The 117,846-nt window shown below is 35.0% G+C and overlaps 6 protein-coding genes and 2 pseudogenes across 13 annotated transcripts; 4 read left to right on the forward strand and 4 right to left on the reverse strand.

Moving 5' to 3' along the window:
- Positions 1–17,430: 17,430 nt before the first annotated feature.
- LOC120188899 lies at positions 17,431–19,669 on the reverse strand (annotated as a pseudogene).
- A 5,667-nt stretch (positions 19,670–25,336) lies between these two features.
- Positions 25,337–35,812, forward strand: LOC120188861 (AP2-associated protein kinase 1-like). 3 transcript variants are annotated; one of them, XM_039192245.1, is made up of 9 exons: positions 25,337–25,493; positions 25,985–26,472; positions 26,635–26,800; positions 26,907–26,957; positions 27,054–27,236; positions 27,370–27,454; positions 27,655–27,974; positions 34,764–35,111; positions 35,218–35,812. In XM_039192245.1, exons 2-9 carry the CDS (start codon positions 26,009–26,011, stop codon positions 35,581–35,583), a joined length of 1,983 nt encoding a protein of 660 aa, XP_039048176.1. In that variant the 5' UTR covers positions 25,337–25,493; positions 25,985–26,008; the 3' UTR covers positions 35,584–35,812. The 3 variants fall into 3 exon arrangements, with proteins under 3 accessions (XP_039048176.1, XP_039048178.1, XP_039048177.1); XM_039192247.1 differs by having other exon boundaries at positions 35,221–35,812; XM_039192246.1 differs by having other exon boundaries at positions 27,658–27,974.
- Positions 35,813–36,547: 735 nt separating this feature from the next.
- LOC120189038 lies at positions 36,548–38,875 on the reverse strand (annotated as a pseudogene).
- A 95-nt stretch (positions 38,876–38,970) lies between these two features.
- On the forward strand, positions 38,971–41,758 carry LOC120189040. The gene is made up of 3 exons (XM_039192380.1): positions 38,971–38,975; positions 39,138–39,214; positions 41,159–41,758. Exons 1-3 carry the CDS (start codon positions 38,971–38,973, stop codon positions 41,707–41,709), a joined length of 633 nt encoding a protein of 210 aa, XP_039048311.1. The 3' UTR covers positions 41,710–41,758.
- A 19,854-nt stretch (positions 41,759–61,612) lies between these two features.
- On the forward strand, positions 61,613–63,036 carry LOC120189041 ((R,S)-reticuline 7-O-methyltransferase-like). The gene is made up of 2 exons (XM_039192381.1): positions 61,613–62,494; positions 62,577–63,036. The coding sequence occupies exons 1-2, from the start codon at positions 61,613–61,615 to the stop codon at positions 62,874–62,876; spliced, it is 1,182 nt and encodes a 393-aa protein (XP_039048312.1). The 3' UTR covers positions 62,877–63,036.
- Positions 63,037–63,960: 924 nt separating this feature from the next.
- LOC120189087 (pre-mRNA splicing factor SR-like 1) lies at positions 63,961–68,975 on the forward strand. 6 transcript variants are annotated; one of them, XR_005522467.1, is made up of 7 exons: positions 63,962–64,096; positions 64,536–64,838; positions 65,886–65,966; positions 66,764–66,835; positions 67,621–67,671; positions 67,768–67,905; positions 68,119–68,261. XR_005522467.1 is itself a non-coding variant. In XM_039192419.1 (5 exons), the coding sequence occupies exons 2-5, from the start codon at positions 64,551–64,553 to the stop codon at positions 68,902–68,904; spliced, it is 1,227 nt and encodes a 408-aa protein (XP_039048350.1). In that variant the 5' UTR covers positions 63,962–64,096; positions 64,536–64,550. The 6 variants fall into 6 exon arrangements, 3 of the variants coding, with proteins under 3 accessions (XP_039048350.1, XP_039048352.1, XP_039048353.1); XR_005522468.1 differs by lacking the exon at positions 67,621–67,671 and having other exon boundaries at positions 63,963–64,096; XR_005522469.1 differs by lacking the exons at positions 67,621–67,671; positions 67,768–67,905; positions 68,119–68,261 and adding an exon at positions 65,196–65,306 and having other exon boundaries at positions 63,961–64,096; positions 66,764–66,823.
- A 1,528-nt stretch (positions 68,976–70,503) lies between these two features.
- LOC120188693 (protein AAR2 homolog) lies at positions 70,504–75,110 on the reverse strand. Its single transcript, XM_039192106.1, has 13 exons — positions 75,099–75,110; positions 74,916–74,998; positions 74,170–74,227; positions 73,726–73,786; positions 73,286–73,414; positions 72,497–72,713; positions 72,296–72,395; positions 72,147–72,218; positions 71,516–71,548; positions 71,239–71,370; positions 71,004–71,060; positions 70,838–70,933; positions 70,504–70,753 (listed from the first exon to the last, which is right to left on the reverse strand). The coding sequence occupies exons 2-13, from the start codon at positions 74,960–74,962 to the stop codon at positions 70,691–70,693; spliced, it is 1,065 nt and encodes a 354-aa protein (XP_039048037.1). The 5' UTR covers positions 74,963–74,998; positions 75,099–75,110; the 3' UTR covers positions 70,504–70,690.
- Positions 75,111–75,844: 734 nt separating this feature from the next.
- Positions 75,845–116,800, reverse strand: LOC120189119 (protease Do-like 7). Its single transcript, XM_039192454.1, is given in 26 exon segments — positions 75,845–76,304; positions 76,444–76,555; positions 77,782–77,939; positions 78,118–78,330; positions 78,499–78,702; positions 88,514–88,537; positions 88,654–88,733; positions 88,823–88,993; positions 92,212–92,317; positions 92,388–92,482; positions 92,485–92,569; positions 92,841–93,311; positions 93,930–94,095; positions 94,660–94,709; positions 94,888–94,968; positions 96,063–96,170; positions 99,270–99,335; positions 99,432–99,488; positions 99,583–99,648; positions 100,393–100,479; positions 101,311–101,436; positions 102,163–102,199; positions 115,235–115,293; positions 115,539–115,673; positions 115,981–116,051; positions 116,486–116,800. Coding segments are annotated over 26 exon segments (3,288 nt in total). The 5' UTR covers positions 116,772–116,800; the 3' UTR covers positions 75,845–76,130.
- Between the last annotated feature and the right edge of the window lie 1,046 nt (positions 116,801–117,846).

Here is a 117,846-nt window from a genome sequence, read left to right on the forward strand (position 1 = left end):
AGGATTAGGTTTCTAAGCCCTAGACTTTTCGCTAACAAGAGACCCTGCCGAGCCCCCCAAATTTCAGCGAGCGAGCTATTAACCCTCCCTAGTCTAAGCATGAATCCCGCTTTCCAGTCCCCATTGCTATCTCGGATCAGACCACCTGCAGCCGCCAGGCCAGAATTCATTTTATACACACCATCAGTATTTAGAATCCAACCCCCTTCAGGAGGTTTTTTCCATTTAACCCAACAAGGATCATTAAACATCCTGCTATGTGAGTTTAACAGGGCTTTATCTACATCCATTGCAAGCCGTTTGGCATAGGTAATCACTTGAGAGGGATCCATTGATGTTTCTTTAAAGATCATTTCATTCCTGCTCTTTCACAGTCCCCAAATAGTAGCCATGAACAAAAGTCCCCATTCTAATCCATCGAGTCCGACTTTCTTAGAAAGACAGTTTGATTTCAGCCAATTCTTGAAATCCATCGAAGTGAATCGGCTGTCCTGTTCCGTAGCATTTAATTCTTCCCAAACAAATTTAGCAATGTTACACATTCGAAAAATATGACGATTGATTCTGTTACATTTCAACAACTTTTGCAGTCCGCATACTGTGTCATGTTCTTCCTGCACCTAACCTCATTTGTGTTAAGTTTGTCTAGGTATGACAACCAAATAAAGAACCTGATTCATTCGGTGATTTTAGTTTTCCATACCCACTCAAGATTTTCCCCATGTTCACCACCCATCTCCATATTAGAAATTGAGTGGTAAGCTGAACTCACCGTAAATTGCCCATCCTTGGAGAAGCCTCAAGTAATTTCATCTCGTTCATGCGGATCGGTTAGGACTGGAATCGAAACTCTTTGGATTTCCCTCCTTGTTTCTTCAGAGATTTGATACTGGATTTCTCGGATATTCCAAGTTCTATCTTCATCAATATATCTGGCCACCTCTTCATTTCTGCTTGGATTGTCCATTAAAGGATATGAATTTTTCAGTGGTTCTTTTCCTAACCACCAGTCCTGCCAGAATTTTTCTTGAATACCTGATTTTATCTGCCATTTTCTCCCTTGTTTAATTAAGTTCCGAGTTCGTAGCAAGCCCCTCCAAGTGGAAGAGTTGTTTCCACTTGAGTCTACCTCCAAGAATTCCTTATTTTTAAGATACTTCCCGGTAAACACTTTACACCAGAGATTTTCTTGTCTAGTGAGGAGTTTCCAACTGTTCTTTGTCATAAGAGCGATGTTCATTAATCTTGATTTACGAATTCTTAATCTTCCCATCTTTTTTTATCGAAAAACTTTATCCCAGCTAACCAGATGATTATGAGCATACACTGTGTCTCCTCCCCACAAAAAGTTACAATTTAGGCTATCCAGCTTTTTACAGACCGAAATAGGAAGCACGGATGTCTGCATCGTGTGTAATGGCACAGCACTGGAGACGGATTGAATAAGTGTTCTTCTACCCGCCATGGATAGAACTCTTCCTTTCCAGCCTGCCAGTCTTTTAATGATTTTCTCAATGAAAGGACCATAGGTTCCTGAATTAACCCTTTTGTGGATGATAGGAACTCCCAAGTAAGTTCCCAAGTTATCCGTAAGAGGGATGCCACACAAATTACTTAAGTAATGAGCTGTGTTAGAGTTAATATTTGGGGAGATAAATAATTTTGATTTCAGAAGATTTACCTCAACTCCAGCTGCACGGCTAAATTTATTTAGGCAACTTCTCATGTTTTGTATTTGATTTGAATCTGCTTCTATAAACAGTAAGAGATCGTCCGCAAAGAATAAATGGCTTAATTTAATTCCACCCCTCGAGCTCTTAAACGGTTTCCATGTACCCTTTTCTTCTTTCTCCATGATAATGTGGGAAAGTCTTTCCGTAACTAATATGAACAAGTACGGTGATAGCGGATCGCCTTGACGTAGACCTTGCTTTGGATTCAAACTCTCGGTGATTTCCCCATTCCACAACGGTTCAATTGTACAGGAAGTAATGCAGAACATTATAGTCTCAACCAAACTCTCAGGAAAATTAAAGTCTTGGAGGGTTTTCTTAAGAAATTCCCAGTTAACATTATCAAAGGCTTTCTGAAGGTCTATTTTAGCAATCACTGCACCCTTCCTTCCTTTGAGTTTCATCATCGAATGAACTGCTTCCTGGACGATCAAAATATTATCCGAGGTACTTCTACCTTTAAGGAAACTGTTCTGATAAGAACCTATCAACCTTTGCAGCATAGGACAACCAACGGGCAATGATTTTGGAGAAGATTTTGTATGATGTGTTCAGTAAGCTGATTGGCCGAAATTGAGTGATATTATTTGCTGCAGCAATTTTCGGTATAAGCACCAGGAACGTTCTTAATATTTTCCCCTCCATTTTCCTCGATTCCAAGGTCTTATTCACAAAATCAAGAAGAGTATTTCTAACAGTCTCCCAATTTTGTTTATAAAAGATTGGTTGAATGCCGTCCGGACCCGGGGCTTTAAGACCTTTCATGGAAAACAAAGTTTCTTTCACTTCCTCCATAGTGACTTGCTTCGTTAGCTCGATTTTTTCTTCTTCCATCAATCTTGGTATGAAGCTATCATAATCTCAAGACAATTGTATGTATTCTTTTCCAGCAAACAACTCCTTGTAATAATTGTAAACATGTTGACAAAGGTCTTGTTTTCCCGTAACCCAAACATTCTCAATGTACATGCCAACTATTTTATTAAATTTGCGCCTTATCATCGTAGTTAGAGGAAAGAACTTTGTGTTCCTTTCTCCTTTCACAATCCAGTCCAGTCTTGATTTCTGAAGCCAAAAGATTTCCTCCTGCTCCAACACTTGTTGATAGTCAGCTTCCAGGGTCTTCTCCAATTCCTGAAGGTAATTCGAATGAAAATAATGTGTGGATCTCTGGATGCCTTGAAGTTGTTTCATCAGAATTTTCTTACGTTTGAATATGTTCCCAAAAGTACTCTCCTTCCATTCTATAAGAGCTCTCTTAGTCTCTTCCACCGCATCCACAAGAGAATTTTTCTTTTTATCCCATGCTGAACTAAAAATCCTGTTAAAATCATCATGCATCATCCAAGCTGCTTCGAATCTAAATGGTCGTTTCTCTTTATCGACTGGCAGTTCTAAATCTGTGTTAACCAGAATCGGGTTATGGTCAAAATACGTTCTAGTTAAGGTAACCACTCTTAAATTAGGAAAACAATCAACCAACTCAATATTGTGCAGTAACCTGTCGAGCCTTTCCTGAAGAGTGACTCTTCCCTGGGAGTGTCTAGCCCATGTAAACTTACTACCAACATAGCCAGCATCCATTAGATTGCACCTATTCCAGCGTTCGTGAAACTTGATGATAAGGTCCATGCAATCGAAGCTGCTGCCAACACATTCATCAAGTGAAGCAAAATCATTAAAATCACTCACAATCATCCAAGGCAGATCAACGCTTGTAGAATAATCGTAGATATTATCCCATGCTTCGTCCTTTTTGGTTGAATGAGGTTGGATATAAATAGTGGAGAGCAACCATCTTTTATCGTTCTCTTTAATTTCACAATGGATAACCTGATCTGTTTGGTACCTAATGGAAACATTTTGCGAGTTAGAATTCCAGAGTAAGATCAAACCTCCCCGAAAACCTTGAGAGGGGACCTCATAGTGGTTGTCGAAATTCAATTTTTTCTGTAACACACGGCCAGCACCTTTCTTAGCTTTTGTTTCAAGGAGACAAATAATGGTTGGGTTTTCATCCCGAATCAACTCTCTACAATGCCTGATGAAATTTTTGTTACCTACTCCATGACAATTCCAATAAATAAACTTCATTGGGGGGATTATAAATTATATTAGCCTCAACGACCATCTTCTCATTTGTAATAACTACTTCTTCTGGTCTAATTGATTCGATTTCCATTTCCCGATCCTCCAGATTTTCTGATCTACTAGTAACATTTTCAACCTCCATTAATGGATTCGCCTGATTATCCAATCTTTTTCCAGCCGCTACTATTGGTTCCATAGCAAAACTTTTACTATTTTCCCCACGATTCTTACCCCAGTTATTACTACCCTGGTTGTCTCTCTTAACAAAGAGCTTGGGAGATTGAAAATTACCTTTGGTTTTCCTAGAGGACCCATCGTATGAGCTGTCTGCCGGGATATTGTCTTTTGCTCTGCTGTTACCTTCTTCGCTTCGGTTAGATTTCATGTCCTTTGATGGCATTTCAAACTTATTTGAAGTTTCATTTACCTCTTGTTTACGGCTATGTTCCTCCTTTCCCTTACATATCTCATCCTCATCCATAATGTTCAACCCATCAAATCTATTATTCTGTCGTGGCTCAATTATTCTGCTACTTTGATTTCTCTGATTACTTCTAATACCATGTGTTCTCCTTTGAACTAGCATCCAGGGACCATATCTATCCTTAGCTAATTCTTTCTCTTCTTGTTGAATTTGCTCATGTTCCTCAACTTCCTGCCTACCTTGATGTTTTGACACTTGTGGTTCCATGTTGGCCTCTCTATTCATTGGATCTTCTTTCTGATTTACAAAACAATCGGAAACTTTATGACCCACAACACCACACTTGAAGCAAATAGAGTGCAAACCCTCATATTCAATATTGTATACCCTATTTGTTGAAAACATTTTGATATTTCGATATAACAAATTAAGTTAAATGAATTTTAAGATTTTAAAAAATGATTTTCTAAGTATATTCGATATAATTATTCGAATATCAAAACATTACTCAAAATATTTCAAAAATCATTTTTAATCCTTACTTAAGTGTAAAATTAAGTTTTAATCTTAAAACAATTTCAAAATAATCTTTCAAAGTATTTCGAACCATTTCAAAGCCAAAAATTCCAGATTGCTCAGAGGGAACCGATTCCCCCCCCCAAGGGGGTACCGATTCTCCCCTGAATGGTTTGGCTCCGAGATTTCCAGAATGCTCGGAGGGAACCAATTCCCCCATAGGGGGTACCGATTCCCCCTGTTCAACGGTCGAAATATTTGAATTTTACACTTAGGGAACCGATTCCCCATAGGGGGTACCGATTCCCCCCACGCTCCAAATTGTTTTATTAATTGTTTTCACACTAAAACGGCTATATGATCTTCACTAATCATCCCCAACGTTCAGAAGAGATTCAAGGTATATTTAAACAAGTTCTGAAGCCCTTGATCAAGAAGAAATCATAGAGAAACAAGAGAGAAAGCATCAAACACCAAGTTTGTGCAAATCAAGCCAATTTTCCTTTCAATATTCATTTTGCTTTCAAGAACACAATTTGTGCTCATTTGTAATTATCTTTGAGTGTTCTTTTCTTGTTCTAGAATTGTGCAAACATCTTACCTTGTGAGGTTTTCTTGTAAGTTTGCAAATTTGTAATCTTCTCTTTGGGAAAAAGAGTGTTCTCAAGAGTTGGGGTATACTCTTGAGGGATTTTGTAAGGTTATCTCTTTGGCCTCAAAAGAAAGAACAAATTAGTGAATTTGTTGGAAAATCCTTAGTGTGGATAGCTAAGGTAGTGGACGTAGACTTTGTTTGAGAAAGTCGAACCACTATAAATCGTTGTGCAATTACTTTCAATTTTTCTGCAAAAGCTTCCACGAAATTTTTAATTGCCAATTCACCCCCCTCTTGGCCGATTCCATCGATCGATTAACTCCAAAATTGGTATTAGAGCCTCACTCATTTGAAGGTTTAATCACCTCTTGAGTAGATCCGGGAAGAGTTAAATTGATAAAGATGGCGTCCACTTCCGGTTCATTCTCCATGGAAGAATCCAGACCAATTGACGTGCCTCCTCACTTCAATGGAACAGATTATCGTCATTGGAAGAGGTGTATGATGATATTCATCAAAGCTTTTGATATGGAAGCTTGGATGATAATCAAGAAAGGATATTCCTCTCCTACTAAGAAGGCAAAGAAGTGGAATGTTCAAGAATGGAATGAAGCTCAACAAAACTCAAAGGCTATGCACATGTTGTGTTGTGCAATTGATCCTAATGTATATAAAGGAGTTTCTTCTTGTTCAAGTTCCAAGGAAATGTGGGAAAAGCTTGAGGAGATCTATAGAGACGAGGAAAAAGAAGAACCAATAAAAGTGATGTCTCTATTAGCTCTCACAGAGCCAAAGGTATCTTCTAACTCAAATAGATTAAATTCAAAATCCTTTAGTGAGTTACAAGATGCTTATGATAAATTGTTTTCGGAGTTTGAGACCATGAACTCCAAATACAATAAACTGATTTCTAAATTTATAGCTAAAAATGAGCTTATTTTGAAAGCTAAAACAGATTTGGAAAATCAAAATGAAATGTTGAAAAAGGAGTTAGAGCTTTCAAAAATAAAATCTGAAAACTTTGAAAAAGAAATTTTCAAATTAAATAACCTTCTTTTAGAAATCAAAATGGATTTTGAAAATCAAAATGAAATGTTGAAGAAGGATTTAGAATTTTCAAAAATGAAGTTTGAAAATGTTGAAAATGAAAATTTCAATTTGAAAGTTAAGCTTGAATGCCTAACAAAAGAAAAAGAAATCATTTCAAATAATTCAATAATGACAATATGCTCACATTGTCATTATCATGGTCATAAGGAACATACTTGTCCTTTAAATAAAGGAAAACGATTTAAAATTAGACAAGTATGGGTTCCAAAAGGAACAAGAGGTATTGAAACTAATGTTCAAGGATCCAAAGCAATTTGAATACCAAAATCTACTTAAATGTCTCTTGTAGGTGTGTGGGAGCAATGGTGATGAAGATGATGATATTCAAGATGCTCTAGCCATACATGAAAAAGGAATGAGTAACCTCTAAACTTAATATTTTTATTTTATTTTGTTGCTCATTTAGTTTATGTATGCATGAGGTTTTAAATGTTGAATAAATGATTATGTTTTATCTCATGTATGTTGAAAAATATTGTATGATGAACATAGTAATTTTTGGTAATGTTTTATAAACTCTAGTTCATCATATTATTTTTTGGTCAAAATTGTTTTTAAAATGTAATTGATATCTCTTTAACAATTGATATCGATTTTTCAAGAACTTTGGTTTTGTAAAATTTTTGACCTTAAATTTTTCTTAATGATTATGCATTTTTTTTAAATATTATAAAGTTTTAATGCATAACTTTTTCAAAAACTTTATGCATGTGCTCTTAATCTCGATAATCAACATTGCATAATATTTTGTGTGTGAATGGATTAAAGCATAATCCGATTAGATGAATTTGGCAAAAGATACAATGTCTTATTTTTAAAATTAAGTGTTTGCAAAATTGATTGACATTGCATCTACTTTGATTATGCTTGTTGGTCATAGAATATGAAACATTTACATGGTGCATTTAGATTCTATTGATATGACTAATTTATGCCTAGTTGCTAAGGATGAGCATGATAGTTGGTTATGGCATAGGAGACTAGGTCATGCTAGTATGAGTGTTTTGCAACGGTTAATTCAAGGAGACTTAGTAAGAGGGTTGCCTAAGCTTAAATTTGATAATGATAAAATCTGTGATGCTTGTGCTAAAGGAAAACAAAAGTGAGTTTCTTTTAAATCTATTAATGATGTATCAACTAGTAGAGTATTACAATTGATCCATTTAGATCTTTTTGGGCCAACTAGAACTACTAGCTTGGGTGGAAAACAATATGCATTTGTCTTGGTAGATGACTACTCTAGATATACTTGGGTTCTATTCTTAAGTACTAAAGATGAAGCATTAGAACATTTCATCACATTTTCAAAAATAATCCAAAAAAAAGGTTACTCTATAACTAGTGTTAGGAGTGATCATGGAACTGAATTTGAAAATCTTGGATTTATTGAGTTTTGTAATTCTAATGGTATTAGCCATAATTTTTCAGCACCTAGAACCCCTCAACAAAATGGAGTTGTTGAGAGGAAAAATCGAACTTTAGAAGAAATGGCTAGAACCATGCTTTGTGAAAATAATTTGCCAAAATATTTTTGGGCGGAAGCCACAAATACCGCTTGTTATGTTATAAATCGAGTAATGATTAGGCCAATTTTAAAGAAAACTCCATATGAAATTCTCAAAAATAAAAAGCCTAACATTAGCTATTTTCATCCTTTTGGATGTAAATGTTTTGTTTTAAACAACGGTAAAGAAAACCTTGGCAAATTTGATGCTAAAAGTGATGAAGGAAGTTTTCTGGGTTATTCCTTAAATTCTAAAGCTTATCGTGTATTTAATAAAAGAACTTTAGTTGTAGAAGAGTCTATACATGTTTTTTTCGATGATAATCCCCTTTCGAGGAAGGATTCTTCTGTTAATGATGATGTAGGTATTGTACAAGCAAATGACGTTAGACATGACGTTGGAGAATCATCATCAAATGAAGAAACAAAAAATGAGGAAACTCATGATCCCCTCGAGAATCCAACCAGTGAAGAAAGGGAAGTATCTTTTCCAAGAGAGTACAACTATGTCAAGGATGGTAAAATTATAGGTGATCCATCCAAAGGGGTAACTACTCGATCTTCTCTTAGAAATGTTTGTAACTATGTTGCATTTATTTCATGCATAGAGCCTAAGAACATCAAAGAAACATTAAGAGATGAACATTGGATTATGGCTATGCAAGAAGAATTAAATCAATTTGAGAGAAGTAAAGTATGGGCATTAGTTGAAAGGCCTAGTAATAAATCTATTGTAGGTACTAGATGGGTTTTTAGAAATAAACTTGATGAAAGTGGTAATATAGTGAGGAACAAGGCTAGACTTGTTGCTCAAGGCTATACTCAAGAAGAGGGCATAGACTATGATGAAACATAAGCTCCCGTAGCTAGGATGGAAGCAATTAGAATGTTATTAGCATTTGCATGTTTCAATGAATTTAAATTATATCAAATGGATGTTAAAAGTGCATTTTTAAATGGTTTTATAAAAAGAAGAAGTGTACGTGGAACAACCTCCAGGTTTTGAAGATTCAAATTTTCCGGATCATGTTTTAAAATTGACAAAAGCTCTTTATGGTTTAAAACAAGCTCCTAGAGCTTGGTATGAAAGATTGTCAAATTTTTTAATTGAAAAAGTTTTTTTTTAAGGAAAGGTTGATTCTACATTGTTTTTAAAGAGAAAAGGTAAAGATTTATTAGTAGTTCAAATTTATGTTGATGATATAATATTTGGTTCTACTAATGATGTTCTTTGCCAAGAATTTTCTAAGCTAATGCAAAGTGAGTTTGAGATGAGCATGATGGGGGAGCTCTCATTTTTCTTGGGACTCCAAATCAAGCAAAGAAAAGATGACATCTTCATTAATCAAGCTAAGTACGTCAAAGATATGCTCAAGAAGTTTGGACTGGAAAATGGGAAACCTCATAACACTCCAATGAGCTCTTCAACAAAGCTTGACTTAGATGAAGGAGGTAAATGTGTAGATGTTAAATTATATAGGTCAATGATTGGCTCTTTGCTTTATCTAACCGCAAGTAGACCGGATATTATGTTCAGTGTTTGCTTGTGTGCTAGGTTTCAATCATGTCCTAAGGAATCACATTTACTAGCTGTTAAGAGAATCTTTAGATACCTTAAGGACACTCCTAGTTTAGGACTTTGGTATCCTAGAGACTCTAGCTTTAGCTTGCATGCCTTTTCTGATGCGGATTATGGAGGATGCAAATTAGATAGGAAAAGAACCTCCGGTACTTGCCAATTCCTTGGAAATATGCTGATTTCTTGGTTTTCAAAGAAACAAAATTGTGTTGCATTATCTACCACTGAAGCGGAATACATTTCAGCTGGTAGTTGTTGTGCACAAGTTTTATGGATGAAACAACAACTTTTTGATTATGGAATTGAAGTAGGTACCATTCCTATCAAGTGTGACAATACTAGTGCTATTTGTCTCACTAAAAATCCCATCCAACACTCTAGAACTAAGCACATTGAAATAAGACATCACTTCATTAGAGACCATGTCACTAAGGAAGATGTAGTTCTAGAATATGTTAATACTTTGCATCAATTAGCGGATATCTTTACAAAACCCTTAGACAAGGAAAGGTTTTGGACACTTAGAATAGAATTAGGTTTAACTAACCTATCTTCACTTAGTGTTTAAAATAATTTAGCACTTTTAATAAATACTGAAAAATGCTTATAATAATAATTTTTGATTGCATTCTTGTTATTAGTTAGGGGGAGTTTATGATTCGTGATGAAAAATTAATTTTATGTTCAAATATCGTTTAAAGATTAATTGAATTGTTTGAACATGATTAATTTTCAATATATGAGTTGCCAATACCACTAGAGGAAATTAATTTAGCATTTTGGGTGTTTAAAATCGGATTTTAGCATTTTGGTGCAGAGAGAATCGATCCCCCCTTTAGGGAACCGATTCCCCCTTTGAAGGGGAACCGATTCCCCCCACAGGGGAATCGATACCCCCTGGGGTTCTGTTAAAATCGGGTAGAACACCCCAAAATTCCCAAAACCCTTCTTCTATCTTCAAGTCGTTTCTCACCCTCAAACATTCAAATCTCCATTCTTGCCTCAAATCATTGATTTTAATCGGAATTCACTTCAAATATCATCTCATAAACTTGCAATCATCATTAAAATCGTGCAAACAACATCTAAATCCCCTCAATCTTCATCTTTCAAGGTAAATTTTTCTAAACTCTCTATTTCATTATTTTTGAACATAGGATTAGTTTTAATTAGTTCTAGGTTGAAATAGTGATAGGGCATTGATTGTTTAGTGATTAGAAACTAGATGTTACAACTAATTTCATCAAAAACACAAGAATTTTCCAAAAATTTTAAATTTTCGAAATTAAAAAAAAAAATTGTTGTTTTTCAAATTATTGTGTTTTGATTAAATTATGTTGTTGTTATGAAAACTATACATATATTGTTTCTCAAAACCATATTTTTCAAAAAGTTTTTCAAAAAGTTTTTCAAAAACTTTGCCCATTAGGATTGATTTAGAGAACCTTGAAATATTGAGGACTCAATTGAGTTTTGGGATTAATTGAATTGCATACATTTGTTTTTAAAATTGTAGGTTATCCAATCTATTCCGATTTCCTTCACCATGTCTAATCCTAAACGTGCTAGGTCTTCATCTAGTCGTTCACACCGACAACCAAATCCACCTCCAAATCCTCCACCTATTCCAATTTCTAATCCTAATCCTATTGATCCTAATTTGACTATCCAAAATTCGTGTTTCAATCATCCTGGTCCTAGAAATCATCGTTTTTGGTATTATCAATATTTTGACTCTTACAAAATCCGGGAAGAACGTATTCCTTCTCGTCAAGCTATGTTAGCTATCAATTTTAAATATCTTCCTCTTTTACAATAGTGGAAATTTGATAAACTCTTTGACCTTGAACCCATCGTTTACCATCAACTTGTTCGTATTTTCTATTCTAATGCCGTTTGTGTTAAAGTCAAACTGAAACCGAAACCATAGGAATTCGTTCCTACCTTCTAGGACAATTCTTATATATTGACTCGGCTTACATTGCCAATACATTCGGATTAGATAATGAAGGGATTTCAAATGAAAAACAGGTTTTAGGATCTCGTTATAAAAGAAGGGATAGTGCAAGTGTCCTAGACCTTCATGAACGTTTTCTTCATCTAATGATTTCTTGGTGGTTTTGACCATCTGGAGGTCGTTATTCTACTCTTAGAGCCTTAGATCTTTGGTGGTTACATTGTTTCGAAAACAATATTAAAATCAACCTACCTCAGATTATTTTTGCTGAAATTGTTGAAACCGTAAATCTTGTTCCTAATAAAAAACTTTGTTCATCTCTTGTTTACGGTTGTATTTTGAGTAATCTGTTTTCCAAAGCTGGGCTTAGAGTCGGTCTAGATGCCGTTTTTCCTCTTAAGAAACAAATTAACCTTCTTTCCTTAACGAGAGCGGGATGGATTAAGGATAAGAAAACCGGGGAATGGGTTCGATCTTCTGCAACTACTCCGGGAGCTAGTTCTTCACAAGCTCCACCCGAAGCTGACGAAGATCTCGAGCTTGAGCAACTAATGCGAGACATCGATGAAGCTGAAGATGAACCTGAGCAGGACGAGGAGCAGCCCGAAGAGCAAGCACAACAATCGACTCAAATGCCTCCATATTTTCAATCTTTTATGGAGACATTTGATTACCGATATGCGACCATGGATTCGCGCTTTATTTCTATAGAGTCTCATTTATCCACAATGGGAGCTCAACAATTAGAAATTCTTCGGGAAATGCGTGCAAATAATGAAGCAACCAACGCACGTATTAATGACCTCACTAACGAAATGGCTGCTATGCGAGCTCGTTTTCCTCCTCCTAATCCGGATATATGATTAAATGTTTTACTTTGTTTTCCAAACTTATTGTTTTAACATTTTGAATATTTTAGGATGTTTGAATTTGAGGATTGTGAATTTGTTTGGATTTATGGATGGTTTGAACTTATATGTTTGGTGTGATTTATTTATTATTGCATCATTTACATCATTATTAGCAATATGACCAATTTTGCCATATCACATTATTTATGAATATTGATTATGGAACTAATGGCTAACGTTTCTCTTAATTGTGATCTTAGCAGCTTATGCATACATATACCTAATCAATTGGCTTAATATTTTTCACGTTTATTTGAATCTTTTTGATTTAACAAAAAGGGGGGAGAAGTGTGTTTTTAAAATGATAAATGGGAGAAGTGTTAAAGTAAGGGGGAGTAATTTCAAAACTTGATTTCAAAATCTTAAAATTACTAAAATGTTTTGTTATATCAAAAAGGGGGAGATTGTTGAAAACATTTTGATATTTCGATATAACAAATTAAGTTAAATGAATTTTAAGATTTTGAAAAATGATTTTCTAAGTATATTCGATATAATTATTCGAATATCAAAACATTACTCAAAATATTTCAAAAATCATTTTTAATCCTTACTTAAGTGTAAAATTAAGTTTTAATCTTAAAACAATTTCAAAATAATCTTTCAAAGTATTTCGAACCATTTCAAAGCCAAAAATTCCAGATTGCTCAGAGGGAACTGATTCCCCCTGAATGGTTTGGCTCCGAGATTTCCAGAATGCTCGGAGGGAACCGATTCCCCCATAGGGGGTACCGATTCCCCCTGTTCAACGGTCGAAATATTTGAATTTTACACTTAGGGAACCGATTCCCCATAGGGGGTATCGATTCCCCCCACGCTCCAAACTGTTTTATTAATTGTTTTCATACTAAAACGGCTATATGATCTTCACTAATCATCCCCAACATTCAAAAAAGATTCAAGGTGTATTTAAACAAGTTCTGAAGCCCTTGATCAAGAAGAAATCATAGAGAAACAAGAGAGAAAGCATCAAACACCAAGTTTGTGCAAATCAAGCCAATTTTCCTTTCAATATTCATTTTGCTTTCAAGAACACAATTTGTGCTCATTTGTAATTATCTTTGAGTGTTCTTTTCTTGTTCTAGAATTGTGCAAACATCTTACCTTGTGAGGTTTTCTTGTAAGTTTGCAAATTTGTAATCTTCTCTTTGGGAAAAAGAGTGTTCTCAAGAGTTGGGGTATACTCTTGAGGGATTTTGTAAGGTTATCTCTTTGGCCTCAAAAGAAAGAACAAATTAGTGAATTTGTTGGAAAATCCTTAGTGTGGATAGCTAAGGTAGTGGACGTAGACTTTGTTTGAGAAAGTCGAACCACTGTAAATCGTTGTGCAATTACTTTCAATTTTTCTGCAAAAGCTTCCACGAAATTTTTAATTGCCAATTCACCCCCCTCTTGGCCGATTCCGTCGATCGATTAACTCAACAATTGGTATTAGAGCCTCACAAATTAGGGATGCACATGCAGTGCATCGATGCATTAATTTAAAAAGAAAACATCGAATAGGATTTATGCATCGATGCATAAGGAGTGCATCGATACATCCCCATTAAATACAAACATCGAATAGGATTTATGCATCGATGCATGGTGTAGTGCATCGATGCATACCTCCATTAAAAGATGAAAATGGCTTTTCTTTTAGCCTAAGAAATGATAGTTTAGAATATATTAATTAGTATACTGATAAGTATCAATGAATTACTATGTAGATATCGAGCCTAAACGAGTTCCGGAACCATCAACAAGTAGGATCAATCGAGGGAAAGACAAAGAAATCTAGGTGAGTGCATATGCATAGCATGAATATGTATTTTATTCAGTTCTAGACTTGTGATAAGTCTAGATTCAATATTTTGATACATGATCGTATTTCATATTATGATATATGACATGAATCCATACCATATGCATTATGGGACATGAATATGCAAGAAGAAGTTATATGAGTTATGTGATAAAGGTATGAAAATAATATGTCTACGTGATACAAATTAGATAAATTGTAAAAGCCCGTGTTATGTAAATGAGAACTATAGGTATAGTTGGCATGCCAAGGGTAGAGGGTCTATGTGGTCCTTCGGGACATATATGTATTCTTTGGAACATGTGTGAAGTCTGGTGAGACACATACTTGATCCTTGGCATATGTATATGATTCTTAAGGAATGATATGTGGTCCTTATGGACATTATTATATGGCACTACGGTGCAATTCTACGCGGCACTCCGGTGCAATTCTACGTGGCACTTAGGTGCAATTATATGAGCTGTGGTGACAGCATAATGCACAACCTCACAATACTCACATGCCTTAGGTTCTCTGTATGGTACCATGGGCTAATGAACTTACTAAGGTGAACTTATGAATGTGAATTTGATAAGTATATGTGTACGAAACATGGTTCTGGTTATTGCATTGTTTACATACATCTTATCATTGCAACCCATCTCATTTTGGCAATTACTTTATATTTATTGATATTATTATTATATTGCCTCACTAAGTCGATGACTTAACGTGTGAGTGTTTCACACGTAGGATCCGATAAAGTAGACGATCGAGGTTAAGCAGCTGGACAACATTACTCCTGCAACTATTAGATCAGAAGCAACTTAATCAGTAGGTCATTTTGTTATGAAAATGGATGTTGGCATGTAACTAAAGAGTTAAGTTGTGTATGCTCTGAATATTTTGGTAAACCTATATTACCATATGTATATTATTGTATTTTTCGTAATATGAGTTCAAGTATTTTACGATTATTTGTAATGAGTTGTGTTTTAAAAGTCAATGTAATATTTCTGGCTTGTATCCGGGTTGGATACGGGTTGGGGGTTGTTACAACCAAATTCTTGTCAGTGAGAAATTTGTGTGAGGTATGTCATGGCTTACACCAATGGCAGGACAGTTCAAGGACATCACGTCTACTGGATAGCCAGTAAGGTAAACATATTTTCACAAGGGAAGGTTCAAAGGGGGACACCTACCTATCCTATGCAAATATTGAACGTATAATATATCACCATATCGAGTCAGTGTTTGAAATCGTCAATTTCATTCATGTGGAGGATTGTTGGAAAAATTAATAAATAATTGAATAAAATTGATGTCTTTTAATAATAAGTTATGTCATTTGGTGAGCGAACTTATTATTTGGTATAAAATTGCATCAATTCAATTATACATATTAGCTTTTCAATAAATCTCTTCATCAAAAGGTTATAACATTTTGATTAATTTCCTCTCCCTGTATATAGGTTAGTTGAGGCACAATCTTAGACATAATTTTTTTAGAGACAACTTTGAGACACAATTCACAAAGTTGAATTAGGAAATCACTTAGAAAATTTCTTTCAAATTCGTTCTTTCCGGTGGTAGAGAAAGGCAAGATTGTGTTCGTCTGATAACTACGGTTGTGCTTACTGTTGTGATCATTTGTTGTTGTATCATGGGAGATCGACGTCCAACGTTACTCAAAACCGAGGAGAGGACGAATCTGTCTTAAGGAAATTGTTCATGCATGCCTCAACAAAAATCCTTCTTCGGTTTATCATACTTTACTCATCCGATTTCGTGTCTACATACGAGTAAACAAATCACATTCCTCTATTTTAATTCTTTATTTATTTTGCATCCTTCGATTATATAATAATATTTATTTATTATTATTACTTTATATCAGATTAACTTTTTTTCTAACATTTTCCATCTTGAATAATAACAGAAAGGGTTCTTAATTAGAACCTGATCATCCTCTGCAGGCTTGTTACCATCTTTGTTCCCATCTTTTAAACCGAAAAGCGATTCATTTTAGATATGTACGTAAATGAATATAACGTTTGATAAATTGTTTGTGAATTATTCGTATAACGTTTATTTTTTAAGTTAAATAAACAAAATGATGAATAAAAATAATGAAGAAATGGAACATATAAATGGATAAAAATAGCATTTTTAACTGTCACATTTAGGATATTTTCTTTCCCTGGAGTTTCCTTCAAATTGAGTTAATAGAAAATAATGTAAAATTAAGGGAAGTTTCATTCCCTCACAATTATAAAAAAAATGTTATCTAAACAAAGAAAAGATTCCTCTTTCCTTACTTTATTTTCCTAGGGTAAGAATTCAATTAAAATTTTACTTAAATCCACTTCTCAAGTCTCACACTTATTTCTCTTATGATGGCTTTACAAACATGCCATCTACTCAAACAAAATAATATAAAGTACACAAATAATATAAAGTACACAGATGGTCCCTAGAATATAAAATAACTATTAAAAATTACAAAACGATTACAATTTATAAGGCATTGCTTTGTTAAGTCTTATGACTATTAAAAATTATAAAATGATTACTTGACTATTTATATGTTCCAAACTCATAATTTTCTGTTAAAAAATTTAACGGTAGTCAGAGTTGGACGTTAACCTACTAACTATGATATGATAAAATCTGATTCTAAAATCTCAAATGACTATCATATCCCAGTTATTAACGTCTAACTCAGATTGTCATCAAATTTTTAATAAAAATGACGAGTTTGGAACATATGAATAGGCGAATAACTATTTTGTAACTTTTAATAGTAAGAGGATTTAACAAAACAATGTCCTATAATTGGAGGACTATTTTGTAACTTTTAATAATCAATATTTAACAAAACAATATCCAATAATCTTTATCCAACAAAATAAATATATATTTTTTCTTTCTTAATTTCATTATTCTCCTATTACTCTACTCTCCTCTCCTCTTTCTTTTCATTTATTATTATTTTTTTCTGACATAATATAAGATTCGTGAAAGATTTTGATTTCTTCACGTTCTATTATTCGTTTAAACTGATAAATTTTAATTAATTAAATTAAATTAAATTTATACTATTATAAGAAGATGAAAGTTGAGTGTGATACATTATATACATAGAATAAGCTGCATTATAAATATATATATAGTAAAAGAAAAAAAATTCACTAAAAAGAATAACAAAAACGATCTATCCTCATATCTACCCTGACCTGAGTACATAATAACCGCATAACATATGCAATTCAAACCCTGCCTTGTGTACCACGCAATCACAAACAATGAGTATGCAAATCGCTCTTGAATTAATGCTCTGCTGCTGCTCCTATTTAAAAGAATCATCATGATCCATCACGACCAAGTTTTCCAAAAGAGGGTCTCGGTTCTCAGTTGAAGCAATGTGGCCATCAATATTTCATGTTATCATGTGGGAAGCCTTGCGTTTGCACGTGCATTGAACCGGGTACTTGGTCACATCCCTTCCGCCTTTGCTTGCCCGGAGCTCCGGTTGTCCAGGAGATTCTCGGTGCAATTCTCTTATGATCCTATTGAACTCTGCTTCCGGGAGAGAAGAGTTCAGAAAATATGGCAGCAGGTGTCTTTTGTTTGGTGTTATGCACTTCTTATGCCCTGCGTACGCTCTATGTCCCTGAATCGCGTGGCCCATATTCCCACCGTGGGAGGGCATGAAAATGTCGCTTTCCGCCGAAACTATGTAGTCGATGGCAGCCATGGAAGAAGCCTTATGAGCAAATGGTTCTAGTTCACCTGGCAATGCAAGGTCTTCTTTGTTATAGAAATGAGGAAATTCTCTTGTTAATGGTGACAAGGCTTCTTTCCCGCCGAGAGGTTCGCCTCCGGCCCAGTATATTCTCGTACTCGTCGGAGCCCCCAACGCTTTAAGCAACCTATAAAGTAAATAATGTGACCAGTTGATATACATGAACATTGTTCACAAAAACAAAGAAACTAGCTAGCCTGCGGTATAAGTCGTACCTAGTAACTTCGAAAGCATTCAAGGGGCAGAGTCCGGCAAGCTTTCGCTCATGGTAAGTCATGTTCGATCTCGCAGTAAGAAGCTCGGGGTGTCTTCTCCGTTCATTGTGGATTATCTCATCGTATTCTTTACTCAACCTCGGAAGACAACCGGTCCTCACCCATACATCCTTCTCGATTCGAAGATGAAGAGCAAGGTACGGTCCATTGCTCTGCATTCTCCGAGCGAGCTTGTTACCTAGCTCAAGGATCGGCGGCGCAAATTTTAATGCTTCAACTGCCACCTGATATTCAAGAATGAACATATTAGAACAGGTCTAAATTCTCCAAAAAAGTGAGGTTTCAAGTACCTTGCAGCGAAGCTTTTGAAGATCAGGATGAAGATCCTTAGAGAGCCTCGAATCCAGACCTCGTAACAGCAAAACTCCTCCCTTCTTTATCTTTTTGAGATAACGTGCACGAATCCATTGAGGCGAGACGTCAAGAGGAGTCAATTTCTCCTCAACCGGCCTCGTCTTTATATGCGTCGAAGGCAACGACGATAGTATCCGCACATCATCGGCGAGAACTCGCTTGAAATGACAGAGATCGAATATATCAGAAAATTCACTGCAACCACAGGAGCACCATAAGGATAGTAGGTTTATCGAACCAAAAACCGAAACCCGGCTCGATATATATATACACATACACATGATTTGTTAATTGTTACCTCTCATCACCCCAGATGAGATTGACTTGCAAAATGGGAACAACTAAGGCAGCTCCAAGGATCCTAGCAATGACAACAGCATCCACAATCTGATTCCTTTGCTGGTGCATGTCACCCGACACCACCACCAGCAAATACTTTCTTCTGTCATTCAAAATAACATTACTTGCTCTTTTATACTCGGCGCTGAACTCCAAACACGGCATGATGACGTTGAGTGGAGTTCAAGACGCCGAGTTCGCCGGTGAGATGCGGTATCGATAGAGTTTGGAGACATGGGTATGGAGAGAAAGAGATGAGGGTGTTGACATTCCACCCCAACCTCAACAAGCCAACAAGGGCAAAGCAGAAGAGAGCCAACAACCAAACGCTCGGCGGCCTGCAGTGGTGGCCGAGAAAGAAGCCGTTTCTGGGCTTTATTATCTTTTTCTTGGGAGGAACGAGGAGAGATTGAAGAGAAGAGGACGAAAGAGCGGTGACAGAAATGTACGACTGCTTCCAGTTCCTGGCGTTGCATGTCTTTGATTTCGCCATTATAACACACGAAAAATACTAAACCAATCGGCTCAGTTTCTTGTTCTTCTTTTTTCCTTCTTTGTAGGTTATTGATTGTTACGGACAAGAAAAACAAGACCAGAAACTGGGAAGGAGATGTTTTCTTTGGATTCCATTCCTGCACTGAAGAACTTGTCAAAGAGTTAAGAAAAAGAGATGAAAGTGAGAAGAAAGGGAAGGCATTGGTGTTTGTATTTGGAGTTGGGGGTGGTTGGAAACTTCTGTTATTATATAATTCTACTCACAGGTTTAGCTATCAACTAATATGCTACCCAATCATCATTCATGTCATGACAACACATTTTTAAGACCATTCTCCACTCTAATTATTTATTATACTCATGTACAAATATATAATTGAAGTCTATTAAAAGTATTTGTATTATATTTAATATAAATATTTTAGTCCAAATATTATAATATTATACATTTTATTTTATACATATTCGGAAAGTTAATATTTTGGTCCAGAATGTTAAAGTTATTATTAGTTTATTTAAATATTTTGATTTAAACATTCTTTAGGTATTTCTCAATTTTAAATTTGAACAAATTAATCTCTATCATATTTTCTTTTGAATTTTTACATATTTTTAAAATACTTGTTAAAAACTAAATACACAATTAATTTCTATTCTAATTTCAAACTTTATTTTTTACACTTACAATAATATTATCATTATAAGTCAAAATAAAAAAAATTCAAAATATTAGTTGAAAAAATGTACATTGATTTTTCTTAGAATTTTTAGGCTCTGAGTGAAAGTTAGGGTTTAATTGAAAACAATTATATAAAAATCATTAAAAATGTTTAAAATGTCAATAAAATTTTTAAAATTATGAAAATATTATTAAAAATTATTTCATCTTAGTTGGACATGTGTCATATACTAACATAAATGGTTAACATGATCACAGATTAGTCTTATTTACTTACATCTACTAAACTATTCCTTTTTTTTTCAAAAGTGATCATTTTACTCAATTTCAAAATTGAGAAAGACTTAAAGGGTGTTTAAACCAAAATATTTAAGATGATTAACTATAATTTTAAAATTTTAGACCAAAATATTAACTTTTCAAACATATAAGGATTAAACTATTCTTTTTAAAGGGACTAAAATAAACTTTTAGATGTAATATAAAAACTCCTAATAGAGTTTAACCGACTGTATATTACTAATAAATTAAATAATATATTTTAAAACAATTTTGAATGTATATTACTAATGAATTAAATAATATATTTTAAAATAATTTTATTTGTATTGATTTCAAAAAAAAATGATAAAATTGACTTGCCAACGACATACGAATTTTCAATGCAACAATTATTGTTTGTTAGCATTATCAGTATATTAATGTTAAACGCGCATCCGTTACTAAATTAATTATTATATAATTATTGTTGTTTCTCAACACAAAACAAAAACCAAAAGAGAATCCAAAATGTTTTGCCGGTGAATGAGATAAAATATTTGATTATTTAAAGAAACACTAAAATTATATATTTTTGAAAATACGTATTCTCTCTTGTTTTATGATTTAAAAATGGTTTTATTCAAATGAGATATTATAAAATGATTATATGATGATTAATGAGGATTCATAATAGAGCTGTTTCTTAGTTCAGAAGATGATGCAGGAGCAACTTTTTCCCCCTGCAAAAATGGTCATTTTTGTTGTTGTTGTTGGTGTTTATATCTAGCGATGGACGTATAAATTTATGTCACATGTACAAACTTAAAAAATTATATTAAAAATTTTAGAGATAAAAAGTTATAAAATTTTAAGGGACGTGAAATTATATAATCAATATAAAATAAAAAAATACCTAAAATATATAATAAAAAATTAAAATTTATAAGAATGCGATATCCATCCTGTTTATATCCATTTTTGTGGACCATTCCTCTTTCTATGTATCTACACTACTCTTACATTTATCATTCTTCTTTTTTTTTTGGGACCTTTGAACCTTTAGATCATTGTACTCATCATTATTCATGTATAGGATGGCAATGAAGTGGGATGTGATGAGAGATCAAATTTGAATTAAATATTAGAAGGGATAAATAATTTAAGTTCAAAATAATATATATTTATTAAATATTTAATCCAAAAACTAGAAGGATAAAAGTTGATTTTACTAAAGTTTAAATTGACACGACCTAAAATTGTTATTAGATCAAAAAAAAAATTTGAGAGGAATTTTTTTTCCCAAACTCTCCATGTACTTTCATCCCTGGTGGGATGAGTTTTCAGTGATTTTGACCCGATTTAAAATTTAAGATTCCGACTCGACTTCGATTATAATATAATTTGATTTGATTTCGATCTAATATAATGAAAGATTAATATGACTTTAATCCGAGCTTAAAATTTTGACAAAAAGCTCGATCCACCTTGATCCTAAAAAAATAAATAACCTTTAAATATAATAATTATGAGTGATATGTAAACCCTGGATATGTTTTACAAATACTTACTATTAAACAAGTGATATGTAAGTATCACTCCAAATGGTCTACGAAGTTAATGGCATCCCAAATTGAAATACCTTGAATCATAAACAAATAGATCCATGGTAATGGTTAAATACTGGTCTACACAGTCATCATTTGAACTAAACAGCTGCCCCCATGTCTTCATAGGAAGGAATACATTAATTCTTGTCACCAAGGAAACCATAATTACACATTAATCGTGGTAGTTAGGGTCTGTATAATTAATGTTGGCAACTAATATTATTCATCACTATCAATGGTCATAATATTGGCTTGAAAATCAAGTCAAATAATAGTTCATTTTTCCCTTTGTGTATCAAACAAGTTACAAGCAGTTTGTGGGTGTTGCAGTTGTGGGTTGTTGTGACTTTGCCATCAAAAACAAAAAGAATGGATGAGTGATGCATGAGTAGAGTTGTGGTGTCCATTTGTAATGTTACATATGTACAAATACATTATGACCAATCATTGGTTTATTCTCAAATTAAATGACCAATGGACTTTTCATTCAACCATTATTTAATTCTCCCCATTTGGTATTTAAAATGTAATAATAAGATTATATATATATAAGGGATATGATTCATTTATAATGTCTAAAATTCATTAGTTTTACATAAAAAATATATTCGTTGGATGAATTTATACGGATGCATGAGATTAATTTTTTATACATTAGAAAAATAAATAATTTTATTTTAATCTCATACATCTATTTAGATTTACGGAATGCATGAACGGAGCGATTTGTTGGGTGGGAGAGACTGCGGTCCCCTGAATTTTTTTTTTGGTATAATAACATTTTAGGTCATTGTTAGTTTGAATATGAGTGAAATAAAGCCTTTGCCCCTCCATTTTTTTTCAAATATAAATACATATATTATTGTCCCTTTCAATGTTTTATCCTAATTCCATTCTTGATTGAATGGTTAAAGTTTCATGTAAAATTAATAAATTTTATACGGTATACATGGATTCTACCCCATATATTATATATAAATATATACATTTAAACTAATGCATGCCCATTATGGAATAAACAAGCAAAATTAGTTTCCTATTTGAGCATGCATAGATTATTTTTATTTATTTAGATAAATATACGTATGTAAAAAAATATTTTTTTTGAATAAAAAATATAATTATTTTAAATAAAAACGAATTATAAAATCAAAATCAATGAAATAAATAATTCAAAATTAAATCAAATAAAATGAAGAGGATATTTAAATGTTCTAATGAAAGTAATAGAAGAAAAAACTATATGTTTTTGAAAAAAATGTTTTTGTTTATTCTTTCAAATAGTTATAAATTTGAAAATCAAGTTTGAAATTATAATAAATTCACAATTAACAGTTTCATATATCAATTTGCATATTTACAAACAAGTAATCAATTGATATATAACATATTATTATTTTATTAATTATTTTCCCAACGTTAATCACCACGATACATATGCGAAGGACCCACCCAAAAATCATGTAAATTATACTTATAATTAGTGACTAATAGTAATTAATTTTGTATTGAATGATAATGGATGGAAGTTCATCGGATCCATTATAAAATTATTGTCACTAAAATAGTTTATCCAAAAATAAAAGCCCATTAAAGCCCAAACAGCTCAGTTCGTATTCAGCCTGCTTTCGACTTTCGAGAGGACTAGTTAAGCCTATCTGCCCATGGTTGGTTATAAGTCATGAGAGCAGATGGCAATGTACACACGAAGTAGTGGCGGATCCATAACTTTTTAAGTATGGGTATATGATTATATTAAAATTATTATTTTTTAGTTAATTATCTATTTTATTGATAATGTTCATCATAAAATTTTATTTGTATTTACATCATTTAAAATTTTTGTGTTATTAATATATTTGTATCTACCTTAAAATATTTTAAAATTAATGTAACCTTTGACTCCATGTCATGTATTGCCACATTACTTTGAATATATGAGGTCTGTACGAACATAAAATTTTATGTTAAGAAGTAAATCATAAATTTTTAGGGGATGAAATTGAATTATTAACAAACAAATTTAAAGAATAATTAAATTATGTGAAAATTTGAAAATTAAAAGGAAAATCTCCACCCGACTCCCTTGATCCATTCATAATTAAATTATGGTAAGCACCTTTATCATCGCCACAACATATTTCAAAAGCAACGTGGAGTATGATGTTTAAAGGTTTTTTTTTATTAGTATGAGATGATTACAACACTATTTGTTCAAAATCTTTTTTAACCGTTAACAACATATATATATCTTGTAGATATAACTATTCAAGCTCAGTATCTCGGAAAAATTACATTGCCTTTATGATGTTTAAAGTTTCTTTACGATTGTAACATCTTAATACTTTCATTACAACATATATCATTAATGAATAAATAAATACCTTTTAAAAATAATCTAGAAATAAACAATCATAATGAATTGATTATACATATTATTAAAAGCTAATAATAATTTTTTTTGAAAGAGGAATAAACAAAATCCTATTCTCAACTTACAATTATAAGCAACACATTCACTAACTACAAAAGAAGATAAATATTACAGCGCACAGCTTGACTTAAAGATGGAATGTATAAATTTTATTATTCAAATGTATCAATCTCTTATTTATGATCATAACACGTTTTAAAGATATTCATAGAAATAATATTTTTTTATGTTACTACGTAAATAAAAACACACTTTATAAAAGTATATCATAAAAAAGTGATTTTTAAAAAGACATATAATTTGTAAGCTTTTGTAAAAATATGTCTTTTGTTTGATTGATTATGTCATGTAAAACAAATGTATATTATAAAAAAAGTTTTTTAAAAAAAGTTTTTTACAATATTTATCTTCTCTTACGTGACACTAAAAAAAATTATCTACATAAATATTTAGAAGAGTATTGTAATCATAAATAAATAAATAAATAATTTTAATAATAAAGTCGAAAAACGCTAAACTTAAAACATAAAAATGTGAAATTGTAAATTTATTTAAAAATTTAAATGTATTATCCATAAATTATTCTATTATTATTATTATATAAAATTGAATTTAAATTAAATATAAATTTTATATAGTATATAGAATATATAAATCTATTAAAATTTAAATGATCAAAGTTTTAAATTAATTTATTAATAAATATATTTTTATTTTATAAAATCAAATCTAAACATTTAAAATTTTAATTAAATTTGTGTATATTAATTATATGAATTTGAATAATGAATATTCGGAATTTATACATCTAGTCCAATACCTAAATGATACTTTTGTGAAATTATTTGGGAGTATTTTGTTTTTCGGAATTACGCAACGCTCAAAGACAAAAGGTCGCAAAATCAAATCTTTAAGCAAAAGCAAAACTTCATCTTCGCTTCTGGTATCTTTGTTCAATCCTAGATCATCTGTTTCTGTCAATCAAGTCCTGGTGGAGTACCTTTATATCTGATTACCCACTCAGCTTCATCTAGCCAGGTACATTCTCGATCATCTTCTTGCTTTGTTTAAACTAAAATTGATTCGGTAATTCTTGTTCCCTTCTTTAGATTCATTATTAGATTTACATATATAGCTGCAAAGTTTATGTTTTTGCTACCTATTACTCGTGGAAAATAATAATAATCAAAATAAAAAAACCCACCAAATAATTAATGGCAGTGATGGGAGATATCTGGGTTTTGGGTCTGTATGAAAATTGGGATCTTGATTGCAATTTGTTCGTTATTGCGCTGCCCCAATATTCAAGTGTATCTAGATCTGCTGCTGTTGTATTGCGTTTGTATCTGCATTCATTAATTGTTGTTTTCTTAGGTTTGACTATTGTAATTGTAGCTATCATCATTGTTATCTTACTGTTTCATATTAGTCGTTCCCAAAATTTAAATTTTACTTCTCAATCTTAGATTCCCTTCATTATCATCAATGGGGATTTCTAATAATTTTATTTTATTTCATCACTCGTGCAGCGTCTTTCCGCATTCATTCTAACTATGTGGAGGCTCAAGCCATTTATGCAAAAAGATCCTGCAGGGCTCGAGGGCAAAACCCTTGATGTCGGCAATCTTAAAATTCATGTTCGCAATGCGATTGCCGAGGGTGGCTTCTCTTGTGTCTACTTAGCCAAGGATGCTCTACATGTTTCTAAGCAGTATGCCTTGAAGCACATCATATGCAATGATCACGAGTCAATGGAGTTGGTCGTCAAGGAGATCTCTGTCATGAAATCGCTTAAAGGACACCCAAATGTGGTTACACTTTATGCCCATACGATCTTGGATATGGGAAGGACCAAGGAAGCCCTTCTTGTCATGGATTACTGTGACAAATCTCTTGTTAGTGTCTTAGAGGCTAGAGGAGCTGCCTATTTTGAGAAGAAACAGATTCTTACCATTTACTTGGATATCTGTAATGCGGTCTTTGCAATGCATTGCCAGTCCCCACCGGTTGCTCACAGGTATCTTGGTCATCAAGTTTTTAGGTTACTCCCTTTTTTGTAGCTTCTTGTTGATTTTTATTTCTTTACATGTGAATAATAGAAATGAAAAGAATTGCCACTATCCCAATCTTATAAGGCCCGAAATATGTTTCTTACTTCCTGGCATTTTGATTTTTGCAGGGACTTGAAAGCTGAGAACATTCTGTTGGGTTCTGATGGATCGTGGAAGTTGTGTGATTTTGGGAGTACATCAACCAATCACAAGCTTTTTGAGAGACCTGAAGAAATGGGTATAGAAGAAGACAATATCCGGAAGCACACCACACCTGCCTATAGAGCCCCTGAGGTTGGATGAACAACTATATTTATTTATTTATTTATTTAATTTTAATTTTTGTTTTATATGGTGGTTAAAATGTTTGATATATATCTTCATTCTTTTATTGGCATAGATGTGGGATCTGTTCCGGAGAGAACTTATCAATGAAAAGGTGGATATATGGGTAAGTCAACTATACCTTGTACCTCCGTGTGAAATCTAGAGACAAATTAGATTCGATATGCCAAGTACAAACTGCAGCTGCTCTGTCATACTGCAGGCTCTTGGGTGTCTTCTCTTTCGAATTTGCTACTTCAAGAATGCATTTGATGGTGAATCAAAGTTGCAAATCTTAAATGGGAACTATCGGATTCCAGATTTACCAAAGTACAGCTCTTCAATTACTAACCTAATTAAAGACATGCTTCAAGCATCACCTGCTGACAGGCCTGACATCACACAGGCAAGCACTTTGCTTGATTGGTCATTCATCCTTGAATTTAGGCTAGTTTTAGATAATCTATGTCCATGCTTATCATTGGCAGAGATCTAACATTCTATTTAACTGATCTTGGGATTTATTCCCATGATGGCAGGTCTGGTTTCGTGTTAATGAGCAGTTGCCTGCTGCTCAACAGAAGTCTCTACCTGATCGGCCACCTGAAATGCCATCTACTGAAGGTGAAGATTTATACCAATTGACAGTTCAGTTCTCCCCTTGAAGGTCTAATACTTGTATTAAATTTAACTGCTTCATGTTATGGTGGATCCTGATGTTGTTGGATGAGTTATAGAAAGATTATAGATAGAAAAAGTTTGAATATTGGAGGCTTAGACATAAGTTTTCATTGAACTTGAATAGATGCTTTGTGCCAATTTAGCAGGTGTTCCAAGGTCTACAAATAGGTCACCTCTGATTCCTTCTAGAAGCCCTCCACCCCCGCCTCATGGTGAACCAGCTAAAAATACACAACAGCCTGGCTCAAGGCCAAGCGGCGGACAGCTTGGTGCTTTCTGGTCTACTCAGCATGCAAAGGACGCAGATATTGCTGAAGAGAAGCCAAGACCCAAATATGACGATGAGCCAACCAACTATGGTTCAGTAAAACATAACAGGAGTCCTATAAGAGGGGAAACTGTACAAACTCATTCTACTTCAAGTACGCCTGATAAATCACACAAGCTCGAAGCTGGACCTTCTAAAGAAACATAGGATATGAGTGAGAGAGAGAAAGGGAGAGTGAGAGAGAGTGCCATAGGCGGCCAGTCCTCCGGTGAGGAATGGACGGCGTTTGTCAACTTTCTGAGTAAGAGGGTAACTTGGCGAACACTAAAGGAAATCTTTCAACAACATGGTAGTGTTATTAGGGTCTACATTCCGAGTAGCTCCACCAAGCAGAATTATAGGAACTACACGTTTGCTTTCGTTCAGTTTGAGAAGGAAGATGGGTTGATGAAAGCGATAGCAAATTTGAATGGTATTTGGATAGATGGTAAGAAAGTCTCAGTTGGTGTAGCTAAGTACCAGAAGCAGAGGTCCAGGCAAGAGGATAATAGAGATGTCAGAAGGGTAGAAGGTAAATGGAAAATAGGAACGACTTTGAGAAGAAGATCAAGGTCAGTGTCGATCAGCAAATTGAGGGATGAAAGAACATATAAGGATGTGCTGGTCTCTTATGACGAGCAAAGGGAAGTTCAGGGGAACAAAGAGTTTAAGGAGGGTCGTCCAGGAGAGAAAGAAGGACTGAGAAATGTATGGGAGATGCATATCCCATTAGATGAGTATGATTGGGTTAAAAGATCATTGACTGGAATTATAAAATCCCAGTTTGATCTGGAATTAGTGGAGAAGGGGCTGGCTAGTGATGGAATCATAGTCAGGGGAGCTAAATGGGGTTATACATGGAACTCTTGTATCTTAACTTTCGACTCAGTAGAAGAATTAGAAAAAGCAAGGACGAGCAGAGGGGAGGAACTGTTGTTCTGGTTTGATTGGCTTGATCCGCTTATGAGCGAAGAAGGTGTTCCGTTGGCTTTTTGCTCAGTTGAACTGGTTGGAATCCCTTTATTATGTTGGAACGAATCTTTCTTGGAAAAGTTACTTTCAAAGTGGGGGAAGTTGGTCTGTATTCACGAGTCGACAATCAAAAGGGAGGATATGGCGGTGGCAAGAGCTCTACTGAAGGTGGCCAGTCCGTTCGACATACAAGAATTTGTTAATATGGGTTCGTATGGGCGTTCTTTCAAGGTTAAAATTAACTTGGGATCGGTTAGTATTAAACAGGAAAGCTTTGCAGTTAAAAAATCTATGGTGGCCGGAGATGGTGTGTACAGTAACGACGCTCAACCTGAGAAGGAAGATGATAACCATTCAGTTGGAGTTGGTAAGCTGGACTTGATAGCTAAGGATTCTAGGGATACATATGTCAGAGGGTTGGTAGGGGAAAACTATACATCTATGGTAGGCGGCAAAGGTGAAGAGCATTTATTGTCACAGGAACTACAAAGTCAAAATAGTGGTGCTATGATGTCAGAATTACCAGATGGGATTTTGAATTTAAAAGGGGATTATCGAGGGCTGGGTTTAAGAGATGATTTTATAGTTGAAAGTGTGGCAGCCCAATCTGTGGATTCGAGTGAGGACCACCCAATTTCTTTATTGGGCCTGGGGTTAATCAAACCAATTTGGGGTTTGGTAAGGGGAATGAATCCCGGTTGGAAACTTTGGTGGAGCCGCAACAATCTGGTTCGGATAAATCAAATGTGCAAAAAAAGGCTAATGATCCTTCTTATCTATTCCCAAAGCCAATTCCTGGTGGGGTAGTCGTTAGGTTACAGCCAGTACATAGAGAAGATTCTAACAAATCCAATGAGGTTTTGATTAATGAAGGAACATTCCTGAACAAAGAAGCTAGTAGTGAGGAAGGTATAGAAGAGGTTAGGGAAGAAAAGTCGATGCACATGAATCAAGAGAGTGGTTGTTATAAGGAGTCTCATACTATTGGCCTTAGTAGCTGGAGTCCTTTCAATCACCTGCCTAGGAGTCTGCATTTGGGAGGGTGGAAGAGAGGGCCTGTCTCCAGAGTGTATAGAAGATCCAGAGGTAGAAAGGTGTGGTTTAATCCAAGCAGAGAAAATGGTTCAATGTTTCCACTGGAGGTGTCTGATCACAATAGGTCTAGAAATATTCCTACCTCGAGTATTTTACCTATTACCAATATATCGGGAGAAGCCCGATTGAGACCCAGGATGATGATGGTTCTAGTCAGAAAGCAGATGCAGTTCGGTCACAGCTTCCTCGGGGAGATGGTGAGGGTGTTAAAGGGAATAAGCATGGATCAGAAGCAAGGACTGGTATTAGAAGAAAGAAAAGGATTCTGATTAGGGAAGCACTGGACGTGGCTAGTATCCCTACTGTGTATTCTCCAAATTTTTCCTTATGTTTAGAAGAAGCGCTGGCTACATGGGAAGTCAGTAAATTGCTTGGGATCTCATTCAAAGAGGGGAAGAAAGCCTTTTTGGATAAAATAATTAATATGGAGAAAGGTTTGGCTGATTGTGGGGAAGGGGTGGTTTCGGGGAGTAGGGATCTCTCGGCTACTTTGCTTTGAGGTTTTGTTTCCATAGATATACATGGTAAAGATGAAGATTATTTCTTGGAACATAAGGGGTATCCGAAAAAAGGAAAAATCTAGAGCAGTAGCTACTATGGTCAGGAATTATAAACCAGGCATTCTTCTCATTCAAGAAACAAAGCTGGAAAAATGTTCTCAGGCTATTAGGAGAAGGATAGGTGGAAGTATTCTTAATAGTTGGACTGTTGTTCCAGCTGTGGGGTCTGCAGGAGGTTTAATGGTGTTGTGGAATGATAAGGATTTTGAAGTTACAAATAGTCATTTAAGCAGCAGGTTCATAGCTGTCTTTGGAAGTTTTAAGAATTCATGTGATAAATGTGTGATTATTAATGTATATGGTCCAAGTATTGATGCTGAAAAGGAGGATTTTTTCAGGGAATTGCTGAATTTTGTCACTGCTCAAACAGTATCAGTTTGCATTGGGGGTGATTTTAATGTGTATTTTGATCCGACAGAGAAGATAGGAATGTCACAGAATTGGTTTTCTATAGCTATTCTAAGAAATTTCCTGAATCATACTAATTTAATCGATCTACCTATGGTTGGGGGAAGGTTCACTTGGTGTAATAATAGAGAAGCCTCTACTTGGGTCAGATTGGATAGGTTCCTAATTTCTGGGGATTTTCTGATAAGTTTTCCTAATGTTCTGCAAAGCCTGTTACCGAGATCTTTATCTGATCATAATCCCGTTTGTTTGGAGGAAAAAACTGTTGATTGGGGCCCCAAACCATTCAGATTTTTTAACTATCTTCTAGAGGAAAAAGGGTTTGAGGATATAGTTAAATCATCCATGGATGTTTCGAGGGGGAGTAGAAGGAGTAGGGGCATTTTCAGCATTCTTCAAGAAACTAAAATAGCGATCAGAAGTTGGTCGGGCAGAAAGTTCAATGGAATTTCTGAGTCCATAGCAGATCTGGAATTGAAGATAAATAATCTTGAGTTTAAAGCTCAAGCTGGGGACCTCTGCCAACAGGACTGGGGGCATCTGCTGCAGTTCAGATCTGATCTATGGAGGTTGTATAGGATTGAAGAAAGCATCTGGTTTCAGAAATCAAGGGCGAAATGGATTAAAGATGGAGATAGAAACACTAGATTTTTTCATTTAACTGCTCTAAACAGGAGTAGGAGAAATGAAATTACTAGTTTGAAGATCAATGGTTCTGAAGTTGTAGATCCGCAATCTATTAAGTTGCATATTGCGGCCTTTTTTAGGGAATCCTATAGTTCTATGTCAACGCTGGGTGTAGAGGATTTATCCCTGGAGTTTGCTATGCTATCAGAGTTCCAATCTTTAAAACTTGAGGAGCAGTTCACGGAACAAGAAATATGGCAAGCGATAGCTTCTTCGGACAGTTCTAAAGCACCAGGACCGGATGGCTTTACCATGGGCTTCTTCAAGAAATGTTGGTCGGGTTTAAAGGAACATGTATTGAAGTTTTTCCAGGATTTTTTCAGAGGTAGAAAATGGGAACACGGAGTTAATCACGCGTTTATTACACTCATTCCGAAGAAGACTAATCCGGAAAGTGTGGAGGATTTTAGACCAATCAGCCTTGTAGGTAGTTTATACAAGATTCTCTCAAAAGTATTATCTAAAAGGTTGAGTGGCTGTGTTGGCGACATAATAAGTCAATCCCAATTTGCATTTATTCCGGGGAGACAGTTATTGGATTGCGCCTTCATTGCGAACGAAGGTATTGATCTCTGGAGAAAACAAGGACTGCAAGGGGTAGTTTTTAAAGTTGACTTCCGAAGAGCATACGACACTGTGGAATGGCCTATTTTGTTTAGAGCAATGAAAGAAATGGGATTTGGAAACAGATGGTCATCGTGGATTACTCAATGTCTGTCTACAGCCTCTATTTCGATTCTTGTTAACGGGTCTCCTTCTGAGGAGTTTGCAATGGAAAAAGGTCTTAGACAAGGCTGCAGTCTTTCTCCACTTTTGTTCAACATTATAGGCGAGATGTTACATTTGATGCTTTCTAAAGCAATCGAGAGGGGTTTATTCCAGGGTATTATTATGGGGAATTCTGATAATTCTACCAGGCTGTCCCATCTACAATTCGCCGATGATTTAATAATTTTTTGTCAAGCCTCCATTAATCAGATCAAGAATGTAAAAAGGGTGCTGAGGATCTTTAGCATTATGACAGGTTTACACCTCAATTTAGCAAAGAGTAAGCTGTTCGGTATCAATTTGGAAGAGGGAGTGTTATCGGATTGGGCAGAACAAGTGGGCTGTTCGGTTGGTTTTCTACCTACAGAATACTTGGGACTTCCCTTGGGAGCAAGGAAAAACACAGAGGCTCTATGGGATCCGGTCTTTAAGAATTTTAGTTCCAAACTTGCGGGGTGGAAAGCGTCTTGTCTGTCTTTGGCTGGGAGGACAGTCCTGTTGAAGTCGGTGCTAACCTCTTTGCCGATTTTCTTTCTATCTCTTTTCAAAATGCCGTGCAATATCGGAAAGAAGCTTAATTCTTTAATGGCTAACTTTCTTTGGGGTGAGAAGGGGGATAAGCGGAGGATTCACTGGGTAAATTGGAACACGGTTTGCAGGCCTTTGAACTGTGGTGGACTAGGTGTCCTTGATTTGAATCTTACTAACCGGGCTTTACTAGGCAAGTGGGTGTGGAAATTTGCCAATGACAAAAACTCTCTCTGGAAATCGGTGTTGTGTAGTAAGCAAAAGATGAGTTGGAACACTATGTCTATTGGAAAGGTTACTTCTCCGAAATCTTCATGGATCTTGAGAGGCATTGCTAATAATTTTTCTAAGAATGATTCGGTAGGGAACTTTCTTAGATTGAATTCGAAGCTGCAAGTGGGTAATGGGAAATCAATTTCTTTTTGGAATGATGTTTGGGCGGATGAGGTCCCTCTAAAATACTTTTTCCTAGAATCTACGTGCTTTCCATTAATAAAGGGGGGAGATTGTTGAGTTTGGCAGCTATGGACCGAGTGGTTGGGAGTGGAATGTCCAAACTAGAAGGAATCTGAGTGATTGGGAATTGGACCAGTGGTTAGCTTTGATGATAAAAATTAAGGATGTCAAACTGTCAGAGTTGGTGGAGGACTCTCTTTCTTGGTCTGCTAGTGGAGATGGACTGTTTTCGGTTAAATCATGCAGGGAAAACATTGGCTCGGAGGTAGGGTAATGATGTGTGGCTACAAGGAGTTTGGAAGGGTTTGGCTCCACCGAGAGTGGAAGCTTTTCTGTGGCAACTGGCACATCAGAAATTGGCAGTTAAGGCTGAGTTGGTTAAGAGAGGAGTTTCTTTAGGGGAGGATATACAGTGTCCTTTCTGCAAGATTCACGAGGAAACAGTTCAACACTTATTTATTCCTGTTTTGTTGCTTGGAAGTTGTGGAATAAAATAGCTAGCTTCTGGGATATTTTGTTTGTTCTTCCTCAAGACCCTCCTGCTTTGCTTAGTTCCTGGTGTGATTGAGGGGAAACTCGACGATATGGAAGTTTATTCCAGGTGTTATCTTCTGGTCAATCTGGAAAGCCAGGAATGCTATAGTGTTCGAAGGTTCTAACCTGGACAGCATGTCTTTGTTCTTTACAGTTAGATTCAGGTTATCAAAATGGTTTTTAGCAAAGTTTCCTATGGTTAATATTCAGGAGGATTTGCTGATTGGTAATCCATCTCTAGCAGATGGGTTTTCGTTAACTTTAGACAGAGTTGGTCATAACCTGCGTTGGTTTCCCCCCCCCTGTTGATTTTCTTAAGATGAACGTTGATGGTGCTGTTAGGCTTGGAGGCTCGGGTGGAGGCATAGGAGGTATATTGAGAGATTCGGAGTGTTGCACGCTTTTGACTTTTTCAGAGAAGGTGGACCAAGTTACTCCTCCGCTAGCTGAATTAAAGGCTATTAAAAGGGGTATTGAAATTTTTCTGGCTTCAGTTTGGGTTTCGGTTGGAAGATTGATTGTTGAGAGTGATTGCAAGTCGGTAGTGGAATGGATTAAATCACCGGCTTTGGCTCTTGTTTTTTACTTGTCTTTGGTTAATCAGATTTTGACTCTTTCAAATGGCAAGGTTCATTCAGTGAGGTGGATTCCAAGAGCGAGCAATGGGGAGGCTGATAGCTTAGCTAAGAAAGGGATAGGTTGACTGTAAGGACCTGTTACTGGATTTTCTGGTCCAGCGATATGGGCTATTATAAAATTGTTGTTAAGTTTTATGGGATGTATTGTGATGTAGTGTTTAAATCTTATGTAAGATTATATTATCAATAAAGTTCTTAAGGCACTCTTTTCCTCCTTCCGCTGATTAAGGAGCTTATCACTAAGTTCCTTTAATCAAGAAGGGGGTTTTTAGCGAGGCCTTCCATTCTTATCAAAAAAAAAAGATATTGAAATTAATTTTTTTGAGGACAAGAATACCACCACTGCTTTTCAGGACAAGGCATTCAACACCTTTGTTGCTGAATTTGATAGCAATAAGATCAATCCTGGAATCGCTAATAAAAGAATTGGAACAGAAAAAGCATTGGAGGACGAAATAGGGAAGCTTAAAGAACAGCTAACACAAACCAACATGGAGAAGGCTGAGATGACCTCCAAATTTGAAAAGTTATCTGCAATTTGTCGATCTCAGAGGCAGGAAATACAGGAGCTCAAGCAAGGTCTAGCTGCTAGAACTCCATCTCCTAATAAAAGTACTTCAAGATATCATAACTCACCTGGAAGTCTGGTACACTTTTCTTCATTTTGTTTCCTATTTGTATTTCATATGCACAACTTTTTTCAATCAAATTTCTACTTAGTCGTGTTCTTGATTGAACCAAATTGTTTCGTAGCAGGCAGAGAAGACTGAAGGAACATTCCAACAAGAAAATGTTGCTAATTGGACTACCGTTAGCCCCGAAGTAAATCCGTGGCAAGCTTTTCCAGAGGATGCCAAACCACAGCAACAGCCTCGTTCAAAGGCCAATGTACAGTCAGTCAGAACCAGAAATGGTCACTCAAACAAGCATGCTGCTCAAGCAACTTCTGGTTCGGAAACATGGGGTTTTGGTACAGATAACTTTACGGCTGCCCCTGCTGCCAGCTCCCAGAGATTGAAAGCACCTGTAAGTGAAGGAAGTAGTTCCCAACGTTCGGGTGAATCAAAGATAAAGGAGAACCATACAGTTTCCCAACCTGCTGGTTGGGCTGGTTTCTGATTTACTCAAAATGTGAAGTTAAATATCTATGAGCGAATTGTATGTCCTCACGTTCACATCGACAAATTTTAATACTTGAGGTTGGGAAATATGAGAGGAAAGAAGAGATAGTAATAATTATGCGACTGGCCAGGCTTGTTTCCTGCTATTGATTGCTTGTCTGTGTGCAGTAGGACAATTTGCACATTTCTCTGGGCTAAGCAGCAAATACAAAAATGTATACCATGAATCATGATCCATTTGTGAACTTGGATTTTAAATAGGGTGTCATGATGCGTGTTCATTTTTAGGGCGGTAAATGAGATGAGTCGAGCTCAAGTATTGTTAAGTTCAACTTGAACTCGAAAAGTTTAAAGCTGAATTCAGCTTTGTTTAAAATTATCTATCTTGACTCAAACTTGAAATTAAAAATTGAAGTTTGACTCTAGTTTTAAAAAACTTGATTTTGAAACATTCTCTGATCAATTCAAACTTGAACTTCAAGTATATGAAAGTCTTATACTCCAATTAAGAAAATAACATATCAATGCTAATATTATTAATAAATTAATTTAAAAAATTTAATTTTTAATATATTGGTTTTTCAAGTTACTCATAAATTTTTCTAGTCAAGTCTAAGAATTCAAATCAAATTCAAGTTCGAGTTGAGTTCATTCAATTCGAGTTTAGTTCATTCAAATTGAGTTTTGATTGAATCAAATTCGAGTAGCTTGTAATCTTTCTTATCTCATTTACACCTATATTCATCTCATCAACTTTTAATTATTTTATTTTAGTTTTCATGCGGGGGAAAAATTAAAATGAATCAACCGAAACACATTTTGCAACTATATTATAAAATTAAAGTGAAATGTGAGCCCAAATGACAGGTTTACAAAGATTGAATGAATGGTGAATCAAATCACCGATAAATACATTATGTTCCGATGCAGGAAAAATGGCCTACACCATTTTAATCATACACTGCTGAACGATGTACAATAAATACATTGCCATTTATTTACCAAGATGAACTTTTAACCAATCTTCTGAATCACGAATCATAAGCTTCTGTCATATGACTGTAAATAAACATCCATCAGAAGGATTCATGTAAGACCAGATCGGAGTAGATTACTAATAATACGAATAAATAACACATTTCGACTTAACAACAATCGAAATAATCTGAATGATGAGATGAGAAGCAGGCTGTACCTCGGGTCAAGATAAGATGATAAGTCCTAGATACACTGATGCACCAAGAAATATGAATGATATCATTCCCCTGCAAGCAGTGTTCGAAAAAGAATGTGAGCGGCGATACAGAAATAATAATGAAAACAGTCGATGCTTCAAGTGTCGGTTCCTCACCATATAAATCCCCATCCAACTCCATTACAGGGGCAAGGACAGATTTCTGCAAACTTCTCCGCGTCACTGGAGTTGACTCTTCGAGATATTAGATCATCGTAGATGTCTGTGACGATAATATTCAAGTCACTTCAAACTTGATTCTTAACTCTAATAACAACCAATTGGCTCGAGCAAATAAACGAAAGAAAGAAATGTCAAGAGGAAGCAGAAACACTGACACATACCATAGACTGAAAACAGACTGTTCATGACACCTGCAATTTCCAAAATAAGAAATAAGCAACATTTCTTTTCGTGGAAGAGACAAGAGAATGAGATTATTCTTTGTAAATGAAAAGGAAAGTATAACAAGAAAGCCTCTACCAATGAAGAGAATGACATAACGGAGAATCCGAACTGTTGTCCTTTCTTGCAAAAACCAAACTAGTGCAATGAAAATAATAAATCCTGGGGAATCGAATACAAGGATGACAAAATTGTTAGCACCTCAAGTTCAACTCATGGTTATAAAATTACAAGTTATCACAAGTTTAAAAGGGTACTCACCGATACAAAGTCCCCGAAGTGTCCACTGTTTGAGCAATCATACACATCACAGGTTAAAAGTTTGAAAGTGCTCATTGAAGAAAATAAACTATACCAGGAAATACAGAAACCAACATCTCTATATGAATGCTGTTTTTTTATCAGGAAATAATCTCCTGGACATCTTACATTTTTAGCATAAAAGAGCACAACAACGAGAGCGGCAAGAAAACAACCAGCAGCTATTCTTGCAGTGAGGAGATTTGTCGATGCAAGAATTAAAGCCATCCCCCAAAATGATGAGCCGAGATCTGAAAGTAACAGCAATTGTATACCATAAATGCTACTAAAAAGCAACTTGCATGAGATGAAAAATAAAAATGAATGGTAAACTAATTATAATAGGGAAAAGGTAAACAAAGCCTTATGATTCAATATTTGTACAAGCTTTAAATCATGTCCTAATGCATCCATATACCGATTAGGCGGTTACATACAATAATAGTTGCGGAAGAGCTGTATCTTGTCCTAATAAGACTAAATGGATCTGTCCGTGAATAAAACAAGAACGTCTTCACTACAGACTTCTAGCATTTGTCATGAAACATACCATGAAAACGAGGATGTGTTCTGAGGCGAAAATACTTACATCCGGCAGGTAAAATCACCCAATATATACCACCTCGTGTCTGTGTTACTCCGCCTTCATTTGCATGAACCTTGATCCCTTCAATCTACATCATAAGTAAAAGGAACATTGATCAATGAGCAGACTATAATCCAAAAACTAGACATCAGCCAGATGAGTTAACATTAACTTAGACCAGCTCAAAAAAAATTGCAATTCTTTTCAAATCACTTTTGGTAGGGCACCAGTGAACATTTGAAGCTTATTCAAGCACTTGATCATTTCCCCCCCTAAAATAATACAAAGCGTATTTCATAACTACAAAATACATAAAACTGAGTTCATTAATCAATAGAACTAAAGAAATCCATCTCATACCAACATCACAAAACACAATTTAAAAAGCAGAATAAACATTATGCAGTCAAACTCTCATGATCAAATTAAAAACATGTTTTACACTTTTACTCTTCATATGCCATGTGAATGATATAGGCAAGAGGCTCTTACATGACCACAGGTAAGTTTACAGGCAACTGCATGACTTGCTTCATGCAAGAATACCGTAATGAGCTTAAACGGCGTCAATAGAAAGGTCCTCCATAGCTACAATAATATTAATAAGAGGGGAAACTAGGTCAGATCATAAATTCAAGCAAACATAGGTGATAGGACAACCAATTCAAATCTAAAGAATGCCATATCTTTTGCATGAAACGCAACTGCAATGAATCTTCCCATAACTATTTAAACTTCTAATCTATTTCAAATTACCATCAACATTTTGTCCAAAACAAGAAACTATGTACACTAAAACTAACAAGCAAAACCAAATCCTCTTTTTGACTAGATCTCTCATCCTTCAAACAAACATAACTATGGAGTTTCCACCAAAATTAACGATTATTTTCTAATCCTTCTTTAAAGTGTTTTCTTTCGACAATCAAAAAGCAGGCAGTGACAGGGTAAAGAACCAATCAAATTAGAATTGCGCGTTCCTTACAGAGTTTTGTATTGTATTTTGTGTTGTGCTTGTTTTGTCCAGAGGACTTGCCGGTCTTGTAGCTGGTGAAGACATGGCAATACTAGGTCAAATGTCTGTCCGTCAGGCTAAAAACATGGGTAATGGCAAATGGAAAAATAAAGGGTGAATACAAATTTTAGTACCCAATTTTGGTATTTATCCGCAATGTGGTACTCAACTTTTTTTCCTTGTACAATTAGATATCCAACTTCTAATGATACAATTAGGTACCTAGCTTTTATTTTTTTTAGTGCAATTAGGCATTTACACGAGCACGAGTTGATCATACAACAATTGCGGTGTGCGTGTACAAACCTTGTATATAATCACTCAATGATTGCATGTTTAGGAAATTATATATAAACGTTTGAAAAACTCATATACATAAACAATGTGAGATTTGAAAATCTTGTGGTCAAAATTTGTTGATTTTGATATGTTAAAAGTAATTCTTAAATTTAGTCAAATTCATATCAATACGACAGTCAAAGACAATTGTTCAATTGAGATCTCGAGTAATTCAGGAGGCGACAATTTTCTTTGATTGTCGTATTTATATGAGTTTGATTAAGTTCAAGATTTGTCTCTGACAGTTCAAAATCAACAAATTTTAACTATAAAATTCTCAAATCTCACATTCTTTATATACAATTTTTTTTTTCAAGTATTTAAATATAGTATCCTAAACATTTAGTTATCCAATTATCGAAGGCAAAACATATATGCATACATTATTAATTATCCGGTTCATACTTTTGCAATTATGTGTTTGACACATATTGTGTGTTACTCCTTTTTTTAATAAAGTTTATACATCTTTTTATATTTTTGGCACTTTTGTTAAAAGGAAACCTTTCTAAATAAAGTTGTTTGAATACCATTCAAATAGATAAATATAAAATGAGTATTATTCTCGTAAATTAGCCGAGAGTCGCATCTTCTCGTGACACTCTCTAGATGATTAGATATCAATTTTAGTCCCTTCAATATTTAAAGATATAAAGTTAATATTTTGTAAAATAAATGATAATTCAATCAAATTATATAATAAACTGAAATAAGGATAAAATTATATTTTAACATTTCAATTTTTGATAATATAATTATGTTTCTTCTAAAATAAAATCATGACTTGGTCCATGATGACAAATTTCTCCTTCCATATCCCCTTGGCCTTTACTATCTCTTGTGCAAGAAATGCTATTGCCGTGGATGAAATTTGACCGATTCCCACCAACAACGCTTGGCAGAAATTCTGTCACCCTGCTCGCCTAAACCTTTGCCATGCACTTGTAAACCACATAACAGTAAGAGATCGGTTTTCCCACCAACAACGCTTGGCAGAAATTCTGTCACCCTGCTCGCCTAAACCTTTGCCATGCACTTGTAAACCACATAACAGTAAGAGATCGGTTCATGACGAATGTAAGATTTTATATTAGAGGTGAATTCGTAAAATTTTAGATAAGAATGAATTAATAAAATTTGAGGGATAAACTTAAATAGTATAAAATCTGCATCAGAATAATTAAGAACAACAGCTCAGTTTCTTCAATATGGTACCAACCCTAATTAAGATTAGACTTAATGGCCAAACGGCATGCAGATTCATGGTTTTTCTTATCTTCAATACAGTCATTAACAAATGGGGAAATCATTTCTTAATTTCTTTCTAGCCTACCCTGCCGATGAACTGTTTGATTTGCCACATATTGGAAGTGTGTATGAACGGACAATTAAAACCAACGTCTAAAAAATTAATTACAAGCATCAACAAATGTTTTAATGGTACGTGAGTGATTATAAGGTAATACATGTGTATAATTGATACATACTCGTAAGAAGCTTCCTTAATTTCAATTTTCTTTATTTAAGAGTTTGATCAAAATCAAACCTTCTAGAGTTAACAGTAATATTTTTCTTCCATGCAGCTGTCTAGTGCCTTGCTTTAATTAAATATCGTCTTACTTCCTGCTGAGGTAGTTTGATTTTTATACGTACGTATCTCTTTCGCTAACTACCTTTCTATCTATATATGATAGATACTACCACAGTTTCCATCCAAAAACGTTCCTGGATTTCTCCAATGGCTGAAGCAATTCCGAGAATCTCATTTTCCCATTATTTGTTTTCATCAACGCAACAGTACTACTACTGCCCTCCTCTCCGATCGACTTCCGTGCCATCCGATTCAACCATGGAATTCGAATTCGATGTTCGAGTTAACAGTTTCGATGATCAAGAGTGTTACCATTCATCGGCTAACGAGCTTTTCGCCGATGGTAAGATCCTTCCTCTTCAAATCAAGAAACAACAGAAGCAGCCACCAGTACCACACCGGAAACACCGACCTCGGGTGGCTGGAACAGGTGCTGGATCAATGAATCGGAATTGGAATTCGAGTGGGAATAACCCAAGATCATGTCATTCAACTCCAAAGGTGAAACCAGACGGTCATGGAAATAGAAAAGGTAATGATCAGAGGCAGAATAAGAAGAGTAGTGTCACAAAAGTTAATCCTATTCTCAATGTTCCTTTGGTGGATGTGTTTTGTCTGAGTTCACTCTTTTTATCTGGAAATAGGAAGAAATAAATAATCAAAACAATAAAATCTTATATTATTCTTAATATTAATTCAACTCGTTGGGATTGTCTTTAACCACCGGTACTTGATCAGTTGATCGACTATTTCGGATCCGGTTTTACAAAGGCTCATCATGGGACAATCCTCCCAATCTAATTTATTCCATTTATAGATGTCAAAATTCAAACTCTTTGGAATTTTCTCCGTCTTTACTTTTAGACGGAATCAAGTTTTGTTATACGACATTGATGTAAATTAAAACTTCATTTACAATAATACTCTGTTTTGTGTGTATCAGAACTCTTTGCCTGTTAAGATTATCCCCTGGCTCAATCGGATTAGGACCAAATATAAAGTAAAAGTAATAAACATGCTTAAAATTGAATTGAAAATAATTAGACGTTCAAGGCTTAAAATCTTATTATAAATATTGGATTAGGACTAAATTGAAGTCAACTAGTAAACTAAAGCCAAATTTATTAATTAAGGGCCAAATTATAATCAATTAAGATATTAAAGCCAGTCTTATTAGCCAAATTTAGGATCTAATCAAACGATGCTAAACTTACATGGCTAGATTATTAACTATTTTAATGAACTAAGGACCTAATTGAAAGAAACTAAGCTTATTAGACTTGATTATTAACCAATTTAATGAACTAAGGACCTAATTGAAAGAAACTAAACTTATTATGATTGATTATAACTATGCCATTAAGATTAGGATTAAATTGAAACACATTGAAGTTACTCAGTCCAAAAATATCAAATCATAAAATGAAACCTAATTTCCAGATCCTATAACATGATAGGATTTAATTGAACTAAACATAAATTAAAGGGCTAGAAAGAAATAAAATAATGCAAAAAAGATTGAATTAAAACAAATGCAAATATGAGTGATTTTACGCAAACATGTGAAAAAAAAGCACGAGTCTTCCCTGATTTTAAGTGGGACTAATTGAGTTACAGATAAGATAACAAATTAAACGCTCAAATTAATATCGTTTTGGGGTCTGAACAGTCAACCCAAAACAAATATTATAAGAAGTTTGAATAGATTTTTTTAACTATTTTCCTCATTTATCTTTTTTCCCTCTCTTAATTTCGTTTCGCTGCTATCTCTCTAGAAAATCGATCGTCGTTTAGTGTCCGCTAAGTCACAATTCTAATATTTCGTCGTCGTTCTATCATCATCAATAATAGTCGTTCGATCCTAAATTTCATTAATTGTATCCTTTAGATGTTTTGAATTTGATTTCGACCTTCATTTTATAAAAAAAAATGACCAAAAATTCGTAAATCTATAAAGGTTACAACGAAAATTATCTCGTTCAATTAAGAGATCGAGTTATTTAGAAGTATGTTGGTCAATACGTTGAATAAGGCTCATTCACCGTTCGAATCATTGAGAAAACTTCTCGTTCTCGAGAGATAGTTATGGTCAAACAATAAGTTTACCTTTTGATTCCGTGTTCCTCTGATACTGTTGAAGTAGGGCTTAAATAAGATATAAATCCAATCGATTTTTCAAGTATGGAGCAGAGAAGAAGCTGGAAGATTCATGGAAAAGGGGATTGAACGACTTAATCGGGTAAGATGAAGTTTGGGTCTAAATCTAGATTTGAGTCAGATTTAGGTAAGTAAAGGGGACTTGGCTCACTTAACCTTACATCTGACGATAATTGGGCTTGGACTTAAATCTTGAGCAGGTCTGGTGGAGTTCTGATAGGCTTATAATGCATGTCTCGATTTAGGTTTAAGATGCTAGGTTTAGTCAGACCTAAGTCGATTTGGGTAGTTAGACCTTAGGCCCAGACAAATTTAATGCTTACAAGGGAAAACCGAATTTGATTTTATATGAATTAATTGTATCATATGTCAGTAAAGTATAACCTTCATTTTAAATTGATTCTTCAATTTTTGAATATTTAATTTCATCTTTAAACTATGATTCACATTCTAAATTAGTCTTTAAACTTTTAAACAATCTAATTCCATCACTAAACTATGACCCTCTTTCTAAATTGGTCCACAAACTTTTGAATATTCTAATTTCATCCCCAATTTCATCCAAATATGTAATTAGTTTGAATCATAGTTTAACCTAATTTTTTTACAAACATGTAATAATATAACTTGGCCTAATGATTTTATTAACAAGGGACGTGATTAGTATATGCATATAGTTTGGGATGAAATTGGAATGTTAAAAAAAATTGAGGATCAATTTAGAATGAAGGTCATAGTTTGAGGATGAAATTGAAATGTTCAAAAGGTTGAGGACTAATTTAGAATGATAGTCGTAGTTTAAGGATTAAATTGAAATATTGAAAAGTTCATGTTATCCAATCACACATGTATTTGTTTCATTATACAAGGATGCGATAACTATGTGGGTTTTTAAATCCAAATTTCGTGATTATGATAATCACGAGAAAACAAGATTTGATTTTGTCCAGTTGCAGAAATAGTTGTTTCATTGTATAAAGATTCTAATATTTATTTTAAGAATATTTCTTAAAACATAGGTTAGGTGAGATTTACTTCACATTGTTTATTTTGATATTATTTGTAATATTTAAGATTTTAAATTTAAGTTTAAGTGTAGACTTTTTTATTTAAGAGATAGAGTTTTAGAATTTAAGATAAATTATTAAAATAAATCTTAAATAATTTGTATAGTAAACAACAATCCTTTATTTTTATATTTATTATTAGGGCATAACGTTATGAATACACAACTCATATGTGTATAACGTTGTGAATATACAACTTGTAACATCCCAAATTATGGGTTAATGACTAAACTATAAAATTTTAGAATTTGATGATTAAAAAAGAATAATTGAATAGTTCTAGAATTTATTGGAAAATATGTCATGAAGGATTGTTAGTAACTATTAAATGAAATAAAGGGAAAAATGTCATTTGACCAATAAATGAATTAAAAGGTGATAAGGATGAGATATATACACGTAAAAATTGGGGAAAAGAAAAACAAAGTTCCAGAGTTCTCTTCATTCTTCTCCTTTCTTCTTCAGCAGTGAGTTTCAAGAGCAAAAGGTGAGTTTCTTAATTAGTTGATTATTTATTGAATTAAAGGTTCATTTATGATCCTTAGGTGATCCTTAGGGTGTGTTTGGTTCACGGAATGTAAGATTACCAGTGGGAATGTAAGATTACCAGGGAATAGGATTACTGAGAATGTTGTATTTTGTGTTTGGTTGGTTTAGCAGGAATTTAAGATTGCCGTGTTTTGTTAAAAGAATAAAAGATTATTGGAATGTATATTTGACCTAATTGTCCTTATTATATATATATTTTTTAACAAGTTGGAAAATATTTATATATTTTCTTTAAAAAATGTAAATTCATAAGATTTATATAATTTTTTTTACAAAATTGAAAATATAAAAATGTTTAATTAAAGGGTAAAATTTTATTTTAATACCTGAACTTCATATAAAATTGTAATTATAGATTTTTTTTGTAAATCTAAAATAGTTTAAGGATAATTTTGTAATTTAACATTCGTAGAATTTTTATTATTCAACGACAGAAAAATGATATTTTTGAAAAAAAAATTAAGGGCATTTTAGTCCAAAACACCGGTAATCCAACAATACCTAAGGAAAGGGAGGTTATGACATTCCCGGTAATATACCCCAAAAAATTCACTATTGGTAATCTTACATTACCGGAAATGAGATTCTCGACTAACCAAACGGGGGAATATGGATTCCATTCCCATGGGAATCCCGTATTCCCCCATCCAAACGCCCCCTTAAGCTTAAGGAAATCTTAAGTTGTCTTAAAACCAAAAGATGAAAAATTTATGAAAAATTAAAGATAAGAGGTTTCTAAATGAATTTTTGAAAAAAGAGCTGATAAAGAAACTTTGAGATGAAATTTGACTTGTCATCAGCTTAATTAAGAGATATGAAGTGATAGAATTGAATTTAGAACATATTAAAAATTTGGTATGATTATTGATTTCCATATGGAGGATGAGATTTTGAGGTTAAGGATGTATTGAATGAGTAGAAATTGGTATAAGTATGTATACTTGAGTTAATAATATGAAAGGTAATGAAACATGAAGTATTGAAGCTGAAAGGAGTGAAATTTCGTGCTTAAAATGAGATTTCTGGGCAAGGTGTATCGGTACACATTCAATAGGTATCGATACACTCTTAAACGAAAAACATCGAATGTAATAAGTGTATCGATATACCCTTTAAATGAAAATTTTGAATGTAATTTGTGTACCGATACATAGGCAGTGTACCGATACACCAGTGAAGGGATGTATCGATACCTTATAGTGTGTATCAATACACTTCAAAGGGAAAATGGAAATAGATCTTTTCCTTAGTTCGAGAAATGAAAGATTACAATATGTTGTTTGGATTACTGATATGTATCAATGTATGGTTATGTAGATATTGAATGTAACTCTGTTCCGGAACAATCGAAGAATTAGAATCAATTCGAATCAGATGAGTGCAATTTAATTTGTACTTATGTGATCAAACAAACATTGTGTTGAGTTAATCGATAGATGAATCGGCCAAGAGGGGGTGAATTGGTAATAAATATTTTGGTGGAAGCTTTTGCAGAAAATTGAAAATATTTGCACAAAGATTTAGAGTGGTTCGATTTTCTCAACCAAAGTCTACATCCACTACCTTAGTTATCCACACTAAGGATTTTCCAACAAATTCACTAATTTGTTTTTTCTTTTGACGACAAAGAGTAACCTTACAACTCCCTCAAGAATTATACCTAAAATTCTTGAGCACACTCTCTCCCAAAGAGAAATACACAAATTTGCAAACTTACAAGAAAAACCTCACAAGGTATATTGTTTGCACAATTCTAGAACAACGAAAGAACACTCAAAGATAAATACAATAGAGCACAAACGGTTTTCTTGAAAGCAAAATGAATATTGAATGAAAAATAGGCTTGAAGTGCTCAAACTTGAGGTTTGATGCTTTCTCTTTATTCTCTCTATTCTCTTCTTAATTGTTGTTGATCAATGGCTCCTAAGCTTATTTAAATACTCCTTGGATCACTTCTGAATGTTGGGGATCATTAGTGGAGTCAATAGAACCGTTAGTGTGTGAAAACAATTAATCAAACAGTTGGGAGCGTATGGTGCATCAATGCATAACCAAGGTGCATCGGTACACTATGTGTAAAATTCAAATATTTCGACTGTTGGAAGACTTAGTGCATCGGTACACTTGGGGTACATCGATTCACTAATTACATTCGATGTTTCAAACAAGCCTGGAGTGTATCGATGCATGGTCTGTGCATCTGTACACAAAATGCATTCGATGTTCAAAATATTCAGGAGTGTATCGATGCATGGCTTGTGCATCGGTACACAAAATGCATTCGAAAAGGGTGTGCATCGATGCATCAAATGAGTGCATCGGTACATCACTCTGTAAAATTGATTTTTGGCTCGTTTTTGGTTCGAAATACTTTTTTTCAAAAATATTTGAAGTATAAAACACAATTTTACACTTTAGTAAGGATTGAAATTGAACTTTGAAAAACTTGGAGTAATATTTTGATATTCAAATGATGAATCAAATATACTTTGAAAATGATTTGTAAAATCTTAAAATTTATTTATACTTAAATTGTTATATCAAAACATCAAAATGTTTTCAACAATCTCCCCCTTTTTGATATAACAAAACATTTGAGTAATTTTAAGATTTTTTAAGAAAATCATTTTATAATCAATTTTGAAAATTACTCCCCCTTACTATAACACACATTCTCCCCCTTTTTGTTAAATAAAAAAGTCTCTAAAATATTTTTAAACAAGGGTTTTGAAAACTTAGCCAATTGATATTTAGAAATTTAAAGCTTAAGCTGCTAAGATCAAAAATCAAGAGAAAAGTTAGCAATTAGTTTCATAAATCAATATTCATAAACAAATGTGAAATAACAAAATTGGTCATAATGCAACTAATATGTAAATGATACAAAAATTAAATAAATATTAAGCTCAAATTGAAAATTCAAACCATATATATATATATATATATTACATTCAATCATCTAAAGCATTCAAGTTTAAACATTCAACATCCATAACAAATTCAAACAATTCAAAGGCATCAAAATGTTTAGCACTAAGTTTGAAATCCAATCAAAGGAAACTAAAGCAAGATAAGTCTAGTCATCCAAAGGAGGATCGAGATGAGGATGAGGATAACGTGCTCGCATCTCGAGTGTGAGCGCATCTAAACATTCGTTCATCTCCCGTTGTTGAGCCTCCATAGCAGTGAGATGGGACTCAATGGATGCAAACCGTAGATCAAATGTCTCCAAGAATGATCGAAAGTATGAAGGCACTTGATCCTCTTTCTGTGCCGAGGCGTCCTCAGGTGCTTCATCGTCAATATCGTCGATATCTTGCATAAGTTGCTGAAGCTCTGGGTCATCATCCGCTGTCGGTGCTAGAGGAGGTAGAGCTCGTGAAGAGCTTGCTCCCGGTGTTTGGTCAGTGGGTCGATAAACCCATTGACTAGTTTCCTTATCCTTTTTCCATATTTATTTCTTTAAAGAAGTGAGATTGAGTTGGTTCTGGAGAGAGATTGGAATATCAAGATTGACCCTAAGACCGAGTTTGATAAACAAGTTACTGAGAAGACAATCGTACACTAAAGTTTCTACATTCTTAGAAGAGACAGTGTTTATAGTGTCTACTAGCTCACTAAAAATAATCTGTGGCAAATTTATTTTCTTGTTATGTTGGATACAATGTATCCACCATATATTTATGACCCTAAGAGAGGAGTACCTACCTCCGGATGATCGAAACCACCAAGAGATCATCAAATATAGAAATTGATTGTGATGAGATCATAAGGTACTAACGTTATCCTTAGACTTATAGGGTGATGCCATAGTCTCCTTTTCATTATATAAACCTAAGTTACCTAGTCCAAAATGGGTAGCGATTGTGTTGGAGTCAATAAAAATGAATTGACCTAAAAGATAAGATCGAATTCCTATGGTTTCAGTTCGACGCTCGTTTTGAACACATACCGGATTGGAATAAAAGATGCAGACAAATTGATGATAAACAATATATTTGAGTTTAAAGAGTTTATCAAACTTCCAGGATTTAAGAGTAGGAAGATATTTAAATTTCATATCTTCCATAGCTTGGATTGAAGGGATACGCTCTTCCCGGATTTTGTATGACTTAAAACAAGTATGATACCTATGTAGAGATCTTGTCTACAACCAGGTACATTGAAACAAGAGTTCATAATAATCATATTTGGGTCATTTGGATTTGGATTAGGTGGAGGAATAGGAGGTTGGTTTTGACTCGAGCGACTAGACGATGTCCTAGGTCGTTTAGGATTAGGCATGGTTCAAGAATCAGAATAGGATAGGTAGCCTGCAAATTTGAAACACATGTATGCAATTCAATCAATCCCAAAACTTAATTGAGTCATCAATATTTTAAGGTTCTCTAAACCGAATCCTAATGGGCAAAGTTTTGAAAACTATTTGGAAAAACAATGTTTGAAGATCATAATATGTATAGTTTTCATGAAAACAACATAATTGAATCAAAAACATTAATTAAAACAATAAATTTTGATTTTTTTCTGAAATTCAAAGAAAATTTTAAAAACTTATGTGTTTTTGACGAAAGTGGTTGTAAAATCTAGTTTAGAATCATCATATAATCAATGCCCGATGTAAAGTTCATCTTAGAACTAATCAAAACTAGTCCTAAGTTCAAAAATCAATAAAACAGAGGTTTTTGAAATATTACCTTGAAAATTTCGAATTTTGTGAGAATGAGATGTTGTTTGCACGAATTTAATGATGTTAGCAGGATCAGAAGTTGGAGAATGATCTAATTCCGACTTGATTCGTTGATTTTGAAGCAATTTTGAGAGTTGAGAAAATGAAGAATTTTAAGCGTTTAAACCCAAAAACCCTGTAACATCCTCAATACCGGGTTAGTGACCAAAGTGTGAAATTTTAAGAATTTAGTGATCAGATTCAAAACGTGAAGCACCCAAGCCCAAGGTAAGTTTGATTTCTTTTGGTTAATCCTTCAAATTCAAGCACGGTTTTGATTCATGAAGCTTTAGGAAAGATGATGGAGATGAAAAAAGGTTATAAAAACTCAAAGATTTGTAAGTTATGAATGATTAAAGATAGAAAGTGGATAAGTGAAATTTTGAATAAGGATATATAAATGGATTTAGAAGTTGAATTTGACTTATCATATGTGTGAATAAGAAGTTATAAGTGTTAAAATTAAGTTTTGATAACATGGAAAGTTTGGTATGATTCTTAGTTTTAAGAATTTGAATGAGATATGGGAGATTATAAAATGTTGGAATGATATAAATTAGTTAAAGTTGTTATAGATGAGTTTAGTGGCATAATAAGGATTTTATACATGAAAATTTAGTTGAAGTATTGATGAATTTCGGGTGAAAATAGCCTATTCTGGACAAGTGCATCGATACACTATGAATGGGCACCGATGCACTAAGACAAATTTTGAAGATGCATCGATACATTAAGGGATGCATTATGTATAACATGATTATAGAAATATATTCAGTTCTAGACTTGAGATAAGTCTAGATTTAATACATTGATATATGATTCATTTCATACTATGAAACATGATATGAATTCATACCATATGCATTATGTGACATGAATATGTAGGAAAAGTTATATGAGCTATGTGATAAAGGTATGGAAAATGATATGTCTATGTGATAAAGGTATAGAAATAATATGTCTATGAGATACACTATGTGAATTGTGAATGCCCAATTTATGTAGATGAGAATTATAGGTATAGTTGGCATGCCAAGAGTAGAGGGACTACGCGGTCCTTCGGGACAAATTCTACGTGGTCCTTCGGGATATATATGTATTCTTTGGAACATGTATGAGGTCTTTTGAGACACCTACTTGATCCTTGGTATATGTATATGATTCTTAAAGAATTTCTATGTGGTCCTTATGGACAATCTTATATGGCACTACGGTGCAATTCTACGCGGCACTTCGGTGCAAATTTTTACGCGGCCCTTCGGGACAAATTCTATATGGCACTTCGATGCAAACTTAAACGAGTTGTGGTGATAGCATAGTGCACAACCTCACAGTACTCACATACCTCGGGTTTTCAGTATTGTATCATGGGCTATTGAACCTATTGAACTTATTATATGAATTCATGATGGTTAATTTGATGAGATTATTGGTAAGATACATTGTTATGCAGCTTACATGGATTGCATAGATGTTTTCATTACATTTCATCTTATTATGACATCATTATTATATTTCATTGTTATTATTATTATGCCTCACTAAGTCGATGACTTAGCGTGTAAGTGTTTTACACGTAGGTACCAAAAAGTAGAGAGATCCATAATAAGCTCAGCAAAACAACATAACTCCACTTGAAGGTTAGATCAGAAGTATATTAAATAGTATGTCTTATTATGTGAAAATAGGTTGACATATAAACAAAGTAGGTAAATTAAGTATTTATGTTCTGATCGAGTTTTGTAATGTTTTAAACGTATTTATGTAAATGTAAATGCATAGTAATGAACGGTTAAATTTTTACAAGTGTTATGTACGTTTTACGAAAGTTACTGTAGCGGTGCATCGATACACAATTTATATTCGAAATTTTTGTGCATCGGTGCACTGTAGCACTGTTCATATAGTATAGTACTGTTCATAAATATGTTTTTGCCTTAAATTTTTATAATGAAGCATAATTTAATAATATTTATTGTATTTTCTTAATATAAGTTCAAATGTTTTGATATTTTGTAAGAATATTGTTTTAATAAGTTAATGTGACATCTCAGACTCGTATCTGGGTCGGGTACGGGTTGGGGTGTATCGATGCACATTCAAGGAATGCATCGGTGCATCTTCATAGTGTAACGATGCACATTCAAGGGATGCATCGATGCACTGTCTAGTGTATTGATGCATTATGCACAAAAATGTCAAAAATATGTTTAAACATTTAAAATGCTAAATTAATTAGCTCTAGTGGTATTGACAACTCATATATTGAAAATTAACTATGTTCAATCAATCAAAGCAAATTCTTAAACATTATTTAAACATATAATTAATTTTCACTAAGAATCATAAACTCCCCTAACTAATAGCAAAGAATGCAATCAAAAATATTATTTTTATAAGCATTTTCCAAAACTAATTAAAAGTGCTAAAGTTATTTTAAACACTAAGTGAAGATAGGTTAATTAAACCTAATTCTCTTGTAAGTGTCCAAAATCTTTCTTTATCTAAAGGTTTTGTAAAAATATCCGCTAATTGATGCAAAGTATCAACATATTCTAGAACTATATCTTCTTTAGCGACATGATCTCTAATGAAATGATGTCTAATTTCAATGTGCTTAGTTATAGAGTGTTGGATGGGATTTTTAGTGAGACAAATAACACTAGTATTGTCACACTTGATAGGTATGGTACCTACTTCAATTCCATAATCTAAAAGTTGTTGTTTCATCCATAAAACTTATGCACAACAACTACCCGCTGAAATGTATTCCGCTTCAGTGGTACATAATGCAACATAATTTTGTTTCTTTGAAAACCATGAAATCAACATATTTCCTAGGAATTGGCAAGCACCGGAGTTGTTTTTCCTATCTATTTTTCATCCTCCGTAATTCGTATCAGATAAGGCATGCAAGCTAAAGCTAGAGTCTCTAGGATACCAAAGTCCTAAACTAGGAGTGTCCTTAAGGTATCTAAAGATTCTCTTAACAACTAATAAATGGGATTCCTTAGGGCATGATTGAAATCTAACACATAAGCAAACACTAAAAATGATGTTCAGTCTACTTGCGGTTAGATAAAGCAAAGAGCCAATCATTGACCTATACAATTTAACATCCACACATTTACCTCCTTCATTTTTGTCAAGCTTTATAGAATAACTCATTGGAGTGGCATGAGGTTTCCCATTTTCCAGTCCAAACTTCTTGAGCATATCCTTGACGTACTTAGCTTGATTGATGAATATGCCATCTTTTATTTGCTTGATTTGGAGTCCCAAGAAATATGAGAGCTCCCCCATCATGCTCATCTCGAATTCACTCTGCATTAGCTTAGAAAATTCTTGGCAAAGAACATCATTAGTAGAACTAAATATTATATCATCAACATAAATTTGATTTACTAATAAATCTGTACCTTTTCTCTTTAAAAATAATGTAGTGTCAACCTTCCCTTTTGAAAAACCTTTTTCGATTAAAAACAATTTGACAATCTTTCATACCAAGCTCTAGGAGCTTGTTTTAAACCATAAAGTGCTTTTGTCAATTTGAAAACATGATCTGAAAATTTTAAATCTTTAAAACCAGGAGGTTGTTCCACATACACTTATTCTTTTATAAAACCATTTAAAAATGCACTTTTAACATCCATTTGATATAATTCAAATTCATTGAAACATGCAAATGCTAATAACATTCTAATTTCTTCCATCTTAGTTACGGGAGCGTATGTCTCATCAAAATCTATGCCCTCTTCTTAACTATAGCATTGAGCAAAAAGTCTAGCCTTGTTCCTCACTATATTACCACTTTCATCAAGCTTATTCCTAAACACCCATATAGTACCTACAATAGATTTATTACTAGGCCTTTCAACTAATGTTCATACTTTACTTCTCTCAAATTGATTTAACTCTTCTTGCATAGCCATAATCCAATGCTCATCATTTAATGCTTCTTTAATATTCTTAGGATCTATGCATGAAATAAATGCAACATAATTACATATATTTCTAAGAGAAGATCGAGTTGTTACCCCTTTGGATGGATCACCTATAATTTCACCATCCTTGATATAGTTGTACTCTCTTGGGTAAACGACTTCCCTTTCTTCAATGGTTGGATTCTCGAGAACATCATGAGTTTCCTCATTTTTCGTTTCTTCCTTTGATGATGGTTCTCCAACCTCATGTCTAATATCATTTGTGTTTACAATATCTGCACCATCATTCACACAAGAATCCTTCCTCGGAAGGGGATTATCATCGAAAACAACATGTATAGACTCTTCTACCACAAAAGTTCTTTTATTAAATACTCGATAAGCTTTAGAATTTAAGGAATAACCCATAAAAATTACTTCATCATTTTTAGCATCAAATTTGCCAAGATTTTCTTTACCGTTGTTTAAAACAAAACATTTACAACCAAAAAGATGAAAATAACTAATGTTAGGCTTTTTATTTTTGAAAAGTTCATATGGAGTTTTCTTTAAAATAGGTCTAATCATTACTCGATTAATAACATAACAAGCGGTATTTGTGGCTTTTGCCCAAAAATATTTTGGCAAATTATTTTCACAAAGCATGATTCTAACCATTTCTTCTAAAGTTCGATTTTTCCTTTCAACAACTCCATTTTGTTAAGGGGTTCTAGGTGCTGAAAAATTATGGTTAATACCATTAGAATTACAAAACTCAGTAAATCCAAGATTTTCAAATTCAGTGCCATGATCACTCCTAACACTAGTTATAGAGTAACCTTTTTCGTTTTGGACTTTTAAAAACGTGATGAATTTTTCTAATGCTTCATCTTTAGTACTTAAGAATAGAACCCAAATATATCTAGAATAGTCATATACCAATACAAAACAATATTGTTTTCCACCCAAGCTAATAGTCCTAATTGGCCCAAAAAGATCTATATTGATCAATTGTAATACTCTAGTAGTTGATACATCATTAATGGACTTAAAGGAAGTTTTTCTATGTTTTCCTTTAGCACAAGCATCACAGATTTTATCTTTATCAAATTTTAGCTTTGGCAACCCTCTTACTAAATCTCCTTGAATTAGTCTTTGTAAAACACTCATGCTTGTATCTCCTAGACTCCTATGCCATAACCAACTATCATGCTCATCCTTAAAAACTAGGCATAAATTAGTCATATTAATATAATCTAAATGCACCATGTAAATGTTTCCTATTATATGACCAACAAGCATAATCTGATTAGATGCAATGTCAATTACCTTACAACCATTAGTTTCAAACATGATATTGAATCCCTTATCGCAAAATTGACTAATACTCAATAGATTATGCTTTAACCCATTCACATATAAAACATTTTGAATTTATATGGAAGATGTATTACCTATAGTACCTATACCTTCAATGTGACCTTTTTAATTATCACCAAAAGTTACTTCTCCTTCATTTTTGTCGTTAAGCTCGATGAACCGGTTTTTGTCTCCGGTCATATGTCTTGAGCATCCTCTATCAAGGTACCATGAGTTTGAACTTGTTTCTCGTGCCTTGTAGCAATGCTCCTTTCCCTACAAACATAGATTAATTTTTTATTTTTGGTACCCAATTTCTTTTGGGTCCATATTCATTAGTCTCCAAAATTCTAGTTCCATTGGGTATCCATTTGTGTAGGATATCCTTATCTTTAGTAGTAATAAGTTCTTTACGAACCCATATACTTCTAACGATTTTCCATTAGAGGTTCTTTGGGGACCTCTATGATTGTAGTTTTTAAAATCTTTTCTAACAAAGTTGGATTTTGAACTTTCTCTATTTTCAAAACGTTTTGTTCCAACTTTATCAAAAGAAGTTTTAAGATCATCAATTTTCTTTTGATGATCATCATTTACTCTTGAAATTAAGTTATGCAAATCAATATTTTTCTTTTCAAATTCATCTAATTTGATTTACAATTCTTTGATCTTACTTTCAAGATCATTGTTGGTCTTGGTTATGAGATTATTTTCATTTTTGAAATATCATTTTTGTATTTTAAAAATAATTTCTCATAATCCGAAGTCAACTCAGTATATTATTCTACTAACTCATCAAAAGAATAATCCTCAAAATTAGATGAGTAAGAGATTACCTGAGAGTTTTCTCCGATGACCATCAAGCACAAGTTTGCTACTTCTTGTTCATCTTCATCGAAACCTTCATCATCGCTCCATATAGCCACGTGAGCCTTGTACTTTTTCTTGGATTGACCATTTTTCTTTAATTGCAGGTAATCGTATTTGACATGACCCGACTTTTTGCACTCGTAGCAAATAATATGGTCTTTCTCATTCGGTTTATTTTTGAAGCCTTCGTTTCGTTTGAATTTTCTTCCTCGGTTGGGCTTCATCAATTTTCTGAACCGTTTGGCAAATAATGCCATTTTCTCGTCATCGTCATTGTCATCTGAATCACTCTCATCTTTTGTGGATTTGAGAGCAACTCCCACGTTCTTCTTTTTCTCCATCTCCTTCTTTGGTTCGTTAATATTCTCGAGGTCTACCTCATCTTGAAGCATCATTTCATGAGTGAGGAGTGAACCAATTAACTCTTCGAGAGTTAAAGATTTTAAGTTATTGGCCTCGATGATTGTCGTCTTCTTTGATTGCCAAGTTTTTGAAAGAGAGTAAACTAACTTTCTTATGAGCTTCTCGTTTGGAATGATCTCTCCATATGATTTAAGACCATTGACAATCGTTGAAAATCTATCCGTCATAGCTTTTGTAACATCCTCCATGTCGGGTGAGTGATTAATTAGCAAAGTTTCAACATTTGGGGATTAAAGTAGAATAATTATATAGTTTAAAAAGTATGGTTAGTAAATATGAGATGGAGGTAAGGACCAAATGGTCATTTGTAAGGAATTTTAATTAGAATAAAATGTTATGGGGTTATATGAGAACCCACGTGTGAAATTTGGTTCCAGAACCCTCCCATTTCTTCTTCCTTCTTCCTTATTTTCTTCTCTTCCTTCTCTCAACGTGGAGCTTGCAAGTAAAGGTAAGAATCTGAACCTTGGTAGTTTCTTTGATTTTTAAGATTGGAAATGAAAGTTCGGATGTTATATAAGCTAAAGGAAAGCTTATATGACATTAAAACAACAAGATAAGTGTTTTAGAGATAGATTTGGAAAATGAGTTTTTAGATGAAATTTTGATATGGATGAGTTTTTGATGTTTGAATCAGATTTTTGACTTGTCAATAAGCTAATTAAGAAGTATGAAGTAATAGAATTGAAATTAGAACAAGTTGAAATTGGAGTAAGATTCTTCAATTCTATATGGATGAGTAGTTTTCTTAGTTTTAGAGGTATTGAATGGATAATAATTAGTTTAAGTAAGTGTATGAGAGCTAAGAGTAGTAAAGAAAGTGAAATATGTATGTTTGAGCTGAAATGGGATGATTTCCGAGCTCAAATTAGGATTTTCGGGCTAGGGGAATCGGTACCCATTCAAGGGGAACCGATACCCCTTCAACGAACATGATTTCCAGAATGCTAGAGGGGAATCGATACCCCCATGGGGGAACCGATACCCCCTCATCGTATATGAAATTCCAGAATGCTTGTGGGGAATCGATACCCCCAGGGGGGAACCGATTCCCCCATGAGAAAAAAAAATGAAAGAAAAGGAAGAAAGACTCAGCTATAAATTCCTTAATTAGTAGGCTATTAAAGCTTAATTTCAAGACATAGACATCTGATGATCATCTTGAAAATTATGTTTATGTAGATACCGAGCCTACTCGAGTTCGGGAACAATCTACAAGTAGAATCGATCGAGGAAAAGGCAAAGAAATATAGGTGAGTGCATATGCATAGCATGAATATAGTATTATATTCAGTTCTAGACTTGTGATAAGTCTAGATTCCATATTTTGACATATGATCACATTCCATATTATGATACATTACATGAATTTATATTAAATGTATTACATGACATGAATTCATATGATATGTATTGCATGACATGAATATGCAGAAAAAGTTATATGAGCTATGTGATAAAGGTATGGAAATAATATGACTACGTGATATAGACTACGTGAAATGTAAAAGCCCATGTTATGTAGATGAGAACTATAGGTATAGTTGGCATGCCAAGAGTAGAGGGTCTGTTCGGTTCTTTAGGACATATGTATATTCTTTGGAACCTGTGTGAAGTCTTGAAAGACACATACTTGATCCCTAGTATATGTATATGATTCTTAAGGAATTCTATGTGGTCCTTATGGACATTATTATATGGCACTACGGTGCAATTCTATTCGGTTCTTTAGGACATATGTATATTCTTTGGAACCTGTGTGAAGTCTTGAAAGACACATACTTGATCCATAGTATATGTATATGATTCTTAAGGAATTCTACGTGGTCCTTATGGACATCATTATATGGCACTACGGTGCAATTCTACGGGGCACTTCGGTGCATTTATACGAGCTGTGGTGACAACATAGTGCACAACCTCACATTACTCAGATACCTTAGGTTCTCAATATTCTATCATGGGCCAGTAAACTTATTAATACAGATTCATGAATGTTACAGTCATACGCTTACAGGTATGGATATGAATGATGTATATTACATGGATTAAGTACATGTTTGCATCTCATCTCATATGATCATGATATCTTCATTACATGTGCTTTATTATTATTGCCTCACTAAGTCGATGACTTAGCGTGTGAGTGTTTCACACGTAGGATCCGAGGAATTAGACGAGACAGGTGAAGCAGCTTGACAGTATTACTCCTGCAACCATCAGATCAGAAGCAACTTAATCAGTAGGTCATTTTGTTATGTAAATAGCAGTTGGCATGTAATTAAAGGGTTAAGTTGTGTATGCTCTGAATATTTTGGTAAACTTATATTACAGTATGTATATTATTGTATTTTCTTAATATAAGATCAAATATTTTTCTATTATTTATTAAGAGTTGTGTTTTAAAGTCAATGTAATATCTCTGACTCATATCCGGGTCGGGTATGGGTTGGGGGTGTTACAGCTTTGATATCTTCATTTGGTTTCATCCTGAATTTTTCATAGCTATGAGTTAGGAGACCAATTTTAGATTCTTTTACCTCGTTTGTGCCTTCATGAGTGCCTTGTAGTTTATCCCATCTCTCCTTGGTGGTTGTACAAGATGAAAATCTCCCGTATTCATCCGGTCCAAGAGCACAAAATATGATATGGATAGCCTTTGAGTTGATCTGGAACATTATTGTCTCTACTTCACTCCACATTCTCGAATGAGTGAAAGGAATGATGTATCCATCTTCTATGATATTCCATGCTCCCATGACACTTGCTTGAATGAAGTACCTCATTCTACTATTCCAATAAACATAATTAGCTTCATTGAAGAAAGGAGGCTTGTTGACGGGCATTGAATCAAGACCAACATCGAAGTTTGAAGTGGAGGTCATTGATGACTTGATTATCGATATAACTCTTCCCGAATCGACTCAAGAGGCGATTAAACCTTCAAATGAGTGAGACTTTGATACCAATTTGTTGACTTAATTGATAGACGAATCAGCCAAGAGGAGGTGAATTGGCAATAAAAATTTTGGTGGAAGCTTTTGCAAAAAATTGAAAATATTTGCACAGTGATTTAGAGTGGTTCGACTTTCTTAATCAAAGTCTACGTCCACTACCTTAGCTATACACACTAAGGATTTTCCAACAAATTCACTAATTTATTCTTTCTTTTGAGGACAAAGAGTAACCTTACAACTCCCTCAAGAATTTTACCCCAAATTCTTGAGCACACTCTCTCCCAAAGAGAAATACACAAATTTGCAAACTTACAAGAAAAACCTCACAAGGTAGATTGTTTGCACAATTCTAGAACAAAGAAAGAACACTCAAAGATAAATACAATAGAGCACAAATAGTGTTCTTGAAAGCAAAATGAATATTGAATGAAAAACAGGCTTGAAGTGTTTAAACTTGAGGTTTGATGTTTTCTCTTTGTTTCTCTCTATTCTCTTCTTAATTGTTGTTGATCAATGACTCCTAAGCTTGTTTAAATACTCCTTGGATCACTTTTGAATGTTGGGGATCATTAGTGGAGTCAATAGAGCCGTTAGTGTGTGAAAATAATTAATAAAATAGTTGGGAGCGTATGGTGCATCGATGCGTAGCCAAGGTGCATCGGTACACTATGTTTAAAATTCAAATATTTCGACCGTTGGAAGACTTAGTGCATCGGTACACTAGGGGTACATCGATTCACTAATTACATTCGATGTTTTAAACAAGCCTGGAGTGCATCGATACATGGTCTGTGCATCGATACACAAAATACAATTCAATGTTCAAAATATTCAGGAGTGCATCGATGCATGGCTTGTGCATCGGTACACAAAATGCATTCGAAATGGGTGTGCATCGATGCATCAAATGAGTGCAACGGTACATCACTCTGTAAAATTGATTTTTGGCTCGTTTTTGGTTCGAAATACTTTGTTTCAAAAATATTTTAAGTATAAAACACAATTTTACACTTTAGTAAGGATTGAAATTGAACTTTGAAAAACTTGGAGTAATATTTTGATATTCAAATAATTGAATCGAAAATACTTTGAAAATGATTTGTAAAATCTTAAAATTCATTTATATGTAAATTTTTATATCAAAACATCAAAATGTTTTCAACACATTGGCTTGCGATGAGCCAGTGATGGAGTTACTATGGTAAGAAGTGACTCCTAAAATATTATTTGATTTGCAATGCATGCCTAAGTTATATGTGTTTACATGATTTGATAAATGATATATGATTCATATGATATGTGATACAAGAAAAGACATATGTGATTACAAGAGAAATGACATGAATACATGAATATATGAAGCATAAAAATAATGCCCATGTTATATGATATGAGAGCTAAGGGTATAGTTGGAATGCTAAGAGTCGAGGGTTCTACATGGTCCTTCGGGACATATTTGTTATAAGTGGTCTTTCGGGACAAATTTCACATGCCCCTAGTGGGATCCCATACGAGCTGTGGTGACAGTATATGTGCACAATCTCAATGTACTCGAATACCTTAAAGTTCTCAGTAATGTACATGGGCTTACAAAGGTATCAAAAGTGTTTGCATTATTACATGTTATTATGTTATTACTATCTATACTGAATCATATGTGACATGATAGAATAATTAGATTACATGTTCACATGTATATGAGGTGCATTGTTATTATATTTTATGTCTCACTAAGTCTATGACTTAGCGTGTAAACGTTTTACACGTAGGTACCGAAAAGCAAGAGGATCAAATATAAGCTCAGTAGAACAATATATCTCCACTCGAAGATCATATCAGAAGTAAATTACATAGTATGTCTGATTATGTAATAAATAAGTTGACATGTAAACAAAGTCGTTATGTATGTATGCTCTGATCAAATTTGGTAATGTTTTAAACGTATTTATGTAAATGGTAACTTTTATTAAGGCATGATCTAACCACTATCCACTAATGCCAATACGACAATCCATTATTATATTACAAAATAGTATTTTGAAAAAAAGAGAGCACACTCGTTATTATATTGCAAATGGAATAATTTAGAAAGATAATCATGCAATGCAATCTAAGTAAAAACGTGTTAATCATGCAATGCAATCTAAGTAAAAACGTGTTAATAGGAGTTGATCATGGCGTTTTCAACTCTATGATCTGTTTTCTCATGTGCTCAGGTGATTTTGTAGGATAAAGTTCCTGAAACAGAGGTCATTAATTAAGATGAAGGTAAGATTTTATATTAGAAAAAATTATAATTTTTTTTAAAAAATAGATTATTAATAAAATATATAAAAATATCTAAATTATATAAAAATTTATAATTTTTGGATAAGCGACCATTCATCAATTTCTCGGTCCATCTCTACCACCAACTCCACCGCTTAGTATAATTTAATCAAGCAATTGCCTGATCGCTTTATATCTATATAATGAGGTGAAGATCAGGGCATTTGCAAGCAATTCCAAACTAAAAGTTAAGTCATGGCTAAGGGGACGAATGGTTGTGTCGATCATGGTGAAGAGGCTACGCCGCAAGGGCAAGCTGAAATACTTCATATCATGGATAGCTTCGTCGAAAGCATGGCTCTCAAGTGTGTCGTTGAGCTTGGCGTCGCAGACGCACTAAACTCGCATCCCCGTGGCGACAACTATCCGATGACTCTGTCTCAAATTGCTGCTCGCCTCCCGTTTCCGAACCTCGACATGGACCGTCTTTCTCGTGTAATGAGATTTCTTTCTTGCAGGAAGGTTTTCAGTGCTATGGTCGATAAAGAAAGTGGAGAGACGATGTACGGTCTCACCGATTCCTCGAAATGGCTTCTTACCGATAATAAATCGGAAAGCCTGGTGCCTACATTGCTTCTCGCTACGCATCCATGCGCCATGGCCGCCTGGAATTGCCTGGGTACAAGCATAGCCGAAGGCGGAGCGTGTGGATTTTCAAGAGCCAATGGCTCAACTTTGTATGAGTTCCAATCAAGAAACCATGAATTCAAAACTGTATTTGACGAAGCAATGGTTTGCAACACTAGGGTAGTTATGAAATCGGTTCTTAAGTGTTACAAAGATGGATTCAATAATGTCGGAACAATCGTTGATGTCGGAGGAGGATCGGGGGCTGCAGTGGTCGAGATCGTCGAGGCACATCCTCATATTAAAGGTTTTAACTTTGATCTTCCCCATGTAGTGGCTAGTGCACCCAAGTACCCCAATGTTAGCCATGTCGAAGGCAACATGTTCGACACTATTCCCGTTGACGCTCCCCATGTAGTGGCTAGTGCACCCAAGTACCCCAATGTTAGCCATGTCGAAGGCAACATGTTCGACACTATTCCCGTTGACGCTGATGCAATATTTCTCAAGGTATGTATGTATGTATGTTACGGATTAATTATTTGATACATTGATAATATATAAACTGGATTTTAACATTAAATCGATGTAGTGGATATTGCACAACTGGAGCGACGAGAAATGTGCGGAAATCCTGAATAATTGCAGGAAAGCTTTACAGGAGAAAAAGGGGAAGTTGATCATAGTGGAAGCGGTTCTTCGACCGGAAAGCGAAAGCCTTTCCGACGTCGAAGCACATAGGTATGATTTAAAGATGCTGGTTATTTCTCCAAGCGGGAAGGAAAGAAGCAAAGATGAATGGAGGAAGCTACTGAAACTAGGAGGTTTCCCCCGTTACAATATCATCAACATCCCTTCTTTTCTATCCATAATTGAAGCCTTCCCTTCTTAACCAGACTCAAATATATATATATGCTGCGGTGATCCATCGATCGCTATTTATTTTAATCTGTTGCACTATGAGACTTGTGTTTTCATATGGTTCTGGTAATTACTGCCGTTACTCGAAGGAAAAAAAACTTTTAATAATTGAAGTTAGATTGTGGTTGAATTATGGGGATATCAGTTTGTTGATTAATTATTATATGTATTTATTTTCTTGTTTTTTTTAAAAAAAATTATGTTGTTGGTTTGTTTATTTCAGTAGTTTTAGAAAAAAAATCGACTTACATAATTAGTTTATTTTTTTAACCTTTTTATTTAATAAAATTAATGGTTATTATTAATTGAAAAAAAATAACGAACACATTATGATTTTAATTTGGATAAAAGATACCAACTAGTAAACAAGCTTCTATCACTCCAAAACCTGTTACACATGCCAATAATAATTTTAGATTTTAATTAGCAGGGATGGATTAAGGAAAGACGGGTAGGGGTGATCGCCCCCTCTAAAAAATTTAAATTCATTTATATTTTAGATTTTTCCTTTATATTTTTTTATTGAAAACATGTTTTCGTTCTCTAAAATTTATAAGTATATTTAACTTAAAATTTTATAAATTTGTCTCTTAACATAAAATCAGACCTGCTTATTAGTTCAGGTGAATTTGGTTACACCAACACCTTCGATCACTCCTGTATAAGTTTAATATATACAACAAGAAACTCAAAAAATTATGTTATTGTTATTATGTTATTTATAAAATATAATGTGAAATTATTTTTGAAAAAGGACTCATGCTAGGCAATTATAAAGGTTTCCTTTATTTTAAATCAAAATTTGTTAATGAGATCTTAGTTTAACAGTAAAGTAAATTTTTTAAAATCATGCATAAAATGCCTAAATTAGGATTTAAATTAATCCTATTATATAAGGGAAAACAGAAGATATTCAAAATTAAGATTTAAAGTTATATTCAATATAATATATATATAATTTTGTGCTATTTAGTCTATAATTATTATAGAAAATTATTTGATATACGGATTGTGTAAATTTTAATTTATATAAAGGGCTAAAGTTTAGATCATGGTTTGGTTTCCATAGGAAGAGGTTGGTTTAACTAAACAGATCTCATCAATTCGACTTGGGGTTTATTGCTTATCGTCTTCCATTCAATTGCTCCCATCCCTTTTCCCAATTCATAGTCACTCTCAAGATTTTCAGTGGTACGTTTCTCAATCCTTCATCCTTTCTTTTGAATCTTATTCTCCTGAATCTATCTACTGCTGCACTTACTTTCCTTATTGAATTTCGATTGATTCGATTCTGCCCGCTGATATCCTTTTTGTTAACTAAAAATAATTTCTTCGTAAGGATTCGCTTGTCGATTATGCTTATCATCATTTTTGAGGTTTAATTAACGATTGGTATGCTTCTACGTTACGATGTTTGAAAGGAAATACAACAATCCCGATTATTTTTACCTTTCGGTTTAGTTTTAGGAGGTATGTTTTTCGTGTCTGGAATAATAGTGAGGGTTTTTCTTTTCTAATATTATAAACATGATTGGTTTTCTGTGTGTTTTCTTTCCCAAAAATTTTATTTTTGGGCGGAATAAGGTTAGAATTTAAGACATTTTGTGTGGGGGTATTCTTGTGTTGACAGTGTGGGGTTATCGTCATGGAGATACAGACGTGTGGTAAGCCGATTGATTCATTGTTGGAGAAGGTGCTTTGTATGAATATACTATCCTCTGATTATTTCAAAGAGCTTTACCGATTAAAGACTTACCATGAAGTCATCGATGAAATCTATAATCAAGTTGATCATGTTGAACCGTGGATGACTGGGAACTGTCGAGGTCCTTCTACTGCATTCTGCCTTCTTTACAAGTTTTTCACCATGAAACTTACCGTCAAGCAAATGCACGGGCTACTGAAGCACTCTGATTCTCCTTACATTAGAGCAGTAAGTTGAATATTTCCCGTTTATCTTCTCCAATTTGTTTTTCAGCCCCGTAGAAATTTGTTTTGCATTTCTTAATGTATTTTGATTGTTGATGTAATGAGGCCTAGCTTTCCTACTTTTGTTAAACTGACGCTTGTTATCCACTTGTGAACATGTAGCTGTCATTTCAGCTTTATTGGGTTTAAACGTGACTTCATTACTGTATTGTAATAACCAATGTTTGTATTTTTGAACATTTTAGAAGTTAAAAGCCCTTGCTCGGTAGAGTGGTCTGTCTGACCTAGCTTTTCTTATTTTTGTTGTATTTATGTAAAAGTAAATATCTATGCATTATAATATTTTTGTTTTACTTAGCAGATAGCTACAAATAAAGGTTGAGATATGATTGTTTCTTTGAGTTGCCGAGAGTTTGCCCCATCCCATATAATAGTACCTTTGTATGCTTATGAGATGCCTGCAATATCAAAGGTTTGATGAGTCCCATTTTTTCCCTTCGTTATCATTGTTCTTCCAGTTTGCTCTGTATATCTACTATATCTATGGATTTATAGTTGACATGGATAGGAGCCATATTTCGTTGTTGCTACACTGAAGATTGGGCATGATGTAGATTTGCAAATTCTCTCACACGCTCTCTGTTTGTCACTCAAAAATATAAATGAAGGCTGATTTTTCATGTTTTTCTTTGATTATATTTCTAATACTTTTCACTCTGTATATTATTGATTTATCTGTTTTTCTCACTCAAGGTTCTGTGCAACAATGCACCACTATCTCATATTCTAGCTATTCACTCATATTGCGCGGACTATTCCAATGGTTTAACAATTGCCTAACTGCACTAAATCAGATCCCTTGCTGTCCGGTATCTTGAAATTATTCATGAAAATTCATGTTATTGTCTTGCATCTTGTTACAGATTTATTCTTTTCAATTTCTAGTTCTTTAAAGGTTTTAGCTAGATATATATATGGATGGTAGTGTATGGTTGATATTATGCTTTTAGATATTAACCATATAGTTAATGACTTAAAACTATGGTTGCAGATTGGATTCCTTTACTTGAGGTATGCTGCCGATCCGAAGACTTTATGGACTTGGTTTGAACCATACATTAAAGATGAAGAGGTACTAGATGTTTACTGCTAAATGTTGTGTTATCTTGAATTTGTAGCTTGATAAAATCTGTGTAAATACTATATCATTTACTTTTATGGAATGCATTGTGGATATTGTTATTCTTGTACAGGTTAGAAAATCTCTATCTCCCATAATTTTTGTTCCCAAATACGACATTAGTTTTTCCCCTAACCATCATATCTTTCTATAGTAATGTTTGATATTTGATGTTAAGTTTCTCTATTAATGGCTTTATGTCCATTTTGCTCTAGAATTGCTGATTGTAGTATGGCTGTACTATTTTCCTTTATTCATTTTCATGTATTGTAATTTGTTTAATGAGCAGTTTTATGTTTAAATACAAGTAAATATTCATCTCATAGATGACCATTACCTCGACACTCATACGTTTTTCCGTGGCAACTAAGAATAGGTTGACTAGTTAACGCAGTTAAGCTTGGGCTTGAATGGATATATCAAACCAAACCTTCTCTAGTTTGTCATCATATCCAGTGTGGTAACTCATAACTTCTGTATTCTTTACTTTGCAAGCACTTGGCTAAAATTATATTGTTCTTTCTTGCTGATTCCACTCCCCCAATCCTCGATTTTAGCATGCAAATCTTTATCTTCAAAAAAGAAAAAATAGCATGCAAAACTTTGTTTCCATTTTAGTCCTTTTCTAATGAAAATAAATATAAGGTTAAAAAAAATATAAAATTTATCACGTTTACCTTCCCTCTCCATTTTTTTGGCATATGGAAGTTTATTCATGTTTTGAGCACAACTTTTGTATCTTATTTCAGGAATTCTCTCCTGGGTCTAGTGGACGAATGACCACCATGGGGATATACGTGCGTGATTTGCTTCTTGGACAGGTTAGAGCGAACATTCTCCATGCTTTGTTATGCAAACTACGTTTTATTGAGAATGTCACCTTTTAATGATATTGATCAATTTAAATTTTATATGCATATTGTGCAAAAAAGGAATTGTTGTTCTGGGTTGGTTCATTAAAATCTGCTTCTAATTTATGTTAACTTATCTTCCCATAAGGACAGGTACTACACCTTATGTTTGAGATCCTCCGTAATAAACCAACCAGATATTGCATTTAATGTTATCCTTCTATCTGCAGGTTTAAGAATAATAAAATGATTTTTTCTCTTAATTCTAATTTTATTAAGTATACCTACTTAAGACGATGCACATTTGAGGTAATCCATATCTCATGTGGATGAGTACATCAAAGTTTGTCTGAACAGTTTGTTAGTGGCACAAATGGAATTTTATTTATGAGAGTGTTGGTTGTCAACTTATTACTAAAGCTAAGAGTAGGAATTGAAGACATAGTACAAGTAGCATTCCCTGTTAAACGTACAAAATATTATGCAAAAACCATTTGAAGTCTATTTAACAGTTGTAGAAGACGACGTTAAATCTCGTTTTAACATTAATTATGAAGGGGGGTTTTAACGAGGCCCCACCTTATTAAAAAAAAAGAACAGTCATAGAAGAAATTTGGGTTGATATTTGAAGAAATTCTTTGAAGAGCAACAGTGCAGAAGATAATTAATCTAATTAGCATTTCTGGCTTGATCCTGTAATGAAGAACGTAAATGCAAGATAACCTTGATGCTATTTGCATTCTTGTTTGACAAAGAATTTCTGGACAACCCAATTTTTGCTTGCTGCTTTTGTATGTTCGAATAAGGTACTATTTCTCAGTCTGTCCTTCAGTGTATCCTTCTATCTGTTTCTTTCTTGTCTTTTACAGTTTTTATTTTCAATGCATTTCATTGGTTTGCAGTGGCAATGCCAGGCCGAATGCATGCTTCTTTGACTCTTTCTGGATTGGAACTTGAAGCGCAGCCTATAACTTTCTTCTGTATAGGGCCTGATACTTAACAGAAAGTTATCATTTAGTGTACTATTTTAGTGTACTATTGTAAGCTCAGTATTCTTAGAGTTTTTCCTTGGTTGAGTTGAATGGAACATTTATTCGTTTGACTTCCTTTTGGTCATTTTGTCTTGATTTTTATGCCAAAGATGAACAAAATATGTCGATTGTTTCTAGACTTCTTTTGGACTTGCCATGTTTTTCTTAATTTTGTTTGTTTTCATTGTGGGGAAAAAATTGATGCTGATTTTCTTGTTGCAGTACTACTTCGATACTCTTTTCCCCCGAATCCCTGTTCCTGTTTTGCGTCAGGTTGTATCCCATCTTGAGAAGATGAAGCTGCCCACTAAAACATCTGGTTCAACTGGGGATAATAGTCTTCATGGATCTGATGACACCGCTCGCCGCCCACCTTCTGTAAAAGCTGCACTTTCAGTCTCTTTTGGTCAGCGAGCACCGCATCGGGCATCAACCAGGGACTCTTCTCCTGTGCGTCGCACTCTACCTCCACCTCCTTATGAAAGGTCCAATGGTGACGATGTAAGATCTCCCAGCCACCGTCGCAGCCAAAGCCGTGATAGAGAATATTCTGACAAGGATGGGGACTGGAATCGCAAAACAGATAGGGATAGGGAAAGGGAGAGGGGCAGAGACCGAGACCGGGATCATGACCATGATAGGCAACGAGACAGAAGCAGGGACCGAGATCATGACCGTGATCACAATAGAGAAAGGGAGAGGGAACGAAGACATGATTATGATCGAAGATCAAGGTACATGGATAAAAGGGACATTGATGACAGTAGGCGTTACAGGAGCAGAAGCCGAAGTCCTAGTTTGAGCGGAAACAGAAGCAGAAGTCAGAGTGAGAAAGGTGGAAACAGTCATTATGAACCACCACACAAGGAGGCAAGCAAGGCATCCAGCAATTTAGCAAAGCTGAAGGATCTTTACGGTGATACGAAGGGAGATGGTGGCTATGAAAGGGCAGCAAACAGGGACAGCAGTGGAGAAGAGGTGATTAGACTAGGTGGTTCATGGAGATAGTGCATTTCCATGTATGTTTTATTTCATTCATGCAGAGGATCAAATCATTTCAGGCAAAAAAAGAAGAAAAAGAACGCTTTTTGAACTTTTGGTTTCTGGACATGCTGCTATGCCTTGGCTAGGCTGTGAACTGATGGATGGATGGATGCAGTCATGGTCTCGCCATTGTATGTCATGTGTACTAATGTTTAAGTAACTTGTTAAATTTAACTTCAGATAATTCCAACATTTATCTGCGTAAACAACACGATTCTTATGTTTTGATGCCCACCTGTTTATCGGAAGCTTTTAGAAAACAGGGTAAAGTAGTCAATCTAAACTTTCAGTGCGAGTCTATTTTGGTAAACGTTTTCAATTTAATCGCAAACATTTGTCAATTGGTTTTTTCTAATCATTCAATCGATAATTTCTTTTGGTTATGATTAAATGACATTTTCTTTCAGCTTTTGTGCAAACTGAAGTAAATGAATAAGTTTCTTTTTTCATCATGTTTCAAAAATGTTGTAAAATAGTCACTAAAATTATCAGCCGTTAACACTTACGTCATTATCCTAATCATAAAAGGTTAATATGACACATTTGGTTAGTTTATTTTTTTTACTATTCGACCATGTCGGACCACATTTGACGACCCTTTTACACCAAGAATCATTGTATGACACTTAAAAGGTGGTTACTACCCATGACATACACATACATACAACCAATGCACAAATACAAAAACTCATTTCGTTCTTCCTTTCCTTTTTCTCGGTTTCCTTAGTAGTCTTATAATGACAATTCTTGCGCAAGGCACTATGAGAGGAGTCACCCAAAACAGAAATGACAATGTTTGATCATCTTTTAATGGTTTCAACAGCTAAAAGATTTCCTTCCACGATATTCATTTGTCCAAGCCTTAACCAAGTTATTTGGGTGTCCATGGTTGTAGAGTGACGTCGATTGTATTCTTTTTTCCCCAAGTACTCCACACTTTTCTTTTATGCGAGATTAAGATTTATTTTAGAATTGAGGATTCTCTCTAGAGAGGATTCTTTTTAAAGAGGATTACTTTATAGGAGTCAAAGGGTAATTATAATTCGACATTACCACTGAATATTAAATAAGTCAGTCGAATGTGTTACATTAATCTTTTATGAGTGGAGTATCAACCGGTAATAACTAAGTGATCAATTTGTTATAAAACGATAATATAGTGATCGTATTATAACTCCATAAACTTAAACAAAAAAAAAATATCTTTCACATCAGCAAAAAGAAATTAAAAAATCAATGACTACATTGAAGTTAAGTGACAAACGACTTTATTTACCCATAGAAAAATAGCAACCGTTTAATTGGCCTAGCTGAAATATTTAGTGACGATATTTAAAAGTAAATAATTATGTAGATTCAAACTTTAAGTGCTATGAATTATAATGGCATGGTAGGTTCAATGGTCAATCGTCTTAAAACTCAGGAAAGAGAGATTATGTTAAAAATAAGATACTCTCAAAAGAAAAACAGCACTAAATTAAGCACATCTTCATGATCACTAGCAGTTGGTGTCTGTGATATGAAACAAAGATAGAAAGTACAAAGTACTGTAGATGATTGATTTACACAGTTAATTTCAAGTTTTTCTTTTTCTTTTTACTCTCCAAACGGCCGATATGTACGGAGCCAGGTGAAAACTCTCGACCTTCACAGCTGTCGGCCTATCTGTATGGTGATGTTTAAGACTGAAGAGTAATGAGGATGCCGTTATAAGTGTTAAACGAATAATAACAAAACATGATGCTACTGCCTAAGCTGTCATGTGTTCGCTCCCGCCGCTTGGCTCCTCCAACATCTCGATCACGGGAGCATACTGCACAAGTCAAAACGGATACGTATGTATTTACGACACAAAGAGAGAGTTTGAATATCATGGAGATGAAAACATTAGAGAGACCTCATCATCTTCTTCAAAGTAGATTCCATCGACTGCACTTTTCGGTTGGAGCTCCCATCCTAAACTGTTTTCAAGCAGCTCTTTTAATTTCCTTGTCTGCAAGTGCATAAAGATCGAAACTCAGGATTGAAACTGAACATAGAAGGAGCATGCTTAGTGCACATACCCATGAGAGAAGATCTCCATCAACAATTGAAGCATCTTCCACCAGAGAAAAGAAATCCTGTAATTCCATCATCAAACCACTAATCAAATGTAAGAGTAGGCTAATGTTTCTGAAAAAAATGGTTACAAAATACCAGCAATTGATGAAAAGAGGCAGGTTTAGTCTTATCTCGAGGCAAAATAATCACGCAAACAATCGGTCAACACTACCATGTATCTGAAAACCATGAAACTACCTTGCAAAGGCAGTGCAGAAAGCTATCGGAAGAGAACCACGAATCGTCTAATAATGCTGATGCACCTGCCTCTCCAACACTGCGATCTTTCTGAAGTCCATATTTTAGTTGATAGTAGATGACCTTAATGAACTGTCACAAGCTTACCATATGTTAGAAATTAACATTAAACTATAAACATCAAAGCAGGCAAAAGGCATAACGTGATGACGGATATCAAGCAGAAAGTGAGAGAGGGAGGAAGGGAGGGAGAGAGACATTCAATTTAGAAAATTACCTTAGTGAACAACTGACTCCTCGTACGAAAAGGCTGCAAATTTATACAACAGAAAAATCAAGACCAAACAAAATAACAAATCCATTGGCTGTAAACAAGCACCCCAAGCAATTTAACAATGAAAACGAGCCAAAAAGATGAATATACGTGAAGGGGAATGTAAACATTTTGAATGGAGCCAACAAAAACATTTACGAAGCAGACAGAATGTTTGATGGTTGGGATGGATTTTGTGCATCCAAGGTCAGACCTAAGATCTCTTACCAATAATTTTTTCTATAATCGAGCATCCATATTCATATATATTAACATTCAAGTTGTTGCTTCTATTGTTGAAGCTTCATGTGACAGTGTTAAGCATTCAAGAGTCTGGTTTAATTCAAATCATCGTGTCAAGCATTGGCTGTCTACTCAGAATGCTAAAAGTTCAATCTATCAGGATAACAAAAAAGAACCAGTAGTTAGTCACCTCCTCATTCGGTATATATACACCCCTAATCGTTGATAATGGGTCAATTAACTTAACACTTAATATTAAAAAAACAACATAATGTGACCATTAAAGTTAGAAACCACCATTTCAAATACACTAGTTTGCAAGTTAATCAAAAATTGGAAGATGAATACTTACAGCCTCAGTACAGCCTAACAGAAGGCTAACCAAAGATTTCCATTGCATGAACGCTTCAAGTGATTGCCCCATCTGCAGGTTCATTAAATGTGTAAAATTCAAACAAAATCCAATCTTAAGGTAAAATGTCACGTTATTCTATTTTATACCAGAAAAGCTATAAACGCAAATTGCAGCTCCCCAAGAAGTGACTCTTCAGAGCCACCATAACCCTTCACCATTATGGTCTCTAATAGTTCAGTCTGCATAGAGAAGAAAAAAGATTACAATTAAATTAGAAAATTCCATTCAGAAGATTTTCAAATTTAATTATGCTAAACTCCATGATTTAGCAATACTTGCCTTGTCAAAGATTCAAAGAAGTAAGTTGTTGACTTTCAACTCCCTTGCGCTTTATGATACGGGGTATTACTGTATAGTAGCATCCTCTTTTTGGATGCTTCTCAGCAGGTGTAGAGAACTTACTATTCCTCAACTGCTCATCTAAAGCTTTCTCCACAGCACTTTTACAAGTATTCTTCACAATCCCAGATTCATGTGTAACCGTAATTTCTCCTCCAATGGGTTCTGAACATTGGATGCATCATGTTAGATCATTCTAAGGTAACTATAATCGGAGAGAATGTTATATATCTAAACCCAACAAAGTTGTCATATCACTAAACATAAAAAATACAACACGTAACACATGGATACCCCAGGTAAACAGTGTAATCTTAACAGCCACAAGTCAAGCACCCATTTTGATGAAACCAAATCAACAAATTTCATGAATCATAAGAGTTTTCTTTCAGGATCCATTGTTTATGGCAAGTATAACAATATGGCATATCTACTAGGTTCAAGTCTCAATCATTCTGTTAAACCTGTTAATGGAACTCTAAAACCTTTTTGCACATTGCTAAAAAATGAATGCAGTACAAATTGCCATTCAAAATTATGATGTTAATGAGCAGTCTACCTAGCCCACAAGTTTCTGATTAATCTCACTAGATACCATATAATCCCCTGTTAAAACCAAGAAAAATGATAAAACAGAAACATAAGCAACCCAGGTGAAGTATTAAAAGCGTAAGCTTCCATACATAAGCAAAAGTAAACACATCATAAGAAAAGTGACATACACATGGAGAACAAACCTAATCGTTCAATGGTGCTTTTTGTAATGTAATTAGACAATCTCTTCCAATCTACATACTGGCTTAGATCATAGGGGCCCAGATTCTTGTCGAACTCCAAACTTCTAACTGCTTGTGTGTATCTCTCTTTCCTAGAAACAGAAATGAAGAACAAACTAATTATATGCATTGTTTTCCTATCCATTACCATCCAATACAAGTTACTTCAATCACCTTTTATAAGTATGACTTGCACAATTCATAAGTGGGTCTAGACATAAAAATGGTGATGATTAATGTAATAGAAATTAACAGGCAAAAATCTAGTGGACAGGATAACAACCCAACTTTTGAGGCTTGAATTCCCATGTTACAAAATCTGTCATTATCATTCTACTAGGAATTGATATGTAAATGGTCATCAAAAAGAATACAAGAAGCAGAATTAACAAGAATATGAACCTCTTCTTCTGGAACTCTGATCAAGCATTCCTCTTGTTGATCCCACACACGAACAACCACCTGTCAGTGGAAAGATATATTCATACAAGTTATGTCTTACTCCCTATATGAGATGAATTAACAAGAACTTTGTGTTTACTTGAGCCCATATTCTTGAAAGATTCTAACATATCAGTGAGGAACAAGCAAATGGAAAAATTAAAACACTAACCAGCCTGCATTTTTACTCAGCAAAGAAGATAGATAACAATGGCTGCATCTCAACTATTGTAGTTTAGATAATATAAGTGCTCATAAACACCTTAATTAGAAAAGAGGGAATAATACAGCAGTACACAATAAATATTAGAATCAAGAAAACTTTATCCTATGACAATAAAAAACTGTGTTTACCTTTTCTACAACCAAAAATTTTCTATAAGCATGTTCAGAGGAGTTCAAACCTGAGAGTGGCCAGCATCGATAAAGAAGCCAATAATTGGTGAAAACTCTTGGCCATCTCTGCATGTTAACCAATGAAGGCCAATGATATTCATCTCTAAATGAAGTATAGAAGCAAATAATGAGGAAGCACGTTATGCTAATTTGATCTAGTGATATATCTTGTATCAGGTGATGGGTTAAGATCTTATCAGGTTACTACCAAGAAAAATAACAACAAAGTAAGTTTCTTCATTCCTGTTACATGTGATCCACTTCTAATTTTACTTATCAATTCATTAAAAATGTGTTTATAGAGTTCTATCTCTCCTCCTGAAAGGATCATCGTCCACTAACTCATATATTTTCAAAGGCCTCATCTTTACATACGAAAACCACCACAAATTTGCTCCATTCATTAATCACAAAAAGGTGCAACACCCACATTTTCCTTGTGCATTCACTCCAAAATCTTATCGTTCTGTAAATTCCAACACGTCCGCATAGCATCTTCATCAAAGCCACACTATTTTTTTCTCCTTGTTATAACATGAAAATTTCAGTTGCCCAATGTTCATTCACGTAGAAGAACATCAAACCAACAATACTTTAAAGCTTAATTCAGTAGTTACCATAATGATATAAAGAATAATCATTTATGACACCAACAACTAATTCAACTGAAAAGGTACTAAACATAATTTAGCTGATGCCTGATGACTTTGCAACTATTATATAGAAAAAGAGAAGTTTTTTATATATAAATAACCTGGTAGAAGAGCTGTAGAAGACGAAATGAACCCCCGGGGGAATCATTTTAATTCCTTTAAAAGCAGGCCCCACAGAAAATACCTGCAAATAAGACACCCCAACAATGGTGGAACCAATTATAATTTGAGAAATTGTGAGAAACAAAGAGAGATAGAGAGAGAGAGGGAAGGAGGGGAAGTACTTGAGTGTCGATGCCGATTTTGAATGAAATACTAGATTTACTTTATATATTAATATAATATCATTTGTTTATATACCATGTTAATAAATAATTTAAAATATAAAATATTTAATTAAAAAATGTAGTATAAATTGTCACTTAGGATTACATATATTTTTAGTTTTTCTCTAATATTTGGAAACTTCAAATAAGATCACTTGTGTATTGGTTTATAGTACTAAGATCATTGTAACGATCTCATGAGAAATTGAAACATTACATTTCTAATATATATATATATATATATATATATATATATATATATATATATGTTTTAAAATCCAACGATAGATACGTCATGTATTCTTTGTGGAAATGAAATGGAGGATTTATAAGTTAACCTTGGATTAATCCCCTTGCTTTTGTTTGAACCATATTCTTTGTGGAAATGAAATGGAGGATTTATAGTTAACCTTGGATTAATCCCTTGCTTTTGTTTGAACCACAAAGAAAAGATAGTTATTAACATTAAAATTAAACCGATCATTCCTAATTATTGGTTTTTACTCTAATAAAAATCAATTTAATTCCATGTTTCATTGAATTCCAGTTATTACATTAGTTGTCAAATGTTAGGGAGCTTAGATTCTTTTTCATCGTGAATGTACACTATCCAACTTCAATGGAATTAAGGGGAATGGGAATCCAGTTAAAGTGTTAAATCTCTGCCAGTACTACATTTATAAAACCCATTTGGAACTCAATACAACTAAAGGTTTGTTCTCTTTATTTCGTGCAATCATTTACCTATGTCTGTATTTATCACGTCATATGAAAATATAAACGCTTTAGGTCTCACCGGATTGATTCTCGATAACTAGTCTTCTTCAAACTTATAGCTCACCAATCGGCAATGTACAGTAGGTAGACGCCGATGCCATCAGCAGTTCTTGAGTCTCTTCCCGAATTGTCAATTGACCCACAGCCAAGCCAATTTCAGGGTCCATTGCTTCCTGAAGAAAACAAGTAATATGACCATGTGATCCGGGTTCACTAGCTGCGACAATCTAAGGTCTTGATCATCCTTCTTTTCCAGATTGTGGTATCTGGATCGAATCTCAACTCCCATGTAGGCCAGTAGTGCAAATCCTGCTTCAACGTTAGAACTCGAGGCTTACCAGTCAAATGGAAAGTCTTCACACGAACAAACTCCCCGTGTTCTAATTTCTGTTCACATAAATAGGGCATTTAATTATCATTCAACTAACCAATGCTAAACAACTAGGGAATAAATATTAAAAAAGAGAAGAAAAAGCTAATAAATCGTATCGAGTCTGGCAAAGAAGGAAATGAAAACAAGTGTTACCTTTGTTACATTCACAAAAGCATCTAAATCAGGAGTTGGTTTTCCATTAACTTCAACGATCCATTGTAGGGCATATAACCCATATCTATGAACAGGACTACCGTGACACCACCTGAGAAAAAGAACAGATTGTTACAAGAAATACACAAACTATTGCAAATGTAACTTCAGTTAAAAAGGTATGGGTTTCCGAAATAGAAACGTGTTTTCGTGTGTGGGTGTTTAAACTGCCAATGCGGCATATAGAACAACAGAATTTTACTGGATTAGTAATGTAATACTCAGCAGATTAGCTCAAATAACATTTGAACTAGAGTATTATAAAAGCCTCTTACTAGAGCATTGGGTTCCTGAATTCTTAATTCAAAAGCTGAAACATTTGACTTGAATATCATAGAATGATAGCCCACAATTTTTTGTTGAAAAGCGGAAACATGTGAAAACAGGCTCACCTTAATTGAAATTATAATTTGAAATATCTTAGAATGATCTTTAAGATTTGGTTAATACTGGTGCCTATGTTTCTCTTACAGAATGAGACCATTAACTGAAGTAAAAATTTACTTATTAGCACGTTATCTTAGAGCTTTAGAAAAATGAGATAAATATGTACTAATTATTTGTCAAATGTTCTGCTACAATCAGCAAAAAGCTTCTGAGAATAATCAAATAGAGATTCAACAAATTCCAAATGGTATTTGATTGTCACTCTCGCGAAGTTAGCAGTTATTAATATATGCCAGATCCTAAAGCCACCAAGGTTTATAAAAAGCTTCAAAGCATACAAGTTCAATTAACCTGATATCTTATGTTTAAAATCAGATTCTAATCACGGCTTTGAGCAATCAAACTAGCAAGAATTTTTCTACCTTCAGGTATGTTCATAAATTGGTCAAGGAATTCAATTATGCTACGTTTGGGAGGAATGCTATTTTTTCCTTATGTTTTTGTAAATGAGTTAGCAATAAACTAACAACAATTGGTAATTTTAACCACTCAAATGATTAAGTTTGAACAAAGAGAAGGAATATATATTGCTTATTTTGAATAGGTATTACTTTTAAGTTGAGCTTTTATCTTTATAATCTCAAGTTTAGATTTGTATTGATTCTTCTTTATGTTATGCTAAATTATTTTAAAACTCATGTAATGATCAAGATTTTCCTTGTATCAATACTTATGTAACCAAACGTAGAATTAGTTCAGTAGCAGGGTTATAATGTATTATCGAGGCTAAAAAAGGTTCCACTGCTTTACTACCACATGCTATGTTCTCATCATTACTTTCCAACTAAAAGAATACGGATACTTTTCTACTAAGAGGAAAAAGACCCTTACCGTGCCACATAAACGCCATGCCCTTCCTCAGGAAGATATCCAAGAGCACGCACAGCTGAATGAGGATCCTGAACAATACAACCACACCAATTAATAACTCGTGTTGACCCATTTCCATCCCTAACATCTGTACCCACAAGAAGATCAATTCCACGCCCCTGGCAAACAAGACAATTACAAAGGAAGTCAGGCAAAATGGTATTAATAAAACTTTTAAGTACAAAACACAAAGCATTTATATAGTACTGAAGCTTATGAAAATTCTTTTAGTCAAACTAATAATGTAATAATTACAATGCGGAATTGATAATCTTTCTGCCTGTATCTATTGCTTACCTGCCGAAAAATGGTCATATTAAGGTTCCCACCATTGTCCCCATTGTCCAATGCTTGACAAGCATATTCTATGTCACGAAAGCAAGTAACAGGCTCTTTATTTACTGCTAAAACCATGTCACCTTGTTCTAATAAATTTTCAGCTTTTGATCCTGCCGAACAACCTTTAACACGTAAAACTTGACGTCGAACTGGATCTTTCTTAGCAAGAGCCTAAGAAAATAAAATGATATTGATGTGACCATGTGGAAATGTCACAAATACACAAAGAAAACTGCAAAGAGGCTATTCTCCCTAGCATGTCCTAAGTATTGCCAAAATGTTGTTTCAAAAACAAAAATTGCTATAGAAAGTTGATAGAAAAAGAAACAAAAAGAATACTTGTATCCAGTCATCGCTCAATCCAAAGCTTCTGGCCTTTGAAAGCAGAGTAGGATAAAATTCAACCTCTAGAATCCTCACAACCGGCATCGGCCTTTTGACACCATTTATGAGAAGAGGCGGTCCATTCGCACCAGCTATGATCTTGTCCAGACTTGACTTATTGCATAAACTGGGATGCCCCTCACAAATTGATGATCTTCTTGTAACAACCCGATTTTCAAAATAATATTTAATTGAAATTTTAGAGGTTAATTGTGTAAATTGGTAAATTGTTGGTGACTAAATCAAAATTTATGAGAGTTTATAGGCCATTTTAGAAGTGAAGAAAATCCAAGGACCAAGCCTTGAATTTACCCTAAAACTGTCGGCAGCTTTGATTATAAGCGTGCATTTGGTTCTGATTTTCAGAACCAAAAGGCTCCCAATTTTCCTTTCCCATACGCAGTTTCCAACTCCGATTCCGACGCCGTCCAAATTCCGATCATCGTTTTAAACCCACCGTTGTGTTCATCATCGAGCGAGGAACAAACCCTTCAAATTAATTGAAGCGAAACGCGGCCAAACGTCGGGAATTTCCAGTCAAAGTAGCGACGGTTTTGTTAGCTCTATCGCCGAGGAAATCTTAAATTCACCGCTGATCGTTGCTCCGTTTACGACACCTCCCGCACCATCGTGTTCCTTGTGCCGTTCCGAGTTCACCGGTGTCAACCTTGTCCGCCGTAGACGGCGGCGCGTGAGGAGGTGGTGCAGTCAAAGATTCGGCCGATTTGAAATCGAGCTCTCCGCCGTTCAAAAATTTGAACCGATCGTTGTAAGTATCTTGAAATCGCTCAAAATAATTTTTAGAAATTTTTCCGGGATTTTTAGGGCCCCGGAGGACTCCTCACGCGCCACACGCGCCGCCGCAGGGCGAGTGGCTGCTGGAAACCGGTTTAACCGGTTTTCAACCGGTTCTGACCGGTTTGACCGGTTTCAACCGGTTCGAACCGGTTTGACCGGTCTGACTCGGTTTGACCGGTCTGAGCCGGTTTGACCGGTTTGACCCGACCCGACCCGACCGTTGACCCCGACCCGACCCGACCGTTGACCGTTGACCGTTGACTTTCTTTGACCAAAACTTAAAATGGCTTTGACCGAGCATTAAACGACCGTTAATCTTTTCCGAGTATACCTATCCTGATAGTTTTCGACGTGCCGAATCCGTTTCCGTGGTCTGTTTTGTCAAATTCGAATCCGAAGGTCTCCAAATCTACGGTCAAAGTGGTTGACTTTGACTTTGACCAAGAATCTGAATTTTCAAAAAGTCATACTTTATGTTTTTCGACGTCCTGATTCCGATTCCACAGTCCGTTTGGCCAAATTCAGACTCGAAATACCCCAAAATGATAGTCAAACCCGAAAAATGCTTATATACTTAAGAATTCTAGCTTTGAACAATTAAGTAAGATTTGGGGCTGATTAATTATTATTGTTTGAAGGTACAAGAGACTCTCCGGATCGTTCGATAGCTCGACCCAACTCTTCTAGATCAGTTAAACCACGTATACCAGTATTCACTCGTAAGACTCGTAAATTTTATGATTTTAGAGATTTATTTATGTTACCCATTAGTAATATAGTGATATTATAAATTAGGTTCGAAAACTGTAGCAGAGCGTGGTGAAACCAGCAATCAGTAGATCCACGATTTGAACCTATTATCGAAGTGTGTTCCCTATTTATTACTGAACTGTTTTATTTGTTTTAATATGTGGTACACTGAATTCTTTGGTTTCCGTATTGTTGATGCACCGATTTAATGTGATGATTTATGGATTTTGACTGTTATCTGATATTTGTTTTGAAATGGTATATGATTACCATGTTTGGATTTATGGAATTTATAACACGGTGCAATTAAATTTTTGGAATACGAATTTATAAAGTACAGCTCTGATCAAGCTGGAAAATTTTACGGACCTAATGTGACTCTTAGGTAGGCTCTGCGGCCCTGAGATCATTCTCGGGTAGGCCCTGCGGCCCTAAGATGTGTTCTTAGGTAGGCCCCACGGCCCCGAAATCTATCTTGGGTAGGCTCTCAGGCCCTAAGATGTTCCCTTAGTGTAATGCTTTGTAAAGAGATTTACTGCAGTATAATTTTATGGGACTTAATGGACTATGATTTGTTTAGTGTACCTATTGAAATTTTATGGTAATGTTGGGACACACTGAGCCTAGCTCACTTTTCGAAAATGTTTTCCCCCTTTCAGATACTGTTGGTTAGTTACCCTGGATTGAGCACTTGGAGGATCAACATATCTCTTGAAGTATATTTGATTGTAATGTTTTTACCTTGCAAGTTGTCTTTATTTTGTTAACATGGACCTTATTTTAAAGTATGGGATTTTAATATGATGACATTTTTACTATTACTATTCGGTTTATCGTGATTTGATTTTTAAGATATGTTTTAAATTAATTTATTACTTATTGGTATTATATTTACAAGTTAGGTTTTGATAGTATGATTTATTATAATTTCATGTCATTTATAATGTGTGATTTTACATTGTTTGAATAACGGTTTCGGAAAAATGTCTTAAAGAATCATAATGTGATCCACTAGACTTAGTCAAAACGCATAGGCCGGGTCTAGGGGTTACATTTATTGGTATCAGAGCTTTTGGTTTTTAAACCTCGGATTGTGTATGAGTCCAAATTGAAAATACGATTTTGAAATATTTACAAAACAAGTTACTAAGGCCATGTCACAAAGTTATTAAGATTTTAATTGTGTTTAGAGACTCCAAGTGCTTGTCTAACCATAAGTTTTATCTTCTGTAGTAAACTTGAGATCCACCAAAAATGAGTGCTAGACGTGGTCGTCGAACTAGCCGTGGACGAGGTCGAGTGGCTAGATTTGCAGATCCGATCGATGAGATACGAGTAGATCCCCCACCTCCGATAGGTGATCCTGCTCCTACGACCCCAACGAATCTGCCTCCTACCGATGGTATTGGCATGACTACACCGATCATAGGAGCGACAGATATTGAGTCAGAATCTACCGGAGTTGCTTTGGATGAGACTTTTAGTAGACAATTTCTGCAGTTGATACAGGGAGCAGTCAGAGCTGCTGGTGTTGTATCTGAGGTTCCTATTTCGCAGACTCTAATTGCTAATGGGGTCAGGACTTTTGGAGGACAGCTTGGAGGAATTCCTACTGAAGCAGAAGATTGGCTACAGGATACAGAAAGACGCATGGATCAGTTGGGTTTGGACTCAGCAAAGAGATATTTGGGGGCAGTAGCGATGTTAGATGGAAATGCCCACACATGGTGGGAGTCAGTGACCAGTAGTGTTTCTACTGATCGTTTGACATGGGATTTCTTCAAGGAACGCTTTCGGAGCCGATTCTTGGGGGAGCGCTACTTAGTCCAGAGACGACAGCAGTTTCAGGACTTGGTTCAGGGTGACATGACTGTTTCAGAGTATGAGATAGAGTTCTTGAAATTGTTAAAGTATGGAATCAGTCTGGTGCCTACCGAAAGAGATCGATGTCGTAAATTTGCCTTTGGACTCAGATACGAGCTACGTAGGCAGGTGGTAGCCCTTCAAGATGAGATTTTTGATGTGCTGGTAAGCAGAGCCAAGGATGCTGAGGAGATGGAGGCGTTAGCTTCTGGTAGAGAGCGTGTTGATCAGGAGCGATCTAGGAAATCTTTTGGCCCTACTGAATCATCCGCACATTCCGGTAAGAGGACTCGTACTTCAGCCCCTCAGAGGAGCAATACCCGTTTCAGGCCTACTGTATCATCACCTTCAGCTGTTAGTAGAGGTGGTTCTTCGGTTCCGGTTCTAGTGCCTCAGTGTGACTTTTGTGGGAAACGGCACACGGGAGAGTGTTATAGGAAGACCGGAGCATGTTTTCATTGTGGATCTAGTGGACATTTCCGGAGGGATTGTCCTCAGCTAGCTTCGTCTGAGCGGATCGCTACCCAGACTCCTGTGCGTTCTCAGACTACAGTACATACTCCAAATAGAGATCGTAGCCAAGTAAAGGCTCGTGGTTCAGCGTCCAGGACAGACAGTAGAGCCCGACCTCAGCAAAATAGAGGGCCAACAGTTTCTGAGGCTAGACAACCAACCTTGGTTTATGCCACTAGACATCGTGATGACAGAGATGAGCCTGAGGTTATTGCAGGTACATTTACTATTTATTTCATTCCATACTTTGCACTATTGGACAATGGCTCCACCCACTCCTATGTATCGAGCTCAGTATCTCGAAACCTTCAGATTCCGATCGAGAACACTAAAAATACTGTTACAGTTACAAGTCCAGTAGGACAAGCGGTATTAGTGAATAAGGTATTTCGGCGTTGTCCTTTGGAGGTGCAGGGAGAAATTTTTCTCGCTGATCTTATGGAGCTTCCTCTAGAGGAGTTTGATCTAATTCTTGGGATGGATTGGTTGAATAAACACAAGGTAAATCTGGATTGCGAGTACAAGCGAGCTACCCTAAAGACTTCAGATGGTCGGACTGTTGTGTTAATTGGTGAACGGCGTGGCTATCTCTCCAATATAGTTTCAGCGATGGAAATTGATCGTATGATCCGAAAGGGATATGAGACGTTCATTGCCTGTATTTTGAACACTAAAGGTGCATTGTCCACAATCGAGGAGATTCGTACAGTTAGCGAGTTTCCTGATGTTTTTCCTGAGGAGTTGCCTGGGTTACCTCCTGATAGAGAGGTAGAGTTCGAGATTGAGACTTATCTGGGATCTTCACCTATTTCTATGGCACCTTATCGCATGGCTCCAAAGGAACTTAAGGAGTTGAAGGTCCAATTGCAAGAATTATTCGATCGAGGATTTATCCGACATAGTACTTCACCATGGGGAACTCCAGTTTTGTTCGTGAAAAAGAAGGATGGGTCTTTAAGGCTATGCATTGATTATCGGAAGTTGAACAAGATGACGGTCAAGAATAAATACCCACTACCTAGGATTGATGACTTATTTGATCAACTGCAAGGAGCTATTGTATTCTCTAAGATTGATCTTCGTTCGGGGTATTATCAATTGAAAGTTAAAGGATCTGATGTTGCAAAAACGGCCATTCGCACTAGATATGGTCATTATGAATTTTTAGTGATGCCTTTTGGTTTGACGAACGCTCCTGCAGCTTTTATGGATTTGATGAATCGGGTGTTCCGACCATATTTGGATCAATTTGTGGTGGTCTTCATTGACGATATTCTGATCTATTCTCGTACTGAGGCAGAGCATGACGAGCATTTGAAGATCGTTCTGCGGACTTTGAGAGAGCATCGTCTATATGCCAAACTAAGCAAGTGTGAGTTTTGGCTTCAAGAAGTGTCATTTCTGGGGCATATTATTTCTGCGCGAGGTGTTCAGGTTGATCCCAGCAAGATAGAGGCTATTATGAATTGGAAACGACCTAAGAATGTATCTGAAATCCGCAGTTTCTTGGGCTTGGCTGGTTATTATCGACGTTTTGTTGAGGGCTTCTCGATCATTGCTTCTCCTTTGACAAAGTTGTTAAGGAAGAATGTGTTTGACTGGGGCGAGGCACAAAAGGAGAGCTTTGAGAAATTAAAGGCGGTTTTGACTCAAGCACCGGTGTTGATTCAACCGGAGTCCGGGAAGGATTTTACAGTGTATAGTGATGCTTCACATTCAGGACTTGGTTGTGTTTTAATGCAGGAAAGTAAGGTGGTGGCTTATGCATCCCGTCAGCTGCGGCCGCATGAGAGTAATTATCCTACTCACGATTTAGAGTTGGCAGCAGTAATTTTTGCCTTGAAGATTTGGAGACACTATCTTTATGGAGAGAAGTGTTACATTTTCACAGATCATAAGAGCTTAAAGTATCTTCTGACCCAGAAGGAACTTAATTTGAGACAGCGTCGCTGGTTAGAGCTTCTAAAGGATTATGATTGCGTGATTGATTACCACCCTGGTAAAGCTAACATTGTAGCAGATGCTTTGAGTCGAAAGACGGTATCGGAGTTGAGGTCTTTAATGGCCAAGATGAATTTATATGACGATGGCACTTTGTTAGCAGAATTGCAAGTTAAGCCGACCTTGGTTGATGAGATCAAAGCTAAGCAGCCCCTTGATAGCTCCTTGCTTTCCATCTTTGAGCAAGTAGAGCAGGGGACAAACACAGATTACGCAATTGATCAGGATGAAGTTTTATGCTTTAAAGGTAGATATTGTGTGCCTGATGACGCTGAATTGAGGCAGACTATCCTTACTGAGGCTCATAGTAGTCCATATGCTATGCACCCCGGAGGAGATAAGATGTATCGGAATTTGAGAGAGAGGTATTATTGGACTGGTATGAAGAAAGACATATCTGACTTTGTGGCTAGGTGTTTGACTTGTCAGCAAGTTAAGGCAGAACATCAACATCCATCAGGTTTGTTACAGCCTATCAAAATTCCTGAATGGAAATGGGAGCGTATTACTATGGATTTTGTTACTGGCTTGCCTATGACTCCTTTGAAAAAAGATTCAGTTTGGGTGATTGTTGACAGACTTACAAAGTCAGCTCACTTCATTCCTGTGCGAGTAAATTATACTTTGGATAAGCTGGCAAGATTGTATATTTCAGAGATTGTCAGATTGCATGGTGTTCCATTGTCTATTATTCTGATCGAGATCCGAGATTTACTTCGAGATTTTGGAAGGCGTTACATACGGCTTTGGGAACAAGATTGGATTATAGTACATCCTTTCATCCACAAACTGATGGTCAATCTGAGAGAGTAATTCAGATTCTGGAGGATATGTTGCGGGGTTGTGTAATCGATTTTCATGGTAGTTGGGAGAACTTTTGCCGTTGGCTGAATTTGCTTACAATAACAGTTATCAGACCAGTATTCGTATGGCACCCTATGAAGCACTCTATGGGCGTAAATGTCGCACTCCGATCTGTTGGACTGAGTTGCGTGATAGGAAAACGTTGGGACCTGAGTTAGTGCGAGAGACGGAGGACACAGTCAGATTAATCCGTGACCGTCTGAAAGAGGCATTTGATAGGCAAAAATCTTATGCAGATCAAAGAAGGAAGGATATACAGTTTGAAGTGGGAGATCGGGTCTTTTTGAAAGTTTCACCCTGGAAGAAAGTATTAAGATTCGGGCGTAAGGGTAAATTGAGTCCAAGATTTATTGGACCATTTCGTATCTTGAAGAGGGTAGGACCTGTTGCATATCAGCTTGAGTTGCCTTCTGAGCTAAGTCGTATTCATGATGTCTTTCATGTATCAATGTTGAGGAGATACCGTCCAGATCCAGGTCACATTATTCAGGTTGAAGAAGTAGAGCTGAGACCTGATTTGTCATATGAAGAGGAGCCCATTCAGATCTTGGAGAGAGATGAACGAGTTCTTCGGAATAGACGAATTCCAATGGTCAAAGTTCAATGGAGAAATCGAGGCCCCTCAGAAGCCACTTGGGAGACATTGGAGTCAATGGAGGCTCAGTTTCCTCAACTATTCTCATAAGGTAAATTTCGAGGACGAAATTTCTTGTAGAGGGGGAGAATTGTAACAACCCGATTTTCAAAATAATATTTAATTGAAATTTTAGAGGTTAATTGTGTAAATTGGTAAATTGTTGGTGACTAAATCAAAATTTATGAGAGTTTATAGGCCATTTTAGAAGTGAAGAAAATCCAAGGACCAAGCCTTGAATTTACCCTAAAACTGTCGGCAGCTTTGATTATAAGCGTGCATTTGGTTCTGATTTTCAGAACCAAAAGGCTCCCAATTTTCCTTTCCCATACGCAGTTTCCAACTCCGATTCCGACGCCGTCCAAATTCCGATCATCGTTTTAAACCCACCGTTGTGTTCATCATCGAGCGAGGAACAAACCCTTCAAATTAATTGAAGCGAAACGCGGCCAAACGTCGGGAATTTCCAGTCAAAGTAGCGACGGTTTTGTTAGCTCTATCGCCGAGGAAATCTTAAATTCACCGCTGATCGTTGCTCCGTTTACGACACCTCCCGCACCATCGTGTTCCATGTGCCGTTCCGAGTTCACCGGTGTCAACCTTGTCCGCCGTAGACGGCGGCGCGTGAGGAGGTGGTGCAGTCAAAGATTCGGCCGATTTGAAATCGAGCTCTCCGCCGTTCAAAAATTTGAACCGATCGTTGTAAGTATCTTGAAATCGCTCAAAATAATTTTTAGAAATTTTTCCGGGATTTTTAGGGCCCCGGAGGACTCCTCACGCGCCACACGCGCCGCCGCAGGGCGAGTGGCTGCTGGAAACCGGTTTAACCGGTTTTCAACCGGTTCTGACCGGTTTGACCGGTTTCAACCGGTTCGAACCGGTTTGACCGGTCTGACTCGGTTTGACCGGTCTGAGCCGGTTTGACCGGTTTGACCCGACCCGACCCGACCGTTGACCCGACCCGACCCGACCGTTGACCGTTGACCGTTGACCGTTGACTTTCTTTGACCAAAACTTAAAATGGCTTTGACCGAGCATTAAACGACCGTTAATCTTTTCCGAGTATACCTATCCTGATAGTTTTCGACGTGCCGAATCCGTTTCCGTGGTCTGTTTTGTCAAATTCGAATCCGAAGGTCTCCAAATCTACGGTCAAAGTGGTTGACTTTGACTTTGACCAAGAATCTGAATTTTCAAAAAGTCATACTTTATGTTTTTCGACGTCCTGATTCCGATTCCGCAGTCCGTTTGGCCAAATTCAGACTCGAAATACCCCAAAATGATAGTCAAACCCGAAAAATGCTTATATACTTAAGAATTCTAGCTTTGAACAATTAAGTAAGATTTGGGGCTGATTAATTATTATTGTTTGAAGGTACAAGAGACTCTCCGGATCGTTCGATAGCTCGACCCAACTCTTCTAGATCAGTTAAACCACGTATACCAGTATTCACTCGTAAGACTCGTAAATTTTATGATTTTAGAGATTTATTTATGTTACCCATTAGTAATATAGTGATATTATAAATTAGGTTCGAAAACTGTAGCAGAGCGTGGTGAAACCAGCAATCAGTAGATCCACGATTTGAACCTATTATCGAGGTGTGTTCCCTATTTATTACTGAACTGTTTTATTTGTTTTAATATGTGGTACACTGAATTCTTTGGTTTCCGTATTGTTGATGCACCGATTTAATGTGATGATTTATGGATTTTGACTGTTATCTGATATTTGTTTTGAAATGGTATATGATTACCATGTTTATGGATTTATGGAATTTATAACACGGTGCAATTAAATTTTTGGAATACGAATTTATAAAGTACAGCTCTGATCAAGCTGGAAAATTTTACGGACCTAATGTGACTCTTAGGTAGGCTCTGCGGCCCTGAGATCATTCTCGGGTAGGCCCTGCGGCCCTAAGATGTGTTCTTAGGTAGGCCCCACGGCCCCGAAATCTATCTTGGGTAGGCTCTCAGGCCCTAAGATGTTCCCTTAGTGTAACGCTTTGTAAAGAGATTTACTGCAGTATAATTTTATGGGACTTAATGGACTATGATTTGTTTAGTGTACCTATTGAAATTTTTATGGTAATGTTGGGACACACTGAGCCTAGCTCACTTTTCGAAAATGTTTTCCCCCTTTCAGATACTGTTGGTTAGTTACCCTGGATTGAGCACTTGGAGGATCAACATATCTCTTGAAGTATATTTGATTGTAATGTTTTTACCTTGCAAGTTGTCTTTATTTTGTTAACATGGACCTTATTTTAAAGTATGGGATTTTAATATGATGACATTTTTACTATTACTATTCGGTTTATCGTGATTTGATTTTTAAGATATGTTTTAAATTAATTTATTACTTATTGGTATTATATTTACAAGTTAGGTTTTGATAGTATGATTTATTATAATTTCATGTCATTTATAATGTGATTTTACATTGTTTGAATAACGGTTTCGGAAAAATGTCTTAAAGAATCATAATGTGATCCACTAGACTTAGTCAAAACGCATAGGCCGGGTCTAGGGGGTTACACTTCTGATGTAATTACATCCAAATTTCAGCTGATATCATTGATAGCAAGCATCAGAATACTTGGGCATAATGCAATTGATTCAAAAAGGCTGGTTAATATAGGAAAACTTTATCACTTTTAATATTTTTCGGTCAGAGTGGAAACCTGTGTTGAAAAGCTTCCCCAGATTGCTTGAACCCTTCCATGCTCATCTGTTAGCACACCTGAAAATGTACTACCAAAATCTGCAAGAGAGTAAAAGATGAATATGTATATTGAACATAGCACATGGGTAAAATTAGATTACTACTCAAGTAATGACAAGCAAACATACCAGTATCAAGCTCAATTACTTCCATATTTGTTGCTCTGTACCGTGGACAATCAGCAGAGCCAATGTTTAGAGCAGCACATGGATTGGTCACAACTGATTTCCTAGATGTCGCTTGTAAGCTTCTACTTAAACCCACAAGATAGACTGAATCTCCTCGATGTAATGCGCCCTCTGTCTCCAATAGAACACAATGTTTGTTTTACCAACAAAAGTAACAGAAAAAAAAATGGAAATCAATATTAACTTTCCACCTCAGCTCCTTTTCCATTGCAGAAATAAGAAAAGACTTGCTTTATTTTATTACCAAAACCGGTTTCCAACAATGTTAAAAAACCCAGATCGGTGGTGGAACCGGTCCAACATCCAATTACTGGCTCAACCAGTTAAACCGGCAATTCAACAAAATGTATCTTACGTCATAGATAGTTTGGGCCTTTAATTTATTTTTAAACCCTACATTAGCCGTTTAGCCCAACAAAAGTCCAACATTGAAATGAAACCCACCTTAAGGGCATTTTTTCTTTGTTATTTGCCGTGCCTATCTTCATCCTTTCAGCTCTCACATAATAACAGTTTCACTCTTTCACAATCTCACACTTCATCAACAAAAAATATCTCACTTGTCTTCACTCTTCAGACTTAACTTTCACTTGTAAAAGCCAAAAGGATGAGGATTTGGATTTAGAACTCATATCACTCTTCCCATCCACCATTGTGCCACATCCAAGCCTTCTTCTTTGGGGAACCTCAACTTTGTTCATATCTAATTTTTCTTTCTTGTCTTGGATTCTTGCAGAACCCGCATAAGAACTAAGGGTCTTTCTTAATGAGATGTTTTAGCTGGATTTCTGGGATTTTTTATGACTTCTTAGAATTTACAGTTTAACTGGTTTTTTCACAGGTTCTTCCAGTTCTGGTTCCTGGTTTTTTACTGGTTTGAAATGGTTCAATCTAGTTCTAGTTGGATGAACTGCTGCTAATTACCCATTAAGCTAGCCGGTCTGGTCTGGTTCAACATTGGTTTCTATGAACATAAAACTATGATCTTGTTATCCTTTTCTCATCAATTGCCTAACCAATTTTTTAAGGTTCCTTGCCCATATCTTTTCTGTCAATTTTCAGAATACCAACCCATGTCTTGAAGAAGCTAAATTAGATTATGGCCAAGTTTTTGTGAGGAGGGTCGGAAGAGAAGAAGAAGATCCATTGGGTTAAATGGTCAACCGTGTGCCAACCTAAATATTTAGGAGGCCTTGGTATTTTAGATTTGAATCTTCTAAATAGAGCACTCCTAGGGAAATGGTCTTGGAAATTTGCGATAGAAAGGGACACTTGGTGGAAAAGATTGGTGTGCAACAAGTATAATGTAGATCGAGAGCTATTCGGATTGAACTTACAGCAACGAACAGGGTATCTTGGATTTGAAAAGGAATACTGAATAATTGTGAGGAGGATGAGTTTGGGCAATGCTTTCAAAATCATTTAAAATTTCAGGTTGAGAATGGTGAATCTTTAAGGTTGGGAATGGTGAATCTTTAAGGTTCTGGTTTGATAACTGGTTGGGTGGTTACCCTCTGAAGGTGCAATTTCCGAGATTGTTTGCGATATCAGTTAATAAGGAGGGAATGATTGCTGATTTTAGATGCCGAAATCAATCGGAATGGTGTTGGAACATTCCTTTGAGAAGAAACCATTCTGATTGGGAGGTAGGGCAATGGTTAAAGCTAAATTCCTTGCTTCATAATATTCATAGCAGTGAGGAGGAAAACGATGGATGCATATGGCAGGGGAATGGGGAGGGTATTTATTCAGTAAAGTTTCGTGTTAGGCTAATGTATGAACGGCAGCCTATAAATTCTATTTGGACGAAGCAGGTTTGGATTGGGATGGAACCCCTGAGAGTGGAAACCTTTGTATGCCAAGTAATTCATAAGAAGCTGGCCGTTAAATCGGAACTTGCTAAAAGAGGTGTTGAAGGCTTGGAAGATGTTTGGTGCCCTCTTTGTCGACTCGAACCATAAACTATTTCGCATCTGATGGTATCATGTAAGTTTGTATGTTTGGTGTTCCTTTTTGCGATTTTGGAAAGTTACAGCGGTGCTGCCATGTAATTCGGCTGATCTTATTGTGGCTTGGATGGCGTTAGTTTGCTACTCTCCCATTTGGTCGTTAATACCATGCGCAATCATGTGGTCGGTGTGGAAGTGTAGGAATGAAATAGTTTTCAAGAAAGGTTATTTTGATTCAGTTCAACTGTCATTTCTCATTAGATTTAGATTGGTTTCATGGTTTGTGGCGAAATTTCCTTATGCTAATATGCAGTTTGATGGCTTAGTGAGTGACCCATCTTTGGCGGATTTGCATTGGAAAGCTAAGAAGGAGATATCCTATTCACCTGTTTGGTCCCCTCCTCCCTCAGGTTTTTTGAAGATTAATGTTGATGGAGCAGTGGAGGAGTGGCTTAGATGGGGTATTGGTGGTCTTATTCATGATTCAAATGGTAAGCTGTTGGGATCTTTCTCAGAGAAAGTGGGGCCTGGCCCTCCTATTTTGGCTGAACTGCTTGCAATTAAAACAGGATTAAGTTTTTTCTTTGAGAGGGAGTGGGGTTCTAAAGGAAGATTGATTTTGGAATCAGACTGTTTGAAGGAATTGGAGTGGATTAAAAATCCTGGTTCTTGCCCAGTTTTGTTCGAATCTTTGGTCAAGGAAATTTGCGCAGTGGTGGCGAATAAAAATGTATTAGTGTAGGATGTTAGGTTTTCAGTTTTATGTTGTAACAGAAGGTTGTTAAGGAACAGGCTTTGTATTATTGTTCTGTTAATAAATTCTTAGACACTCTTTTCCTCCTTCCAATGTCCTTCATGTTACTGCTGTAACATGGAGGTTGTGAAGGGTTTTTTTAATGAGGCCTACTCATATTCCTATAAAAAATGTAATTCTAAGACATATTCAGAGATGTTTTAATTGGAAGGCTGAGAGCTTGCAAAATGGGGAATTGGGTAACTGTATGTAGTTTAGCATACTGTATTGTTATGTATAGGAAGTCTAGGTTGTTCTACAGAGTGGAAAGTATTTCTAAATTAGGGAGAAGGTTTTAGATGAGTTGGCAGATTATTGTGGGTTATTTTTTAGGAAATATTTTGGTTGTGTATGGTTGTAATGAACTATTGATGTAATTGGTATGTCAGGAATAAAATTTTGAGGTACTCTTTTCCTCCTTCCAATGTCCGCCAAGTTATTCTCGTAGCTTGATAATTATGAAGGGGGTTTTTAATGAGACCTCCCATTTTTATCAACAAAAAAAAGTATACAGTATATTCACAAAAAGAAGGAAAACCTTGTAGCATAAGACAACTATGTAGAATAATTGCAAATGTCAAACCCACCAGGAAGTAGTTCTGCGGCACGGACCACAGAAGCACCAGCCGGCCCTAGAGCCAAGGGGTCATATGCAACTATTGCATAGTTGTGAACAGGGTGAAGAAAAACAACCTGCAGTAAAAAAAAAATTAACTCAATAAGATATGCTAGTTTTCTAATATGATTAATTTAAATAGCTAACCTCTCCAGGAATTTCAATTGGATAAGCAGCAAAGGACAGCATCACATCTGACGAAGAAATTGCAACTGTATTTTTGTCAACAGCAACCAGCCCATACTTCGAGAATGATGTATAATGACACCAGTCCCAAAAAAATGCTGCGAATGGACACCATCAAGCATGCATGATGGTGGCACATGAACCTGCAACCACGAAAGTCGACTTAGGTAGTTCTAATAAAAAAAAGGGAGGAGAAACAATTAACAGACCATATCAATCTCAACAACAATCATAGAATCAGCAAGAATTCATACAATATGATGATCAAAGAAGAATGATTAATGACTTAAAGACAATGGCAAATCATCATTTACCATGATAATTACGTTGTGACCGAAAAACATTAACAAAAGGAAAAGGTCAAACTGTGTAGTTCACAAAAAAGAACAATGTAAATAAACAGATATTTGTTACCTCAAACATTACAAGAGTAGGTTCTATTACTCGTTCAGCAATTGAAGCGTTAGCTGCTGCAGCTGTTGGACCTGGATAGTCACTTAACACGGGATTTTCGGTGGCAATATTATTCACCAACTTAAATTCACCAGTTTCATTTAACAAACCTTCAGCAACAACTCCATCAGATGACATATCCTCTTCTACTCGTCTTTTCTTTGAACAAATGCCTGCTTCATTCTCAGAATGCAATTCTGCAGAAGCATGCTCATAACAGGTTTCCATACTAGAAACACCATCGGTCAACTCTTGTCGGTTAATTTGATGTATGTGTTCCATATGAGTAGCCTCGCCATTAACACCAGATGATGGCATCATGGACTCTGGTTGAAAGGCAGGCTTTGCTGTCCATAGTCCAAAGCTGTCATCACGAGTGTATATCTGAGGAGATGCATACCATTCATGGCGATCAACAGTGACCAAGACAGACTGTATCCACCAACAAAATCACAAAGTTCAAAAACTAACACAGATAATGATAAATCACAAAGTTCAACAAATAAGACAGACCACATATTTGGTTCAATTTACCTAAAGTATAACCATTCAAACCAACCAGCAACACTTGTAAAATGCCACATTAATCGGATCAGTATTAAAACAAAACTGTGGACCAGATCGCATTACCCTGATCAGGACACTACCATGATTCGTCTACAATTCTAAACAGAAATTGGATGTTAAAGCACATTGGTTTTGGATCATAGAAATTTAGAACCCCAGTAAATTCAAGACATACACCCCAGCGTAGGTAAAAAATCCTATGTCTGATAAAAAGCCTAGTAATAGTTGGACAAAATACCATGAAAAATTATAGCCTAATGAAAGGTAAGAACTCTTTACTACACTGCTTGGTACTCACTCGACCTCAATTCATTATATAATCCATTTGTTGTTAGAAATAATGATTGGATCAAAGTACACCTTAACATTCAATTTTTCAAAAGAATCTACAATTCATCAATAGCCTATATGCACAATTTTCAACCACCACAGTTTTTACAAACATCAACATTAGGTCAAACCAAATGATCAACAATAAAATACCTTTTTCCGATGACGATCCTGATAGCTTATATATTCTAAAGGAACCCGAGCACCCCGAGAATGCTTAGATAGAACAGAGATTAGATCCTCAAGTTTTGATATCTCCTCGCCAGCAAATTTCTTGATGATGGCATGTCGAGGAACAGCAGCTCTAAATAGCATATACCTACACCATATGGAAATCTTGCTATCAAACAACCAGTGAAAGACCACAGCAATACGCAAGCAACCTCATGATGGAAAAAGATTAAAGTACACTAATTGTGTCATTCAGGACTTCAATATTCTCACTTCGGCCAAAAAGGATAACAATAAATGATTTTAGTAGAGAAATTCTATGTCTTGTTGAAAGTAACATTATGCATATATCATCTTTCAACCTCCAAAACCAATGATGCAAACCCAGGATGCCATGCATAGGGAAGGAAAAAGAATTTCTTAAATGAAATTACGATAATAGGTAGTTCAAATCTTATATCATGGATTATGGCCAAAAATCAAGTATTATTCAATAAATTAGTAAAAAGAGTTTATAAAGATAATGATTGCAATGAAATGCATCTTACGCAAGCTAGTGCATTCAGCAACAAAAGTGATTTTCATTACCAATGGATGCCCATGAAAGTAGGAACCAAAACATATGCATGTGCAAAGTATTTTCCCCCCCTTCAAGATGCATTTTGAGTACTTAAGTATGACAATGTTGATAAATATAATTAAGTAAACTAACCCAGGTTCTGAGACATATACAAGACCGCATTGGAAACGGAAATTTCTTGCCTGTTCAAGGAGACAAAAATAAGCCGAATTATCTGCCAACAACAGCAGTACCATCCTCAAACGGCATAAGATAAAAGCAACTAAGTAATCATATTCAGGGAACAACATATGGAAAATCAGAGCAAAAAAGGGGCAAGGGATTCCAACTTCCAAGTGCTAAGCAAATTTTGCAACCTACCTGCTGGTAAGACAGGGGATGTATCACTGCACCACTTACTTCTAAGAAGTGAGCAGGAGTTATTGAGTGTAAGTCCTGAACCTGAAGGGGAGAAAAACAAAGGAAGAATCATATTAGATTCTGCAATCATAGCCGACATAAAGCAAGTTGACATACTAAAAAAAAGCCTCAGGAAATTCAGTCAATAGCTACTGCCTAAATGTTCTACATCACATCAAACAAACTTATTCAAGACATAATTGGCATCAGTATCGCACAAACAAACTGAGACTGAATCCCACAACAACCATCATCAGAGTTAACACTCTTTTAGAGCTGTTTGTCCCTGAAATAATGTTCTTTTATGGTGGCAGGTGGATTGCAATTTAGGGTTCATAATTCAAAGCAGGCGAACAAACATAGCAAACAGCCATATGCCAGCCAATGATATATTCTGAATCTTCTCCAGAAATTGGGAACAAAAACATAAACACATTAATTTCCTCCCAAAATATAATACAGGGATGTAGTCATTATGGAGTGCACTGCAATCTGAGTGTCAAACCCCTTTCCTAAAGAAGCAACAGACCATGTAAGAGTTATACTTAAAAGATAATGAGAACAATGCAGAACAGAGATGATCTGCTCTAATACCCATTCTTTTTAGAGTAAGAAAACAGCAGATTGCCACATTTTGGAATATGTGCATCAAAAACAAAAAGAATGAACATTCAGATTCTGTAAATGATATTAAATTCATCATTTACTAGATATTTAATGGTGAGTCAGAAACATACACATTCACTCTCTAAATTTATGAGAATTAATTTGAAAGAAAAAAATGTTGTAACTGGTTATCCTAAATTTTATCATTTAAAAGAACTACTTCAGGCTGAATATTTTTTCAACTAAATTAGCCAATTACAAAGATAAAAGCAACTTGATTATCAAAATTTACATAAACATGCAAGCTACTACTAAAAACTATTCCGAAGATTAGGCTAATTAGCAATGCTACATAGGTCACACTCACACCGCCACAATCAAAATTACAATTAACCCAAACTACATAACATGCAATCTAATTTAAACCTCAAGGCCTCAAATAACAGTGAGCTAAATAGACATTTTTTTTTTTGATAGGAACGAGCTAAATAGACATAAATGAGAGAGAGAGAGAGAGAGAGAAGTTTTACCGCTAATTGCACACTCAATGGTGTGCCACCTCTTTCAATCTGTAACTCTATCTTCTGCTCAACTCTGTCATCAACTAAAGTTTCCAACTTCAAAAATTGAGTAATTACCTGCAATACATTTTCAATAACATATTAAAGCCAATAGCATTTTAAGAAAATTCTATTAGAAAAATGAAAGTTGTAAAGTAGTTTTTTTTTTTATAAGAAGGTAGGCCTCGTTAAAAACCCCCTTCATGATTAATGGAGCATAAAGTGCTCCTTAATCCACGGAAGGAGGAAAAGAGTGCCTTAATTCATTAAAAACCGAAAGGTACATAATGTTTAAAAACAAAACACACCCTTTGAAGTGGATCAAGAATCCGGGTTTATGCCCCCTTTGTTTCTTTCCTTGGTGAACGATACAATTGTGCTACTGACTAGAAGGGACATTATTATTAAGCATATTTTGAGGGCGGAAAACTGGGAAGCTGATAAACTAGCTAAAGATGGGATAGGGTGATTCTTGGTTTATATTGGTTGTGTTGTTTTGTAGGAAATGTAATTTCCTTTGTTGTAAGGTTTGGGAGTTATGTCTTATGTTCTTCAGTAGGAGGTTTTGGAGTATGTTATGCTATAACTATGTATTATGGTTTTTATGAATAAAATGTTCTAGGTACTCTTTTCCTTCTTCCTTGATCCTTCATGTTACTCTCATAACATGGAGGGCTTGAATGGGGTTTTAATGAGGCCTACTCTTCTATAAAAAAAAACACACCCTTTACAATAATCAACCTAAATCCTAACTAAAGCCTAATAGAAAGCTGTGTAACTAGCCAATACCAGCTTTAGCTAAGCTGTCAGCCTCAACATTGGCTGATCTAGGAACCCATCTAATAATACCATTAAGATCTCTTAACAAAATAACAATGTCTTTCACAAAGACTTTGTAGACATAAGCACAACAATCATAATTTTTGACCCACTCTACTGCTAGTTTACTGTCTGATTCAACAATTAAGTATTCTTTAAACCTCTGATGAATCAAAGCGAAGAAAGATAAGCCCTTCTTTATTGCCATAATCTCAATCAACAGAGGTGGACCTGGACCAACTGCCTCTTGGAAAGAACCCATCACCGAGCCATCCTCAACTCTTAGAATGCCCCCAACACCACTTTTCCTCCAATCTCCATTCACTGCTGCATCGACGTTCAATTTTATAAAACCCTTTGGAGGAAGATACCAAGACACAGTTTTGATGATCGAAAGCCTTGGATTAGAACAACAGTCCCCAAGAGTTGGATCAGAAATGAGAGAGTCCTTTAGAATAGCCACGTCATTGAATTTAGCCAAGAACCAAGTAGCCAACCTACATCTTGCCATAAAAAATAACTCCATTTGATCTACCCTTCCCCCATCGAACACAATGTCATTCCTAGTTTTCCAAATCGTCCATAGAACCACTCCCGGAATAAAGGACCAAATTTTAGAATTAAGGACCATTTCTTCCCAAGCTACCATAAAACTTTGAGCATTATCCTGCAAAACCGAACACACTCCCCAAATTTTCAGAAATTTATTCCAAAGATTCCATGCCACAGTGCAAGTGAAAAATAAATGTGCTGAAGATTCAACCTCCTCTTTACAAAACGGGCATGCAACATCAACAATAGCTGAAACTCCTCTCCTTTGTAATTCTTGCTTAACTGCCAATCTATTATACACCACCTGCCACATAAAGACCTCCACTCTAGGAGGCACTAAACCTCTCCAAATACATCTCATCCAAAAGGAGTCTGTTGTCGAAACAGGACAGCAAGACTTCATACTGGACTTGACAGAATAGATACCTTCCCCATTCCCTTTCCAAATCAACCCATCTGACAAATCATGGGAAAGAGTGATATTGTGAATTATCGCCATAAGATCAGAAAACTGTTCCAACTCCCAGTCACTTAGATTTCTTCTCAATTGAACATGCCAAGACCAAACTGATGACTGAAACTCTCCAAACTCCTTAAGCTTCCCATTCATGTTTAAAGACAGAACAAACAGTCTCGGGATTTAAGAGGGAAATCAAGCGCCCAAAAATCAAACCAAAAACTGATGCTCCCTCCATTCCCCACCCGTACATTGAACATACTTCAAAACTTATCTCCAAACTGATCCTCTTTGAAATGGTTTTGAAATACCGATTTCCAAATCCAAGAAGCATGTGCAGGAAACTTATCCTTGAACAACAGAGATCTAGTGTCCAGATTATACTTACAGCAGATAACCTTCTTCCACACTGACTCTCTATCGTTAGCAAACCTCCACGACCATTTTTCTAGGAGAGCTCTATTCATATAATTGAGATCCAAAACACCAAGACCCCCAACGCTTTTAGCAGAGCACACTGTTGACCAATTAATCTAGTGAATTTTCTTTACCTCTACCCCTCCTCCCCATAGAAATTTGGCCATGATGGAATTAAGTTTAACAATCACCGAAGAGGGAATTTTAAACAATGACATGAAATAGATGGGTAAAGAGCACAAAACAGCCTTCACCATTGACATAGTCTTCGCCTTCCATCCGGCTAACTTTTTGTAAAACTTCTGCAAAACCGGATCCCACATCAAAGTAGAATTTCTCTTAACACCAAGCGGCAGTCCCAAATATTCCGAAGGGAAATGCCCGACTGAACATCCAATTGCATTAGCCCACTGCAATACCTCTTCCTCACTGATATTAATACCAAATAGTTTACTTTTAGTAAGATTCAGTTTGAGGCCTGACATTATTTCGAAAATCCTAATTGAACAAGTACTTGAAAGGGGTTCTGTTGGCACCCAGAAATCAAGTATCCGCCTTAAAATCATTGAAAGCACCAAATCACAACACATCACTTGTTAAAACCACCTAGGAAGTCTTCAAGAGTTCCGTATAAATCATACACATCAACACTAGGTTCTCATCTGAGAGAGGAAGGGGGCAAGTTAATTAGGAACATACTTCATCACAAAAAATAAGGTTGTGATCTAAGATCCATTCATGATATTCTTGAAGATTTCATACTTAAATTTATACAAAATATTTATATTCCATGTTGAAATTTGGCAAAGCCAGAGACAGAACTGATCCTCCTCTAGCTGCTTAATCATATAGGGTCATGGAGAAAAGAGAGAGAATCCAAACCAAATTAAGAAATAAAACATACTTCTTCAATGAATGAGTGCATAACTAACCTCCCCATTCACCCGAACAAGCACATCACCTGGCTCCAAGTGCTTATGACCGGGACCACCCGGCACCTACAGGTAGGTTCAGATTTAGAAGATAGTAGAACTAAAAGTAAACAGAGAATATTTAATAAAGATTTTGAATGATGAAAACTGAAGTTTGCTCACCACAGAATCAATAACAAGCATTCCAGTTTCACCTTGTGCAGAAGCAAGACGTACCATCTAAATCAAGAAACGGAAACTAAATAAGGATGCACTTTTTCTAATATAAGCCATTGGAAAGCTAGCAGAAAGTTCGCAACAAAGGACTAGAAACCTGCTCTGTTTCACTTTGGAGACCAAGCCGGCGAATTTCGTCAAACCCCTTATGGACAAATGTAGTCTACAGAAAAGAAATCTTACATCAAATTTGTATTAAAGCATGTTTCCAAATATTGACAGAAATGTCAAAAAGCAAAACACATAAAACAAAACCATCTAAAACTGTGGCTGCTGACAAACTATGATGTGTGTTACAGTGATGACTGGAATTAGCAGTGTTTTCTAGAGCTTGAATGATCACGACTCCAACAAGGATTTTTGCTGAGCTCGGCTAAAGGAAGATCAGCGGTTGAGGACCTGAGTTAGGATTTATGAATAGTAAACTATATATAGTTGGCTTGGGGGTTATATAGGGAACTTAGGCATTATAGAATTGTCAATATGTTGAATCATTGCAATTGAATATTCAATCCACTCCTCCGTCACTTTTTAATCTTATCCTTTTATCCCCCCTAATCCTCGATTATGCTACATGTTTCTCTGTCTCTCCTCCATATTCTCTTTCACTCTGGGACTACAGAGCATTTACTCTTCCAACGGTAAATTAATATTCATGGTGTTTCATGTTTGTTAGTGGAAGGTAGATGCAAGAATACCAAGTCCGTTTAAAAAAATTTCAAAACACCAATATCCAGAGGGGAATCATAGCATATCAACTCTAAAAGAAATAAGCAAATCAACAGATGTTTCTAGTTTTCATTTTCATTGCAATCACCTAAAGCAACAATGAACCTTACATATACAAGTAAGAAGGGGGATTAAAAAACAGAAGTGAAGCTCTGCAAGGATTAAATCAACAACAAACCTGAAGCGTACCACGAGGAATAGAAATTGCTTCCCACTTAATCTTGTACGAATCTCCTTTCTGGAGAAACTTTAACGCCCTTACTACCTGAAAAGTAAATAAATTATTCAATATCTGATTTTCCATTGAAAGTAGAGACTAAGAATTAAGGTTCTGCCTGTTCAGAAATTGATTGAAAAGGCTATTAGTGCAAATAAAACTCTAGGAGTATGAGTTCCACATAGCTATTTTTAGAAGCATGTATGATGCATCCGAAGTACTTTGAAAATACATCAGAATAAGGAAAATGAGCTAGTTCTAACCCAATATTACAAGCGGGGAAACATGGCATGAACAAATAACCTACAAAAAAATCTTGAGCAGGTCAATATGGTTTATAAGTCTCCACAGATACCGATCTAGTCAACAATTAACTTGCTGGAGTAAATTCAAGAATGCTATTCTTGCAATAAAAAAAATCTTCTCTATTTTTAACTGTTTATTTTCAGAAAAAGAAAAAAAGGTCTACCTTATGCAGAGAATAAATAATATATCTCTAAGTTATAAATTTTGCATTTCAACCCACAGAGCATAACAAGACAAGGACAAACTTTTATGAGATCCAGATTTGCTGATGCAAATCTCAAGTGAATGCAATTCAATAATACTTGGAAGGCATGCAACAAAATATTACTAATACATAAATAATAAAAAGCTTATTAATGAATAGACCTTTCCAGGCGTAACAACAGAAATGGTTTCATGTATAGGTCCAGGGCTTTTAGTCATTCCCTAAGGTTGCCAAGTCTAAGAAATCATAGAAAGTATTGAGTTACAAGAGCCATAATGTTTAAATCTATCAATTGAGTTAATTTAAAAAAACCTTGGATAATACCAGAAGCATGGCATAGAAGATCAAGCAAGTAAAATACTACTCACTCGTTCTAGAGGAAGGAAAAAGGCAGATGCACTTGATGACTTGCTACCAGCATTCAAGGCCACTGCCCTGCCTTTCCAATCAATCACTGGGGATCCACTTGAACCACCTTTAGTCCCTGACGCTGCCTGAAGTTATGCAAAAGTGGAAAACAATACAATCAGCCTAGACAAGCTTGCATGTTGAAAGTAAGACAATGAGTGGTGCTCCCAAAAAAATACAGTGGCTAACAGAATTATCAACAATGATATGATAATTAGACATCTTAACATGCCACACTGTTTGACAGAATTGCTGTTCAGGTTATAAGCTGTCTACAGTTTTCTTATTCTGAGCCTCTTAGACATCATGTGCAGTATATTGCATTAACTTCATTTTTGGAGGAAAAGAAAAGTTAAACAACTTTCCAACGATTTAGCACAAACTTCTGACAGAAACCTACACAATTAGATGGTCCCTCGTTTCCAACATTAATGTTTATCTTTTTCATCTGGGCCGTTTGAATACTGCCTTTTCATTTTTCTTTCTTTTCTTTTAAGGTACAGGTTGCCCTTTTTCCTTTTTCCTTCTTTATATTACACATTTTGGTATTAAAACCATCATATATTAAATATATAAAAAATGAAATTTTAATATAAGAAATCTTAAAGTTAAAACCACTATCCTAAACTATTTGTATGTCAAACATTGGTGTTAAAATATGGAAACCAGCAAGTACATAATTTACAAAAGACACTTGAGATATTTTTTTATACATTCCGTAGTAAAACCGTGTTTTTGCTCATATTCAAATAACAATAGAGGAAAAAAATAAAAATCTAAACCAATGGATCCATGAAGAATATAATACATACTTGCATGTAGAAAGTGTTGAAGTCATTATAGCCATCCCTGTAACAAATAAGCATGTCAACAACCATGCCACACATTACAACTGTAAAAGAATCAATAAAGGGCCAGAAAGTTCTAGAAATCATAAGATAGACAGAATAGGTCAAATTACTGATCAGAAGTCATGACTATAATGTAAAAGACTGAGCAGGTCATCAAACATTGCTTACATATAATATTGTCAAAGGAAAATGTTATTTCAGATTATTACAAAGTCAATTAGAAAAATATGCAACACAGAATGACCACCTAAAATGAAAAGAAGTACATGCAGTGCACATGTAACTCCTCTATGGCATGTATCACCAGGTATAAAGCATTAAAATGATGACAGTCAAAGTCAAGATAGAGGGATACTTTTCTGAAGGTGAATGCTTAAGACCCAAATCTGGTTTGTTAATTAGAAGGAAGAGGAGAGCTAGAAGGATCCTGTTTCGAGAAGCCCTTGACCAGGTGAGCATTGATACAACATCCTCCTCAGCTTTCTCGAGTTTATTGAAAGAAGCTGTAGAAACTTGGGAGGTTAGTAAGCTTTTGGGAGTCTTTTAAGGAAGGGAAAGAAGCATTTTTGGAAAAAATCATAGCTCTAGAGAAAGGCTTGATTGGGATTAATAAAGGTTTGGTTGATTGAGGGTTTTGTTTGTACCTTTTTCCCTTTATGAAGATGTCAAAGTTAGTAATATGTTCATGGAATGTTAGGGATTTGGGGAAAAATGAAAAAAAGAGGGCTGTTCAGAATTTAGTCACTAGATTAAATCCTACTTTCCTTTGGTTGCAAGAAACTAAGACTGAAAATTTAAGAGGTCTTTCTTTAGGAGAAGTGGGATTAATAAGCTTAAAGGAGTTTTGGAATCTCCTTCAGTTGGATCAGCGGGGGGCCTGTTGTGTTGTTGGGATGACAATATCTTTGAGTTGGAGAGTCAGTTTATTAGTAGGAGATTTATAACTACCTTTGGTAAATTTTGGAATAAAAACTTCAGTTGTGGTTTCATCAATGTATACAGTTCAGCAGTGGAGGAAGAGAAAGCTGGTTTTTTTTGAAGAATTAAGCAGTTTTCTTAGTGGACAAAATTTTCCCGTTTGTGTGGGAGGGGACTTCAATGTCTATTTACAAGAAAATGAGAAGATGGGCAGAGGTCAAAGTAGGAGCTCAATGGAGATCTTTAATGACTTCATTCTTCATACGGGCTTAATTGATCTTCCTATGAATGGGGGAAGGTTCACTTGGTGTAATAACCAAGAGAATCCCACGTTTGTAAGATTAGATCGTTTTTTGGTTGACAGTCAATTTCTAGCGTTATTTCCGGACATTTTGCAGTCTCTTCTACCAAGATCATTGTCAGATCACAATGCCATAATTCTTGTGAATAAAGAAGTGGACTGGGGTCAAAAACCGTTTATAATGTTCAACTATTTGATGGATGAGGGGGGTTTTGAGGATATGATTATTTCTTCTATTCAGAGTTATAAGAAAAGTCAGAAGAAGGCATGTGCTTTTAGTCTTTTAAGGAGTGCCAAACATGCAATAAAAAAGTGGTATGGAAACAGAGATAAGTATCCAGGAGACTTGATTTCTGAGTTAGAGAAGAAAATTTCGAAGATAGAGGCTGATATTCAACAAAAGCAGGGTGCTGTCGATAGTGAGGTATTAACTGATTTGAATAATTGTAGAGCAGAATTGGGGAAGCTGCACAAGATCCAAGAGCAGATTTGGTTTCAGTATTCGAGATCTAAATGGATTGAAGACGGGGATCGCAACACTAAATACTTCCATACCTGTGCTACGGTTAGGAAGAAGAGGAATGCACTGGTGGCACTTAATTTTAGAGGAGAAACAGTTGAAGACCCATTTGCAATTAAGGACATTGTGAAGGATTATTTTTTTAAGATCTACAATAACCGATCTACTCTAGAAATTGATGAATTAAATTTGGATTTTTCCAGAATTTCTTTGGAGCAGAATCAGTTCTTAGAGCAGGAATTTTCAGAGGAGGAAGTTTGGGATGTTGTGAAGTCTTGTGGAAGTAACAAAGCTCCGGGTCCTGATGGCTTTAATATGGGTTTTTTCAAGAGGTTTTGGCAGGTCCTTAAGGAAGATATTATGATCTTCTTTAAGAATTTTTACTTGGGGAAGGAATGGGAACATGGAATAAATCACACTTTCATCACTCTTATTCTGAAAATTTCAAACATTGGTGGTTTGGATGATTTTAGACCTATTAGCTTAGTTGGTGGTTTGTACAAGATCCTCTCTAAATTTCTGTCAAGGAGACTTAGGAGCTGCATTTCAGATTTGATCAGTTCATGTCAATTCGCTTTTATTCCCGGTCGACAAATCTTGGATTGTTCCCTTATAGCCAATGAAGGGATTGACTTTTGGAAGAAGAATGGTTTAAAAGGATGTGTTTTTAAAGCTGATTTCAAGAAGGCATATGATACTCTTGACTGGCCTATTTTGTTCAGAATTATGAAGGAAATGGGCTTTGGTTCTAGATGGATAGGGTGGATTTCGAAGTGCATCACTTCAGCAACTGTTTCAGTCTTGGTGAATGGGGTTCTAACTGAGGAAATCCCAATGGCTAAGGGTCTTCGTCAAGGCTGTTCTTTGTCTCCGTTGTTGTTTAATATAGTTGGGGAACTCTTGAATTTATTGATACTTAAGGCTGTTTCAGGGGGTCTCTTTTCGAGTTTGATGATTAGAAATGAGGAGAAGAATTTTAATTTAACACATCTACAATTTGCTGACGACCTTATAATTTTCTGTGGTGCGTCAAAAAAACAGATCTTAAATGTGAAGAGGGTGCTTCGAGTGTTTGAGATTATTTCTGGACTTCAGTTGAACTTGAAGAAGTGCAAATTGTTTGGGGTGAATTTAAGGGAAGATGAAATTAAGGATTGGGCAGCTACGATTGGATGTTCAGTGGGTTCTTTTCCCTCAGAATATTTGGGACTCCCTCTTGGTCCACACAGGAACTCTAACATTCTGTGGGATCCAGTGGTCTAAAGCTTCAATAAGAGGTTAGCAGGCTGGAAAGGCTCTTCTTTGTCACTGGCGGGCAGGATGGTTTTGATTAAATCAGTCCTATGTTCACTTCCTATATACTATTTGTCATTGTTTAAGGTTCCAGCTTCAGTATACAAGACCCTAAACTCTATTATGTCAAATTTTTTATGGGGTGGAAGAGGTGGGAGGAAGAAAACCCATTGGGTAAGCTGGACCAGCATTTGTAAACCAAAAATTGAAGGAGGCTTGGGAGTTCCTAATATAAATACGATGAATAGGGCTCTATTGGAAAAGTGGGCTTGGAGGTTTGCTATTGAGAGGAAGGTGATTTGGAGGGAAATGATTTGCACTAAATACAAAATGGATTCTTCATTGATGCAGCTTGACAGTAAGGTTTCTCCTAAATTTTCTTGGATATGGAGATCTTTGGTGAATAATCATTTTAAAGCTGATTCGATGGGCTGTAGTATCAGAAGCAATTATAGCTATAAAATTGGCAATGAGAGGAATATTCGGTTTTGGCAAGACAATTGGGCATTGGATCATCCTTTGATGGTCATGTTCCCTAGACTATTCTCTATTGCAGTGAACAAAACCGAAAGATTATTTCAGTTTGGGGATTACAGTTCTGGGGGCTGGTTTTGGAACGTCCAGTTGAGAAGGGAGTTGAATGATTGGGAATTTGAACAATAGTCAAACTTGATGGCTGTTATTTCAGATTTTTCTGTTTCTGCTGATGCTGTTGATGGACTGTTGTGGAAGGGGAATGGAGAAGGGGTTTTCAATGTTAAATCATGTGCCAATCTATATTATTCGGGTATTTCCGATTTGGAGGAAGCTAATTTTTGGAAATCTATTGTTTGGAGGGGCTTGCTGCCTCCAAGAGTGGAGACTTTTCTTTGGCAAGTTATCTTAAAGAAGCTGGCAGTGAAGACAGCTCTGGTTAATAGAGGTGTTCAGGGCATAAATGATTCTATGTGTCCTTTTTGTAATCTAGAAGAAGAGTCTTCATCTCATCTATTTTTTTTCATGTTCGGTTGTTTGGCCAATATGGACTAAATTCATGGGTTATTGGAATTTTCAGTCTGTTTTTCATGAAGATGCAAAAAAATTCCTAATAGCATGGACTAACTTAAAGACCAACTCTCTGATGTGGTCATTTATCCCTGGAGTGGTCTTATGGACAATATGGAAAACTAGGAATTATATAGTGTTTGAAGGAGGGAAGTTTGATCGAGCAGAAATATTCTTTCTAGCAAGGAGCAGGCTTGCTTCATGGTTTCTAGCTAGGGAAACTCAGATTTCTATTTCCAAGGATGCTCTTATTGCTGACCCGTCCTTAGTGGATTCTTGCTCATCTCATACTAATCGGATTTCAACTAAGGTTCTTTGGTCCCCTCCTCCAAAGGGTTTTATTAAACTTAATGTGGATGCGGCTTGTAACATCCCAAATTATGGGTTAGTGACCAAATTGTAAAGTTTCAGAATTTGATGACTAAAGTAGAAGAATGAAATAGTTCAATGATTATTGGATATATATGATAAAGGTTATTTAGTAATTATTAAAGGAAATAAAGGGTAAAATGGTCATTTGATCATTTAAGGAATTAAATAAATGTGATAGTGGGGATATATATTTTACACGTGGGAAATGAGGGAAACAATGTTTCTAGAATTCCCTTCTCCACCTTTCTTCTTTATGCGTGAAGCTCCAACTCAAAGGTGAGTTTCTTAATTAGTTGGTTATTTGTTGAATTAAAAGTTGGGTTATGATTCTTAGGTGATACTTAAGCTTAAGGAAAGCTTAAGTTATCTTAAAATCAAAAGATAAATGAGTTAGGGAAGATTTAAGATTTGGAGTTCTTGAGTGAATTTCCAGAATGGAGTTGATAAGTTAAATTTGAAGCTAATTTTGACTTGTCATCAGCTTAATTAAGAAGTATTAAGTGTTAGAATTGGATTTGAAACATGTGGAAAATAGGGTATGATTCTTGAAATTCATAAAGAGGAGAGGATATTAAGGTTAAAGATGAGATAAATGAATATTAATGAGCTTAAGTATGTATATGAAAGTTAGGAATATGAAAAGGGTTGAAATATGAAGGATTTAATCCAAAAAGAATGAATTTTCGGGTTCAAAAAGAGGTTCTGGGCAGAGTGCATCGATGCACATTCATAGTGCACCGATGCATCAATGTTAAAACCCCGAAATTATTTGAAGGTGTATCAATGCATTGGTAGTGCATCGATGCACTCTTTTAAAATAAATACATCGAATGCAATTAGTGCATCGATGCATAAGGCATGCATCGATACATCCCAGTAATAAACAAACATCGAATGCATTTTATGCACCGATGCATCAATAGTGCATCGATGCATACCTTCATTAAAAGATGAAATTACCTTTTCTCTTAGTCTAAAGAGTGAACCATTAGAGTATATTATTTATAATACTAATATAGATCTATGTATGATGATGTAGATATCGAACGTGATCCCGTTCCGGATCAATTGAAGGATTATAATCGAATCAAAGCAAAGCTAAGGTGAGTGCACATTCTCTAGTATATGAGGTTCAAGGGAAAATAAGACTTGTGATAAGTCTATTTCCAATAGTGAAAAACATGAATTCATATAAGTATGTGTTTGTTATGAATTATATGTGCGCATGAGTATATGTGTTATTGATATGAATATGGTAAGTAAAAGGGATTAATGGTGATGATAAGAATAATAATAAGGATAATGAAATGATAGGTATATGTGAATATAGGTATTGATGTGTTGTATGTATTGTAAGATGATATGTTTATGTGATACATGAGGGTGAATCCTATGTTTATATGAATATGAGCTCATATGAGAATTGACATGAACTACGTGATTACATGTATATGTGAATGAAACCATGAGCTTATATGAATATATGATATGGTTACATGAATATGAAAAAGGATATAAAAGATAATGCCCATGTTATGTGTCATGAGAGCTATGGGTATAGTTGGCATGCCAAGAGTCGAGGGTACCTATGTTCTACGGAACATATGGACAGAATTACCTATGTCTTTCGAGACATATGGACAATATACCTATGTTCTAAGGAACATATGAAAAGTTCACCTAGGTTCTTCGGAACCTATGGACAGTTGCCGAGGATCTTTATGACCTCTGGATAGTTACCGAGGATCTTTATGATAGGTCCTGCGGGACATTGATCGAGCTGTGGTGACAGCATATGTGTGCACAACCTCAATGTACTCACATACCTTAAGTTCTCAATAGTGTACATGGGTTAATAAAGAGAGTAAACAAGTATACTAAATGTGATATGTATATGTGACTTGTTATATGGAATAGATTACATGATTTACATAATGGTGTATTGTTTGGTTAATGCATGATATGGTAAAGACAAATGTTTATATAAGAGTGTTAAATTATAAAGATTAATGATAGTGAATGAGAAATGTTAAACGTGTTGATAATGATATATGTGCATGTGTGTACATGTTGCAGAAATTATATATATGTGCTTTTATATGATATGATTGTAATACTAATTGCTCATGCATTTGATATGAATTATAGTTGTATTACATGTTTATATGCTTCACTAAGTCAACGACTTAGCGTGTGATTGTTTCACACGTAGGTTTTGAGAAGAGTAACGAGCAATGTGGAGCAAGACATGTCAGTTCTCCTTACCAAATGTCAGATCAGAAAAGAGGTGAATAATACGTATTTTAATAAATAAAGTTCTAGTTGGTATGTAATCAAAAGAATATATATATTGTATAAGCTCTGAATAGTTTTGTAAACGTTTTGAATAAGTTTTAATGTTATAAAAGTTTTAAATTTCCCTATTTTTTTCTATAAGAGTCAAAGTTTGAAAAGTCAATGTGACACCTCGGACTCGTTTCCGGGTCGGGTATGGGTTGGGGTGTTACATTTAATGGTATCAGAGCTACGGTTTAGCCGATAGTGTTTTAAAAAGTGTACATGCCAACTCAAAGTGAAAAATTCTGATCTGATAGTGTAAGGAGTATGATGTCTTGCTAATAAAAATAGATTATTATGTGATAATAGAAGTATGATAATAAGAGATTCGAAAGAAGTGAAAGGTAATAAACCTGAAGGTAATAGCATTCACCTGCCCTGGCCAGGCAGGGAGAAGAGCGAACACCTCAGGAAGTGCCAGTATAAAATTTGGAAAAATTATTCTTCATGTTGAAGAATGTTCTGATGTGTTTTCAATTTATACTTATTTAACTCATAGAATGAATGTGTCAAATTAGTTGATAAAGTTGCGAGCACCCAAGTTCATGGGTGGATTTGAGGAAAGTTCTATTGTTATAGACCTTTGGTTGAATGATATGATAGAAGGTTTTCATTTATTCAAAGTGGAGATGTTGAATTGAGTAGTTTTGTTACTACTTTGGTAAGTTAGAGTATGGTGGACAATTGTCACCATAAGAACGTTAAAAGATTAAATGATGTGATTAGAATTGTATAAGAGTTCAAGAATAAGTGCATTGATGACCGGTTTATAAGACAGACGAAACTGGAATACACGAGCTTGAAACAAGGGAATTACACCTTGTATGAGTATGATTATAAGTTTATTAAGCTAAGCAGAATTGCTGCTGAGTTAATTCTGACTGAAAATGATACATGTGACTTGTTGTTAAGACTTGCGCCTTAAATTAAAAGAGTGTTACTGGTTTTGAATTTATTATCGTTTCAAGAAATGGTTAATTGTGTTAAAGCTTTAAAGAGAAAAAGCTCAGAATGAAAAGTTTGGAGAAATAAAATCTTAGATGATTAAGAGAATTAGTGCTTCATAGAATTTTAGCACCATCAAAGAAAGGTAGAGATTCTGGTTCAACTTTAAACCAAACATTAATTAGTTGTATTCTCCGTTAGAGAATCAAATCAGATGAGAGTTCGACAGACTCCAACAGTAGGTTTGATCTTGAAAGATTAAACAAAGAGTTAATTGAGGATAAGTCAGGGTTAAAGATAACCCTTGTGAATTGGGTTAAAAGCTCTTTTAGAAGTTATGTAAATCAAAGCAGAAGAAGTATTTTAAATGTATCAAGTGAGGTAGATATTGTTTTTGTATTTAAGATGGAAAGAGTTAGCGTGGGCTAACAAGTTATGGAACGAAATGTATTGAAATTACAAGATTTCAAGATATGGTAGGCTATGATAACCAAATATGAAGTGAATCTGGATACAGTGGTATACTGTGATTATAGTAAAGTGATAGAGTGAAGGAAGTGATGATTCAAATGTTTGAGTAAAACTAAGGATTGATAAGAAGAGTTTAAGTATGGGTACATCAATGATCAGTTTATAAATAAAGGAAGTTAGAATATTAAGCTTGAATAATGGAAGTGTCAGGGTGTATGAGATTGGATGTTTATTTGATTAGTTGAGTAAACTATTGTTGAAATAATTCCGACTGCAAAGAATGTATATGAATGGTTCGATGAAGGTTTATGTTTTAGATTGGAAGAATTGATGTTGACTAACAGAGTTATAAGATAGTAGTGTATTAAAGTTAAAGGATTAGAAGATGATTTCAAGGTAAGCTAATTATGTATGGTGTGGATTGAGATATGGTTATGTATTTTAATCATTGAAATGAGAGGTAATAAAGGAGACAAGGCATAATACTGTATATGAATGAGAGTATGGGTTCAATAAGTGAATTACACTGGGTTGATTTTAACTGAAATGATGTTTATGATTAATTTGATCAGGGCTTACGCCTTAGATTGAAAAGTTGTTATTAATTAGCTGTAATGGCATGGATGTTAGAATTATCAAATTTGAAGGAAATATAAAGTAAGTTAATCAAATGAGATACGAATCTGGATGTGGTTGTGTATTTTGATCATATAGATATGATATAGGCAATGAGATAAATATTTATGTGTTTTAAAGAAATTTTTGAAAAAAAAATAAATACAAGCAAGATACGATAAGAATGAGGTTTTGTATAAGTGAAGTTGATTAGTAAAGTTATAAAGATATAATAAAGTCTGCTAATCAGAGATAAGTTTAAGTGATAGGAAAAGAGTATGTGAACATGAAAGAAAGATATGATTGGTGTATAAGAAGATTTTGAGTTATGAAGAAAATGAAAGGATGAAGTTTAAAGAATTAGATGTGATAAAGATTGTGTTGAGATATAAGTTATAAGTTTAAACAGAAGTAAGAAAGGTATGTCAGGTAATATGAGAAATTGTTTAGTTATGCAAAGTATATGTTTAATCAGTTATGATGAAGATTTAAGGTTATGTTTCTTGGCCAAGTGGATGTAGTTAGAGAAATGAATAAAGATTTATATGTATTAAGGAAGTTTTGGAGTCAGTCAAGTAAGGATGAAATAAAAGTTTGGTTATTCTTGAAAGGCAATCGAAGATTGACAAGGAATTTGATTGATTTATGAGTTTGAGTAATAAAAATTAATGTTATTGTCTATCTAATAAGTGACATGATAGGAGATATAAAGTAAAAAGGTAGTCGAATAATTGAAAAGATAAGAACCAAGTTATTAAAGATGATACAAAAGATTAAGTTCAGAAAGCAACATGAGAACGTTAGAAGATATGTTCTTCTTAGGATGTGTAGTGAAAATTCGAGGACAAATTTTTTAAAAGGAGGGGAGATTTGTAACATCCCAAATTATAGGTTAGTGACCAAATTGTAAAGTTTCAGAATTTGATGACTAAAGTAGAAGAATGAAATAGTTCAATGATTATTGGATATATATGATGAAGGTTGTTTAGTAATTATTAAAGGAAATAAAGGGTAAAATGGTCATTTGATCATTTAAGGAATTAAATAAATGTGATAGTGGGGATATATATTTTACACGTGGGAAATGAGGGAAACAATGTTTCCAGAATTCTCTTCTCCTCCTTTCTTCTTTGTGTGTGAAGCTCCAGCTCAAAGGTGAGTTTCTTAATTAGTTGGTTATTTGTTGAATTAAAAGTTGGGTTATGATTCTTAGGTGATACTTAAGCTTAAGGAAAGCTTAAGTTATCTTAAAATCAAAAGATAAATGAGTTAGGGAAGATTTAAGATTTGGAGTTCTTGAGTGAATTTCCAGAATGGAGTTGATAAGTTGAATTTGAAGCTAAATTTGACTTGCCATCAGCTTAATTAAGAAGTATTAAGTGTTAGAATTGGATTTGAAACATGTGGAAAATAGGGTATGATTCTTGAAATTCCTAAAGAGGAGATGATATTAAGGTTAAAGATGAGATAAATGAATATTAATGAGCTTAAGTATGTATATGAAATTTAGGAATATGAAAGGGGTTGAAATATGAAGGATTTAATCCAAAAAGAATGAATTTTCGGGTTCAAAAAGAGGTTCTGGGCAGAGTGCATCGATGCACATTCATAGTGCACCGATGCATCAATGTTAAAACCCTGAAATTGTTTAAAGGTGTATCGATGCATTGGTAGTGCATCGATGCACTCTTTTAAAATAAATACATCGAACGATGCATCCCAGTAATAAACAAACATCGAATGCATTTTATGCACCGATGCATCAGTAGTGCATCGATGCATACCTTCATTAAAAGATGAAATTGCCTTTTCTCTTAGTCTAAAGAGTGAACCATTAGAGTATATTAGTTATAATACTAATATAGATCTATGTATGATGATGTAGATATAAAACGTGATCCCGTTCTGGATCAATTGAAGGATTATAATCGAATCAAAGCAAAGCTAAGGTGAGTGCACATTCTCTAGTATATGAGGTTCAAGGGAAAATAAGACTTGTGATAAGTCTATTTCCAATAGTGAAAAACATGAATTCATAGAAGTATGTATTTGTTATGAATTATATGTGCGCATGAGTATATGTGTTATTGATATGAATATGGTAAGTAAAAGGGATTAATGGTGATGATAAGAATAATAATAAGGATAATGAAATGATAGGTATATGTGAATATAGGTATTGATGTGTTGTATGTATTGTAAGATGATATGTTTATGTGATACATGAGGGTGAATCCTATGTTTATATGAATATGAGCTCATATGAGAATTGACATGAACTACGTGATTACATGTATATGTGAATGAAACCATGAGCTTATATGAATATATGATATGGTTACATGAATATGAAAAAGGATATAAAAGATAATGCCCATGTTATGTGTCATGAGAGCTAGGGGTATAGTTGGCATGCCAAGAGTCGAGGGTACCTATGTTCTACGGAACATATGAACATAATTACCTATGTCTTTCGAGACATATGGACAGTATACCTATGTTCTAAGGAACATATGGATAGTTCACCTAGGTTCTTCAGAACCTATGGACAGTTGTCGAGGATCTTTATGATCTCTGGATAGTTACTGAGGATCTTTATGACCTCTGGATAGGTCCTGCAGGACATTGATCGAGCTGTGGTGACAGCATATGTGTGCACAACCTCAATGTACTCACATACCTTAAGTTTTCAATAGTGTACATGGGTTAATAAAGAGAGTAAACAAGTATACTAAATGTGATATGTATATGTGACTTGTTATATGGAATAGATTACATGATTTACATAATGGTGTATTACTTGGTTAATGCATGATATGGTAAAGACAAATGTTTATATAAGAGTGTTAAATTATAAAGATTAATGATAGTGAATGAGAAATGTTAAACGTGTTGATAATGATATATGTGCATGTGTGTACATGTTGCAGAAATTATATATATGTGCTTTTATATGATATGATTGTAATACTAATTGCTCATGCATTTGATATGAATTATAGTTGTATTACATGTTTATATGCCTCACTAAGTCAACGACTTAGCGTGTGATTGTTTCACACGTAGGTTTCGAGAAGAGTAATGAGCAATGTGGAGCAAGACAGGTCAGTTCTCCTTACCAAATGTCAGATCAGAAAAGAGGTGAATAATACATATTTTAATAAATAAAGTTCTAGTTGGCATGTAATCAAAAGAATATATATATTGTATAAGCTCTGAATAGTTTTGTAAACGTTTTGAATAAGTTTTAATGTTATAAAAGTTTTAAATTTCCCTATTTTTTTCTATAAGAGTCAAAGTTTGAAAAGTCAATGTGACACCTCGGACTCGTATCCGGGTCGGGTATGGGTTGGGTGTTACACGGCTACTTCTAGTGATTGGAAGAGGAGTGGTTTAGGTGGTGTTCTGAAAGATATTCCTGGTTCGATTCTTGGCTCCTTCAAAGACCCTGCTGGTCCGGGACCTCCAAATTTGATGGAATTAAAAGCTATCCTAAAGGGGTTATATTATTATGAATCTATTCGCCACAGATTTAAAGAGAGATTGATTATCGAGAGTGATAGTAAGGTGGCAATTGGTTGGGTCAAGGATGTTGGTTCTTGTCCTGTCGTTTATGTTCAAGTTTTTAAGGAAATTATTCAAAAGCTTAGTGTTTATGAAGGTCTTATTAGATGGGTTAGTAGAACAGCCAATATAGAGGCGGATGTTCTAGCTAAGGCTGGTATTGGTTGAGAATTATGTTCTGTTAAGGGCTGTTTCTTTTTGGCTTTTTATCTCTGGAGGGAGATTAGACTTTGTATTACTTTTTAATGTTTTAAGATTAATGAATTCCTAGGGCACTCTTTTCCTCCTTCCGCTGATTAAGGAACTATTTTCAAGTTCCGTTAATCATGAAAGGGGTTTTTAGTGAGGCCTACTATTCCTATAAAAAAAACAAATAGCATCCGAAAGCAAAATTCAATAAAGGTTGCATGCCATGAAAAATTTTGGAACCACAAGTCTCTGAAATGCTGATGAAAATATGTATAAACATTCATCATCACAATTGCAAGGCATAAGAAGAAAATCAATAACTGTACAAACCAGTTTAATAGGACAAAAGCATGTGGTTATCTAAGGGTTTTGATAGAGATGATAATTTATCAAAAGATCGTGATATTAAATCTACTGGGAAAGTAGATGATTCACAAGAAAACCATTAATAAAGTGCCACATACTTTTTATATTGAGGGGCATCCCTATCCAAACGAGCAAGAGTTCCAGCCAATATGGAAACCTACAAATTTTTATTCAAACCATAACAATAACAGTTAGTTATGGTTTTATGTTCTATAGAAGCATTACATCAAAGCCATGATTTTTCTCAAAAGCCAGCTTAAGGACTCCTTTCATTTAAATGATTTTTTACAATCCTGGTAAATGGAATTAAACATAAAGCTAAACATCAGCGCATAATGTTAACAAAATAAAAGTGTGAAATTAACAAAAGTATAGCAAAGGCTAATAATATGATTCAACTACCTTCTCTCCACTATCATTACCAACAACCCTGATTTCTAAGCCAACACAAGCGGCCTCTGGTGCAAGTGGAATCTCTTCATAGTCTAAAAATTGAATTGCATCAGGATCGTAACAAAAAAAGCCAAAATCATGAACCTAATAAAAAACATAGTGTTTTTCAGTTAGCAGGATGGACTAATAATAGTTTTTGTTCAAAGAACACAGAAGAAAAAATTAACTTCTATGCAAGGCATATGAGGCAGCAGATAATCTAAATACAACCAAATCAAGTAATTTCAATCAATATAGGCTCACAAATCAAGCCTTCCATGGAAAACAACAAAAATTATACATATAGGCAATAACAGTACATTTCAGAAGTCACGTCAAGAAATCCTAGTGCATAAAAATGAACTAAATAATACCAAAACAAGATAAATGCTATGTAACAGAGTTTACTCACTGGATCTCTATATATAGGATGCACAGTTATTTCTTCTCGATTTACAAACATTGCTTCGGCAACAACAGGTCCTAAAAACAGACAAAATAGAGTCATTTTCTCAATTTACAAACATTGTTTCCAACATTTTAAAGGCACAGACAGCACCATTCAGCTATTGCCTTTTTGTCTACTATCTGCTTTATTCTTCTTCAAAAAGTCGCCCAAAAGTAAAAACTATAGTCTTAAAAATAAAATCATACTCAAGAATAAATATGAGCATATAGCTAAAAAAGGCAAGGCACAATCAAAGTATCAAACATAAGTGATCCATTGATCCGTGCAACAACAAAATCATTCATTTAATTACTCAAAACAATTAAATTTATATTTTTTTCAATTACTAATAAGTATCGAACCTTTTCACTTATATCTGGAGAAGCAAAAGAGGAAATAGCAAAAGTATCAAGCAAAACCAACACAAAGAACAATTAAATAAAGAAATTAAGTGTTGACGGAAGTCGACCTGGTTTGACCACATGGCGATTAGTGAGAATAATCCCCCTTCGCTTATCAACTACAAAACCAGTAGCATAACTAGTATCGGCAGGCTCCGTATCAAAAGCACGACAAGCAGTAGTACGGAGGACGAGGACGGCCGGAACAACTTTATTGAGAGCATTCCGCCAATCATCGGCAGTAGCGAGGTTCTCTCTGAGCGGAGGATCGATGTCCAAGGAAAGCTTTTCCTTGATCGTGGATTCTAATCGCATGGATGTCTCCGACCCTATCCTCTCCAATGAATCTCCCATCCAAAGTTAGGGTTCCGAATTCAGAGAATTTTTTTCAGAAAAAAGGAAATATTTTTATTAGTAACAGACTAACAGTCTTTTGGTTTTCGAAGTCTATATATTTGTCGTCCAATCGAATTATTAAAAGCTTTTTTATTATTATTATTTTTCATGACATTGTTTTTTAGGGGTTTAAATCAAAAATATTATTTTGATAAATTTTAATTTATTTTAAATTTTTATTAAAATAATAAAAAATTTAGCATCCAATTACAGATAATTCTGTGTACAACGATAATCTAAGATTAATTTGTGGAGCGTTTTAACTTAAAATATTATCATATTTAATTTAAAAAGTTATACAACTGATAGTAATTTTGATAATAATTGGTACAACAAAGAATGTTACAGTAGGCTTTTTAACATAAAATGTTACTTATCTACTCTAAAAAGTTATACAATTGATAATAATTTCCGTTACAACCAATAATGTCTTGACAATAACTTTTTAAGTTGTAACTGAAATAATTATGCAATTTAAACGATTTATTATGAAAAATATAATATTTTCGATTTTAACGTAAAATGGTATCCAAATTACTTTGAAGAGTTACACTCTTGATAAATTGTTCGGTTACAATCAATTTTTACCTTTTTTAACTTTATATTAATCGATTGTATTTCAAACTCATCTTTCAATTACACTTAAATAAAAAGATTAAACATCGTGAGAAGATATGAATTCGACGATTTGTTCATAAATGCTCAACTGAAAGAAAAAAGTATGGGTGGCTTTAGATGGATTGAATAAACTTAGACTTAAATTCTAAACCTTAAACTTTAGGCTAATAATTTTTACCCCTAAACCTTGACTTGCAACTGAAGAAACTTGACATAGCTAACTGCTTTCTCCAGCATCGTAACCAGATCAACCTATGCAACCCAAAAGGATATAAATCAAAGCTGCGAATTTCTATTTGAAATGTCAAAGAAGTAGTAACAATATCTTGACCTTTGAGCCATTAGGTACCAGTTCTTGTAGTATCTTCAACCTTTCACTAATCCTCTCGCGTCGATTCTGGATATCGAAAACCAT

The sequence above is a fragment of the Hibiscus syriacus genome, unplaced genomic scaffold, assembly GCF_006381635.1.
Source record: "Hibiscus syriacus cultivar Baekdansim isolate YM2019G1 unplaced genomic scaffold, ASM638163v2 tig00116951_pilon, whole genome shotgun sequence".
In the NCBI taxonomy this organism is placed as follows: domain Eukaryota; kingdom Viridiplantae; phylum Streptophyta; class Magnoliopsida; order Malvales; family Malvaceae; genus Hibiscus; species Hibiscus syriacus.

Coding starts and splice junctions, on each gene's coding strand:
- LOC120189040 (XM_039192380.1), top strand. Junction 39,215..41,158: donor CCGTCAGGCTAAAAACATGG/GTAATGGCAAAT, acceptor TATATATGATAG/ATACTACCACAGTTTCCATC.
- LOC120188861 (XM_039192245.1), top strand. CDS start 26,009: ATGTGGAGGCTCAAGCCATTTATGCAAAAAGATCCTGCAGGGCTCGAG. Junction 26,801..26,906: donor CTGCCTATAGAGCCCCTGAG/GTTGGATGAACA, acceptor TTATTGGCATAG/ATGTGGGATCTGTTCCGGAG. Junction 27,975..34,763: donor AGCTCGAAGCTGGACCTTCT/AAAGAAACATAG, acceptor TTATCAAAAAAA/AAAGATATTGAAATTAATTT.
- LOC120189087 (XM_039192419.1), top strand. CDS start 64,551: ATGGAGATACAGACGTGTGGTAAGCCGATTGATTCATTGTTGGAGAAG. Junction 64,839..65,885: donor ATTCTCCTTACATTAGAGCA/GTAAGTTGAATA, acceptor CTATGGTTGCAG/ATTGGATTCCTTTACTTGAG. Junction 65,967..66,763: donor CATACATTAAAGATGAAGAG/GTACTAGATGTT, acceptor ATCTTATTTCAG/GAATTCTCTCCTGGGTCTAG.
- LOC120189041 (XM_039192381.1), top strand. CDS start 61,613: ATGGCTAAGGGGACGAATGGTTGTGTCGATCATGGTGAAGAGGCTACG. Junction 62,495..62,576: donor CTGATGCAATATTTCTCAAG/GTATGTATGTAT, acceptor AAATCGATGTAG/TGGATATTGCACAACTGGAG.
- LOC120188693 (XM_039192106.1), bottom strand. CDS start 74,962: ATGATTCCCCCGGGGGTTCATTTCGTCTTCTACAGCTCTTCTACCAG. Junction 71,549..72,146: donor TGTTAGGCTGTACTGAGGCT/GTAAGTATTCAT, acceptor ATAAATTTGCAG/CCTTTTCGTACGAGGAGTCA. Junction 70,934..71,003: donor ATGGAGATCTTCTCTCATGG/GTATGTGCACTA, acceptor ATGCACTTGCAG/ACAAGGAAATTAAAAGAGCT.